Source organism: Acanthopagrus latus, chromosome 24, assembly GCF_904848185.1.
Source record: "Acanthopagrus latus isolate v.2019 chromosome 24, fAcaLat1.1, whole genome shotgun sequence".
Classification (NCBI taxonomy): domain Eukaryota; kingdom Metazoa; phylum Chordata; class Actinopteri; order Spariformes; family Sparidae; genus Acanthopagrus; species Acanthopagrus latus.
This window is the reverse complement of record NC_051062.1, coordinates 486,095-630,000: the sequence shown is the minus strand read 5'-3', so window position 1 is coordinate 630,000 and position 143,906 is coordinate 486,095. Positions and strand designations below refer to the sequence as shown.

The 143,906-nt window shown below is 41.4% G+C and overlaps 4 protein-coding genes and 2 long non-coding RNA genes across 8 annotated transcripts in view; 5 read left to right on the top strand and 1 right to left on the bottom strand.

Moving 5' to 3' along the window:
* Nucleotides 1-4,089, top strand: part of LOC119014981 (acidic repeat-containing protein) — an 8,137-nt gene extending 4,048 nt beyond the window's left edge. The window contains exons 3-6 of the mRNA XM_037090469.1: nt 80-148; nt 1,942-1,993; nt 2,741-2,777; nt 2,862-4,089. Coding sequence (XP_036946364.1) covers nt 80-148; nt 1,942-1,993; nt 2,741-2,777; nt 2,862-2,907 — 204 coding nt within the window. The 3' untranslated portion in view covers nt 2,908-4,089. The remainder of the gene's footprint in view (nt 1-79; nt 149-1,941; nt 1,994-2,740; nt 2,778-2,861) is intronic.
* A 9,215-nt stretch (nt 4,090-13,304) lies between these two features.
* abcc1 (ATP-binding cassette, sub-family C (CFTR/MRP), member 1) lies at nt 13,305-60,449 on the top strand. Its single transcript, XM_037090457.1, has 31 exons — nt 13,305-13,444; nt 16,819-16,995; nt 19,100-19,228; nt 19,856-19,993; nt 20,109-20,234; nt 21,989-22,050; nt 25,609-25,740; nt 26,834-27,061; nt 27,777-27,954; nt 28,259-28,420; nt 30,791-30,883; nt 31,154-31,357; nt 31,730-31,876; nt 32,142-32,229; nt 32,412-32,481; nt 33,432-33,558; nt 34,203-34,379; nt 35,049-35,216; nt 37,214-37,388; nt 38,372-38,432; nt 39,274-39,397; nt 39,512-39,719; nt 44,979-45,289; nt 45,511-45,710; nt 46,415-46,541; nt 46,884-46,985; nt 48,540-48,686; nt 53,846-54,004; nt 54,261-54,427; nt 57,975-58,169; nt 58,576-60,449. The coding sequence occupies exons 1-31, from the start codon at nt 13,406-13,408 to the stop codon at nt 58,682-58,684; spliced, it is 4,530 nt and encodes a 1,509-aa protein (XP_036946352.1). The 5' UTR covers nt 13,305-13,405; the 3' UTR covers nt 58,685-60,449.
* Nucleotides 60,450-61,194: 745 nt separating this feature from the next.
* On the top strand, nt 61,195-70,756 carry scaf1 (SR-related CTD-associated factor 1). Its single transcript, XM_037090458.1, has 6 exons — nt 61,195-61,384; nt 63,657-67,160; nt 67,936-68,018; nt 68,862-69,167; nt 69,647-69,775; nt 70,021-70,756. The coding sequence occupies exons 2-6, from the start codon at nt 63,725-63,727 to the stop codon at nt 70,177-70,179; spliced, it is 4,113 nt and encodes a 1,370-aa protein (XP_036946353.1). The 5' UTR covers nt 61,195-61,384; nt 63,657-63,724; the 3' UTR covers nt 70,180-70,756.
* A 20,435-nt stretch (nt 70,757-91,191) lies between these two features.
* Nucleotides 91,192-93,843, bottom strand: LOC119014982. The gene is made up of 3 exons (XR_005073129.1): nt 93,422-93,843; nt 91,580-93,113; nt 91,192-91,474 (listed from the first exon to the last, which is right to left on the bottom strand). It is a non-coding gene; the product is annotated as an uncharacterized LOC119014982 (long non-coding RNA).
* Nucleotides 93,844-93,938: 95 nt separating this feature from the next.
* Nucleotides 93,939-143,464, top strand: nbr1b (NBR1 autophagy cargo receptor b). 2 transcript variants are annotated; one of them, XM_037090460.1, is made up of 23 exons: nt 93,939-94,189; nt 106,630-106,692; nt 107,760-107,778; nt 107,900-107,922; nt 108,680-108,868; nt 115,594-115,671; nt 120,279-120,535; nt 121,857-121,982; nt 124,190-124,396; nt 125,038-125,197; nt 125,765-125,848; nt 128,861-129,046; nt 129,150-129,269; nt 130,753-130,828; nt 131,005-131,115; nt 131,538-131,711; nt 131,959-132,225; nt 133,347-133,527; nt 133,674-133,901; nt 135,757-135,842; nt 136,034-136,109; nt 138,456-138,549; nt 139,169-143,464. In XM_037090460.1, exons 1-23 carry the CDS (start codon nt 94,088-94,090, stop codon nt 139,340-139,342), a joined length of 3,081 nt encoding a protein of 1,026 aa, XP_036946355.1. In that variant the 5' UTR covers nt 93,939-94,087; the 3' UTR covers nt 139,343-143,464. The 2 variants fall into 2 exon arrangements, with proteins under 2 accessions (XP_036946355.1, XP_036946356.1); XM_037090461.1 differs by lacking the exons at nt 93,939-94,189; nt 106,630-106,692; nt 107,760-107,778; ... (1 more) ...; nt 108,680-108,868; nt 115,594-115,671 and adding an exon at nt 116,278-119,393.
* Nucleotides 94,668-102,156, top strand: LOC119014983. Of its 2 annotated transcripts, XR_005073131.1 has the most exons (4): nt 94,668-98,125; nt 99,483-99,518; nt 99,767-99,842; nt 101,550-102,156. It is a non-coding gene; the product is annotated as an uncharacterized LOC119014983 (long non-coding RNA). The 2 variants fall into 2 exon arrangements; XR_005073130.1 differs by having other exon boundaries at nt 94,671-99,518.
* Nucleotides 143,465-143,906: the final 442 nt, after the last annotated feature.

Here is a 143,906-nt window from a genome sequence, read left to right as displayed (position 1 = left end):
CTGTGACTGTGCAACCCTTCCAGACTTTCCTTTCTGCTTATCTCCTGATTTCTTTTTAATTAAATGTGTCTTCTTCCAGCACTGTGACAGCTGTGACAAATGTCCTTGTGAAGAAGGAGACAAGGCTGAGCACTGTGACGACTGCAAGGTGAGAAAAAAAGAAAACACACATTATGTGACAGTTGACTTCTGTTCACCCTATGTTCCTCTCAAACCCGGAGGCAAATGAAAGTATTCTGGCTTTACATGCTGTTTCCCCCTCTGCTTCTCTGATGTTTGTTCTACTACTACCTCCTTTCCTGATATTTTTACATTTAACAGATAGTGTTCCTCATCCCTTTTCAAAATACTCTGGCCCACGAATCCAGTGTGAACATGTCTGCACTCATTCCTCTTGATGCATCATCAGCAGGATTCACCTCAGAGTCACATGTACATCCAGTGACTTGGTTTAGTGTTGTCTGAAGATTGGAACGTCATTTGCCACAAATGTTTAAACATTTTGACTGGCAATATACCTTCACATAGTGGTACTTCCAGCACAAGACAAAAATTTCATTCCAGTGGCAATTGCAGCTCTTTTGGGGAATGTCTGACTGTTGCTCTCATGCCACCAGCAGGTTGACATTGTTGGTTCGGAAGAAATGTTGGTGATAAACTTTTTTAGTGCATTATTAGATGAACATTTTAAATTGACCAATTCTTTGGCAAATGATCAAATTCGTGCAGAACGAATTACTTTCGTATTCATCTCACCTGTACTTTGTTTTTGTGCTAATTAGCACATACAGCATTAGAATGCATACACACTAAACTAAGATGGTAAACATGGTGAACATTACGTGCTACATATCAGTGTGACACTGCCACCACATGTAACGGGGGCAGATAATGTTTCTCGTCACCTTTAAAGAGAATAGCAATGAAGCAGGTTGACATCCAAGAGTAGGTGCAAAAAAGTGACTTATAGTAATTTATCATCCAAAAGGCTAAATGAATCTAGAAACAAAAACTAACATTTCCCTGTGTCCTTTACTATGGGACAGTGTGACCTAAAATGCAAATCTTGAGAGTCATGTTTGAATATGCCACTGACAGGTGAAGTAATACAGCTCACCCTTACCAAAGTGCCTCACAATATTTCGATGTTAATCATTCACACATAATCACATACTGGAAAAATCATCAGGAGCAATCTGGGCTTCAGCATCTTGCCCATGGACAGATCAACGTGTAGCAGACACAGGGATCAAACTACTAACCTCCAAATTAACAACCCACGCGACCCTTGTTGATCCACAGCTGCCCCACATTAAATTTGCTATGAACATACTTGTATCTCAGACTACAACTTATTCTCTAGCACTAGCCTTTAAAAATGGATAAAGATGAATGCTGTTTACAGTGTTCCCCAAATTCCCCACTATCCCATAAAATCTTCATCTTGTGAAAAGTTTGTAGTTTACAAGCAGACACTAAACTTTCAGCCTTTACAACATTTGACTTGATGTCACACATGAGAATTGTTCTGCCTAAAAAAAACAGCACGTGATTTAGATCTAAGCCATCCTACCAAACAAAATCATTACATGGTGAGGAAAAAAGTATTCCTTGAATGACTTAACAGTAGAAATCAGCAATCTTTCCAGGCAAGGTATCATCAATACCACACCTCCATTTTCACTATTGCAGTCAGGGCTTTGTGCTGTTTTCAAATGTCACCCAGCACTTACTAAGGTTACGGACCGCTTACTTTTTTTCTTGTCATTCCCAGTGTTTGATATATATTTTGTTGCCTGGATAGAAATGGCTTCCATATATCTACAAGCAAGTGTTTTGTACTTGTATGGCAGTGTGGTCACACTTTAGGCTTCTTGTGATGACATGCTTACATTTTTGACTCTATTTTTCTGTATAAATTACCTTTTTTCTTCTCAACAGATGTGCAGTTTCTGCCAGTTGTGTCCTGTCTGTGAAAATCTTTGTCAGCCTGGTGAGTAATGCCCAGAAAAAACAAAAAATTGTCACACTTCAGGAAAGTTTGTGTATATATATATATGAAGGTTCATGTTTAATTTATTTCCACAACAAAGGGTTGTACAATGCAGTGCAAGCAGTAGCCATATTATGCTGTACACAAAACATTTTTAATAAGTAATGTTTATGGTTCAGTGAGGAGGATGAGTTCAGGTGTCTCACAGCCTGAGAAGGGAAGCTGTGTAGCTCTGTAGTCTAGTGATATGGCAGTGAAAGCTTCTGTGTATTTTGTCAAATAGCAGCAGTGTGAACAGACTGTGGCTGGGTTGGGTGTTGTCTTTCAGTTTTCTATGGGCTCTGTACAGGAGCCTCACCTCAGATATCAGTGATGCTTGGAAGATGGGTACCATCTTGGCGGTTTAAATCCACTGTAGAGCCTTCCTGTCATGGCCGTGCCCATTTCATGCCAATTTGTAATGTTACAAATGAGGATGCTTTCTATAGCTCCTCTGTTGACAGGAACAAGAACTTGTGATGTTTTTGCATAATAATTAACACCTGTTCACCTGCTCCACCTCAGCTCCACTGATGCAGGCAGTGTCTTTGCCTCCTTTTTCTAAAATCATCTCCTTGGTTTTGCTAACATTAAGCTCTAGATATTAACTCTCATCATTGTTTGCAATGTTAGGATGGAACCAAGATTCTACCTCTACTGAGAAGTGTTGGACTCTGCTGCTCACGCTTACTGTGTTTTTTTCTTTAGATGGTTTTCTTGACAAAGTGACTGGATCAATCTACAAGTAAGTCATATTTACACTGAACTGAGCCCTGTTCAACATTTATAAATGACAGCCTGTTACCTCTGCCTATCTCTCCATTCACAGGACTGTAGCTGATGTCTTTGATGATGATGATGATGATGACAACTGAACCTAACCATATGTTGCCACCATGTGGCCAAAATGATATGTTTCACCTTCACTTCTGATTTTCATGGTTATTTTTGTCTTTTTCCTTGAGAATATTTAACATTTTCTCACCAATGACTGAATAGAAATTGTTTAAAGAATAACTTAATATATTTGTGTACTGTATTTACCTGACAAGTCTAAGTCTTACTTCTGAAGTCATATTTGGAATATTATAAATAAAAAAGAGGGGATGTTCTCACTGAATGATTTACTGATTTTGAATACTCATTAGACTGAACGTTGGAAAGACTGTTTTTCGGTGAAAGACAATTATAGAAGCGTTTTCTGTAGAAAGGATTTTAAAGTAGTGCTACAAATTCCCTCGCCAATCGATAGCAGTTGAACTGTTGGCAGTGGCATCTGGAGCCAATGACGGGAGTTCATCTACTTTGCCAGGTAGTTGCAGTCAAATTGGTAAAGGGACTGACTTTCCTTCAGTTCTTACATTCAACACTGTTCAATACCATCAGAGGTGGAAGTAACTGATTACTGCTCAGATTACTGTAATGAAGTTCTTTTTTTCAAGTCTGCAATTTGGTTTGTACTGAACTATGAACACCTGCATTTGATAATGCGTTAATAATCAACAGTTAAAAAGTAACTAATACTACACAAATACCATCCAGGTGATGCCATGGAGTGATAGATCGCAAGCTTGAGTAGTTCTGTATATTTCACAGACAAAAATAGGCCACTAACGGAATAAAAATCACTAATATATAATAGCTGCACCTTCTCAGGAGGAATTACAAATATACCACCAGCTCAACCGCTAACCCAAAACAGTCTACAGGCCTCAGGCTTAGCTGAGAGACAGCCATGCCAGTGAAGAGAAAGCCAACCAAACAGCAATCTTACAAGCTGAATCTTCCTGAGTGACAGAATCTGAGAATACCAGAGTGAGGGAAGGCAAAGAACATGGTCAAATGTATGGGATTTCACAGCACAGCTACTCAGACAACTTGACACTGGACGAAAAGCTGGTGCACACAGAGCACTGACAACTCAACCAGATGATAGCCTACCTCCGCAACACGTGATCCTGTGGGTGTACCACTGCCATGAATTGGAGGAAATCCTCTGTAAAGCCCTTGAGTTTTGTTCTGTTTATGCTTATTTTGTAAGCAGAATATATAAGTTGAAATAATGGAAATAATACATATATGCTGACTTGTTTTGCTTTTTCATTGCTTATGTGGGACTATGATTCATTCAGTATACAGATATTTTTTATGTTATTGTGATTGAACTATATTTTACAAAATAGACCTATCATGCTTGTATAATGTATGATACTACTCTTCCAGTTACAGCAGTACTCAGAGATACGCTATAATGGGCAGATTTCATGTGGCACATCATTAAACCACACAACCTGAAAAAAGAGGAATTATGTAAAAGTTTATAAATAAGTACCTCAAACCATGTGTCAGTCAATATATTTAAAAAAGAAAACTTACTGGAGAAGGGTGACGTATTCTTTCAAACATTTTCAGTAGACAATAGAATTACCAACTTATCAAATACAATCCCAAAGCGTCAGTATGTGACGAGTCAGGAAACTCAAAGCGTCGGTTTTTAGAATGAGACTAAAAAAATCAAGCTTCTTACAGACTTGGCATTTCATTTTCACTTACTGCACATGCACCTTGTCTTCCCACTCATGTTGTTGCTGTTTATGCCAAGAAAAAAAGTATCATTTCTAAGAAATAATTTGAATATTCATTACACAGCCGCAAGGTTGCAGGCTGCAGGTTGCAAAGAAACCCAGGTCCCTTGGTCATCCTGCAGGCTATGTGAGATGTTTAGGTTGCCATCAGAAAGATTTGGGGTGCTACAGTGTAACATGCAATATTCAAGAATAGTTTACATTTTTATGTACATCATACCATTATAACTTGCTATTTACATCTACAAAGCTTGTCTGAGAGATGAGCTGGTTACAGGCCATTCAGTGATTTTAAAAGCTAATATGAATATTGTTCATTTAAGATCTAAAATAGGTGTTAAAATATCCTGCTGGGTAATGTTTTGTTATTCATTCAGTCTGGTTCAATTTTTCCTGTTTTACACACACTCGCCCTTTTCACACAGCGATGCCGCATTAATTTTGGAGCGGTGGTTTGTCAATTCTCCACCGACGGTGATTCACACAGAGCGAAGCATCTCTGCCTTTCCATGTGTAATTCACACAGAAAGCTGGTGCTGTAGCACCTACAGAGGCATGGCAGTACATGTCATGATGATGATGTTGGTGTGTTTTCAAGGTGTTTTACTCCCCCTGTCAATCTAAACCCGCAGACGGTTTATAATCATATGGATGCTGTTATAATGTGTTGTGATTGAGATCCTGACCCACCAAACAACATGGAAAGTGATGAAGTTATGTTTTTCACTCTAAATTACATAATTAGGCTACATAATCACCATCAGTAAAGTGGAAGCTGGCTGACTCACTTGCAGGGACGAAGGCTGTTTTCTGAAGTCTGAAGTCTCGGTCGGGAGGGCTGACCTTTGTGGTGGTTCATTTTCATCACAAACACTCCGTGAGTTAAAATTTTTTGCTGGTCATAGACACTGTTTTTTGGGCAGAAATGTCACTAAGAGTCAGTAGGCCGGGCAGGTGGACAGACAGGAGGACGGACACTTTTCCACGTACAGATGTGGAATTTTTTTCTCTCATATAAGTTGCCAAAGACAGTTACAGTTGCTATGTTACTTTTGTTTGGTCATGTAACATTGCTTTGTGGGAAAATTCTCTGTATTAAGTTGAGTGAAGGACCTGTGTAGTTAACCGACCGTCCAATCTACACGCCCCCACTACTCGTCGCTGGCTTATCGGTTCACACTGGTTCGGTTCTCCAATAATATGGCCCTGATACTACCTCCAGAGGCAGATCAGCGCCAGAGCAAAATTTCACCCCTCGCCGCATCTGAAACTTTCACACAGAGGAGGCGGAGAATTGGCGCAGGTTCCCTGCATGCAAATGGCAGTGTGAATTGGGCTACTCATTAAACAGGGAAAGCTACCAATATCAGCGCTCCCAGTGACAGCTTATACTATCCAACAGCCAAGTAATTAAACAACACACAGAGAGTTGCCTCTGAAAAAAGAAAGGGGTCGTGCAAGTGTTGCAGAATATTTTGGATGCTGGCATACACAGTCTGGCCTTAGTTTTCGGTTAGAAAAACTGCAGCCACTTCAGTTGGATATGTTTCCCTCCTTTAATTTCACACACGAACAGATTACAGTTGTGTCTTGTTGTGGTCTCCTGAATTACAGAAATAAATGAACAGCAAACATATGTATGTTAATAAAATAATGTCATATGACTGTAAACCACCAAGCATTAAACACAATACAAGGCAGTAAGAAATAACAAAGTTGGAGCGATACTTTGTAGTGACCACACGGGGGCGCTTCTAACTGCGTCATTGCAATATAATTCAAAATAACAGGAATAACTGTACATGTTGATGGCTATAAAACCCAACAGCAGTATTAACATACAATAAGGATAGTGATAGTATTGTTTCAGGAACGTATATATAAACATATATATATATATATATATATCCATCCATCCATCCATCATCTGTACACATTATGTGTACGCCGCTTAATCCTCTGCAGGGTCGCGGGGGGGCTGGAGCCTATCCCAGCTGACTTAGGGCGAAGGCAGGGGACACCCTGGACAGGTCGCCAGTCTATCGCAGGGCTACACATAGAGACGAACAACCACACTCTCATTCACACCTACGGACAATTTAGAATGATCAATTAACCTCAGTATGTTTTTGGACTGTGGGAGGAAGCCGGAGTACCCGGTGAAAACCCACGCTTGCACAGGGAGAACATACAAACTCCACACAGAAAGATCCCAGGCGTCCCAACCGGGACGCGAACCGGCGATCTTCTAGCTGTGAGGCAGCAGTGCTAGCCACTGGGCCACTGTGCAGCCCCATATATATATATATATATATATATATATATATATATATATATATATATATATATATATATATATATATATATATATATATATATATATATATATATATATATATATATATATATATATATATATATATATATACACAGAAGTGAGAACAGATCAATCAGACTAGTAATGTATATAATGGATCCAGTGCAGAACGGTTGTGGAATCTGTCCACAGTGTTGTTTTGTTTATTGACAGAGTCAGCTCTGTGTGAAGGATCTTGGCTAATTGTGCGCCTGATAGGGCTGCACACAGCTCTAGGCGAGGTATTGACAGTTGTTTCTTCGGTGTTACACGGGATCTTGCCATCACAAATGCCACCTGTACTTGTCCTTTGCTGTCTTCTACTCTTATGTATGCTACAGCACCATAGGCTTTCTCTGAGGCGTCACAGAAGATGTGTAGTTCCACAGGAGTGTCAGTAGGATCATTAACAGTGTAGCAACGTGGCAGGATGATGTGTTGAAGCTGGCGGAGCTCGCTCTCCCACGCTTGCCATATAGGGAGGAGACTGTCTGCAATGGGCTCATCCCATCCTCTTTCCTTTCTCCACAGGGCTTGAACCAGGACCTTGGCACGTGTAGTATATGGTATGATGTAGCCCAGAGCGTCATATTGACTGGCTAGCACTCGATATACATATCTCATGGTCGGTTCAGTCACTGGGATGGTTCGGTGTTTGTATCCGAGGGTGTCGGGTCTGCAACGCCACAGAAGACCAAGCGTTGACTCTTGTGGGTCAGTCTTATTTGCAGTCAGCCATAACTCACATTCTGCTGATTTGGCTTCGGGAGGTAGATGGGCGATGACCTCAGGCGTGTTGCTGGACCACTGTCTCATATCAAAACCTCCGCTGGCAAGGAGACCTCTCATCTTGTCAATGAGCTGTCTGGCTTGATCTTGAGACTGCAGAAACTGGAGACAATTATCAACGTAAAAGGCTTGCAGCACAGACTGGACCACGTCTTCATTGCCCTCACTGTGATCTTGTACGTGACGTTGTAAGGCATAAGTGGCACAGCATGGGCTGCATGTAGTCCCAAATGGCAAAACGTGCCACTCGTACACGTCTGGACTGCGCTCGCTGTCACGCCACAAGAAACGCAGGAGTGGTTGGTCGTCAGGGAGGAGACGCACCTGATGAAACATGCCACGGATATCTCCTCTGATGGCCACAGCATGTTCTCTGAACCTCAGTAGCACACCGAGCAATGGTGCACTCAGGGTAGGACCAGGAAGCAGATTGTTATTGAGGCAGGCTTGCTGATAGTTGAATGAGCAGTTGAAGACAACTCTGGCTTTGCCGTTATGATAAACAAGGTGGTGAGGGAGGAACCAGGATTCCTTTGACTTGCTCATCTCATTATCGTTGATCTTGACAGCATGTCCAGCTTTCTCCAATTTGTGTATCTCCTCATTATACACTGCAGATTGTTCAGGGCTGGTAGAAAGGCGGCGCTCTGTTGCTCTGAGGAGAGCCATCACTGCTTGGGGTGGAGCATGGAGCATGGGTGCATTTGGCTTACGCAGTAATGGAGTAGCATATCGGGACACACCGTCTACTGTGACTCTGATGGTCTTGTGCTCCAGCTGTTCCATAGCTGCTTTGTCCTCACCGGAGCGGATCACCTCTTTACTGTTTCTGAATGGCAAAGTGTCTAGCTTCCAGAGTCTTTCTACATTTTGATGTAGCTCTTCAGTAGGGGTGAGGAACGAAGAATGAAGGCAGCTGTGCTCACCCGATGAATGCTGCAGGAAGGTGGTTGGTCCCTGTACAGCCCATCCCAGAGTCGTGCACACAGCTACTGGTCCGCCGATCGGGCCTGACCGGACTGGCAGTATTGGTGTTATCAGGTGAGGGTTGTCAGAACCGATGAGGAGCATAGGCTTGGCTTTATTGTAGGAGAACAATGGAATGTCTTTCAAGTGTTGGTAGCTTTGTTTCAGTTTTTCAGCTGCACATGATTGTTCTGCCAGATTCAGCTCAGCTACTGTGAATGCATGTTGGATGTTGTGTTTCGTCCCTTTCTTCATCAGGGGTGACACTTTGAGTGAGACTGTAGTTCCCTTTAACTACACCTTGTCCTGTCTAATTGTCCTCAGGGACAGGATTTCCTCCTTTCCTTGGAGGCAGCTTGTAGTATGATTGTTCTTTCTGAACTATCATCCAGAACAGCATATGTACTGAGTGTTTTCTTCCCATTGTGCAGGAGTACCGGGACAACTTTCAGCATCACTTGACCTGAATGGCTAATTTGGTCAATGTAGATCATGCTGGGGGATGCACTCACAGTCAGCACAGTCTCTGTTTGGGCCACGTCATGGAGCACCGATAGATGCTGTTCTCCACAAGTTGGACAGGGTTTCTTTAAAGTGCAGTTGTCAGGTGTGTGTCCTCTCCCACACCTCCAGCATCTTTTCTTCTCCTTTATCCAGTCAGCCTTCACATTGTTTGTGAGCTTAGCAAAGTCACTGCAGGCATTGAGGTAGTGTTCTTGGTTATTACAGTAAGGGCAATAGGGCTTGAAGCTATCACGCTTCTTAAACTGTAGTGTGGTACTTGATGCAGCGGCTGGATTTGGTTGCTGAGCCCCCTGGTGGTTGCCGAGTAGAATAGTTGCAGACTTTACTCGTGGCTGCTTTACCGATCTGCGCTCCCGGTTATCGGCATGTGTGGGTTCTGGCGTGCATGTACCTAGTCGACGGGATATCTGCAGTGTCTGAACCTTTCTCTCGAGCCACTCTGACAGATCTGGAAGATTATACGTCCTGTCACTGCCACTCTAGATTATTCCCTTATTGAAGCAGTATTCAGCAAAGGCATCTCTGAAGTTAACAGGCAGTTTAGTGAGCAGTGTGTCGACGTTGGAACCACACAGCAGTTCTGAAGATGAGGGACCCTGCATTGTGCTTAGCATGCCCACTAGTTTTCCAACTGATGCTGCAAAATCCTCAATACTTTGATAGTCTCCAGTCCTCACGGGTGGAGCGTGTAGGATGGCATTGAGTTCTCCCTGCACAAGCTGTCTGGGCTGGCCATATCTGTGTATGAGGGCTTGCATGGTTGTAGTGTATGGCGTTGCACTGTTGATAAACCGTTTGGCTATTTGAAGTGCAGCAGGGAACCTGAGGTGGTCGAGGAGGACTTGGTACTTGTAGTCTTCACTTAAGTGTCTGTGGGGCCCAAGTACACTGTCTAGTCCCTTTTTCAGCAGCAGGAAATCACTTTCCTTCCCTGAGCTAAAAACAGTCAGTTTGGGCTTGGGAATGCCAAATGATGAAGCAATAGCCATCTCTAATACGCCTGGCTCATCTGGTGGCCGCACAGGTGCAAAAGGCTGCTGAGCATAGTAGTGTTGGACAGGTGGAGCAGGATGCTGTACAGGAGGAGGCTGCCCATACCTGGGTGCACTGTATGCTGGTTGTGATGAGGAAGATGTTGTCTGGATCGGCTGGGTAGGAACTGTGGAGACTGCAGGTGGCGCCAGTGATGTAGAGGGATCTGGCCATATCGTATGGACTGAAGGCACAGGTTGGGCATGCGAGGCCGGTGATAAGGGGGATACTGAATCTGCACGCCTCATTTGTGATATAGAAGCAGCTTGTAGTTCAGCATCTGCAGCTTGGTCCACATCGTCAGCCTGCGGTGCAGAAGATGCTTGGTCCACATCTGCTGTCAGTGCATCAGGGGGTGCGGCGTGCACTGATGTAGTAACAGCTGTGTCCTGATCTTGAGAGGGGGGCACCATCGGAGCTGGGATATATGATGTAGATGGATACTGAGCCATTCTAGTGGGACTGGGATGTGGGTGGATCCTCTCTAGATAGGGAAGGCTACTGTACTGGGGCCTATCTGCTGTATAGTTATATGAGTGATATGTAGGGTGAGTATAGCCAACCTGTGGATGAGGAGACAGTCTTACATTGTCCATTTCAGCTTCCAGCTCTCTCATTTGGTGTCTCATAGTCCACCAGCGTGCCTCTAAGCGCTGAATTCTGTCATCTGGACTCTCATAGGACTGATATGTGGGCACTGGATATGGAAGGAATCCTCCAGTGTTGGATGGTGCTGCATATGTTGTTGTCGTCGGTGACACTGTCCTTGTCATGGTGGGATGAGGGGGTTGGGACGGGTAGCTGAGCTCATAGTCCTCCAGATGTCCGGGAATGCGTCGCACCCTGCTGGGACGGGGACTAGGTGGCTGCTGTCCATCATAATATCCTCTGCTTGTAGCTTGCGTACATCCGGCTCGAAGGACCACTTGTAGAATATTTTGGATGCTGGCGTACACAGTCTGGCCTTAGTTTTCGGTTAGAAAAACTGCAGCCACTTCAGTTGGATATGTTTCCCTCCTTTAATTTCACACACGAACAGATTACAGTTGTGTCTTGTTGTGGTCTCCTGAATTACAGAAATAAATGAACAGCAAACATATGTATGTTAATAAAATAATGTCATATGACTGTAAACCACCAAGCATTAAACACAATACAACGCAGTAAGAAATAACAAAGTTGGAGCGATACTTTGTAGTGACCACACGGGGGCGCTTCTAACTGCGTCATTGCAATATAATTCAAAATAACAGGAATAACTGTACATGTTGATGGCTATAAAACCCAACAGCAGTATTAACATACAATAAGGATAGTGATAGTATTGTTTCAGGAACGTATATATAAACATATATATATATATATATATATATATATATATATATATATATATATATATATATATATATATACATACAGAAGTGAGAACAGATCAATCAGACTAGTAATGTATATAATATAACAACTACGCGGGTGCGCGAGAAAACTTCTACCATATTGTTCTAACATAACAACAAACAGTGAATATAAACTTACTCGGCATTCACGCACAACGAGCACGGGTTACTCGGTTCGGCGCTGTAGTGACTGACAAGGATGTGCGCAGCACTAGACAGGTAACTGAGTTGCGGTCGGGGAATTCCCGTCACTCCTTGGGGGCTTATCGGGGGTTTTCGGGAGCGATCGGCACGCCGTGGCTCCGCCCACATATCGGAACAGGGACGTTTGCACAAGTGTGGTGACGTAGAGAGGAGGGAGGGGATTGCTAGTTAGCTGGACAGAAAATTACCTGAAATGGAAACAACACTTACAGCAGCTTTAAAATTGGGGTAGCTAAATGTGTCCCGAGGTAGCAATTCCAACTTCAAGTGGTGTTCCATTGTACTTTTCTAGTAAATGTTCAAGTTATGAGTTGTGTAGAACACAGTTTTATGCCACAAACACAGCCTAATTTGTGTCATATGGGCTATATGTTATTTACAGCTCACAGCCCTGCTTTTTGCCACCACATTGCCACTGCATAACTATGATCTAGTCACCTTTTCAACCCATGGGCTTATACAATGGCAGTGCTACAACAGAAAGTAGTTCTGTTGTCAACTCCAGCTGTGTGGAAGTTAGTCAACTATACAAAAGGATTATGGTATAAGATGTAAATCAAGTCTGACTTCATGATTGCAGATCATGAATTGTAATGTTACGTCTTTTTACGACTAACAGTGAACATGTGACAAAGTTAAATCCTACAGTATGGTGAATAAAGCCCAGTGTGGTGTGCAGATAGTCGAGTGATTAAGAGCGCATGCTACATATGCAGTGGGCACCGGTTCAAATCCTGGCTGGAGGACCTTTACTGCATGTCACATCTTCCCTTCTCTCGCATATCCTGTCTATCTACTGTCAAAAATAAAGGTGTAGGGTTCAATACGTCTCAGATAACATTGCCAAAAACTCCTCCTCCACCCCTCCCTTCTCCTGTTTAGAAGCATTTATCTCTAAACTCTGTCTGATCTGTCTAAAGAGTCATCTGAAAGTACTGTTTGTACTGTACTGTTCTGTACTGTTTAGCCTTTACCTGTGCCTAATTCTGTGTTGAATTTTAACTGCCTTCACTACTATTATTCTGTTATTGTTACTGCTGTTGGCAATATTAAAATATGATGGCAGTACATTATATAAAGTATATTGTTGCCATTTTTATTATGAGAAATGCTCCCATAATAACAGTAATGATCTACTTTCATTGCTGTTGTTATTTTCAATTATTTCTTTTACGTTATTGTCACTTTAATTAAGTGTTACTCTCTTGTTTTTTCTCCTTTTTTATTTTGTTTTCCTCTGTTTGCTGTAAAACATGACTGGTCATCAGTCAAGTGCCATTTAAATAAAGAGATATATTGAGAAAGCGCCATCTGAAAGCGGACATTTAACCTAGTGCAGAGGGTGGCAGTAAGGCACCACTGGAGATGTAAGCTGTCGTTAAAGAAGAAGAAGAAGAAGAAGAAGAAGCAGCAGGAGGAGGAGGAGGAGGAGGAGACTTCCGTTTGCGTTTACAGTGGGCAAACCCCAGCTGAGGTCCAAAACACAGTGAGGACGTAAACCTCCATTGCGTTGCGGCGAATGGGGTTTCATAAGTTCTGCAGTTCCGACCCATTCTGGGTGAGTATATTTTCACTTTATCCTAAAGGTCTGCCCGGTTGTTATCAGCTGCTGCTGTGTCGTCAGATAAAGATGCATTAGTGTCTTACCATTGTTAGCTTGTTAACAGAGAGACACTCTCTTCGCCTCTCTATCTAATTTATCGGTCTTTTACATTCTAATCATTGCAGTAAAACACTTTAACAGAACATAACTGGTGATCTCTACAACAATAACGTTACATATACATATTTCGTCATATATATTTTGACGATGACATTGGCCGCATGGCCATATAAAAATGACATAACAACCCGTGGTGGAGCCGAATCACTGAACGTTACCACGTGTCCCGGTGGGTTGGATTTAAAGTGATGCCAAATACGTCTGTGGTTGTCGGAGCTACAGGAGATGTTGACACTAGGAAGAGAAGGCGTAGCTGTCCTCGGCAATGCCTTTGTTTCTATTTTCATTAGAAAACACAGCAGAGTGATCTGTGGAGTCTGTCTGAGGAGACGTATACCGAGGCGCTGTATGGACGGTGAAAGAAACAGTTCCCTTTTCCACAGATTTGTGTCTTTGGGATACATTTTCTAAATATAACTGTTTGCCATTGGAGCCTAGCTGAGTGAACATGTATCTGTAACACTTTCCAGTAAGGTACACACATGTGAATAGTGACTTAGGAATGAGTTAGGAATTGAAAGGATAGTTAATGAAATGTTACTGAGTAATTCCTCGATAAATGTAATTTGAGGACTATTTAGTATATAATTATGAGTTTATGAGGGGGAAAATACATTAATGAATCATGAGATAATGATCAGTTTGTAAATACAAGAATCAGCTAAAGAAGTAATATTCTATTACTTAACTAAAACAGCTTTTGAAGTATGTTTTTTTATTTCCCATTTTTATGCAGCTCTGATGCGCCTCTGAAGGAAGTATCAGAGGCACAGCAGAGGCCAACCTGCATCTGTGTGAATGGATAAGTCGGTGGCACAGAGCAGGGGCGTGCCAATCTGATGGTGTTCTCCGTCTGATAACTAAACAGATCCTTCAAAAAAAGAGAAATGTCCCACAAAGCAATGTGACATGCCCAAACAACAATGATGTAGTAACTGGTAGTGTCTTTGGCAACTTATATGAGGAAATACTATACTGCAGTTATATATGGAAAAGGGTCTGTCCTCCTGTCTGGCCTCCAGACTCTTCGTCGCCTTCAACTATAGTGTTGTTGTAGTTTCTGCTCCTTTTACCGGGTTTCCTTCTGAGGCGGACACACTTGTCCCTCAAGTTCTTGAAATTCTTTGTGCATTCTGAGATGTCCAGACCTGTGTTTGTGGAAATCTCTCTCATGAATTTGCTGCCATCTGGCAGTGTTTGTGCTGCAGCAAAGAAGGGTTATACAAATGTGTATATATACATACATATGTACAATCGTACCTGCAATGTGTTTTTGGTCCTTGATCACAGCTCAACGATCGTCTAGCCGATTGTTCTCATATTTTGGAAGCTTTCTAACAGAAAAAAAGATTACCTATGACTTATTAAAGAAATTATTTTTAAACATTATTTTTTAAACATTATTTTCTTTTTTCTTACCTGGCCAGGCCTTGACTTGTAGATGCATAAATGAGCTCAGAATCTTTTGACTGCAATGAATTAAGTGCTGGACTGGTTTTAAACTTTATTTGACAGGTTTACTAAATATTGCAGAACTTTGTGTTATTTGGATTTAAAACGTCTAACCTGCTATTCACCTCATGTCAGACCCACACGTTACATGCAGTGTTTTATTGCTAATGTGAGTACTGAACTTCTTACGTCTTTCACCTGAAAAATAAATAATTATCCCCTACTTTGTTGTCTTACAGAATTTCTCCAAACTCTTTTAGCTTATTGTTGTAATTTTACAACCTAAACATGTCAGTGATCTGGTGTTCTCTGTCCCTACAGCAAAAATATGCTATTTCTGTTTCCAAAGGTATCATATGGCATCTTTACTTTACATAAGGTGGCAGGGCTCACTTTAACTCAGCATGTCAGCCCACTGCAGCAGTGATTGCATTTCCATTATAACAGGGCTACCTGCTTGAATGTGTGTCTTAAATAAATGATACGCTTGAGTTGTGCAGTGGTCAAAGGAGCAACTGTAAGAAGAGAAAAAAAGAAAAATCTTCTTCCCCACAGTAGCCTACTATCGAGAAAGAGCAGCTACCAAACCTTTCTAATTCAGTGGCAAACAAGTTTGATTTCACCCTAAATTACTGTAACTGCTTACAAAAGTCCTCTGTTATTTGGATGTTTTATAGCTTTTATTGTGAAGCAGCAAAATCAGGAAGTGTCTGGTTTTCACCAGCAGTAACACAAGTCAGCTGAAAACAAATGTATTTGTTGGATTCTGATCTTAATTTTATCAGCCATTTTAACAAGGTTGCAAAGACATGTTTTAAAATCATTTTAGGAAAATATTCAAAATGAGAACATTTATTACCCAGGAAGATGCTGACATTCCACTACATGCTTTTATTTCAAGTAGTTTAGATTGCAAGCCTCTTTTTAATGTCGCCTGAAAAAGTTCATAAGAAAATTACAGTGAATTCAGAACTCTCATTGTATGTCCCATCAAGAACCTTCAGATCCTCAACATGCATGCTATTCTGTAACTGCTAACAATTTTTTATTATGTTGCATTTTTTATTGTGTCTGTTTTTATTCTCTGTTAAGCAGTTTGAGCTGTATGTTTGCTTGAAAGGTACTTTATAAATGAAGTTGTTATTATTATCACTGTTGTTATTATTAAGTTGAAACAGAAAAATACAGCTGATATCAGTACAAACTTATGTTCAAACCACACGTCACAAGAGTGATGTGGCTCCTAAAGTGCTTTGATCTGTGTAGGTAAGGTATGAGTGGTAGAGCAAGAGCTAGTGGATGAATAGTATGTGTGCTGGAAAAGAGGGCACTTGGCTGTAAGTGTGCAGTTTTGCAGCAACTCAAATGTGCATTGAAGGATACAGTTGTCAGTAAATAGAGGCTGCAGCTTCTCACCACCAACCTCACATCTCTCATGAGCTGTTTCATTGCTGCTGGTAAAAGTGAAGGGGTTAAGCAAAAGCAACTTTGTCCTAGAAGGAAAATACACATCTCCCAGTGCCCTGTGAATGGTCTCGATACAGAGCGAGAAAAAGCCAAGAGACTTTTAAAAACATATTTCTTTCAGTCTCAAAAGACAGGCTTGTTTTAGGAACAGAAGGGGGGTCTTCATGGTGTGGCTGCGGTTGTTAGACGTCACCACAGCCCTCTTGGAGGCAGCACGGGCATTCTTTGGCCTCACTCCAGAGATGTTTTTTTGTTTTTTAAAGCTCCTTTTGTTCTTTTTTTTCCTCTAGGATTGGAACCGTACATGGTACACCAATAACCCAGACTTCACCCAGTGCTTCCAGAACACTGTCCTGGTATGGCTGCCATGTCTTTACCTCTGGATGTGTGCCCCCATCTATCTCATCTACCTCCGCAGCCATGACCATGGCTACATATGTATGAGTCACCTCAACAAAGCCAAAACTGTGAGTGACCCTTGATTATGTTAAGTTATGTTTCTAATTGTCCAGTTGACATTATGTTAGTTATGCTTTTTCTACTGTTTTCTTTATGAAAAGTGACTCAAACAGTTGTTTAAAAAATGAAAAAGTTTAAACCGGGGCTCCTTTCTCAGCTCAGCACAACTAATCCTCCTGAGGCCCAGGAACTGTTGGAATACAACCACAGTGACTTAGTGTAGGTTTGAGCATGTTTTGACAGTTCCATGTCAGCATATACTACCACATTGGATCCCAGTTGCACAGTTGTTTTGAGGATTCTGTATTTTTGCTCATTTTATTGGCTGCATTGTTACAGCTATAATTATTAGCTACTATGCGAGCTAACATTTAAAGCTTGGTGTGCCGCATGAGTAACACAGGTTAAGAGTCCGAAGACCACTATGACACCTTGGGCCTGTGTCTTTGAGTTAATATAAACGGAATGCAACTAGTCAAGGGAGCTCAATTTGACAACATAATGGTTGGTGGAGTGGATGATTATTATTAGGGATGTCCCGATGAGGTTTTTTTGCTTCCGAGTCCGAGTCATTTGATTTTGAGTATCTGCCAATACTGAGTCCCGATCCGATACTTCTATAATATAGATTTAAAAAAAAAAATTAAGACGAGCGAACAGTGTTCGCAGATCCAGGATGTCCCTTATTTTTTATTTTATTCATCTTATTTTATCATTTAACACTTAGGTGTGTATCTTAGGTGTGACTGGCAAAGGACAAAGAAGCAGGAAAATATACGGCTCCACTATGTCTCTCTTTACATTTATTTTGTCCCGTTGTTGGCTTCACCTAAGAAAGAAATAGTTCGCCCCACACGTCCAAAATTCTTAGAAGGCAGTGTTTTTGTAGCAGTGGTGCTCTGAGTCGGTAACCTAGCAACACTAGGGGGGTCAGGGGGCATGCCCCCCCAGAAGAAAATGTTGAAGAATAACCCTTTAAATGGTGAATACTGGCAAGATTAAAAAAAAAAAAAAAATCATTTTCAGAATTTCAGAATCAGAATCTAAGACATGAGACAAGATAATGTAGAAGCTGACATTGCTACTTGAAAATATGTTAACCTCTTGAGCATTAGAGAACTTTTTTTTACCATTATTTTCTTTATTATTATATATTTTTTATGGTAACAGAATCTGTTTCAGAAGTCAGTGGGCCACATGACATGGAAGCTATTGAGAAAAAAATCATAATTTCCACATATTATATTCATATATATAAAACTGCAATTATTTTGTATTAATATATTCATGCTAAGTAATTTAATGACGGTCCCTGAATCAGTTTCTAGCAATTCAGCATGAGGTTCTGGGAGGTGTGCTAACCATCCTGCTGCTGCTAACACTGGGCAAACCTCAGTAAAGTAACAACTTGACCCGAGTGAATATACTCCGAATCTAACTTTCATATTATAGATCTGATAAAAGATAATGAGAACAAATATACATATATCTGATCCCTGATCGGGTTACAACGTCTGATTCCGATCGAGTATGAAATCACGTGATTGGCCCTGATTTCCGGTCAGGTTTTCATTGAGAACACAACACCGTGGAACAAAGTGTCAGCTTTCTACACTTCAAGACACTTGGTTGGGATAGTTTGAAACACTGTTACCCATTACCAATGTTATCTCTAAACACCATATCCTGAGTATCATTCAGAGTAGTCGTGTGCATGTTAGTCACCTATTTAGTTTTGCAGTTGCATATTCATTGAGTATTGTTTGAACATATTTTTGCTGCCGGAGGGTGAGATAATTCCACTACTTTTTGTAATGCATCCTTTTATTTCAAGAAATCCTCTGTAACAAGTCTGTGTATTCAAACAAGGCTGAATCAATGCTCTAGTCTTCTCTAAATATAACTTATAAAATATAACTATACAATGCATCAAATAACCATTAAAATGTACACCATGATTATGTAATTTTATGTTTCTTATTTTCTAACTTTGCATAGTGGAAAAAGAGCACTCTCTCCAACAGTGATGCATCAGTTAGCAAAGTTGCGGATTTATATAAAATTGAATTTATATTCTAGTCAGAAAGTTGTGAGCTGTTCTTCTCTCCACAGGCTGTGGGCCTTCTACTGTGGATTATCTGCTGGTCAGATGTTTTCTATTCTTTCTGGGAAAGAAGTCACGGCAGCAGAGTCCCTGCACCCGTCCACCTAGTTAGCCCAACCTTACTTGGCCTCACCATGGTGAGAGTTAAACTTTTCACATTGACACCATTTCTATATAGATGACAACCTATCACCTAGTATAGCAAAGCTTTTAATTATTGTATTTTCGATAGTGGGGATCTTAGACATTCTTGATATAATTTTAGTTTAGTTTTGTTTGTTTTTTTCAGAAATGTATGCATTAAATGTCATTTTTGTTTTAGTTTTATTTGCCATTTTCATGAAGATTAAAGGTGTGCTAAACTAGCTATACAACTATATGTTGTCCATTAGTGTCGTTTTTTCACAATTAGTAGATGGTTATTATAGAATGATATAGAATAGTGATCTGCTTGAATCATGACAGCACTGCAAAAAAACTTTAGACAAAAGCTGTAACCATAAAAAATTAATTGAATGCAGCTCATCAAAAATTGGGCTGTTACAAAGGTTATAGTCAGCGACTTTATTCATTTTCTTTGTAATAGCTCTGCCCAGCTTTCAAGGCCTGATGGGATATATGTAATTTTTCCACTGCTGTCAAGATCAGGTCACAAGCTTTAAAACCAATATAGAGAACCAATAAAAACATATTGAGATTAGATGGTACTTTTTGTGTTTTCAAGTAATATTCAATTATGATTTATAAATGTGTGTCTGCTCTAGTTGCTGGCCACTTTGGTAATCCAGTATGAACGGATGAAAGGGGTTCAGTCGTCTGGAGTAATGCTTATCTTCTGGCTGGTGGCACTGCTGTGTGCCACAGTCACCTTCAGGTCCAAGATCCTCCAGGCCCTGGACCAGGTCAGCCTTGAACTAAGTTTGGATGAATACAGCTGTATTAAACCTCTGGATGTTTACCTTTTATGGATGGTTCTGTGGGTTAAAAGCTTAATCTTTTTTTTTTTTTTTTGTTAAGCTATCATCGGTGTGTGTGTGGAGATACACAACATTCTACACTTACTACGCTCTGCTGCTAGTAGCTCTGTTCCTGTCCTGCCTGACTGACCAGCTACCCCTCTTTTCTCAGGCTGTTAAAGACTTGGTAAGATAACTACACACTGTAAACCTTCCTCTTTCTCACCCTCACTCATTAGTATACATTTCTGTAACAGTTTTCTTCTTGTTTGTCAGCAGTGCTAAAGCTGAACATGACTGTCACAAGATGACAGTCCTCAAATTTAAATGCCCAGCTAGATGTGACATTGAGCCAAGATTGAAAACTTTGTCTACCATTCAAGTTCTGTGAACAGAGGTGTAGTCCTCTAATTGAGCTCTATAAATTTAACCCCAAAACTTTGTACATCTTTTTGGTGCCAAAGTCCAGGTCCAGGATTTGACACCTGATGTCAGTGCATTTGTTAGTTTCAGGAGCAAACTAAACAGTAAGCCCACTCAATGCAAAATGCTGCTTCAGACACGTTTGTACACTGAAGGATATAGTTCTGTGAAAATGAATGCTTACTGTAGAAATTTTAAAAAACACTGAACATTGTGCAACATAATGTCACTAAGCAGTTGTAGAAAGTTGTATTGAGACTTGTTTTGTAGCATGGCTTCTTTACTTCTTCCATGTGCTTTCATGACGGTTCTGGGCCCATTTTGATAGGGCCTGTCTGACACAGCCATCAGACTCAGCCACAATCACTACAGTGGTAAAGTCTAAAGAGCTCAGCATTGATCTGAAAGCACGTTTACGTGACCAAAGTAATATGATAACTGGGAATAATCAGGACTATGATGATAATCTGATTTGATTTGACGTTTACATGCATTTTGTGTTAATGGAAAAAAACAGGTTAACATGCTTACATGATTCAGTCAGTTAGTTGGATGTCTTTCCAAGTACATGACTTAAAACTGGGTTTTTTGAATTAAACTTTTTTTTAAAAAAAACATCCTGTCAACATGGCATGTCCACCAGCTGTCTTGAATTGAGATTTGTTTGTTTGCGAAGCATGCAAAATGAAGCCCTCCTTCTTCCTTCTGACATAAAGAGCCGGAGGTGGCTCTGTTACCACTAGTTGAAATGGATACATGCTTCGGCCAATAATTAGATTTTCTCACCGGCATGTATACTCAGACAACTGCAGGTGTCCGATTGAGTAGCATAGTCGAACTATGGCTATATTCCAACTAAGCTGTGCATGTAAACGTACTGACTGTCCACACTCAAGTGTGTCTTGCTCCAGACATGGCACTTTAAAGCTTAATGGAAGTTTGTACAAAGTTGAGGAAAAATCTGCAGTCAGGTGAAACAAAAACTGAGTTGTTTGGCCTCAATGAGCATCAATATGTTTGGAGGTGAAAAGGTAAGGTCTTTAACCCAAGAACACCACACCTACTTTCAAGCATGGTGCTAGTGATGTCATGCTGTTAGGCTGTTTTGCTGCCGGTGGATCTGCTGCTCTAAAGAAAGTAAATGGAATAGTGAAGAAGGAGTATTATCTCCAAATTCTTCAGAAAAACCTAAAATCATCAGCAGAATATTGAGTTTTGGGCGCAGCTGGGTGTTCAAACTGGACAATGATCCAAACACACATCATAAGTGGTAAAGGAATGTCCTGCTGGAATTTAGGTTTTTGATTGACCTTCACAAAGTCCTCATTTAAACCTTATCAAGTTGGAGTGTATATATGTGTGTGTGTATGTGTATATATATATATATATATATATATATATTATATATATATATATATATATATATATATATATATATATATATATATATATATATATATATATATATATATATATATATATATTTTTTTTTGTAACTGTAGTTTTTTTTGTCTTCAGAATCCTTGCCCTGAACCTGGCGCTTCTTTCCTCTCAAAAATATCATTCTGGTGGATCTCCAGGTAAGCAGGCAGTAAACTCAGTGGTGTGAATGTGGTGTGGATATTTATGTGTGTCAGCAGACAGTGCATTCTGAAATAAAGACTAAGAAAGGCATGAGAAAGTCAAGACTATGATAAATAATAGAACATGTGTAATTAGCTTGTGTCGGTTTTGAATGTTAAAAGTATGAAATTCCCTCTTTGTGATAGAAGAACAAGAAGAATAAAATGATCTTTATTCATCACATACAATCATACAATGTAGAGCATAGTGAAACTCCTTCTCTGTATTAAACGCCAAGGAAACAAAAACGAGGAATACTGAACTAATCAGGCTTTGGGAGATTTCCACTTGATTTGGATGGATTTTGCCCCTCATTAACACCACACCATGCCAAGAAACAGATTTTTTAATGGCCAGTATGAACTCGAAGAATGCCTCCAGCAACAAGAACCTGCTTGTATATAAGGGCATGAGAGTATATGAGAAATATATTGTGAAAGAATGCCTGAAATATGTCAACATTTACTTTGCAGATATGATTATACTAACTGAGAAATTTTGCATTCAAAGGTTTTTATAGCTTAATTATCACAAAATATTTACATGTACATACACTTAGTTGAACTGAACTTATTTATATGAAAGAAGTTATTGATGTGAAGGTAGGTATGTCATTTGTTTCAACTACAAAAACGAACCCAGAAATACAAATTTAGGATATTTGTAAATACTAAGTACCATCTCCAGTACATCAGAAGAGAACAGATTACCGACATATCTAAGAGTTGTATCGTAGGTAACAGGACTTGTTTCAGTTTCTTGAGGAGGTTCCATCTATCATCCTAGAGGCTTATTCAGTTCTAACTAACTGGGGGCCAGTTAGCATGTTGGGAATGTCCTTACTGAGTTGTTATGAAGGAGCTGGCCTAAGACATTACTTATCACCCACCTACAATGCTGTACAAACTACAAACCCATATGAAGGCCGGTTGTGTCAACGACCCCAGACCTGCCAACTTGTACGCATTTTGCATAAGTACGCTTGTACGAATTGCTGTAAAATACAAAAATATAAGCAAAACATGTGTGCTAGATGATGTTCCACCTCTGAAATGTTTCCAATGAACATGAAGGAGCAGTAATGGATATGGTAGAAATACCTCCTTAATTAGTTTTTATTGTTGTTTTTTACATCTGTTTCCAGACCTGCCAACTTGTACGTACTCGGTACGCATTTTGACCCTTAAGTACACTTGTACGAATTGCTGCTTTCTGGTACGCATTTTGTTGCATTTCGCAATTCGCCCATTTCAGTTTCTATGCAAGTTCAGATCTATGAAGTTGCTTCTGCTTCTGAGACACAACAATCTGCATGTAAGTAGAGTGAAAAGCTTTTGGCCAATCAGAGTACTGCATTTGAACACCCTCGCCTACCTGCCCGTCCTACCAAATGCTCCGCACGTTTAATGTAATACAGTGCATCAAGCAAGCAAGGCTGGTCGGATAACTGATCCCTCTTCGGCCATTTGACGCCAGCATTGAAAAGGTAAAATTAAGACGTTGAGTTTACCCGACGGTGTTGTTAACCACTCGTCAAAGTTACCGTTCATCGATGTTGTGTGTGTGTGTTGCAAACAGCAGGCTAACCGACAGTTTCCCCGAATCCATTACTGCTGCACACAAAACTGTAGGCTTGCGTGCCATGGTGGCAGAACTGCCTCCAAAAAAGGCCCGGAAACCTCAAAGATTTCTTGACAGCTATCGGGGAGATGGCGTTGCCTGCACATGTCCAGGCTGCCCGATCACTCGTTCTGCACTGTGTGCAAGACAGACATTGACATCAGTCACCAAAACAGGGTTTAGGTTACAGTTCACATCATAACAGGGAGTCCAGCTGTGACCAGCTATTAAAGCTCAAGTTAATGATGCATTGCATAGGCCTATTGTCTAGGCCAATGTGATGGCAACTGACACAATAGGCATTTAATGCAGTAACACCCTTTTAAAAGCCTATCTGAAATGATCTGACCCATGTTATTTATTAGCCTATAATTGTGTCTCTGCCAGGTTTAAATCTTGTGCTTTTGTAGTAGTTAGTTTAGGCCTATTTAAAGTTGGTGCTTTAAGAGTAAATTATTATTTAGCCTACATCATTTCCCCTCAGCAATCAGAAGAAGGCTATGTGTTAACCTGGTCTGACTCGCATCTCTAACACAGAAGTACTTAGGCCTAGCTCACTCCCCTTCCTATTATTTGGACTAGTCAAAATATATGGGCACAAGATATTGTCCAGGATATAAGATAACATTTGTGTAGTTTCATTACATATACAGCCATTCATCCACTCCCTCCTCTACACATTAATGATTTATTTTAATCTAGGAGGTTGTGACGAGCCAAACAATGTAGCTGAATTTAAATTACATGCTTCTCGTTTTCCATTGAAAGCAGTGTGTTTGTTTGTTTGTTTGTTTGTTTGTGTGTGTGTGTGTGTGTGTGTGTGTGTGTGTGTGTGTGTGTGTGTGAGAAGCAACAGTTAGACCAGTGAAATGTAAACTTTTGTCTTTATGATGGAAACACTTGTCCACCTCTTCAGTCAGTAAATCTATTGTTAGGTATCTCATTGGTTGGTGGGTCACTGTGGAGCATACTGCTCCTGGTGGTGGTGTGCCGGGGGTACTCGGGACGCCACCAAAATTTCTCCAAGGTTGGCAGGTCTGCGACCCACAATTGGCCCTAACAGCTCTGAAACTCAGACCTCACATTGACCTTGACAACTCTGTAAGAACACTCCCACACAGAGATTAAAAGCCTGCAACTTCCCTTCAGTTAGTAAGATCAGAAGAGGTCTCTTGGATGAGAGGTGAAACATCTTCACAAAAGTTAGTGACATAAATCAATGAACAGGTGCTTAAGATATGTCAATGTGTATAATGCAAGACAACAGTAAAATTGTTTAACACAAGCACCAATGCTTGACTACCAAACATTAGCACATCTACACTGATCAGCCATGACATTAGAACCACTGACAGTCTTAGTGAAAAAACATTGACCATCTTGTTGCAATGCAATGTTCTGCTGGGAAACCTTGGGTCCCGGCATTCATGTATATGCCACTTGACATGCGCCACCTTCGCAAACAATGTTACAGACCAAGTACACCTCATCATGGCAACATCACTCTCAGATGGCAGAAAGTGGATGACTGGATGAAGCTGTTTTCGGGGACTGTCAGTCTATTGGATTGGAGCAGGTCTACACCATGTTCTTTGATTGATTTATTTACAGTGAACCAGTTTTTCCTCAATGAGCAAGCACTTGGTGACAGACGAAGCTGTCTGACTTAATAGTGAAATAAAACATGGTCAAAATGTTCCTAAACCAGGATAGAGAGGAGTGTGTTGGCATTTGTGACCTTCGGCCTACAGATATTCCTTTCCTTTGGCCAGTCATGACCCTTCTGTGTGTATCTCAGATTGCACTTCTATATCTTTTGTGTTATATCACTGGGCTTAAATGCTTCTCCTCCTCCTCCTCCTCCCCTCCTTCCCCCCCTATCTTGTCTTCTTCAGGATGATGGTGACAGGCTATAAGCGTCCTCTTGTGGAGAAGGACCTGTGGTCTCTGAACCCTGAAGACTGCTCCCAAAGAGTGGTTCCACAGCTGGTGTGTCGCTGGAACACAGAGTGCCAAAAGGTTAAGAGGTCAGGAGTTCAGTACAGCAGAGAATGATTACTGCATGAAAACCTACAGAGATGTAAAACAGTAGGCCTTTTCACACAGAGATGCCGCATTATTGCTGCAGTGATGGCTCACCGTTTCTCCGCCTTTCGTTGTTCACACTGTACCAAGCAGCTCCAGCGTAAAGCCGCACCAGTGTTTCAGTTCATACAGCATGGAAAGTGACAGAGTTAACTTTTTCTGCTCTTATTTACATATTATATGGACACAATCTGTAAACATGACGCTGTTTGACTCTCACTCATGGGGAGGGATGCTGTTTTATGTTTTTCGGGCAGGAATGTGATGAAGAGTCAGTAGGACTGACAAAAGGACAGACATGACGAGTCTTACCTCACACATGTTGCAACAGTTACCACGTTTTTGTTGTTTGGTCCTGTAATGTTACTTTGTGGGCTGTTTCTCTTTATTTGATGATTGAAGGATCTGTTTAGTATCAGAGTGTGTACACCATTAGACTGACACACCCCTGATCCATGCCTCCGGCTTCTCCATTCACTCAGACGCCAACTGGCCACTGCTGCGGCTCTGATACTACCTCTGGAGGTGGATCAGAGCCGAAGATAAACTGTTGCCCCTCTCCACTTTCACACATACGGCTATGTGAAGAATTGCCGCATGATTTCACACTGAAAGGGCAGTATGAATGGGGCTACTGTTACATTGGTAAAACTGCACCTGCAGGATGCCCACAAGATTTCATGCACATTGGAAGAGCAATATTTTGCTTTCCTTTTGGTACAGTATATCCATGAGTAAATGTCTATCAAATACAAAGAAGAACCAAAAATTATACGCCCTGGATAGAATATAGGTGCTGATTAAATATTTGGCAAGCAGCTTCAGTCTGAAGTCTCAACCAATCTGTAATCATTAACTAAACTTGAAGCATAGTTTTCAACCTTTTCTTCTTTTTTTACATCAGTTTTGCAAAATGATGCCATGATTTTGTGTGCCTTGAATTATAGGTTTCAGAGAGCCACTGATAAAAATGATTTCTTTATTTAGAAAGTCAAATAGAAGCAGTCTGCATTTCCTTTCATTATCTTTTCCCAGGACTGAGAGGAAAATGTTATATTCCCCCAAACGGCTCCCACGAGGTGAGATCAAAGAGGGCCAAGCTGTGGAAGAGACTGAAATTTTGCTTGTGAAAAGTCCCCATAAAGCAAAGGAGCCATCCCTGTTCTGGGCACTGTGCCTGACCTTTGGGCCCTACTTCTTCATCTCCTGCCTCTATAAAATCATCCAGGACATACTCATGTTCGTTGGGCCTGAAATCCTTCGGTGAGAAACCTCAGTTTTTTTCTGAAACATGCTATTTGGCTTGAAAGTTTATGAATCCTCTACATGATCAGATGTTATCCATCAAGTTCTTAAAGAAGATAAAGATTATCCAGTTAAAAAAATATACAGAAAAGGATATGCTTAATTATTTGTCTATTTTGTAAAATTATTCAATACTTATTGTCTTTGTTGAGAAGTGTTAAGGATTGGAGTGTAATACTCTAGGAGGTCACAAAGAACCCTGGGATAACATCTCTGCATCAACAGGGCTCTCTTGCATTAACTAATGTCAATGTTTATGAGTCCTCCATCGGACACACACACTGAACAAGAATTGTGTTTAATAGGGTAGTAAGTAAGAAGCAGCTACTCTCCAAGAACATCGCTGCCCTTCTGAAGTTTGCTAAAGGCCATGTAAATTAATCAGAGTATTGTTGTTGAAATGTTCTGCAGACAGATGAGTCCAAATGAAAACTTTATGGTTTATGTTATTTTTGTTTGGCAAGTCCAACTCATGATGGCCCCATGTGTTGGCCCCATTTATTAAGACATTAGTAAATGTGTTTCTACTGGGATTCTTCCTCAAGGCACTTTCTACCTGTTGACCACCATGTCCTAGAGTGAAAGTTAACAAACATCAGTGTGTTGGTGACTTAATTACAGCTTAGTTTAAATTTGTCTATCATGTTCATGTTCTTTGCTCTGACCTTTTCAGGCTCTTGATCCGTTTCGTCAACGACTCCAGTGCCCCGTCATGGCAAGGCTTCTTCTACACCGCTCTGCTCTTTATAAGTACCAGTGTGCAGTCACTCATCCTCCAGAGGTACTTTCACGTTTGCTTTGTCTCAGGAATGCGTCTGCGCACCGCCATCATTGGAGCTGTTTACAGAAAGGTACATGCAAATTTGCCTACAACTCAAAAAGATTTTTACAATACAATAAACAGAAAATATTAAAAGGCACAGACTCCATAACAAACAATCAAGTAGATGAGTATTATTTAAACCACTCTCATTCTTGTTTTCACCCTGAGGAGGTTGTTTTTTGATTATTTTGAGCGATTATGAATGGAAACATGGAAAGTTAGAGTCACATAATTTAATTCATGGTTTAATTCTACTCATGGTCAGTTGTGTGCATGCTTTGGCTCTAACCTTTGTAGACTTGGACTTTTCCTTCCTGGACCCTCTCTTTTAGGCTTTGGTCATAAGCAGTGCAGCACGGCGTACCTCCACAGTGGGAGAGATTGTGAATCTCATGTCAGTGGACGCTCAGCGCTTCATGGACCTCATCACTTACATCAACATGATATGGTCTGCCCCTTTGCAGGTCGTGCTCGCCCTTTACTTTCTCTGGCAGGTAGGATTACAGAGCAATTATCGAAAACCAGACAGGTCCAAGATCATTATCACAACCAGCAAAATCTCCATGCTGAGATTTACTAAAATTAGCAGATTTGAGACTGCCCACATAGAAGTGGAATTAGTCCTATTAGCAAAGTATGTGTATACATATGTGGAATTTGACTCTGGTTTTTGCTATCCAGAGCATAGGTATAGGGAGACAATCATCCCTGCAGTGCACCATGTTGATGGTGCAGAAGCAACTAATAAGAAATGAGATTTTCAACTTAGCGGTCACATCAAAAGCATGGTGCACTTCTTCTCTGAGCAGTCGTATGCCGCTGCATACACTTTCTCTGCAGTGGGACAATTGAAATAGATGGTGGTGCTCAGAGAAAAAACACTATGTGGACAGAGGGCCTTAGGATGCTATTTGATCAGACAGTATGAGCTCACTGCTAGCTTTCAGTACTTGACAGCTGATGCTATGGACACAATTTTGTTAGTATAAAAACAGCTCTTCAAACGTCACAGTCTGTATATGTTTCTACCGGGTAAGCTGTATGTGTATGTCCTGTGTGTATGCTGTACAGTATGTATGATGAGGTAACAGAGCAAAGTGCTTCTTACCTAAGACTGTCATGAAGAAGCGATCTGCTGTAAAACACAAAAATATAAGCAAAACATCTGTGAAACGTATTGGATTTATGTGTGCTGGATGATGTTCCACCTCTGAAATGTTTCCAATGAACATGAAGGAGCAGTAGTGGACATGGTAGAAATACCTCCTTAATTAGTTTTCATTGTTGTTTTTTACATCTGTTTCCAGACCCGCCAACTTGTACGTACTTGGTACACATTTTGACCCTTAAGTACACTTGTACGAATTGCTGCTCTCTGGTACGCATTTTGTTGCATTTCGCAGTTCGCCCATTTCAGTCTCTATGCAAGTTCAGATCTATGAAGTTGCTTCTGCCTCTGAGACACAACAATCTGCGTGTAAGTAGAGTGAAAAGCTTTTGGCCAATCAGAGCACTGCATTTTAACACCCTCGCCTACCTGCCCGTCCTACCGAATGCTCTGCGTGTTTAATCTAATTCAGTGCATTAAGCAAGCAAGGCTGGCCGGATAACTGATTCCTCTTCGGCCATTTGCTGTCACTGCCGATGCAAACAACATTGAAAAGGTAAAATTAAGACGTTGAGTTTACTCGACAGTGTTGTTAACCACTCGTCAAAGTTACCATTCATCAATGTTGTGTGTGTGTTGCAAACAGCAGGCCAACCGACAGTTTCCCCGAATCCATTACTGCTGCACACAAAACTGTAGGCTTGCGTGCCATGGTGGCAGAACTGCCTCCAAAAAAGGTTTGGAAACCTCAAAGATTTCTTGACAGGTTTTAGACAGACCAGGTGCTGATTAACATAAGATAAATAAGTAGAGTAATTACAAAACAGGATTTAGGTTACAGTTGGGCTATTTTTTATTTTTGATCCTTATTGAATTTATAAACACTAAAAATGACCATGACATCATAACAGGGAGTCCAGCTGTGACCAGCTATTATAGCTCAAGTCAATTATGCATAGCATAGGCCTATTGTCTAGGCCAATGTGATGACAACTGACACAATAGGCATTTAATGCAATAACACCCTTTTAAAAGCTATCTGAAATGATCTGTCCCATGTTATTTATTAGCCTATAATTGTGTCTCTGCCAGGCTTAAATCGTGCTTTTGTAGTAGTTGCTTTAGGCCTATTTAAAGTTGGTGCTTTAAGAGTAAATTAATATTTAGGTTACTTCATTTCCCTTCAGCAATCAGAAGAAGGCTATGTGTTAACCTGGTCTGACTCGCATCTCTAACACAGAAGTACTTAGGCCTATTTATTAGCTCACTCCCCTTCCTATTATTTGGACTAGTCAAAATATACGAGCACAAAATATTGTCCAGGATATAACATTCGCATAGATTCATTACATATACAGCCATTCATCCACTCCCTTCCTCTACACATTAATGATTTATTTTAATCTAGGATGTTGTGATGAGCCAAACAATGTAGCTGAATTTAAATTACATGCCTCTAGTTTTCCTTTGAAAGCAGTGTGTGTGTGTGTGTGTGTGTGTGTGTGTGTGTGTGTGTGTGTGTGTGTGTGTGTGTGTGTGTGTGTGTGTGTACAGCAACAATTAGACCAGTGAAATGTAAACTTTTTTCTTTATGACCGAAACACTTGTCCACCTCTTCTGACAGTAAATCAATTGTTAGGTATCTCACTGGTTGGTGGGTCACTGTGGAGCATATTGCTCCCGGTTGTGGCATGCCGGGGGTTTGGGGGGTACTCATAAAATTTCTCCAAGTTAGCAGGTCTGTGTTTCTGTGCAGAACCTGGGTCCATCCGTGTTGGCTGGGGTAGCTGTGATGGTTCTGATGGTTCCTGTTAATGCTGTCATCGCCATGAAAACCAAAACCTACCAGGTGGGACCTCAACACAGACAAACATCGTCAACTTCTTAGCCTCTCCCAGTGTTTCAGTGATCATATCTGTGTATTGTGTTAGGTCATGTGTGCAGTGACAATAAGGGCAGATCCAACAGATGATTTCATTTTCATTCATGCACAGATGTAACAGGTCTACTTCAAACAAGTGGCTAGCAATGAGGATCCACAGGAAACCTCATGTTACTTTGTAATGTTGTGCAGTTTGTATTTGTTTCTGTTTATATTTTGTGCATGTGTGTTGAGCAGGTTGCTCAGATGAAGAGTAAGGACAATCGCATTAAGCTGATGAATGAGATGCTCAATGGCATCAAAGTGCTTAAGCTGTATGCCTGGGAGCTGGCCTTCAAAGACAAGGTGTCAGAAATCCGTGAGAGTGAGCTGCGGGTCCTGAAGAAAGCCGCCTATCTGGCGGCAGTATCCACCTTCACCTGGGTCTGTGCACCTTTCTTGGTGAGGACAGCACAGTAGGAGAGATTTGGATCACAATGAACAAATGCAGCGCATGGTTTTCTTTCAAAGTTGCATAGGACCTCATTAACAGAACATAGAATCATGTTCAACTTGTACAGACACACAAGCTAGCACCAGCATCAATATAGACTGGATGAAATGACAGAATGACAACATCACAAGTGTCAGAGTGTTTAAAAAAATACACTGCACTTAATTTGGGGCAGAACTTCATTTAATTATCTTGGTTTCTGCCAGTAACAACATGTTGTCATAGCACATTTATACAATGAATGAATGAATCTAATCATCTGTAATCACATCTATTTGCCTCTGTGTATTCTTTCTCCCTCCTGCTGGGTCTCTGCACAGGTTGCACTGTCCACTTTTACCGTGTATGTGCTCATCGACGAACATAATGTACTTGATGCCCAGAAGGCCTTCGTATCACTGGCACTTTTCAACATCCTTCGTTTTCCTCTTAACATGCTGCCAATGGTCATCAGTAGTATGGTGCAGGTTAGTCTGCCTCCATTCACATTCTGAGAACTCAGTCGTCATCAGTTGTCTCCATTTTTCCACTGGATTGCATTGCACATGATGTTATGTTCTTGGAGGGCGTATATTTAAAGTGTGTTAACACCAATGCCATTCCACAGTCTAGACGTTTCATATTATAAAATTTAAGGTCTAGGAAACATCAGCTCTTTAATCGCACTGATTGCTGCTGGCTCTATTCTATTGTCTGAATTGCTTTATCTTTATCTATCTCTTCCGTCTTCAGGCGAGTGTATCCTTGAAGCGTCTAAGAGTGTTTCTCTCACACGAGGAGCTGCAGGAAGATAGTGTGGAGCACAAAGCAGTAGCCAGCTGTGAGTCTTCTTTTCTTCTTCTGCTTTCCTTTACAATTGCTTTGTCTGTTATGCATTCCCTTCTTTCAGAATCCTACTTTCCCACATATCTTGTAACACCTCATTCCTGTATGTTCTGTGTGTGTATGCATATGAACGTATTTTGTATGTTATACGTCTCTTTCTTTCTTTCTTTCTCCTAGCCCCATACAGTATCTCCATAGTGGATGGAGTTTTCAGCTGGTCCAGAACTGAATCACCAACACTCAAGAAGTATGTGTTGTCTTTCCTAAGGATGCTTGAGTGCATTAATATTTTTTTTGTTTCTGTTTTTGTTTCTGTTTAGTACAGAATTCCCACAGCATGGAAAACCAGCCAGGTATCATATTGTCCTTAACCTGTCATGAGAATGGAGCTATCCCAAACGATTATTTTATTTGATTATTTTTTCGATTAGTTGACTAATCAAACAATTAATTTGACGTTACATGACCAAACAAAATAATGTAGTAACTGTAAGTGTCTTTGGTAACTTGTATGAGGAAAAAAAAATCACTGCGACGGTCAGCCCTCCGGACCGAGACTTCAGTGAACTTTCCCCTTAAAACAGCCTCCCTCCCTGCGAGTGAGAGAGACAGTGTCCAGTTTACTGATGGAGATTATGTAATTATGTCATTTAGAGCAAACAACGTAACTTTGTCACTTTCCATTATAACAGCATGCATATGATTATAAACCGTCCACGGGTTTACGCCATCATGACGTGTACTGTCATGTCTCTGTAGGAGCCGCTGCGCCGGCTTTCTGTGTGAATTACACAGCGGTTTGCCTTTACTCCAGAGATGCTTGGCTCTGTGTTAATGACCAACGGCGGAGAATTTGCGAACTGCTGCATTAATGCGTCGTCTCTGTGTGAGAGGGGCTATTCTCAGCCTCCATGGGTCCTACCATTTCCGGAAATTCACCTACCCCTTTGGTTGTTTGGGATGACGCGTCGACACAAATTACTCATGTCATCCCACCCCTGCATGAGAATATACAAAAAATTAAATTGCCTTTTTTTTCCCCCTGGTAACGTTTTCTCCACAATGGCAGACAAAGCAAACCAGATGAGATTCATTAGTCATTATTTATTGACTTGTATATATTACAATATGTATTTATCAGTACATAATTATTTTTCTAACGAATTAACAGAGTTCAATATCCCTGTGTGTCCACAGGCTTAATGTGTCTATTCCAGAAGGCTCTCTGGTGGCCGTAGTGGGACATGTGGGTTCAGGAAAGTCCTCGCTGCTCTCTGCCCTGCTTGGAGAGATGGACAAACTAGAGGGAACTGTGGCTGTCAAGGTGGCTGCTTTTGCTCTCTCACATCAATACATTGACACGTCACTCAGATGTGTGCAATGAAAGCTGTCCTGCTGCATCTTCATTAACTGTTGTTAATTTGATATGAAGTTATTTACATTATGGCTACTTGAGGGATGGCTGCAACAATAGTATTACTATAAAGTGCCTGTTTCCACTAATACTTTTTAGAGTGAGACACATGTGAGGAGTAGCTGGTAAAGGAGTTCCATATCCCATCCAAAGACATACATTCGTAGATGCCTCATTGACTTGCTGGATCGTACGTCGACATCGACATTGGCACCATATTGGTTAAAACTGTGGGTTTTCTAAATAAAAAGCACTAAAGTTTAGCAGCCTATCTGTCCCATTTAGTTAACATTTTTCACATCTACTTGTATTTCTTTACAGGGCAGACCTGCCACATCTAATCTGGTAGACCCACTGATGTATCGTGGCTACACTATGTTCTTTATATCGATACAACAACCCAATACAGTTGCTCTGTATCTAAGAGACCAATTTAATTAGGCAAGAAGCTTTTCACAAAATTTACAGATACACCAACAAGCAGAGAGAACACTCTCACACTTCATATCATTGCCTTTTTTTGTGGTTTGCCTCACCTGTTATGTTGCCTCTAGGGGTTGGTGGCCTACGTTCCCCAGCAGGCCTGGATCCAAAATTCCACACTGAAGGACAACATAATGTTTGGTCAGGAAAAGAGAGAAGCCTGGTACCAGCATGTGGTTGAGGCATGTGCCCTTCAGCCTGATCTGGAGATCCTTCCTGCTGGAGATGAGACTGAGATTGGAGAGAAGGTATCAACTCAGGAACACATAGTCGGTTTATCTACATAGTACAAACCTGGTTTGAAACCATTTTGACTGCTGTGTAAAACATAAATACAAACTGAATGATATAAAGTTCACTTTGACCTTGCTTGTGAACAAGTGGGTTTAGCAAAATGTTTACATTTAGGCTTGTAATGACACGGTCCTTTGTATACTAGAGGATGTCAGCTTGTTCCCTGAATCTAGACAAAATATAAATCTTCTAACCTCAATAGTCATAGATTTGAACAATCATCAAACTCTTAATTACTCACAAGCATAAATGTGTAACATTAGAAACATTATGTTGAAATTTAGGCTTTTTGATTCTACCGTTGGTGGTCTGTCTCAGCTCCTCCTGCTTGGAGGGTTTGCTGGTGTCTGTGGTCTTCTGGCCTCCGGTCAGAGCTACAGAAGGATGGATTGTTTGCTGGGCAAGAACCACATGCTCAACACTAGAAACATGGGAGCCACAACATTTCAAACACAAACTTGTGGGTTATGCTCCTTATGATCTCTTTTAACTTAAGTTGGAGAAGACTTCATGAAAAGCTGATTCAATACGTAAAACACACACAGACATTACACAGGCACAAAAGACTTAAACCGATAATCTAACCTTTGTTGTGTTTTTATCTCTGTGTCTCTTCTCTACAGGGAGTGAATCTGTCTGGCGGTCAGAAGCAGAGGGTGAGCCTTGCCAGGGCCGTTTATTGTGACCGTGCTGTATATCTGCTGGATGATCCGCTGTCTGCTGTTGATGCTCATGTAGGAAAGCACATCTTTGATCAAGTCATCGGCCCACATGGTCTGCTGAAAGACAAGGTGTGTAGAATATTAAACTTAACCGACAACTCCCCCACCGCATGCTCCAGCAGATAATCTGTGTAGCGGTCTACGTCAGAGCTCAGAAATGTCTTTGTTTGTGCTATAGTCACTCCAGTAATTCCAGCCATACAATCTGCTTTCAGACATTTCAAGGCACCAATGACGTTGATGCATTTCATTTGCTATGGTTTCCATTTCATTCTTTCTTTCTCCTTGATGATTATTGGGAACAAATGTTAAACACATTGTGAAATTTGTCACTTTTAAATTTAAAACACATTTAAATTCATTGGTGGTTGGTGAGTTAATCTAGGAAACTTGAGATGGGTACAAACATATGACATTACATACACCTACATGTCATTAATGGTACATTCAGAAGAAGGTATTTGTCTTTGAGACACAAAGAAACACATTGCACTTTACATACTTCACAGAACATCTCTGAAAAGATTGCATCTGTTCATTTGGTGCTGGTGGCATTTGTGTCTTGTTTGTTGGGAGTTGATATGCTCTGCTTGTTCTGCTCAAGCTGTTGTTGTGTTTATTCAAGCCTGTCCCTAATGGATGAAACAAGCTCACTTGTATCTATGTTTGGGTTGACTGGTGAGGAGTTGTAGGCATCTGATCCCATTCATGTTGTTTACACCTGTACAGTTGTCGATGTCACTCATGGGTCATAAGTCCACCTGGCTGTAATTTGGGAGTTTTTTTGAGTCACATAAGTCAAAGTGTGAATGGGCGCCAGTAGCATGAATGCCCCAAAACACAATGAATGGAGTGTAACAAGATGTTTAGCTTGTATTTACTCAGTTTAGCCCTATATGCCAGTAAAATATACCATACTGACGGGCCTCATGTTCTGGTTATTTATTGAAAATCGTTCATACATTGAAAGACTCTTTCTTTTTTTTTCATTCTTTCTACACAAGCATCAGAGTAGAGATCCTCAATGACTGTTGTTAAACAAATAGATAAACAAACTCAAACAAAGAAGAAGAAGACCGTGAGCAAAGTAGCAGTGTGTGTATACTATTCTGTGATATATGGTGTATGCTGAGTGTGAGTTATGTTGGTCAATGAGAGTTTATTTTCCAAATGTCCAGAGGGAAGAAGTCCCTCCTCAGACACTCAGTCCTGGCCATGACACTGCGTAGGCACTTGCCAGAAGGCAGCTTGACAAACAGTTCATGTTTGGGGTGGTGAATATCTATCATAATCCTGGTCGCTCTGGACCTGCACCGCCTGGTGTAAATGTCCTGAAGGCAGGGCAGTGCAGTTCTTGTGATGCGCTCAGTACACGGGATCACTCTATGGAGAGATTTCTGGTTCTGGGTGCCACAGTTGCCTTACAAGGCTGTGATGCTTCCAGAAATGACCGAGTGGATTGCAGCAGAGAAGAAGGTTTTCTGCTGCCCTGTTGAGATCTTACATTTCCTCAGACGTCTGAGGTGTTACAGGCGCTGCCTAGCCTTCTTCACCAGTGAGGTGATGTAGGTTATCCATGTTAAGTTCTCCGAGAAATGAACTCTGAGGTACCTATAGTTGCTCACCTTCTCTACCAGGGTCCAAAAGATATTTAGTGGTGTGTAATTGGACCTCTGCTTCTCCCTCCTGAAATCTACCACCCTCTCCTTGGTCTTGTTGACGTTCAGGTCCAGGTTGTTGGTCTTGCACCACAATGCCAGCAACTCCACCTCTTCCAAATAACCTGTCTCTATGTTGTTGATGATCATATGGCAGACCCTGCCACATTTCTAGCTTTACACAGTGTTCTGGGACCTTATTTTACTTTGAGAACAGCCTGTTTTTTGAGCTATGAAAAAACTGGAAAGGGATGACAGGATAATATTTGAAGTGTGTAATAATTGTTTACACTTTGACTCCTCTATCAAACTATCTGTCTTCTCGTATCATTAAGTGTACATTACTATCCTTGGAATAGTACTCTTGTACACACAAGCGTGTAAAATGTGTGTATGTGATGTGTGCAGACTCGTGTGCTAGTGACCCATGGGCTGAGCTATCTGCCCCAGGCCGACCTGATCCTGGTCATGGTTGAGGGGGAGATCACAGAGATGGGCTCCTACCAGCAGCTCATGGACACAGAGGGAGCCTTCGCTGAGTTTCTGAGAACGTACACTGCTGTCGAGCACACTGACAATGACGGTGAGATACACTGTACTTCACACACCACAATTTTATATCTTTCACGTGGAAATTTCAATATACAGCAGAGTAATGCACTTATTACAACACGGAGAGGTTACGATTGCAGTGCTGAGAATGACTTTGTCTGCTCCATGAACATTAAAGCCTCATTTTGACTTGCGGTTCAGTGCAGTTCAGATCAGCTCAGTCTGTTGCACATTAAAACTGTCATATTGGGTTTTCCGTTATCAAAAGGTGTGAAGGGTATCCAAAGAACCGCTCCATACCATGCTCTTTTTTTTTCAAAAGTATTTTTCCCAAACTCCTGAATAAACAACCACACATGTATGCTGTGCATAGTGATGGTGTGGTCAAGCAAGACAAGGAGAGAGGAGCTGAAAAGAAACTAGGGATGTGAGCATAGGGTTATGGTTAGTGGGTGTTTGTTTGAGAGGTCGAGGAGAGAGAAAGTTAAGTCAGTGAAAGAGCAAAACACAAGTCAGCAAAAGTTTGTATAAAAGACACAAGAGATTCAGCCATCTGTTGTTGCAGGTGTGAGATAGGAGCTCCAGCCCTACAGGGAAACCACGGCCAGCGTCTGAAACACGCAGGCAAAAAAAACCACAGGCAAAAAAATTCAAAATCATGACAAAGCAGAGGAAAAAGGTCATCTGTTATTTTGTCAGTAATGTACCGCACAGATCACAATGTGTCAGTTAATAAATGCAGCAGCTTCTCATGAGTTGAAACTGGTCTCCTCTTCTGTTTTCCAAATACTGCAAAAGTAAAAGGGGTTGGCCCTGAACCCTAGACAGTAACAACCCTGCCTACCTTCAAGAGTACTGTCTCAAGTGGAAATGTGTAGGTACAGTTACCATGGGTTACGTGCTATAGTGGAAATTGTTTTGGATTTTCCTTCAGTGGAATAGTTCAAAATAATCTTCAGGGAACAATCCTTTTGTCTTGAAATCTTCACTTTTTTGTTTCCTTCCAACATTTAGAATCTGTATCAAAGAGTGTAACCAAGGGAATGGAGAATGGCAGTACTGCTGCTGTTGTTGGGTGAGTGATAATGGACAACAGTGAAGCTTGAAGAGAAATAAGATAGATCAGCATTTGGATACACAGACAACACATTATTAGTAGTTGGTATTCAGTGGTAGTAATTCATTGTTCATTTGGGTCTCCAAATGGGATTTGTTAACAATAAAAATAATTGAGTATTTGGATGGATGGAAGAATGGAGACACACAAATAGAAAACCTTAAGTTAACACAGTAGAAATATCAAATGATTATTAACACTTTCCCATGAAAAATGTTTAAAGAAATTCAAATTGCGTGAACTCAACAAATTGAAAATAAATGAATTTTTTAATTCATTTAGATAACTCACTATCATCATTTTAAGCGGAAAGAAAACGAAACGAAACTATCATCATTTTGATTTCTGTGAACATTTTACAAACAGTCTTTATTTGAATACATGCTCTAAGTTATCCTTGGATGTTCAGGACAAATTTCAACCCAATCCTGTGAAAGCTAAGCAGTTGCTGAGGTGTAGAACACAAATATGGAGAATCACAGAAATGTTGAAATGTGGGTTAGAGGGAAAAATGTCACAATTCATAACTAATAAACTATTTGAATAACAGCTATAGGATTTAGGACACATTAATTTAATAGTTTTGACAAAGTTTTTCATGAAAGTCCTAGGTGAGTTGGTATTGATTGACCCTTATATGACAGACCTGAACCACATATTCACTTCAAGAGAATTTGTGGCCTTCACCAAATGTGTCATACCCAGCATTCTCTCTGAGGTCCAAATGAAAATAATGTTGACCTAATTACCCGTTTGTCTCCTGTGTGTGTTATTGTATTTGTCCATTTGTAAATTGCAGTCCAGATGTTAGCAGTGTTTCCAAACTGTCCCAGACGGGTAAAGAGAACATGGTGCTGAACAAGAAGGCCAAGAACCCTGAGGTGGGCAAGCTGACAGAGGCTGACAAGGCCAGCACTGGACAGGTTGGTAGAGGCTCAGCACGCTTTGAAACATCAGAGCAAAGAATTCATCATCACAAATCCATGCATTATGCAATGTTCTAACCTCAACCTGAACCCTCTCCTCTCCCTCCCCAGGTCAAGTTGTCTGTGTTCTGTGCCTATTTGAAAGCCATAGGAGTGCTCCTGTCATGCATTAGTCTGCTGCTGTTCCTCACACATCACCTGGTCTCCCTGTACTCCAACTACTGGCTGAGCCTGTGGACCGATGACCCGGTGGTTAATGGAACTCAGCCGTACAGGCAGATGAGACTCGGGGTGTATGGCGCTCTTGGCCTGTCCCAGGGTGAGCAGGGGTGAAATGGAGGGAGAAGCATATGCACAGTAATAGAAATTAAGCAAAAATAAAACTATACATTGACCCTAGAAGCCTAACAAAATGAGAGATTGTGAAAAGAACAGGTCAGATGCACCAGTTTATATGGTTTCTGAAGCATCCTGATGGTCAGCTCACCAATATTACAAAAAAAATTATTCTCATTTAGCTGTTCTGGCACATATCATAGGTTTGGCTCACATATGATCTGGAAACTTGGGAGTCATCGATTAAGTAACAGGGCTGTCAAAATTGCTTCAAAATGACGTTCGAATATTTGCTCTAAAAAAAACACATAGGTTCGAACCATTTGAATATCTATATTTGCGCATTATGTCAATAACAGGAGAACAAACTAATACAGCGAGACATAACTACTTGTATAGGTATTTTCGGGATACGGTACCTCAATTCCAACTCTCTGAAGCCTGTGTCATCAGCGATACTCAGCCTCATGTCCTTGCATTTGAACGAAGCAAGTTTCTTCGTGCACGCCTCTTGTCGTGCTGCAAAGAAAGAGCTTGTGGTTGGTGGTGAAAAGTATGAGTCGAGATGTAGTTGTTTAGTCATGGCATGCTCATTTGGATGCACAGTTTCGAGATGTGCCCTCATGTCGCTAGTGGTGGAATGGTAAGCTAACTGTAGCTTACACAGCTGGCATACAACTTTATCTTGAGGCTCTGTATTTTTGCCGTCTACTGACCAAAATCTGAAGTGTTTCCAAACAGGGCTTTTTTGGTTGCTTTAAGTCCAAACTACTCTCTCTGCTGGGCTCTGAACTTGCTGCCATTTCGTTTTTCTCTCTGGCCTCTGCATCTGCCATGGTTTTTGTCACGTTTTACTTTCAGCAGTGAGTGACGCTGTGCAAGTGTGACTCCTGTGACTTGTCCCTGACCCTGTCATGCCTGTCACACTCAAATATTCATTTTCACAGTCGAATCTGTTTTCAATCTCTTTTTTTTGATATTCAAATATATATTCATTTAGAATATTTAGAATATTCAGTTATTCAGTTCAGTTAAACAAACACTTGATAACTGCAACAAGACTCCTGCCCAACTTCAAATAAGTCAACATCATCCCTAAACTGAAAGATTAGATATGATTTTACAAAAAGGAGGGAAAGCAGATATACCTTGAATCAGCCAATCACACCAAAGCAGCTATGAGCTTGTAACCCGTTTTGGCACATTTACAGTTAGCAATACCTCTCTGTTTTTCCCTGGAGGCATCTCTCTTTGACCCTTTCTTTTTTTATAGTGATTTTCATTTCTTGGCCTGTCTTATAGTATTAGCTGTCACACAGCTTATACTACCAGACAGGTGTTGAGGTTGTACTACCAGACAGGTAGTCTTTACTGATGTCTCCTCTTTGGGTCTTTGATGCCAGACATTGACATTGACACACCACCACAACACGCGCTGCTGCCTTTTTATGATGCAGTACCTACTGTACATAAGCAGTCAAACATGTGCAGTAAAACATTTAGTATAGCACCATGTCAAATTTACCTGTAGCCCTGAACCTTCCCTATATGAGCTACAACGTGGCTGGGGTTCCTCTGTCACCTGATAAGTAAAAGCTATGAGCAGTGACACAGCATGACTCAAATCTCAAAGAAGATCAGTGGTATTCACTAGGCCTACTTTTAATATTACAACTAGCTAACACTTAAAATTAAACTCACCACCATGTCTTTATTTAAGTTCATCTGCTGCTGTGACCCTGCCACTCCACTGCTGTCTGATAAAGGGGATGGCTGTGTTGCTTCTTCTGTCACCTGACACAGTAACAAATCAAGCACTATTAGGAGTGAGAAAACGGTTGATACATCTTATGGCTTATAGCAACTTTAGATTGATTTGACAAAATGTTTAAAGGGACAGTATCATATTTTCTATTAAAAGTTTATCACTAGAGATGTGCCCATCCGATCTGCAGGATTTGGATTGGGGCTGATATGGGCATTTTTGAACGTGGACCCAAGACCACACACACGTAACGTTACTATGGCAAACCTGTGGATAAAAAACCAGCTCACCTCTGTGGTAGAGGATCAGGGTTTTCTTCATCATCTGGAATTTTTGAATCCCCGATATGCCCTACCATCTCGGCATTACATGACATTGACTCCACTTTTAAGTTACAACATGCCGGTATGTGCGCTAGTTTCGTGGGTCTCATGCAGCAGACCATCTAAAACAGGCAATTGAGAAGATGGCGAACGCGTGTGAAAAAAAGAAAGGTCGATGTCATTTTTGTGATGACATAAGAAATATGAAAAAATCGACAGATGATTTGGAGATACTGAGCGTTCACTGCATTGTGCACACACTCCACACAACTGGTTGTACACGAGGGTCTGCTGTCACAGTGCAGTATCACAGACTCACCTGCTGATGCAAGGAAGGTGGTAGGCCAATGTTGCAATAGCATATGCAAAATAAGAAAGAGCCGTATGAAAGTATATACTTTGTTTCAACAAAATAAAAAAAATATTAAGGAAGGCTTAGATGCAGGTACTTTTTTTCTTAATACAGCTGTATTATTCAGGAAAATATTAGTTAAGGCTAAGTAACGGATCGGGACCAGGTATCGGCATTTATATTAAAGTACTCGGATCGAGACTGGGGTAAAAAAACCTAATTGGGACATCCCTACTTATCACCATGCATTACAATCTCAAACCACATGAGGACTGGAAGCCCAGTAATACATATAAAAGTCCACCAAATGCCAACCATATAGGCCCGTATCACTGCTGAATACAGACCGAAGAATATCAACAGCATTTCTAGCGAGAAGGGTTATTAATAGGGCTGGGTACCGAACTTTGGTTCTTTTTTGGCACCGGCCGAAATGCTTCGGTAGTACCAAGTATCAAAATATGGCCCGCCTTCGGTGCCAAGTTTCGGTTCCCAGAAGTTAATCAGGTGATCAACATCTGAAAATGTTGCTGGTGATTGGCTGTAACATTACACGTGATTGTGGCATGCAGGAAAAATACATACGTGGTTACCAGAGACGTTTTGTGGTTATGCCCACAGACGGGGTTCACGTGTATCTGTGTTGTGAACTGTAGTTGTGTGTGTCGTTGAACCGGTTAAAAAATGCCACCAAGGTCAAAAGCGTGTCTCCATTTTAGCAAGATTGATGCCCATCGTGCACGATGCAAAATATGCAAAACAGTCATTATTGCTAAAGCCGACGACAAGTCTAATTTTATGAAGCACCTGACCATGCACAGCATCAATTTAAGGACAGAAAGTTGCTTCATGTTTGACTGCAAGAAGAGCGAACCGCGGCCATCCTCCTCTCAGCATTTAAGTCCGCCTGTGGACGTTACAGAGCCCGAGCGGCCTGATTCAAAATCTCCACCACTGCACTCCAGTGTGTAAAGCTAACTTAAGATATTAGTGTGTTGCTTTATTTTATGGCTATGTAGCTATCTATACCAAAATCTAACTAGAGACTGACAGTAATAGGTAAAGCTTAGCTTGTAAAGATGTGCTCACCAGTTGGGTCAGCTGGTTAAACAGCTAACCTAATGTTCATTGTTATGTTTATCTTCTCCTCACAGTAGACACCATCAGCCAGGAGCGGTCTTGTCTGTGTCCTGAGAAAGCAGACGTGATTTTTCTGAAGAAAAACTGCTAAGTGAAAAGGTCCTCATTATGTAGCAGTGGGCATTAGATATTGACTTGTCACTTGTTTGCAAATTCTTCTTTTGCCCTGTAAATTATTTGTTTATTTTTTTCTGTAAGAAAACTGCTTGGAGAGAAAAAATACCAAAGCTGAAAAGTAAAACTCAAGATTTGTACTGTAATGTGCCATGTAATTTTCTTTTTGTTAGAATTGATTTATAAAATTGGTATCGAAAAAAGTGTCAGGAACCAGTATCAAAGTGAAGGTCAGAATCAGAAATCCTTTAATGTCCCTCAGGTGGGGAAATGTGTTTGTCACAGCAGCGACAGGATATTACAAAAACAGAAACATATTACAAGAACAGGAATAATAGTAAAATAAGCAATAAAATTAAAAAGGGTCAAAATAGACATATATACATATTTACATGATATAGTGCAAAATAAAAAAAACAGCAGTTTTTTGTTTTGGTTTGTTTTACAACATAGATTTTAAAAACAGATAATAAATATGGAATAAATATGGGTGTTAAGGAAACTGACCAGATAGTGCAAAAACAGAAGTGACCTTGTGCAGATATAGTACACAGTGCAGGGTACAGGGTGAGGTCTATAGGCTATCGGGAGCAGTGCAGGTTGTAAAGTCTGACAGCAGCAGGAAGGAAGGACCTGCGGTACCTCTCCTTCACACACATGGGGTGTATCAGTCTGTTGCTGAAGGAGCTGCCCAGTGCTGAGATGGTGTCCTGCAGGGGGTGGGACTCCTGCACCAGCAGCGATGACAGCTTGTCCATCATCCTGCTCTCTCCCACCACCTGCACTGTGTCAAGAGGGCATCCCAGAATGGAGCTGGCCTTCTTGATAAGTTTATCAAGTCTCCTCCTGTCTGCTGCCAAGATGCTGCTGCTCCAGCAGACTACTCCATAGAAAAAGGCTGATGCCACCACAGAGTCATAGAGAGAAGTCAGGAGTGCCCCCTGCACCCCAAAGGACCTGAGCTTCCTCAGCAGATACAGTCTGCTCTGACCTTTTGTGTATGTCGCTGCAGTGTGATCAGTCCAGTCCAGTTTATTGTTAAGGTGAACTCCCAGGTACTTGTAAGATGTCACCATCTCAATGTCTGTTCCCGGGATGTTCACCTGTGTGCAGGGTTGTTTGTGCCTGCGGAAATCCACCACCAGCTCTTTGGTTTTCCTGGCGTTCAGCTGGAGGTGGTTCCGCTGGCACCACTCCACAAAGTCCTGAATAAGTTTTCTGTAGGCTCTGTCCCCGTCCCTGATGAGGCCGACGATAGCAGAGTCGTCAGAGAACTTCTGTAGATGGCAGATTAATGTGTTCGACACATATTCCCGAGACACATTAATCTGCAGTACAGGTACAAGGTATCGGTATTGGTACCTGTATCGAAAATTTTTGATTGATACCCAGCCCTAGTTATTAACATTTCTCGCAAATTGGTATCCCAGCAGTACTTGAATCGATTCCAATGTATCCGCAATTTCATAAAGCGGTTGCAAACACTTAATTCAAGTCCATGAGCTGCCATTTATCATTTATCTCTTTAAACTCTCTACTTTCTTACAGGCGTGGCAGTCTTTGGTTACTCCATTGCCATGTCCATCGGGGGCATTCTGGCATCCCGCAGTCTCCACCAATCCATGCTCTACGATGTCCTGCGCTCACCAATGTCCTTCTTTGAACGAACCCCCAGTGGCAACCTGGTCAACCGCTTTGCCAAGGAGATAGACACTATTGACTCAGTGATTCCAAGCATCATTAAGATGTTCATGGGTTCTATGTTCAATGTTTTGGGTGCTTGTGTTGTCATCCTGATAGCCACACCACTGGTGGCTATTGTCATCCCTTTTCTTGGTCTACTCTACTTTTTTGTGCAGGTTAGTAGAAATTTGAGAAAAGAAAAAAATACCATTTTCCTTCCTTTGGAGGGCTGTGTGCAAACAATCTACAGTTAACACTTGTCCCCACATCTAATGTGGGTGTAATATCTACAAAATAGTGTTGCTGTCCTTTTACGTCTCATTGCACTGTATTTTATTATAACTGGTTGACTGAAATGACTGACGTTGTTGGACACATCTGTCTTTACTCTGTCCAGAGGTTTTATGTGGCGTCATCTCGCCAGCTGAAGCGTCTGGAATCAGTCAGCCGCTCACCTATCTACACCCACTTCAATGAAACGCTGCTTGGCACCTCTGTAATTAGAGCCTTTGGTGAACAGGAACGCTTCATCCGTGAGAGTGACCAGAGAGTGGACAACAATCAGAAGGCTTACTACCCCAGCATAGTAGCAAACAGGTCAGAGACTCTCTACCACTCACTCCTAATGTATTTACTGCTGAAACAGTGTGCATTGTCATAAGTGAGGAAAACACAAAAATGGATTTTGAAGATTTTTTTCTAAGAATTCTTTTGCATTTTTTTGTAAGTTATGTTTCCCCTTCAGTTGAATTGAATGGGCCACTTATGGGGCTTTTGATAGCTACTTTTTGCCACAGTGAGTCAAACCTTGCCACGTTGATTTGTGTTACAATTACCAATTTAAATATGCTGTGTTAAACTGAGCTATGGATGTTGTGGAACTGCTGAGTGGACTAACTGGACTCTGCACACATCCATGTGGAAATCATGGCCAACCTGTGACGCTGCCAATGCTTGGACATAATCTGTCAAATGAGACCTGTCAATTTTATTTAATTATAATAGTATATATAATAATAGCAATTGTGTTGTCTCCTGCTGAAACAAAAAAAAAGTCTATATGGGCAACTTCTTTAATCCCGCTAGTGTGCTGTGCTTGTTGTCATCCCATCAAGACAAGTCATCACTTAAAGACACAACTTGAAGCAGGTAGCCTTGTTGTAATGGACATGTGAATCCCTTCCACACTTCATTGACATGCATAGTCGAAACAAGCTGAACCAGCACATGTGTGGAAAAGCCCCATTAGTTGCTATAGTAGTCCTTGTCCTCATTGTGTCTATGAATCTGTGTTTGTGTAGATGGCTGGCAGTTCGCCTGGAGTTTGTAGGAAACATCATCGTGTCATTTGCTGCTCTGTTTGCTGTTGTAGCCAGAGAAAGACTCAGTCCAGGCTTCATGGGTCTGGCCATCTCATACGCCCTCCAGGTAAAAGCTCACAGTCACACCTGTGTTACCTATTCCAGTTCATATCCTCTAGAGAGAAATGTTGGGTTCAAATTCACTCCATCCAATAAATGTTTTACAAAAATGTAAATGATTAAGTGTTAACAAAGTTTTTAATGGTGCATCTATTGTTACAATAAGATTTCTATTAACCTCCATTGTTTTGGGGTGTAAGCAAATATCAGACATCTAGGAACCTGCACGATAAAAACAAAACCATGTGCATGGATAGATTGTGGTGAGTGAAAAGATGGGTGAAGTGTTCCCATTAATGTGAGTTTCTAATCTTAATCGTCACCTTGCCTTCCTTTGTTCCATGTGTAGTTGACTGCTTCTCTGACCTGGCTGGTGAGGATGTCCTCTGATGTGGAGACCAACATAGTGGCTGTGGAGAGAGTGAAAGAGTACAGAGACACAGAAAAAGAGGTACAAGGAAACAAACTGTTTTTTTGGGGGGAGGTGTAGTTACTTCTCCTCATTTCCTTTATGGTGTTGGATTGGGACTTTTTACAAATATCAAAGAAGAACTGTTTATTCAGACTTTTCTCACTGATGATGAGAAACGGTTGAAAACAAAGACAAGCTTTCATTTGTGCTGACAGACTATCAATACCACAAACACACTATTCTATCAACAACATGAATAACAATACAGCAGAGTGTCCACAACCTGACTCAACAAACCAAAGCATTACAAAGTTCTTAATGGACTCTGTGTACCAGTGCAGCAGTGATGGAGAGAGTGACAGGGAAAAGTTCAAGATACAGGAAGCTGTTAAATGTTAATGTGCACCACAACAGCTGTAACAGTAAAGCATGTGTACAAATATATACATAGCTGCTATTTCACTGTTAACTAAAAGTAAAATGTTTGAAGGACTTTGCTGAAGAAAAACTCTGTACTCGTTGAACACAATTGGACAGAAGTTTAAGTGTTCATTTGCTTACACTACTTATATTGTAGTGAGATACAAAGCCGGTTGAAAATCATCAAAGTTCCTTGTTAATCGTACCATGCAGTGCACTCATTTATCTGTTTATTCAGCATCTGTTTATCCTTTAATTTGTGCTCTGAAAGAGAGCAGAGAAATCTCTAACCTGTACATGTGAGCCAAGTTAAGTTTTCAATGTCTACAACTGGAAATATAGAGTTATTTTAACTAGGTTGAGCCTAAGAAGAAAGCAAATATAACGTTTATTAAGTTCAGTTTTATTTTGAATTAGCCCTTTTTTATTTTTTTATCTATTTCTCAGCTGTTGTTACTAGTTACTTCTACTACTACTAGTTACATAGTAAGACTTTTTTAAGCAATATCAATATATATAGATATATATACAGAATGATTTCATTCAACTGCAGCTAAAACTGTGAAATACTTATTGTGTTTTTAATGTCTCTTTGTGTCACAGCATTTACATCCCATAGCACAAATAAACATTGCTACACCTTCACACAACCTTCCACATTGTGTGAATACAGCTTCATTGCACGCTAAATGCTGTCTGCTGTTTGCCTCTGTGTGTTGCTTGGCTGTTTGTAGCATACTTCATTCTAGGTTAGGCTTAGGGTTACCCACACCTGCAGCTCTTTATGACAACTTAAGACCACAGCGATGTAACCTGACCACTACATTTCTATAGTGTCCCAACCACACAGTGATGCCCAGGAATGTCACAGAATACTAAGAAATACTAAGAAAATAAGACGATTAAGGCAGAGGTCAGGTTTCTGTAGATAAAGACACCGCCACACTTCTACCTTTACCGCCGCTTCCCAGCAAAATACCAGTTCCAAACAAGGCCGTAGGTGTAAAAGTGTATGCAGGGGTGGGCTGTGGAGTTTCGGGGATGTTCATGTGCTTATTTACACAAATGCAAGACTTGCTCTTTATGTGTCATGAGATAACTTTTACTGTGAGAAGGCTCTATACAAGTAAAATTGACTTGGCTTAATTGTGTTCTGTCTTTTCTGACCACCAGGCAGAGTGGAAACACAAGCCCTCCAGCCTCCCTGCAGGTTGGCCTACTGAGGGCTGCATAGACATCAGAGGCTTCAGCCTGCGCTACCGCCACGATCTGGACCCAGCTATTCGCAACATCACCATAAGAATCAATGGAGGAGAGAAGGTCTGCTTTTATGTCACTACAATGAAGCAGTGGTCAACTTAAAACAGTCCACTAATATATCGTAGAATAAATTATTGGTCAATTATCAAATTTTCTGTGAAAAGCTGACAAGGTCTAATAAGGCAGCAAAACACGTAAGACAAGAACACTTCTCAAAATAAGTAACCTACAATCTGAAAAACCCCAATCTCCTCTTTCCAACCACTGGCTGTTTAATCAACCCCATTTAATGAAGGTTAGCAGTAAGTTTACCATCTCCAGAATTTGTTGTCCAGTTCAGATAGGCACTATTCCATCGTATTGTCATTGTCAGCCTATGCATCGTAATACCACAGAACGAAAGTTACATATGTAACTACGGTTCTATGAATCCTGGATGACCGCCAGAGGCGGTGCTTGAGCACTGAATGTCTCCATCTCGCGCATGCGCAGGTCGAGTGTTAATACCAACAAAGTCACCCGTGACCCCTGACGATACCGGCTAGCCTATCTTCCGGTGACGTCAGAGGATCTGTTCCTGCAGAATCTTCTTGCGAAACCACAAGGATTCTGAGTGACAGAATGCTCTGGCGGTCATCCAGGATTCATAGAACCATAGCAACATACGTAACTTTCGTTCTATTTCATCCTTACTGACCACCAGAGGCGATGCTTCAGCACTGGATGACCCATAACAAATGCCAATACATACCTCAGTGAGAGGAAGCAGTAGAGGTGGGCAACAGGGCCACACCCAGTGGGTGGGGAGTGGCTACATTCACCCGATAGAACCTGGAGAAGGTAGTTGGTGATGCCCACGATGCCACATCACAGATGTCCCCCAGGGGCACACCACGCAGAGCCGCCCATGATGTAGAGACAGCCCTAGTAGAGTGGCACCTCACCACGGATGGCAGGGGGCGACCACTGTGTTTATACGCCTGGGTGATGGCATTCCCATACCAATGCGACAGTCGCTGTTTGGAGAGGGCAAGGCCTTTCTTAGGACCACCATAACAGAGGAACAGCTGTTCTGACCGTCTTATGCTTGTGCTCTTAAAGCCTGCACGGGGCACAGCAGTCCTAACCTTTCCTCCCCTGCAGGGGGGATAAACTGTGCCAGGTGGATAGGTCAATTAAGGTTCGACAGTGACAGAACCTTAGGAAGGAAAGCTGTATTCGGCCACAGAGTGACCCCTGAGCCATCTGAGTTCCACCTCAGGCATGAGTCACTCACAGAGAGAGCATGTAGCTCCCCGACATGCTTTGCTGAAGTGATGGCAAGGAGAAAGGCGGTCTTAGCAGACACCCACTTCAACTCTGCCTGCACCAGGGGCTCAAAGGGAGGCAGACACAAAGCATCCAGCACCAGGGGCAGATCCCATGCTGGAATTCTCTGTGCCTTCGGGTGTTGTAACCTCAGGGCTCCCCTTAGGAAGAGGGACACAAGTCTGTGGCATCCCACGGTGCCGTCGTCAACTTGGGCGTGTCGAGAGGAAATGGCCGCCACATACACCCTCAAGGTAGCAGGGGACCGTCAGCTGTTCAGGAGTGACTGTAGGAACTCCAGAATTTTTGGGATTGTACAGTGCACTGGGTCCTCACCCCTGTCCGAGCACCAGATGGAAAACAGTTGCCACCTGTTCTCATACTGCATCCGGGTAGAAGGTGCCCTAGCATTCAGTATAGTATGCTGGACGGTGTCTGAACACTCTGTCAGCAGCGGGTTGGGCCCTGCAATGGCCAGACCCAGAGCTGCAGGTGATGAGGGTCGGGATGCCAGACCTGGCCCCCTAGCTGAGACAGGAGATCCATCCTGTCGGGGAGACGCCACGGTGAGCCGCGGCAGAGCTTGTGCAGCAGGGGAAACCATGTCCTCCCTGGCCAGAAGGGAGCTACCAATAGCAGCCTGTGGCCCTGCTGGAGGACCCTCTGCAGTATTTGAGGAATCAGAGGCATCGGAGGAAAGGCATAGAGAAGACCCTCTGGCCAATCGTGGGCAAGAGCATCCTGGCCCAGAGGGCTGGCCTCCTCTGTCAAGGAGAACCAGAGGGGGCAATGGGTCGACTCTTCTGTGGCAAAGAGAGCCCTGCCGAAGACGTACCAGATATTGAGCACCACCTCTGGGTGGAGCTGTCACTCCCCCGGGGGTGGCTTGCGACGTGATAGGAAGTCTGCAGCCCAGTTCCATTCCCCTGGCAAGTACATCGCCCTTATGCTGGCTAGGCGGGGGGCCGCCCACAACAGGAGGTCCCGGGACACCTGCAACAGTTGTGCAGACCTGGTTCCCCCTTGGTGGTTTATGTGAGAGACGGTTGAGACGTTGTCCGACCGTACTAGCACATGCCTCCCTCTCAGGAACGGAAGAAAAAGCTGCAGTGCCATGTGCACAACCCGTAGCTATGTCTGTTGTGACAGTCTCCTGACGGGCAGCAATGGAGCCCATGAGCATGCCCTGAAGGAGAAATGATCTCTCCCTCCATGGGGCCAGAGCAAGGAGGCAACGCCGTGACACTTTGAGTTTCCTGTCCCGGTGCCGCTTGGCATCCAGGTGGAAGCTGTTTAGCCACCTCTGAAGGGGACGCAGTGCCAGCAACCCTAAGGGGACCATGGTGGCAGCCGCCGTCAGCTTGCCTAAGAGGTGCATATACTGGACGTAGCACAAACAGCGGCCCTCCTGGAAGAGGAGAAGGAGGCGGAGGATGTCGTCCACACGCCGAGGTGATGGAGAGGCCTGCATCCAGTGTCATCCCCAGAAAGAGTGCATTCTGTGAGGGGACCAGGCAGCTCTTTGTGAAATTCACTCTGAGACTGAGCTGGGCCACATGTGAGAGGAGAATCGTTGTATCGCTGGTCACCTGAGACCGGGACGGCGCACAGACCAGCCAGTCATCCAGATACGGCAGGATCTTCATGCTCTGCGACTGCAGGGGTGAGAGGGCTGCCGCCACACACCTGGTGAACACCCGTGGGGAAAGGGAGAGGCCGAACGGGAGCACCCTGAACTGAAAATGGCGACCCTGAAAGGCAAACCGCAGAAATTGTCTGTGGTGTGGTGCTATGGGGACATGAAAGCATGCGTCCTTCAAGTCTATTGAGGTAAACCATTCCCCGCAGAACCTCTGCAGTACTGAGCATATGGAACTTCAACACCTTGAGGAACCTGTTTAGTCCCCTCAGGTCGAGGATAGGGCGGAGTCCGCTGTCTTTCTTTTCAACAAGAAAGTAAGTCAAATAGAACCCCCCGGGTGTCAGGGGGTCTAGCACTTTACAATGTGAAGTAAATCTTTATCCAAAAAGCTGTTATTTTAAGAAAGGACATAGGATGGATTTTAAAAAGCAAGTGGTAGGTTTTACAACAAAAAATAAACTAAGGTTCTATTTCATCCTTACTGACCACCACAGGCAGTGCTTCAGCACTGAATGTCTCATCTCGTACATGCGCAGGTCGAGTGTTAATATCAACAAAGTCACCCGTGACCCCTGACGATACCAGCTAGCCTATATCTTCCGGTGACGTCAGAGGATCTGTTCCTTCTCATCTTCTCGCTTTGCAGGTAGACGTACATCAGTGAGCTCTAGCTGAACTAAAACGTGTACTTCACTGCTACTTCGTCGCTGGTAGCCCAGCCTGTCAGAGCTGCGAGCTGCTTGCCCTCCGAGGGCTGCGACGAGCTGAAACGGGAGGTTTGTTGCGGTTTGCCGCGGACACCCCTTCGGATCACCATCAGTTCGTCTCTACAACTGGCTGAGTATACCAGACGTAGTATTACGTTTCTTTTGGGTATCTCTTTCTTTGTTAAATAAGGTTGGTGAAGGCGCTGTACTCGCTCCCTCTCCAACATCAGATGGCCGGACCCTGGCAGCTATGCAGGATGCAGCCAAGTTTGGCTTGGCCCACATGCCAGCAGTTCAGCCAGCTATAGCGGCTCTCATCGTTTCACCTGATGAGGCTCTGAGGCCGGATGCCAGGTGTCCGCGCCCCCAATGTCGGGCTACAGATGACCTGCTCTCTAAGGCCTATGATACAGCAGCTCGCATGGGATGCATTGGAAAATCCCTTTCGCATCTGATGCTCTCAGCATCCCTGCAGGAGGCTACGCTGGACGCTTCTGTCTACAGCTTTGGTGATGCATCTCTGCAGGTGTTTGCTCTGATGTCCAGAGAACTGGGGCGCCTGATATCCTCTCGCCGCCAGGTGTGGCTGGCACAGTCACCTGTCACCGAGGCGTGTCGGAGAACCCTCCGCAGCGTTCCAGCGGAACCCGGAGAGATTTTTGGGTCGGCTGCTGTAGAGGCGCTTGAGTGCACAGTCCAGGCCAGGCAGACTTGACAGCAGCTCTCTGGGCTTCACAGGAGTATGCCTCCTCCCAGTAGGCCGGGGGGCTCCTCAGCTCCCCCCAGGTGCCGCTCTCAGCCACAGACTCTCCCCAGCGGCTACCCTAGGTCTCAGCGACCGGCTCAACAGCCGGCTCAAAGAGGTCCTCAGGGCTTTCGAGCCCCCGAACGTCCACCCTCTAGACAACCTCAGACCTTTGACGCTGCCCGTCTTCCCCCCAGGGCCTCTAGAGGCTGGGGGACCAGGCGCTGAGAATCTGGGGCCGGTCGTCGGCTGTTTTTCCCAGCAGCAGCTCAGCTACTGGGCTGCTCCCACCACGGACCCTTGGGTGATTTCCACCTTAACCCACGGGTACAAACTTCAGTTCCGACGCCTTTGGCTGGGGGCCTTTTTCTCAGTTCTGCAGCTGCCACGGCGGTCTGATTATTTTCGTTCCTTTTTCTGAATACATAATGTATTGACTACTTTTGGCCTTAGCGCTGTTCCACTCCATTTACGGCAGTAGACTTTTAGTATATGAATTAGGAGGGTATTAGGACCAATAAAAACTATGAGACATTTCTTTTGCACTTCTTTGTTTTTTGGACTAGATTGACTGGCCTTAACACATGACTGACTATTGTAAAGCTCTACTTTCTGGTTTCCCTAAAAAGAATATAGTTCAGTTACAATCACTTCAAAACTTGTATTACATTCTGTTTTTTGCTGTACAGATAACCCAGAGTGATTGAACTGATGAGGGATTGTGTGCACTGCGTTTTAGTTAGATCTTCAGTATGTTACTTAATCTATGTGCACAGCATGTCTAAGGCCTCTGACAGTTGCATCATCTACCCACAAGGTGGGGATTGTGGGGCGCACAGGAGCGGGGAAGTCATCCCTGACACTGGGGCTGTTCCGTATCATAGAGGCAGCCGAGGGCCATATCCTTATTGATGGGGTGGACATTGCTCAACTGGGCCTCCATGATCTCCGCTCCAGAATTACCATCATACCACAGGTCAGTGTTTAAAAGACACAAAATCTTGTCTCCCAGTTAAGCGTCTAGGCTGGAGCGGCTCTCTACTACTCCAAACTGAGGCTGCGCTGATCGGTGATTACAGTAGGAATCAGATTGACAATAGATATGTACTTTATATGACCCCACTTCAAAAAACACAAACTATCCCTTTAACGTCAGAGTGAAAACACTGCAGTCCCACACCCTGGTCCCATGATGTGATGTACAGACATACAACCTTCTGTCCTCTCCTCAGGACCCAGTGCTGTTTTCAGGCTCTCTGAGGATGAACCTGGATCCCTTTGACAGCTACTCTGATGAGGATATATGGAGGGCTCTGGAGTATTCCCATCTGAAGAACTTTGTTACCGCCCTACCCGACAAACTCAGCCATGAGTGTAGTGAAGGAGGAGAGAACCTCAGGTATAACTGCTTTATATACAAACATGTCACCAACCAAAAGCTTTTCCTCATCTAGTATGTATAACTATACATAGATGTAACTGACTGTTTCCATTCTAAGTTGCCTTTGATGCTGTTTGCTGTATTGCCATTTTATGCCTATAGCCCCAATTTCATCAATACAACAACAGAGTCGTGTCATACTCACTATGGCTGCTTTGTCAGCTTGTTGTTCGCTACTACGGTCTGTACTTTCAAATTAACAGCCCCTCTCAAGGAACCCAGTTCTAAACTCCAATGGGGTGCAATGTAAAGCTCTTATTTTGAAGACATTCCTGTTAGCTGTTTGTTGCTTGAGGCAGCTAACGCGAGGCGCTCCGCTGCATGCTTCCTTTAACAGCGGGGGTTTAATATTGCCGTGTGTTTGAGTGAGGAGGTGAGAATATGGGCCACAGGTCTATAATCTCTCTATAAAAGCAAGGAATCTCTGTCTGTCTGTCTGTCTGTCTGTCTGTGTATGTGTTCCCCAAATATCTTTGCGGATCAGACTGACCTGAGAGTTTCCACATGGCTTCTGCTTGGTTCAAGGGTGTGCAACGTCGCATTTGTTTGGACTGCAATGATACCGTTAATAATTGATTTCATAAATGCTTTACCAGTTCCGCTAGCATTGCTAACCGTAGCCACCACAGTCACGTGCGCACCAAAGCTAATCACTGCACACCGTAGCCACATGTGCTCAAACCCACAACAACAAGCAGATTGATACCTGCTGCATAGTGATGGGAACGGCAGTTCTTTTTACTGTACTGAATCTCTAGAATCTGTTCATTAAAATGATTCGTTCAAAAAATTGGTTCACCGAATCGTTCAGTGCTCGTCAACTCCCTTAACTGATAAGCGGCCAAACAATCCGTCATTCAGTTCATGATTCAGCCCTGAGGTTCACGTTCACTTACTGAGGGACAGTGCGTTCACGGACTATAGTACACAATCATTCGCGGGAGACGCAGCACTGCTTTGAGTGGTATACGTGCACTAAAATTATTACAGAGTGAAAGTGTCCTCTGTGCACAGTAAAATCACTTAACATGACGCTACACGGATTTTAGCAACACAGCGCTAATTTTAGCAATATGGTTACTGAACGTGAATCAACTCCTCTGCCCTGAGTGAGTGAGTGAGTGAGTGACACAGCGCCACTTTCAGCACAGTACGTGAACGAGAATCACGTCCTCAGCGACGCAAATCATGAATGAATCAGTCGTTCGCGAATGACCTGCTGAGGACTTGTATCACGTTCTCGCTGTCACGGAATCAGTGTAAACGTGAATCACGTCCTCAGCAGGTCATTTGCGAACGACTGATTCACTCATGATTTGCGTCGCTGAGGACGTGATTCTCATAGTAGGATCGTGAATCATGAACACATCACAGCGTGAACGTGAATCACGTCCTCACAGTTCTCTGTGTTAGTCACGGCAGTTCCGCTTCCAGCCGGCATGCTCACGGCTTAGCTCAACTGAAATGAGAAAGGAACAAATCAGTTCATGTAGTGATTCTGTTCACTTCTTTCACTCAAAAGATGTGTTTGTTCGAACGACCCGTTCACGACCGACGCAACACCAAGAGACAGAGATATTGAGAGTTGGGATATTTGTGACATTTAGCGTGTTTGGAATGTATAGTTAGTGTGTTATGTAGTGTTTGGTGTAGTGTGTTTAGTGTGTAGTAGAGTTGTTTTTTGTTTAATGAGTCAAAACAATGAGGAGACTGAATGTGGAGCAGGCAGTGCAGCTCTTCATTCAGCTGGAAGGAGCTCAGGCAGACCTGAGCATTGCCTGCATTTAAATGTAAATAGTTACATATAAATTTGTATTAATTTTTGAAATGTATGCATATATTTAGCAAACAACAATTTATATTTGCATTATAAGTAATAAAAATCGTTTTTTAAGCATATTTGTGGTTTTCACAGTAAAAAAATGTTTTTTACTTTTTCTAATTGGATTTTATGTTGTTTTGTGATTTTTGGTCCATTGTGTTAATATAGTATGTCAACATAAAAAAGGTAACTGTACAGTTACACATGTGAGGTTGTGCTGAAAATAATGACACCAAGTAAATATTTTTTAAGGTGAAATATAATGGCAAAATGAAAAACAGTCAAAAACGGCCAATTATACCTTGGACTATTGGATTTCACAACAAACCTAAATATCCCTGACGTCCCACCATCAAACAAAGCCTCATTTGGCCCTCCGTGAAGTAGCACCTTAACCTCCCGCTTTTCTGTAGGAATACGTATTTCCTACGGGCACTGCACTAGTTCAGTAAATCTTTCAAGCGTCGCCACATTTCTTCCGATGCATATGTTGTACGTCACTGTTCATGCCCAACTTCGTGCTTCACGTCACATCACATGTTTATGCCTACCCCGTGGCGGCTTTTTGGGAAAGAAGGATTAGTAAACCTTCCTTTTAGATAGACAGGGCAGCAGAGTGCAGCCTTTACCGTGCAGTCGTCTTTTCTATCTAAAAGGGGCTAGTAATTCCTCTCTCAACCTGTAGCAAATGCTGTGAACACCTGATTATACATGAAAAAAAAATAGTGTCATATACTGTGAAACCATTAGAATACCGCCCAGCACTACTATCAGTGACAGTCAACATATTCTGTACAGCTATGCCTTCTTGAGGTCTTTTTTAGTTTAAATGACATAACCTTCCTTTTTCCTGGTATACTTGTTAAGTGAAACTTCTGCAGGAAGTGTTCAGTTTCACTGAAGCTAAACACCAGAAAAAAAGAACACAGAAGAAGTAGTAGGAGACATTGGCCCCATTCACATTGCCCTTTCAGTGCGTGAATCTGCTGATACTGGGCCGATGTGGGGAAGGGGGACAGTTGCGCTCCGGCTCTGATCCAGTATCAACATTAGAGGACCAAAACAACAGTAACATCTTAACTGGTATCGACTTTGGCAACTTATATGGGGAAAAAATTGAAAACAGCATCCCTCCCCTCGAGTGACAGAGTCAGTCAGTGTCCTGTTTACTGATGGTGATTATGTAATTATGTAATTTAGAGTGAAAAACAGAACTTTGTCATTTTAAAGGATGTATGGTGGGTTAGGATCTTAATGCATTATATCATCCATATGACTGTAAACAGTAAGCAGGTACATGTTTAATTTACAGGCTGTTGAAATGTATTTGCCTGGCCTTTTGTTCGAAACCAGCTTTTATTTTAGATGCTGAACATGGCTTTTATTGGAACACTGGCTTCAAAAGGTATACAGAGACAACATAACACATTTGAAGTTTTATTCATAATGCTGACATTCCAATTTTAAATGAACACCTGAATGCTGCACTGCATTATTTTCTATTTATTTTATAGAAATGTGTTTTTCTATGAAAGGAGTCCCTGCTACTTGCCCACAGCAACCCATAAACATGTGTGCAACAGCATTCTTGCTGTTTCAGCTGGTTACCAAAGAACATCAGGGATAAGCCAACCTGTTCCCGAGATGGACTCCTTTAAAAAAGTTTCTGTGCTCTCCCTCCAGTGTGGGTCAGCGGCAGCTGCTGTGCCTGGCCAGAGCTCTGCTGAGGAAAACCAAGGTCCTGGTTCTAGACGAGGCCACAGCAGCTGTGGATATGGAGACAGACAACCTGATCCAGTCCACCATCCGCTCTCAATTTGAGGACTGTACCGTCCTGACAATAGCTCATCGCCTTAACACCATCATGGACTACACCAGGTACCATACAATTCACGTTACCAGTCATAGAATGTTTTTACACTTTCTGTGTTCACCAGTTCATACAGCCAACATTGTTCATGCTTACCAATGATTCTGTTAATATTGATTTATCATGGCATAGTCATCTCATTATTACAAGTTATATATGTTTATTATGCTTAATCTAGGTGTATGATCTCATCTAATGATAATGAAAAACTCTTGTTTGACTTGTGAAATGATATGTGTGCATGCCTATAGACTACTGGACTATTGACAGTCAGGTGCATGAAGCAGATTTGAGGCTTAAGTAGTAACAGATATAGAGGTAGGTATTGTGTATGTAGAAGAAGCAGCAGAAGTGCTTGTAATTCTTTTTGCTAATAGTATGGTATGAGCTTCATCAGTGTTCTGGCCCCTCTAGGGTCCTGGTGTTGGACAAAGGAGAGACAACAGAATTTGACTCTCCCTCCAATCTCATCGCTCAAAGAGGAGCATTTTACAAGATGGTCAAGGATGCTGGTCTCGTCTGAAAGTACTATGTGCCTCGCGTCATCCAGCTGCTCCCCCAGTTCCCTCCAGCTCCACTGGCTTCTTGCTATTGTCCTGAGTTAAAGAGAGGGAGGTCAAGTAGGGGATTTTAAGATTTGTAGTATTTGTCTGTTCAGGCAAGAGTGTTGATGAAAACAAAGGATCTGGTTATACCTGCTCCCCCATACACTTCCATCCTTCTGTAACTACACAAAATAATGTTGCCTGTCTCAAACCACCGTTTCTTACTGTACGCCCATTGTACTTGAGTAATTGTACTCAGAGTTTTATGTGAGTTTTATTTCTCTATAGATAAAATTCCATGCAGTATGTATCATAACTAATTGACCCTTGGTTGTGGGGTCAACTAGTTGACTATTGCGGAGCTCAGTCTAGGACAAAAGCATGAAATCATATAGTGCGAAGTATTGCTCTCAAATCCATAATTTGATTTAAATGCAGGTTGTGATGTGGAATACTGGTTAAACCAAATTAAAATGGGCTTATGTATCTTCCCAGTGTCCTGACAAACAAGAACCAAAAATTGAAAAATACCTTTTTCATGACTGCCTTGTCCTAATTCCATACTACATGCTAAGCGTATACAGAATGTTTTACATACTCATCTTTGTAGTAGGGTATTTCTATACAGCATCAGAACTCATCATGAAACATTGTTCTTAGAGGAGAGTCAGAACATCATCAGGAATGTGTAGGTGTTGTCAGCAAAAGCAGGTTTACGAGCAGATTTCATCAGAAACATAATTTGTTGGGGGATGTCACAGACCAAGGCAATGTTGGTTTGTAACATATAACACCAAAATAATACTGTATGTCACAACACATACAAATCACAACAAAACGCACAAACTCACAGAATCTGTGGGATAGATTCCACTTGACTGTTACTTTACATCCAGCACTGATTGTTAATTTATTTTTTGCCTGTGTTCTTTAAGCTTTAAATATGATTTGTTCATACAACCTGCTCTTTTGCTTACTACTCCAAGGCATATATTACTAATGTATGTATATACATGCTTTGGAGCAGAAGTGTTTTGATGAAACCAAACAACATGTAGTTGTTTCAGTAAGTCTGCAGTGATTTGATTTGTAAAAGGAAACTTTTAAACATTTAGAGGAAATGCTTCCTTGTGGAATAGTTAACCTGTGCATACAAGAAAACTTAGTGTAAATGCACAGCAAAGTTTTAGTGTACTTCGTTTACAGTGTGCATTAGGAACTTTTTTTCTTTAGGTTGTGTAACTCCACAAGCCATGCAGTTATGTTATTGAATTTCTTCAAAGTGAAACACTGTCATACAAGGTGTTGGTAATATGAAAGGAATACAGAAATATCAAGGGTGATGGTTTTTTTAATCATCGGTTTCACATTGGTGGATGTTACCAGAGAGACAGAGATTTCATTACATTACAGATGATATCTCCTCCTAGACTGTGGTTGTTAATGTGATGGTAGTCTCTTACCAAATCATCATTACTAAACACCGTTGATGTCTATATGCCAGTGTGTATGTAGTTGTGGCTGTTTGGGGCAAAATAAAGTCTCTCTTCTTTGTTGAAAAGCCAATAGTTACTTCTGCCAATGTTCCTCGATTACATGTTTGCAATACGATTTAAAGCATCTTGAAATTGAATAAAGCATACTTGTGATATATTGATGATTGCAAAGAGTATATTTGATGTTTTTGTATATGCAGTCCTTGGTTTATGAAATCTGTTTTGAAATAAAACCAAATTGTCATAAGTCAGTGTTATGTTTCACTAATATTTATAACACATTGAATTAAATACACATTTTCAGTGTTGACCCACATGTTTTAATGATGGCAAACCGATATTACATTTGTCAGTTTAAAACTTAATGGTCTGCTGTATTGCAATACTCTGTAGCCAAATCATTCGGCGGTGCCTATGGACAAAAGCGACATGGGCAGCACCACTAATAAAGATCAGGACCCGTTCAGCATGCACAGCTATCATGAAAGCAAACAAAAAAGAGGTCATAGGCATAAAGAATTACTTAAAATAACTATTCATATAATATTGAGGCATCAATATTGAATTGAGCTTTATAATTAGTTTAAAGTACCAGTTTAAGAATTAATTACTAGAGCATCATTTAAGGATAGAATTTTTGATGATCATTTCATTTTTTCTGTCATCATTTTTATGGCATAACATTTGAATGTACATTGAGACTAATTAATCAGTTTTAATTAGCTTTTGTTAGTCCAACTCTTATGCATGAACTGATTCAAAGTCAAGCTCCTTAATTGATTTAAATGTTATATGATTTAAATGTCATATTATGTGGTTATTATTCATCGTTATATGAAATACCCGTGTTTGCAATAGTCTTCATTATATTGCCGGCATATACTTTTCTAATGATCTAATAATGAATTAGGTCTAATTAAGCGGAAAACTCAGAAGACGGCCATGGCATGAAGCAGGGATAACGGTGATGCTGAAAAACTACGTTTCCCATCGTTCTTAGTCGTCCGGTTTGAGGGGGAGGAAGATGGCGGCGGTTGATGGAAGGGGTCTCCTGTTGCCGTCTTAAAAAGGCAAAAAGCAGTCGGTAGTTTGTTTTAACGTCTTATCTCATGTCTTAAAAAGACGAACCAGTAAATGAAAAACGGAGGCTTTAATCTGAGACTGCAGACCACCGGAGAAAAGGTAACCAATTAGCATACAGCTACTCTTGCTGTTTTCAGCTCGCTAGCGACTATAAGCTAAATTAGCAAGCTAGCCAGTCGCTCCAACATATCCTTAGTGGGTGCTTGTCTTTCAGCAAATGTAGTGCAATTTAAGGATAGTGCTTAAACTGGATTACAGATAGCGTATACACCATTGGCTACAAAGATATGTAGCTAGACCTCCAGCGGCGTTAACCGTCAGCTCACACAGGCTAAGAGTGAGCGCAGATTACGCACAGCCATATCTCTAACACAACAACAAAACGTTGTCTTTCCTCCTCCAGCAAAGGAAAGAAAGGTCTGAGTCAGTTTACAGCAAGCAGAAAAAATAGATGTCATTGCCGAAACAAAAACGTAGATAAACAGTGGTCTATAGGTAGCGTGTTAATGACATAACACAAAAGACAGCTGACTCCCTGCTGCCTGTAATCAGTAGCGAAAAAAATATCGCTTGCACATGTCCGTGTACATTGGTTTCTTATTCTCCTTATGCCATACTTCACACACTGCGTGCCTTTGTTTGTTTTAAACTTACTTTGTATTATTATTATTGTTATTATTATTATTATTATTATTATTATTATTATTATTATTACTATTGATGGTTCGAGGTGGACTAGCAGGCTGACCTGTCAGACCTGTATAACCAGGCTGACAGAGAATCCATGTAAGGATTCATGCGTGGATACACCCCATCAACCATTTCTATCTGGTTGGAGATATATAGATACCCTGAGATCAGAACTAACAGCTAAAGCCAAAAGCACATTGTCATGTGGAAATGACTCACAAAAACGGTAGTGGATTGGAGTCTTGGCAAATACATGAACCGGGGGGTGTTAACTGTAGGCATTCTTAAGGGATGTACAGAAAACAATTTTTCTTCTACTTCTTAGTTGCATGTCGAGACAAAAATATATTTATGTTGCTATTGTTCACTATAACTGTCTGCATAATAATATTGCATAAATTCTACCTGATGCATCACACTGGCTGGCATAAAACATACTTTGCTGTCTCAAGATACCGTGGTCCATACTGCGTACTTGTGTAGTGCGTGGCATCTTCATGCTGAGCTTCTGCTTTTTACATTTAGCTGTAGTAAAAGGTTGTTGTCTATGACTGTCTACGGGGTATTATCAGGCCAATTCTTGCCAAGAGCAGTGTGCCTGTCATGGTTAGAATAAGTGAAACTCTGGATCACGAGTCGCTCCCTTATTTTAGTTATATGGAATATGGATATTTTTTCAGCCAATACGGTTAACAAATAGTGTTACCTGCTACTTATGTCCAATACCAATAAGATAATGGATCATTTCACTTTTTTCTTATTTTAAAATGAATGTCCTAACCAAGGTGCAGTGAGCAAAGTGGGCTGTTTTAATATTCCATAGCTTTAATATTTCTTATACTTAAACTGGTAGACATTTTCCCTCCTCTCCTGGACCTTCAGAAAACATGTCTGGTCATGTCATGAATTGTCACGAAATCCGCACCAAATATATTTGACTCTTCTCCTACTTCTTTTGTGGGGGGTTTTTTGTGGATCACAAACCAACTTTTAAGTTGCAACTGCAACCTACTGGATCAGAGATGATGAATCCTGCTCTTGTGATAAGTAATTTGGCTTCATATTATGGTAGGGGTGTCACAATCTTGATTGTAAGATGGATGTCTTTCAAATTAAGGATTTTACCATGCCCCCAGTATCATGTCTAGCAGCCATGCCAAGAGAGAAAACACACACAGACACACACAGCATTTTGTAGCACTGCAAGTAAACATTACCTCCTCTAATTTGAAGCTGCAACCTATGAAAAGAAACCATGGCAACTGCTGATATAGGAGACACAAATCGAAAATCGAAATCCTGACACACTTAATTATGGTATAGGCTGAAAAGAAATCCATATTGTGCATCCCTAGAAACTTCCCATTGCTTTCTACCTTTTTATCCCTTTTTTTGTATGTCCTCAAGTTTTTGCGCAAACAACACATGCTCTCCAGCCTCTGCCACCTTTGTCTTAAAAAAAAAAGTCCCAGGAATACCATGTTGACCAAGAACAGAATAATACAAATTTGTTGCTCTAGTTGTCTTGCTAATAAATTAAAATTGATCCTAATGAATCAGCTTGTATCCCTACAAATTATTTTCACACCTTTTAAGTGTTCAGAAGAGTTACTTTGGAGTCTGTCAAATTTTCCAATTGCATTTAGGATAAAGACTGAATGTGGCCTTTCCTTTCTACTAGGTTTCCTGGTTTTCTACCAACCTCCAAGTCCCAGTGTCTGACTACCGCCTTACCAGTTTCCCTGGCCCATGGACTTGACTCCAGCATCAGGCTTCAAAAGGAGGCCTGCTGCCTCCTCTTCCCCAAGTGGAGTGAGAGAGATTGCCAGGAGCACTCCTCCCTGCTCACCCTCTCTGTCTTTGTCGTCGCCTTCATCTGATCCATCTTCACCCTTGTCTACATCCTCTGTTAGTGCCAACTTGTCAATTTATCAGAACCATGTAAAAGGTTATACCCAGGGGACAGTGGTGGCCAGGGTGTCTTCCACTTCTCCCTCTCTTGCTACGCAGTCCCCCTCCACACCTAGACCTAACAACAACTCATCAGAGTCCTTCTTTCTGGCTTCAGTGCAGCCAAGTGTTGATTGTGAAGACAAGAGCAGGAAAAGGGAGATGTATGACCCTTTTCATCCAACTGAGGGGGTGAGGGGGGATGAGGGGGAGGCTGAGAAATATGACCCCTTTGACCCCACAGGGTCTCCAGCATCAGATGCTGATGAGAGCAATGTCAAAGTGAAGGGGGTGAAGAGAAACGCTGAGCAGGTAGATGAGGAGGAGAAACAGGAAGAACCTCCAGATTCTACTGACACCTTGACTGACCTGCCAAGCCCCTGTATGGACAGCAAGCTCTGTCTTAGAAGGAGAGTGGACTGTAGCACCACCAATGCTGGAGAGCGGAGGGATAGTGGTGACTCTGATCATTCTGAGATAGAGGAGGGTGAGATAGTTGGGGCTGCTGACAGAGGTGGAAGCAATAAGAGACCACCTGCAGAAATCCTCTCCCTCAGTTCTCCTAGCGTTTCCTTCTTTGGTTCAAAGCCAGAGCGCATCCTGCGGGTGCTGGATGTGGATGGCTTTGTGTCTGTGCGTACAGAGGGCACCTGGGAGGTGGACGGGGAGCCTGAGGATGACCCTGTGGTAGGAGTGGAAGATTTGAGAAGGAAGCTGGTCAGCAGGCGGAAGGAAAGATATCTCTCCTTTCCTGCTTCTTCCTCCCTCTCTCCTCAGCCACTGCCTCCTCCCTCCCATCCTGTAGTTTCTACGCCCTCTCCCCCTCTCACACCTCCTGTAGAGCAAGGTGGTAAAAACCAAAAGTCCTCCAAGAGTTCCAAGGACCGAGACCGACAAAAAAGCAAGGATAGAAAGGCCGGGGAGAAGGAGGAGAAAAGAAAAAAGAGAAGAAAGGACAAAGAGGGAGGTCGGGAAAGGAGCAAAGAAAAGGAGCGAGGGCGCAAGGAGGTTAAAGAAACAAGGAGCAGCAGGAGCAGCAGCCGGAAGATGAAGAAAAGACGTCACAGCAGCCCAGATGCCCCACAATCAGGCAACTCTTCTGGAAGAGGGGGCCGCACTAGGCACTCCTTTTCCAGCCTATCCGAAGAAGGAAACAGAGAGCGGGAAAGAGATAAAGACAGAGACAGGGACAGAGTCAGAGATAGAGACAGAGAGAGGGAAAAAGACAGAGGAAGAGAGAGAGACAGAGATAAAGAGAGAGAGCAAGATCGTACCAGTAGTCGTAGAAGAGATGAAAGAGATCAAGACTCTAGCTCTCGAAAGGAGAGGGAAAGAAAGAGAAGACAACATTCAAGCAGCAGAGAATGCAATATTTCAAAGAGGTCCAAAAGAAGCAGAGAAAAGAGGGAAGGCGATAGAGACAGACAGCTTGAGAGGGAACGGCGACGGGATGGTCGTCCTGTTGTCCCACCATCTATCCAAGATCTCAATGGGTCTGACCTCTTTGCCATCAAGCGAACCATTACAGTCACCACCACCACAACCACTACCACCGTACCTGGCTCCCCAAGACTTGCCCCAACCTCTCCCTGTCGGCCCATACAGGAATCTGACAAACCCCACAAGAGAAAGAAGAAGAGAAAATGGCATTCAGCTGGAGAGGTGGAGAATCGAGGAAGTGGTCACAGCCGATCACAGTCGCTCACACCACCAAGGTATCACAGCTATGAGTCAGACCACTATTCAGATAAATTAGAGATTGATGTGTTGTCTTTGGATGGTGAAGCGTTGGACTCTGACTACCCATCTTTAGAGGATACACCCCCTGCTGCCTTGCCTCCAGAACCACCTGTCCCAAGCCCTAAAACTAAGATTACCCCCAAGACTGGACACCTGAAAAAGAAGTCTCATGCATTAAAGAAAATTGGCCAATCTGAATCCTCCTCATCCAATAGAACTAAAAGTAAATGCCTCTCCTCACTGACTGTGACATCCGGCTGTGCTTCTGTCTCATCTGGAATCCCCTCAGTAAAGCGAGCCAGGAAGACGGGGAAAGACAAAGACCGGGACAAAAGCAGCAGAAAGGATTTGGGTCGCTCTGGCAAATCCAAGAAAGAAAGTGGCGGCAGTCGGAAAGGCAAGCTACAGTCCAAAGTATCTGTGCTGGTGCGAGAGGGTGTGAGCAGTACCACAGGTACTTCAGTTGGCTCAGGAAAGCTGGGCATGGACCTGTTAGGGTCAGGGGGTACAGGGCCAGGCAGTGGGGGCTCTGTGGTAGGTGGCTCGATTGCAGTGGTCTTCTGCAGGGACAATGAGAGCAGGTCTCCGTTCCTAAAACCTTGCTCAGAGCCGCTGTCTTTGGGCAGCCGCAAGGATTTGGCTAGTGTGGGAAAGCGAAGCAGCCTGGCTGCACCACCACCCACCTTAACCAGTCCTGCAGGGATGAAATCCAAGAAAACAAAACCAAGCTCCATCACATCCACCTCATCCTCTGCCTCCTCCCCCTCATCATCTCTGGCAACCAAGCGTCGCCGTCGCCTGGCCAAGAAGACAAGAGAAAAAGGTGGAACTTCTGGCTTGACAGTTGGAGATGGCAGTCAAGCAAAAGTTGCATCTGAGGGTTGGGGTGGAACCTCCTTAGATGTTCAGTCAGCCATTGCAGATGGGAGCAAGACAGTCAGTCCACACACTGGCCAAGCTGTCCCTGCACCCTCTTGTTCCTCCTCCTCTTCTTCCTCCTCATCTTCCTCCGCCAGTGTGCCCCCACCCTCCTCCTCACCACCCCACACACCTCCACCCTCTATGGCTCCTTTGCGGGACACCAGAGAGTCTTCACCAGACTCTCAGACTGTAGACAGCAGCTGCAAGACTCCAGACCCTTCTTTCCTAGCTGAGGAAACTCAGACCAGCCCCACACTCCCGGCATCCAGTCCATCCAGTATGTCCACCGCTCAGGCAGCTGGCCTCAACATTACCATGTCCTCGTCGACTGCCAAGCCCCCTCCTCCAGATGATACCATCAAATCGCTGGCCTCACCCCCTTGTTCATCATCTTCGACAGGCTGTGGTCTCACTTCCCTCTCTCTACCTCTGTCTTCGTCAGACCCCTCCTCTTCTTCCTCTGTGTCCTCCTCATCTGCTAGTAAGCCTCCTCCTCCTCCACCCCCAGCAGCATCCACCCTGCCCTGGAGTCTGCAAACTGGTGTGGACTGCACGACTGGAGGAGTTCTAGCTTGTGAGTAAAGATTTCTGTAGAGTGGCTTTACTTGGTTGTCTTGTGTTATTTTGTGCTATGCTTCTGGCAGCTCACAAACTTAATGTGGTGGTGATTAGTTGGTAAGTAAGTCAATCTAATTCTATAAGTAATTTTAAAAAAAAGAACTTTATGGAATAAAAAGAGACTATCAATTGATCCCTGACAGCAGTCTGCAGTGTTCATTTTTTCTAATTGGCGGAAATCAATATGGGCTTGCCCATGAATCATAGAACTGTAGTTATTTACACAAAGTTTCCCATAGGATTTGGATTTTTTGATTTTTGCTCCCACCATAGTCTCTCTCTGAGAGAGAGACACAGAGAGACCACAGCAAGGGGAGCAAGGCTGTTCAATGACTGGGAGTGAAAGATGGTTGTGCTGTGTAAAAAGTTCTAAAATATGATGATGATGATCCCAACCCCACAAATTGAAGCACAAACGATGAGTGGTTCTGAGCATTTAGGATTTTATTATATAGAAATCTATCAATCAATCAGCACACTTGTCTTACTGACTTCCAGCGTCCCTAATGGGCAGTCTCTGCATCTGCGCTTGTTGTAACAAAAGTAAAGTAGTCAATGTTGCCAAATTTTGATAAAAGCACTAAACATCAAATTATTAAGTCAGAAACTCTCAGAATATACATCATACAACTGTGCATGTTGTGTTGGCACGTATGTTATGTTAATATGTAGCCCTATAGATGTACATGTACTTTTTGTGAAATAATGGTCTCTATCATTCTTCTTCTCAGTGACTGCTTTACTCTTCAAAATGGAGGAAGCCAATATTGCCAGCAGAGCAAAAGCACAAGAGTTCATTCAAGCAACCAGCCAGGTAAGAGAGTGAGGCTGACTGTCTCTCTGTCTTAAGATTTAATTCTCCTCTGTTTTGATTTGAAATTATCAAATGTAACAATTATCACATTTTCAGAATTAACAATGAATTAATTATTTTTTGAATATTATTATTTTTATCATAATCTTTTTTAACAGTTAAGAGATAACTTTTCATTTTGTTTTAAATCCATTGCTTTATATCAATTTAAACTGAATTTTAGGGATGCCCAATTTATATTAGATAGATTAATTATTGGCCCAAATTGCTTTTTGTTGGCTTACAAGGGCAGCATCTAGGGCAGTATGCACCTTTACAGTAGTTTTATGAGCAGCCAATAAACACAGAAGAAGAACAGCAAAGACGCTGTGGTGGCGCTCATAACACTGAACCGCTGCACCTGTGTAGAGACGAACACTGTAGACATGAGCCACACATGTCATCACTGATGTGAACTTCTTACCAAGTAGAACACAACAGGAGGGAAAGAGTCTGCATCTTTAACCATAAAATCTTATTACAGCTATGGAATATCAAATAAACCATCTATGCTCACTACATTGTGGCCTTTCTTGCACTCTTGTGCATGAAAAGGCATTAAATGCTGCTTGTTGCTTGCAAAATATCCATTATCATTTCAGCTAAAACATTTGTATTGTGCATCCCTAAGAAATATGTTTGGCTTACATAGTTATTTTCTCAACATTCAACAAAAAAGTTTAAAAAAAAAAGCGTCCTTTTGATCAGTGATTGCTATCAGCCAATACTGCAATAAGTGATTTTGATTGGCCCAAAAAATTCTGATTGGAGCACCCTTAACTGTGCCTCATGTCTCTCTCACAGATCCTCTCACAGGCTAACCAGAGTCAGTCCCAGCAACACGCTCCTCCCCCCTCAGCTTCCTCTGCCTCACAGATCCCTCCCCCTCCTGCTCTCCCTCCGCCTCCTGGACTGAGCCCAGCACAGTTCATCCTCCACGGTTCCCTCCCTTTGGTTGGTTGCACCAAAACTCCACCCTCTCTCCTGCACCAATCAATAGGTGGTGGATGTGCGCAGACCCCACCCTCCATCATGCCTGTGGCGCTGTCAGGTGTCACTGGGAGCTCTGGTGACACTGGATGGGACAATGAGAGCAAAGACCCCGATAAGGTAAAATTGATGTTCTAGACTCCAACCAGTATACTTGGCTCTCCTTTATGTAATATATTCCACTCATGCTGCATGGCTGCTTATCAGCATCTACAAAAGGAACCAATAATTTTGAACTACCTTAGTCAAAATTAATTCACTGTACAAAGTTATCTTGTTCATACCTTGAAAAAAATGATAATATCCATGCAGTTAAAACATATGTTAATATCAGTATCTGTAACTAAGCAACTGTTGTATTCAAGTATTCAGCTAATTGATTTAATATTTGGTTAAGATCTTAAGAGGTAAAGATCGGACTAAGTAGGCCTTGAACAACAGCACAGTGTATGAGCTCGGCTGGCTACAAGGTTTATAAACCTAATGTTGAGTCAGAATTACATACATGCCAACCTGACTGTAATGTAATATAACTGTGAGTGGAGAGCTGCAACTTCCATCCCTTTTATTTATTTTAACTTGTCTCCTGAATTGTCCAGTACCTGAAGAAACTGCATACCCAGGAACGGGCGGTGGAGGAGGTGAAGCTTGCCATCAAACCTTACTATCAGCGCAAAGACATCAACAAAGACGAATACAAAGACATCCTCAGGAAAGCTGTCCACAAGGTCAGCCTCAGCACATACAACACATACCAGCAATAAGAATACACTAATTGCTTAAATCAGTGTGCACCACAATGGATATCTTGTAATTTACAATATATTAGTATGCTTACATATATCAATATTTCAATCTGGCAGATATAGCAATAGTAGTGTCTATTCCTACATGAAACCCCACTAAAAAAGTGTAACCACTCTTAATGTCCATGTATCAAAACTAACTATTAATCACGCTGTCATGTTTTCAGATCTGCCACAGCCGCACTGGGGAAATCAATCCTGTCAAAGTCAGCAACCTTGTCAAGCTGTATGTCCAGCGCTACAAATACTTCCGGAAACATGGACGCAAAATGGATGAGGAAGAAAGGGATGACAGGGATCCAGGGGCGTTGCATTCCTCTGCTTGATAGGACACTATCTAAATGGTCCCCTACTCTGCATTCTGCAAAAGATCTGGCCCATCCACTGATTGTTGTCTATTTTTTATTGGTTTAATAGCCCACTTTGTCTATGCTTGTATGTGATCTAATGGAGGTCTCTCCTCTTATTTCTGTGACCTCACTGTAAATATGTCACACTTAGAAAATGTATTATGTATTCAATGTTCAGGACGTAAATGCTATCATGCATACCTGTGTGATTTTAATACAGTCCAGTACACCAACCCTGCAATAAATACTACCTTTGTGAAGCTTAATAGTTTTGAAGTTTTCGTTGACTATGTCTGTTAGAAACTTTGCAATGGTGGTACTAACTGCAAAGCTATATTTCAATAGCACTGGATTAGGTGTTCATGCTAATCTGTCTATACCATCCCCATGTATATCATAATCCAAGTTGAGGGGCGATATTATATTGTTGACACTACACTGCATTCCCCTCTATCTGTCTCTGTGTCTGTGCAGCCGGTGTGCAGGCTTGAGCTGTCAGTGAGATGGAGGGCTGAACGATGATGGTTCAAATACACTGACATTTGACCTCTGAGTTCTTTGGTTGTGCCGTCTGTGTTTTATTTGCATGTTTTACTGAGGCTGAGAAAATATCTTTAAAATAAATACATGTCATGTCACTGACAAAAAAGATCAAGTGCATGATTAGTGTTAGAAACTGTATGTTGCTGCTTCATGTCAGTGGCTCATAACAAGGAGAACAAGTGGAATAGTGGTGCAAGCGCCTCCCACTTTTCCTCCCACTTTACAAGTAGATGCCTGAATGAGGCCTTCATCCACTGTCTCCAAACTTTCACAAGACTGAGTGTGTGTTGGTACCTGAGTTGGCCATGTGTCTTTTAGAATCCCTAATCACTCTAAGTAGTATGTAATCTCTTTCATTTGGATTATGAAGTTAAAATATGGTGAGGAACATTTGATATAATTTGCTAAATAATACCACAATTGAAATATCTTCGCCCTGTGATAGACTGGCGACCTGTCCAGGGTGTCCCCTGCCTTCGCCCTAAGTCAGCTGGGACAGGCTCCAGCCCCCCCGCGACCCTGCAGAGGATTAAGCGGCGTACATATAATGTACAGATAATGGATGGATGGAAATATCTTCAGCTTAATATTGGAAATATTAAATGTATTCTAATTTGCAAGTATTCAACATAATTTGAAGCTGGATTTCTAATTTATTTGGGCAAAATATTGTAATTTGTTTTCTTACTTGTAGAACCATGGCAATCATTTAGGAATACCAACATTCACATCATTCTGGGAAAACAAATAATTGATTGAAACCTGTGTTTCCTGGTGGTTTGTGGCTCCAGTTCGAACCATTATATGCACAGCAATTAGGATATTATACAGTATTCCCAGCATATCTAGAATAGACATTACACCACTTTTTAAACAGTGCAATAATCAAAGTGGTTGTATTTTTGTTTATTATTATTGCAACAAATGCGTATTTAATTACCAAAACTAAGAAAATTGTAGGTGGAACTGTAATTGACAACAAATGATTTAAAGATAAATAGCTTTTTATACATGTAAGCAGTCACTTGCTGCAGTGTAAAAACACCTTTTGCCATTTTTGAATTTTGGCTCTAGCCTACAGTGATTTATTATCTCTACTGTGGAGGTTGTCATACAATTAGAGGAAGTAGAACCCCAGAGGAAGATTTTATTGCTCAAAGCTTGCTCAATGAGAGTTCTCATTTCAGTCTCTTTGTAGTCTTTTTTGGTCTCAAACGTTTCTTGTTTGTTTCTTGTAGAATTCATTAGGAGCAATAGAGACATGACAGCTAGCAACAGGAGCCTTACTTGAGACATGACAGAGCTCCTCCTTTGAAAACAAAAATGAGCAATACTGGAGTTATTGTGGAGCATATATACTGACATTGTAAACAAAAATGTTGAAAAAAGGCCTTTATTAAAATCACTATCTTTAGTATACAACACAGCAGCACTTTATAAAGCACAGTTTGAACAGAATCATGATAACATATGACATTTCTGACAATAGTGATCTCTTCAGAAAAAAAATGCAGATTGCATTAACCAACCTGCAATACCTGACTATTTCAGCTGATAGTGTAAAGACAGTTTATTGATGTGTCTCTTCTCAGTGAAACATCTTAAAGAAGTGTCTAACAGTGTTCCACACAGCTGCACAACAATGCAGAGCATTTAATTACTTTAGTCTTGTAGCAGTATTTATGTATGAGGGCTTATTTGACCATGGTCACCTCAACAAATGTCTTCTCAACCAATGTCCATCGATACCATAGTGCATGATGTACCTGCAAGAATAACAGAAAGCCCAGATTACAAATACATTCCCTTAACATACTATAATAGCAAGCTATTAAATATAAACTAATAACTGAATTTCTATGGGGAGGACAGGGAAACACAGATTGATAGGAGCATGCCAGATCTGCCACCTGCTGACCCAGATCTGAATATTTGTGTGTATGGGGGAATAATTGATGAGACAGCATTTTAAAACATAACATGATGAAGTTCTGTGGGGTGAAAAATAAACATGTAACACCAAAATAAGCAATGCACTTGTATAGATCCAGATAAGACCCAGACATAACACCAGCCAATTTGTTCACCCCCTGTAACACAGAAGATTAATTATATTATTTATATTTCTGTTTTATGTTCCATAATTAGAATAGTTTGGCTGCTGTCCACATTAGTTGCATTTGTGTTTGTATTGAGTAGAGGTACATGTTGCTCAGGTGAATTATATGAGGAAAGAAGTATGTGGTGAAGAAAATGATGATGATGATGATGATGATGATGAAATTCATGAAAGTTGGGCCTAAATATCTGTTTTTAAACCCACCCAACCTGAATCTCCCCACTGTGGCAAGCTAGAATGCTGATTGCTCTAAGTCAGAGCACTGGCAGCCAAGACAGGTGAAACGATTGCAACCCTGTTATTGGAGAGGAGTTGACACTTAAAGCACTACCCACCCACCACCACCCCAAAACTGTCAAACTAGGGGAAACACTGTTTTTAAAAATAAAAAAATGGTGCATTACCATTTTGGTCATCCGTGGGTCTGGCCAGGGTCTGGCTGGTATCATCTTCAGTGGGTAGTAAAGTCATATGGCCATCTCTTTTTTAAATGTTCCTGCTAACCCTAACCCTGGTCTTGTTGGTGACTGGTCACCAGCAAAACCAGCATATGTTGTGTTTTGGTGTTGGGTTTTCCAGCAGGGACTTCAGTGAGCACTTGCAGAAAGCTCTTTGTTTACTCTGAGGTCAACCTGAGATACAGGAATTGAGGGGACTGGGATGAGAATAGATTGATTTCATAAAGACACAGAGCCCAAATTGAGCTTTTGTGCACCTGTTTCTCAGGAGAAACAATTGAGAAACAGGAGAACTGAGCCACAGCCTCACTTTGATCTCACATAGATCTCATAGTTGTTTAGGAGAAATGAATGAGACACTGCTGAGATCTCTTCTCCAGCTTCCTTTTCCTCTGGGACCTGCTATTTAAGTTATTTTAAAAGAAATTATAAAGTTGTGTTCACAGTTAATCACACTACCACTTGAGTGTTCGGGGTCACCCAAAAGCTGTGGATGTTCAAAGAGATTTCTACTTGAAATGATAATTTTGTTATTCAAACTCTGAATTTGTCAAAGGAACTGCCATTTACAGCATTCACAGCCTAACAGACCTTTGGCATTCGAGCTGTCAATTTGTTGAAATTTTTATTTATTTATTCATTTTTATCTAAACATTGTATGAACAACAGAACTGGTGGACTAAGCTCTCAAGACTGTTAAAATGAAAAATGGATGGATAATGAGATGAATCAAAAGTGAATGACAGAGTCAGATATGGTCCGACCTCATTGGCTTCACGTACACCGTCCGTTTAGAACAGACCTATAATTAGGTAAAACTCAGATATTTTGAGTAGAATCTTAACAGAGCATTTTTGGCTAGAATACAGCTTAATCTTCTATAACTGACAACAACAAGCTTCTAGCGCTCTGAAAAGCTCAATTTGGTAAGAAAACACTTCTGACTGAAATGAATGATGGAAGAAGTGAAACCATGTTTCAATAGTACGATTAGGACAAATTCACACATTTTAAACAGAATTTTAGCTGAGAAAGCATTTTTGGCTGGAATAAAGCTTAATCTTCTTCAACTGCCCAAAAGAAGCTCCTAGCGCTCTGAAACGCAAGATTTGGCAAGAAAAGATGTCTGACTGAAATGAATGACTAAACATGTCAAACTAAGTTTCAACACTATGATTAGGTCAAATTCATACATTTTGAGAAGAATCTTAGCTGAGAAAGCATTTTTGGCTTGAATACAGCTTCCTCTTCTCTAACTGCCCAAAACAAGCTCCCAGCACTCTGAAATGCTAGATTTGGCAAGAAAACAGGTCTGACTGAAATGAATAATGGAACAAGTAAAACCATGTTCAACACTATGATTAGGTCAAATTCACACATTTTGAGCAGAATCTAAACTGGGAAAGAATTTTGGCTTGAATACGACTTCTCCTTCTCTAACTGCCCAAAACAAGCTTCGAGCACTCTGAAACGGTAGAATTGGCAAGAAAAGACGTCTGACTGAAATGAATGATGGAACAAGTAAAACCATGTTTCAAACTATGGTTAGGTCAAATTCCTACATTTTGAGCAAAATCTAAGCTGAGAAAGCATTTTTGGCTTGAATACAGCTTCATCTTCTGTAACTGCCCAAAACAAGCTCCTACCGCTCTGAATCATTTGATTTGGCAAGAAACTATGTCTGACTGAAAACAATGATGAAAGAAGTGAAACCATGTTTCCACACTATGTTTAGGTCAAATTCATACATTTTGAGCAAAATCTAAGTTGAGAAAGCATTTTTGGCTTGCATACAGATGAAGCTGCTCTAACACCCTAAAACAAGCTCCCAGCGCTCTAAATCGCTTGATTTGGCAAGAAAGGACCTCTGACTGAAATGAATGATGAAACAGGAGAAACCATGTTTCCACACTATGTTTAGGTCAAATTCATACATTTTGAGCAAAATGTAAGCTGAGAAAGCATTTTTGGCTTGAATACAGATGAATCTGCTCTAACTCCCTAAAACAAGCTCCCGACGCTATAAATCGCTTGATTTGGCAAGAAAGGACGTCTGACTGAAATGAATGATGAAACAAGTGAAACCATGTTTCCACACTATGTTGAGGTCAAATTCATACATTTTGAGCAAAATCTAAGTTGAGAAAGCATTTTTGGCTTGAATACAGATGAATCTGCTCTAACTCCCTAAAACAAGCTCCCAGCGCTCTAAATCGCTTGATTTGGCAAGAAAACACGTTTTACTGAAAACAATGTTGAAACAAGTGAAACCATGTATCCACACTATGTTTAGGTCAAATTCATACATTTTGAGCAAAATCTAAGCTGAGAAAGCATTTTTGGCTTGAATACAGCTTAATCTGCTCTAACTCCTTAAAACAAGCTCCCTGCGTTCTAAATCGCTTGATTTGGCAAGAAAGGACGTCTGACTGAAATGAATGATGAAAGAAGTGAAACCATGTTTCCACACTATGTTTAGGTCAAATTCATACATTTTGAGCAAAATCTAAGCTGAGAAAGCATTTTTGGCTTGAATACAGCTTAATCTGCTCTAACTCCTTAAAACAAGCTCCCTGCGTTCTAAATCGCTTGATTTGGCAAGAAAGGACGTCTGACTGAAATGAATGATGAAAGAAGTGAAACCATGTTTCCACACTATGTTTAGGTCAAATTCATACATTTTGAGCAAAATCTAAGCTGAGAAAGCATTTTTGGCTTGAATACAGAAGAATCTGCTCTAACTCCCTAAAACAAGCGCCCAGTGCTCTAAATCGCTGGATTTGGCAAGAAAGGACGTCTGACTGAAATGAATGATGAAAGAAGTGAAACCATGTTTCCACACTATGTTTAGGTCAAATTCATACATTTTGAGCAAAATCTAAGCTGAGAAAGCATTTTTGGCTTGAATACAGATGAATCTGCTCTAACTCCCTAAAACAAGCACCTAGCGCTCTACATCGCTTGATTTGGCACGAAAACACATCTTAATGAAAACAATGATGAAACAAGTGAAACCATGTATCCACACTATGTTTAGATCAAATTCATACATTTTGAGCAAAATCTAAGCTGAGAAAGCATTTTTGGCTTGAATACAGCTTAATCTGCTCTAACTCCTTAAAACAAGCTCCCTGCGTTCTAAATCGCTTGATTTGGCAAGAAAGGACGTCTGACTGAAATGAATGATGAAAGAAGTGAAACCATGTTTCCACACTATGTTTAGGTCAAATTCATACATTTTGAGCAAAATCTAAGCTGAGAAAGCATTTTTGGCTTGAATACAGAAGAATCTGCTCTAACTCCCTAAAACAAGCGCCCAGTGCTCTAAATCGCTGGATTTGGCAAGAAAGGACGTCTGACTGAAATGAATGATGAAAGAAGTGAAACCATGTTTCCACACTATGTTTAGGTCAAATTCATACATTTTGAGCAAAATCTAAGCTGAGAAAGCATTTTTGGCTTGAATACAGATGAATCTGCTCTAACTCCCTAAAACAAGCACCTAGCGCTCTACATCGCTTGATTTGGCACGAAAACACATCTTAATGAAAACAATGATGAAACAAGTGAAACCATGTATCCACACTATGTTTAGATCAAATTCATACATTTTGAGCAAAATCTAAGCTGAGAAAGCATTTTTGGCTTGAATACAGAAGAATCTGCTCTAACTCCCTAAAACAAACTCCCAGCGCTCTAAATCGCTTGATTTGGCAAGAAAAGACGCCTGACTGAAATGAATGGTGAAACAAGTGAAACCAAGTTTCCACACTTTGTTCATGTCAAATTCATACATTTTGAGCAAAATCTAAGCTGAGAAAGCATTTTTGGCTTGAATACAGATGAATCTGCTCTAACTCCCTAAAACAAGCTCCCAGCGCTCTAAATCGCTTGATTTGGCAAGAAAACACGTCTCAATGAAAACAATGTTGAAACAAGTGAAACCATGTATCCACACTATGTTTAGGTCACATTCATACATTTTGAGCAAAATCTAAGCTGAGAAAGCATTTTTGGCTTGAATACAGATGAATCTGCTCTAACTCCGTCAAACAAGCTCCCAGCGCTCTAAATCGCTTGATTAGGCAAGAAAAGACATCTGACTGAAAACAATATTGAAACAAGTGAAACCATGTATCCACACAATGTTGAGGTCAAATTCATACATTTTGAGTAAAATCTAAGCTGAGGAAGCATTTTTGGCTTGAATACAGATGAATCTGCTCTAACTCCGTCAAACAAGCTCCCAGCGCTCTAAATCGCTTGATTTGGCAAGAAAACACGTATTAATGAAAACAATGTTGAAACAAGTGAAACCATGTATCTACACTATGTTTAGGTCAGATTCATACATTTTGAACAAAATCTAAGCTGAGAAAGCATTTTTGGCTTGAATACAGATGAATCTGCTCTAACTCCGTCAAACAAGCTCCCAGCGCTCTAAATCGCTTGATTTGGCAAGAAAACACGTCTTAATGAAAACGATGTTGAAACAAGTGAAACCATGTATCCACACTATGTTTATGTCAAATTCATACATTTTGAGCAAAATCTAAGCTGAGACAGCATTTTTGGCTTGAATACAGATGGATCTGCTCTAACTCCCTAAAACAAGCTCCCAGCGGTCTAAATCGCTTGATTTGGCAAGAAAACACGTCTGACTGAAATGAATTATGAAACAAGTGAAACCATGTTTCCACACTTTGTTTAGGTCAAATTCATACATTTTGAGCAAAATCTAAGCTGAGAAAGCATTTTTGGCTTGAATACAGATGAATCTGCTCTAACTCCCTAAAACAAGCTCCCAGCGCTCTAAATCGCTTGATTTGGCAAGAAAACACGTGTTCATGAAAACGATGTTGAAACAAGTGAAACCATGTATCCACACTATGTTTAGGTCAAATTCATACATTTTGAGCAAAATCTAAGCTGAGAAAGCATTTTTGGCTTTAATACAGATGAATCTGCTCTAACTCCGTCAAACAAGCTCCCAGCGCTCTAAATCGCTTGATTTGGCAAGAAAACACGTCTTAATGAAAACTATGATGAAACAAGTGAAACCATGTTTCCACTTCATGTTTATGTCAAATTCATACATTTTGAGCAAAATCTAAGCTGAGAAAGCATTTTTGGCTTGAATACATATGAATCTGCTCTAACTCCCTAAAACAAGCTCCCAGCGCTCTAAATCGCTTGATTTGGCAAGAAAACACGTCTGACTGAAATGAATGATGAAACAAGTGAAACCATGTTTCCACACTATGTTTAGGTCAAATTCATACATTTTGAGCAAAATCTAAGCTGAGAGAGCATTTTTGGCTTGAATACAGATGAATCTGCTCTAACTCCCTAAAACAAGCTCCCAGCGCTCTAAATCGCTTGATTTGGCAAGAAAAGACGTATGACTGAAATGAATGATGAAACAAGTGAAACCAAGTTTCCACACTTTGTTTAGGTCAAATTCATACATTTTGAGCAAAATCTAAGCTGAGAAAGCATTTTTGGCTTGAATACAGATGAATCTGCTCTAACTCCCTAAAACAAGGTCCCAGCGCTCTAAATCGCTTGATTTGGCAAGAAAACACGTCTTAATGAAAACTATGATGAAACAAGTGGAACCATGTTTCCACTTCATGTTTATGTCAAATTCATACATTTTGTGCAAAATCTAAGCTGAGAAAGCATTTTTGGCTTGAATACATATGAATCTGCTCTAACTCCCTAAAACAAGCTCCCAGCGCTCTAAATCGCTTGATTTGGCAAGAAAACACGTCCGACTGAAATGAATGATGAAACAAGTGAAACCATGTTTCCACAGTATGTTTAGGTCAAATTCATGCATTTTGAGCAAAATCTAAGCTGCGAGAGCATTTTTGGCTTGAATACAGATGAATCTGCTCTAACTCCCTAAAACAAGCTCCCAGCGCTCTAAATCGCTTGATTTGGCAAGAAAACACGTCTGACTGAAAGGAATTATGAAACAAGTGAAACCATGTTTCCACACTATGTTTAGGTCAAATTCATACATTTTGAGCAAAATCTAAGCTGAGAGAGCATTTTTGGCTTGAATACAGATGAATCTGCTCTAACTCCCTAAAACAAGCTCTCAGCGCTCTAAATCGCTTGATTTGGCAAGAAAAGACGTATGACTGAAATGAATGATGAAACAAGTGAAACCAAGTTTCCACACTTTGTTTAGGTCAAATTCATACATTTTGAGCAAAATCTAAGCTGAGAAAGCATTTTTGGCTTGAATACAGATGAATCTGCTCTAACTCCCTTAAACAAGATCCCAGCGCTCTAAATCGCTCTAAATCGCTCTAACTAACGCCAGTTGTGAAAGAGGTGCATGTGTGGCCAGTAGGGTCCTTGGAGGAACTCAAGGGCTGATTTGACACCACAGACTGGGACGTGTTCAAATAGGGTGCCACCTGCAACAACTCCACTGACCTTCAGGAGTACACAGATGTTGTCACTGCTTACATCGCCAAATGCATCGACGATGTAACAGTGACCAGAACCATCACTGTTCGGGCCAATCAGAAGCCATGGCTAACAGGAGAGGTCCACAGGCTGCTGAAGGCTCGAAATGCTGCCTTCAGAGCAGGGGACGAGGAGGCCCTGAGGACAGCGAGGGCCAACCTGTCACGTGGGATCAGAGAGGCCAAGAAGCAGTACTCCGGGAGGATAGCTCATCGCTTCAGCGACAGCAGAGACACACGGAGCCTGTGGCGAGGGATACAGACCATCACGGACTACAAGCCCCCACCGCAGACCTGTGACAGCTCCACCTCTCTGCTAAATGAGCTTAACGACTTCTTCACTCACTTTGAGGCACTCAACAACACACCGGCACAGAGAACTCCACCCCCTCCTGGCGATCAGGTGTTGACGCTGTCCCCGGACAGTGTGAGAAGGACACTCAGCAGGATCAACGCTCGCAAAGCTTCTGGTCCTGACAACATCCCTGGTCGTGTGCTGAGGGACTGTGCCGGAGAGCTCATGGATGTCTTCACAGACATCTTCAACATCTCGCTGAGCCAAGCTGTTGTCCCCACGTGCCTCAAAACCACCACCCTCATCCCTGTCCCGAAAAAGTCATCGCCCTCCTGTTTCAACGACTACCGTCCGGTAGCACTCACTCCCATCCTCATGAAGTGCTTCGAACGGCTGGTGTTGAAACACATCAAGACTGTCCTCCCACCCTCCCTGGATCCCTTCTAGTTTGCGTATCGGCCCAACCGCTCGACCGATGACGCCATCTCCACCACCCTCCACACAGCCCTCACCCACCTGGACAAGAAGGACTCCTACGTTAGAATGCTGTTCATAGACTTCAGTTCAGCATTCAACACAATCATCCCACAACAGCTCATCACCAAACTGGACCAGCTGGGAATAAACACCTCACTTTGCAACTGGCTGCTGGACTTCCTGACTGGGAGACCTCAGGCAGTTCGGGTCAGCAGGAACACATCCAGCACCACCACACTGAACACGGGGGCCCCCCAAGGATGTGTGCTGAGCCCCCTCCTTTTCACCCTGCTGACCCACGACTGCACGCCGTTGCACAGCTCCAACCTCCTCGTCAAGTTTGCTGACGACACGACTGTGGCGAGTCTCATCAGCAACAACGACGAGACGGCCTACAGGAGCGAGGTGAGCCGCCTGGCCCTGTGGTGTGACCACAACAATCTCTCCCTGAACGTGGAGAAGACAAAGGAGATTGTTGTGGACTTCAGGAGGACACGCCCCCAGTATGCACCCCTGACCATCAACGGTGCTACGGTGGAGAGGGTGAGCAGCACCAAGTTCCTGGGTGTGCACGTCACTGAGGACCTCTCCTGGACCACCAACACCACATCACTGGCCAAGAAGGCAAACCAGCGCCTCTACTTCCTCCGGAAACTGAGGAAAGCGAGAGCCCCGGCCCCCATCCTGCGCACCTTCTACAGGGGAACAATCGAGAGTGTGCTGACCAGCGGCATCACCGTGTGGTACGGCGCCTGCTCCGCCTCCTGTAGAAGGACCCTCCAGCGCACCGTGAAAGCAGCAGAGAGGATCATCGGTGCCTCTCTCCCCTCCATCCAAGACCTCTACACCTCTCGCCTCACCCGCAAAGCTCTCTGCATTGCGAGAGACCCCACCCACCCGTCACACAGTCTCTTCACCCTGCTGCCATCAGGGAGGAGGCTGCGGAGCCTGCAGGCCAGGACCAGCAGACTGAGGGACAGCTTTATCCACCAGGCTGTCAGGATGCTGAACTCTCTCCCTGCTCTGCCCCCCTTCCACACACACACCCTCCCTGGACTCTGACTCTCCACCTGCTGCCCCCCTCCCCCCAATCCACACACACACACACACACACACACACACACACACAGACTCTGAATGCCCCCCCCTGCTGTGCACACACACACACACACCCCGCCCCTGGAAAACAACAATCAGACCTTCAGACACTTTATCACTTTATCATCACCAGATAAATAAGCTCTCTTTATATATATATATATATATATATATATAAAAAACTATTCTCTCTTTTTGCACTACTGTTTACATTCACGTTTACATTTGCACTACTGTTACTTGCCTTGTCTATTTATGTCATTTATAATGTCAAATTGTACAGTTGTCTATTTATTTTTCTATTTTTCTATATATTTATACATGTTTATTCGTTTCTATATGTTAAGTCACTAGAGGTTGAGAGTAACGAAATTTCGATTCTCTGCTTGTCCTGTACATGCTGCAGAATTGACAATAAAGTTGACTTTGACTTTGACTTTTGAACTCGCTAAAACAAGCTCCCAGCGCTCTAAATCGCTTGATTTGGCGAGAAAAGACGTCTGACTGAAATGAATTATGAAACAAGTGAAATTATGTTTCCACACTATGTTCAGGTCAAATTCATACATTTTGAGCAAAATCTAAGCTGAGAAAGCATTTTTGGCTTGAATACACATGAATCTGCTCTAACTCCGTCAAACAAGCTCCCAGCGCTCTAAATCGCTTGATTTGGCAAGAAAACACGTCTTCATGAAAACAATGTTGAAACAAGTGAAACCATGTATCCACACTATGTTTAGGTCAAATCCATGCATTTTGAGCAAATTCTAAGCTGAGAAAGCATTTTTGGCTTGAATACAGATGAATCTGCTCTAACTCCGTCAAACAAGCTCCCAGCGCTCTAAATCGCTTGATTTGGCAAGAAAACACGTCTTCATGAAAACGATGTTGAAACAAGTGATACCATGTATCCACACTATGTTTAGGTCAAGGTCATACATTTTGAGCAAAATCTAAGCTGAGAAAGCATTTTTGGCTTGAATATGGATGAATCTGCTCTAACTCCGTCAAACAAGCTCCCAGCACTCTAAATCGCTTGATTTGGCAAGAAAACACGTCTTAATAAAAACAATGTTGAAACAAGTGAAACCATGTATCCACACTATGTTTAGGTCAAATTCATGCATTTTGAACAAAATCTAACCTGAGAAAGCATTTTTGGCTTGAATACAGATGAATCTGCTCTAACTCCCTAAAACAAGCTCCCAGCGCTCTAAATCGCTTGATTTGGCAAGACAACACGTCTGACTGAAATGAATGATGAAACAAGTGAAACCATGTTTCCACACTATGTTTAGGTCAAATTCATACATTTTGAGCAAAATCTAAGCTGAGAAAGCATTTTTGGCTTGAATAGAGATGAATCTGCTCTAACTCCTTAAAACAAGCTCCTAGGACTCTAAATCGCTTGATTTGGCAAGAAAAGACGTCTGACTGAAATGAATGATGAAACAAGTGAAACCATGTTTCCACACTATGTTTAGGTCAAATTCATACATTTTAAGCAAAATCTAAGCTGAGAAAGCATTTCTGGCTTGAATACAGCTTCGTCTTCTCTAACTGCCTAAAACAAGCTCCCAGCGCTCTAAATGGCTTGATTTGGCAAGAAAAGACGTCTGACTGGAATGAATGATAAAACAAGTGAAACCATGTTTCCACACTATGTTTAGGTCAAATTCATACATTTTGATCAACATCTAAGCTGAAAAAGCATTTTTGGCTTGAATACAGCTTAATCTGCTCTAACTGCCTAAAACAAACTCCCAGCGCTCTAAATCGCTTGATTTGACAAGAAAGACATCTGACTGAAATCAATGATTGAACAAGTGAAACTATGTTTCCACACTATGATTAGGTCATATTCATACATTTGGAGTTGAATTTTAACTGAGAAAGCACTTTTAGCTGGAATACAGCTTAATCTTCTCCACTTGCCAAAAACAAGCTCATTTTGTCAAGAAAAGACTTATGACTGAAATGAATGATCGAACAACTGAAACCATGTTTCAATACTGTAATTAGTTTAACTCAAGACATTTAGAGTAGAATTTTGACTGAGAAAGCATTTTTTTGCTGGAATAAAGCTTAATCTTCTCTAAATTCCAAAAACAATCTTCTAGCACCCTGAAAAGTTCATTTTGGCAAGACAAGACTTCTTACTGAAATGAATGATGGAACAACTGAAACCATGTTTTAGTACCATAATTAGTTAAAGTTGAGACATTTGTAGCAGAATTCCACTTGAGAAAGCATTTTTCACTCAAATACAGCTTATTGTATCATTAGTGCAAAAACAAGCTTCTAGCGCCCTGAAAAGCTGATTTGGCAAGAAGAGACATCTGACTGACATGAATGATGGAACAACTGAAATCATGTTTTAATACTATGTTAGGTCAAATTCAAACATTTGGAGTTGAACTTTAACTGAGAAAGCACTTTTGGCTGGAATACAGCTCCAAAAACAAGCTTCTAGCTCACTGAAAATCTCATCTTCCGAACAAAAGACTTCTGACTGAAACGAATGATGGAACAAGTGAAACATTTTTCAATACTTAATTAAGATTCTACTCAAAATGTCTGAATTTGAACAAATTATAGTATAAACTTAAAAATTGCCATAAAATGAAAAGAATCATGGCTCAAAAACAATCTAAGACTTTATAGCAAGGTTATATTACTCTTCACGTATAATGCTGTTTTTTTCTTCTTTACCTCCCATGCATGGAAAAAGCATGCATTCGTTCATGTAGTAATTCATGATGATAGTATCTCATACACAACTTAATGCAGGAACAATACATTAATTAACGCAAAAATTAAGGTATTTCAATCATCATTCCTCCTGAGTTAATAATGATATTGATGTGGTCTTCATAATTGCAGTCTGCAGTTAAATTAACAGGTCAAAAAACTGACCAAGTGCATTTGTGATCTATTCAATTCCAAGAATTATGATTGACTAAGCATTAATTCACTTTATCATGTTCGTGGCCCCTCAAATAAAGTGACGACCTTGTCCGTCGTTAGCGTTGATAAATAAGATATGATATGTATCATACAGTATTATCTTAACCCTCACAAAACATTTAAAACAACTCATTCATAATATCTACAAACTTTAATTCATAATTCAAAGCCTAAAAATAACATTTTCATATAACATAACATCTTTCAGCAAAGACACAAGATACATAGAAAGTGCACACAGTTGTTCAATAGTTAATCATACCATGTTCATATTGTTAAATCATTTGTTAGTTCAACTTGACCACAAAAGATTTTGCACACTGACTCAGTGCTATTATAGTACATCACATTTAACAATGTGACATCTCCCTTCTGAGATAAAATTCCCTCTAAAGTGAATATTGCTCCAAAGCTCTGTGACTCATATGTAATGATAATATTTGAGAGGCACAGATAGGGGCTATCTTGAAACATCGTTGTTCATATCTGAAGCCAGTGAGCTCTCAGGGGTTTTATCAGGGAAACATGACCCGAATGTCCTTCTTGTGTCTGTCATCAAGCCAGTAAGTTCATACTATAACTGTAAGATGGTCTTTTTTTCTTTTTTTGTGGCATTGACACCTTTATTAGAGAGGAAACATGGGAGAGAGAAGGGATATGACATGCAGCAAAGGACCTCTGTCCAGAATCGAACCAGGGTCAGCTGTGTTTATGGCATGCGCTCTAACCACTTGACCACCTGCACACTGCAAGAGTGTCATTTAAAAGTTTCTCAGTTCGGTATCCCCGAAGTTGCCAAGTTATTTATTTGTAATCTTAACCATGCCCTCTCTAGCTGCTGAGTGTGAGCTCCAGTAACAGGATCAACGAACCACCTTGAATGATTCACGATGAAGTGTGAATTGGTAAGAGCACTCCTTCACTCATCACTAAGTCACTCATCACTGTCCCAGGGCGCACAGGCTTCACCACCAGTGGAAGGGGATGGTTGCGGGAGCTCCTCTTCACCAACTTCAGTGTAGGTCTTCGATGTTTTCTTTTCACTCCAAGCATTCCAAAAACCCAGTTCTTGCACTTCCACGTATTGGATATTCTCCCACAACCATACTGAAAATACAGCAAGTCAACTCACTTCACCATTGGCATCATTCTGTATTACGGATACAGCTTGATGCCACAAGCTTACTATTTTTATTTAACACTTGCAGTGTATGTTACAGATGAAAAATGTACTTATGACCATGATTATTGGCCAGGTGCATTACTCAGGTTGTTCATTCCAATCAGTCAAAATAAGCAACATAAATGTTTTTGTACTGTACTTTATTAGTCTTTACCAGAACGCTAGCAATTTTCACACACCTCTGATTAAAAAATATGACGTTATGTTGTAGCAGTGCTTGTGAAGACAAGCACTACTACAACACATGCTACTTTGAACCAAAATCTAGAAGTAGAGGTTTCTATTTGGGTGTGGCTGGTCTGTGCTGCCAGGTGATGTGATTGTGTGACCAACTGTTGTACTCTGTAGACGGACCACTAGTGATGTGTCGGTCACGAATGAATCAGCTCGAAGCAGTGGCGTTAAGTATTGGCGGTGCAACCGATGCAGCTGCAAAAAAACCAAAACAAAACAAAACAAAAAACAGCTGCCCAGAATTGCCATAGGCCCCTGCTTTTGTAAATGCGGGTCGGTAAAGTAATGCTGAGTGGCCTTGATGCCTGTCAGTCATGATGAGTCGCGTCTCGTCACCTCTCTGCTGTGTCTGCAGCTGAGCACTGTCAGCCGAACCGATGCACGTTTCTCTCCCAGAGACAGTTATCATACCGTAACATACCGGGATGAAAATGTCACAAACTTTGCCGGACTGTCGTTGAAATGCGGCTGAACAAACAAACAAACAAACAAACTAACAAACAAACAAACAAACGAATGATAAACAAACGAACGATATGAACGATTCTTCCTACCAAACTGACCGACGGTAACTGAATCTTGACATTGAACGATGAAATGCACCTCTACTGGCAAGCAGTGAACTTCGAATTTCTGGTCCAATGTGAATACAGAATCAAACTCTGCTGCTCAGTGACTGGATGAGGCGAGCTCATCTTTAAAATTCAAACAGACATTATTTCGCAGGATAGAAATAATTACATTTCCTAAATCTGCGTTTCGGATTTCCAAAATTTTACTCCTTTTGTTATTGCTTTTGTTTGACCTCTTCACACTGATGGAGTGGTATATTTTGTAATGCATTTTTAATGATATAGGAAAAAAACAGTAAATGAATGATCTGGGTATCTCAGCTGTTACAATTCTGAAGATTTTTAGAATATTTCAGAATTTAGAATTTTCAGAACTGTATTATTAACAAAGATACTTATGGAAATGAACCATCATAAGTCTTATTCCACCTATTACTGAAACACAAATCTTGCTCTTTATCCTCTCGATCCAAACAATAAATAGTGCATAGCCTGTAGGTGGCCTCTTGTGTACAAATTTTGAATTGGATTTAAATAAAAGTCCCTTTGTAGAACTTTAAAAAATATATATTCTAATAGTGTTCATAACAGTGTTGTAATTGTCACTTAATATTAATTGAATTTACATACACAGAAATAAATTCAGCAGACTGTCATAGTATATATTTTTAAATTTTTAGTTTAGAAATGAATTAACAAATAAAATGAAAGAAAAAATCTCTGTTTTCATGGCTGAATAAGCTGAATAATCAAACTGACCTTAACGGACAACACATTTTCATATTGTTTTAATTGTATGCCCCCTCTCTTGCTTCAAACAGTGTTTTGGGACTAGATATTTTTACCTCATATACATAAATGGACCAAGATGAACAGATTTAGATCAGGCTGTGATCGCTGCTTTATTTCCAGACTGTTAAACTGTAAAGTCTAGCTAAATGTTTGATTTAAATATAGAGCTAAGTTTATGAAAATCCTTATGATTATATTTTTGCTATATTAGAACCATTTTGTCTGTTGACAAAACACAAAACATCTTTTACGTTTAGTTGTGTTTAAGGGAGCAACATCACTTGTGAGATATTACATAGTTTGTCAATTCAGTAATCAATGTGCTTTAAAGAACAGGATCAGGATGTGAGAGGAGGAGGGGAGAATGCCTTTTGCTTGAGGTATCAGAAAGCCTACATGGGAGGTTACATTAAGGTAGATAAGATGACATTTACTGTCCTAATAAAATATCAAAGGGTCACTTGCCTGGGAAGGCATGGCCAACCCAAATCTCAGAGAGTCATTGTTTTGGGAAGAGATGATTTATGACAATTGTAAATAGCTGTAAAGGTTGTAAAAGTTAATCTCCTCTCTGTTTTGTATTTAAGTCTGTAACATTTGGAGAGCTGGAGGGGATGTTCTAACCTTCCTTCCACACTGCAAGTTATTAAAGAAATTTGATTCATATGCTGAAGTCTAAAATTCTTTGGAGACTTGGCAACTATCAGCCTCACAAGGAGAATTTTTTCCACTACACACTGTCCAAGGTCAGAACAAACATTTGTCAGTCCTGATGTGACTTTTTGGAAAACTTTTCATTCCTGTATAAAAACCTTACACTCAAGGAGCAAAACCCCGGACCAGATTAGCACAACTATAAGCACAATGTCAGCTTCACACTGTTTGCAAATGACTGCACACAGTAAACTGCAAAACACTAAACACACTTGTGTACATTAGACACAGATGCATATCATGATGTCACTTCCTTGCAAATTCCAAAGCACTGACTTTCAAATGACCACACTCATTATCTAATTGGTTAAACACAACACTCAGGTGCACCAACACATGATTGCATAACTGTAGACACACAAATCAGGTTCAAGCACTACAAAAAGGCAGCAGGTGAGTTCACCTGTCTTCTACCACAATGGAATGAGTAAGATGAGGAAGAGTAAGAATGAGAGGAGGAATTCAAAGAGAAGGAGAAGGAGGTGAAGGCAGAGGCCATGCCAGAGGTTAAGGCCGAGGTGGAGGTAGAGAAGAGGAAGAGGCAGAGGCAGAGGCAGAGGCAGAGGCAGAAGAAGACTGGAAGCAGGAATACATGCCCTAAGAAGGAGAGGACCAAATTTATCAAATGAAATTCGGGCAACATTAGTTGACCATGTGGTGAACCACGGACTGACGCTGAGGGAGGCTGGACTGAGAGTTCAGCCAAATCTTAGCAGATATATAGTGGCATCTGTGATCAGGACATTTCGACAAGAAAACAGGTAAAAACAAATCTTTCTACAAAAGTAATCAACTGCTTAGTATTTACCATATCAGCACTGTTCATACTGGTTCCTTTGACATCCTATGTATTTCTTTCCACATAGGATTCAGGTTCGAGAGCGACAAGGAGGGAGGGGGCCTATTTTCACACAAGAACAAGAAAGAGCAATCATAAACATGGTTCTGGCCAATGATGCAATAACTCTCAGAGAAATTCATGGCGGTTCTTCCCTCGTTGTCTTGGTAATGAAGATATCGATGTGATGACGACGAAATTCTCTGGCCTGATCTAGCTTGGCGAAGAGATAATCCCTAATATTTTCCCTGCTGGATTTTCTTTTTGTGTTCCCCCCATATTTTTTATAGTATCTTTTTTGTTGTTGTTGTCTTTGATTGGGTGTGTATTTTTTTTTTTTTTTTTTTTTTTGATGTTATGCACAGTACTGTTGTAGCATGGACATCTTTTGTTGAAATTTTGACTGATTTAGATAAATAAATCACTCTTCAGCATTGGTCTTGTGTTGTATTTGGTAATTTTTAGTATTGTATATTTGCACTTTCTCTGTGTACTTCACTTACATTACTCAAATAGGAGTAGAATTGCTAAAAGTGTTTTAGGTTAAGTGCAGCAGTGTGTAACTGGTTCAGCCAGAATTTAGTCATATGAAACGTGTGTGTTTTCATGTGGTAACAAAATATCATTTTTATAAAGTAGTGTATAGTTTTTATAATAGTGTTCATTTTGCAAAGGATGTGAGGTGTTCTGCTAATTGTGTGTATGGTTGTGCTAATTGTGTGTAGTGTTTTGAAAAACCGGGACCTATATTCAAAATCGTGCTCAAGCACTTGAAAAAAACTGTAATATGATCTTGTGCTTACCTTTTCTCTTGCTTCCCTCTGTGTTCAGAACAATTCTGGAAACAATGGGCCTGGTCAAGTCCCAGCAGGCCAAAAACAAGTGGGACCATTCAAAGAACAAGTACAAAGTAGGTGCAGGTTTGAACGATGATGTGGAAACTAAATTATGTTTGTTTTACCCATGCAAATTAATACATATTTTGCTGAAAATTGCTGACATGATTGATTTCCACTGCCTTACGATTGCAAATATCCAGGGAGAGGAGAGGGGGTCAGTCGGAGGCTTAGCGCTGCTACTGGGCTCTGGTGTGTCCTCATGGACGAGGTATTAGAACAGATGCCTTCCACTGCCTTCCCTGTCCTAACTGCCACAATCCTTGAGGACACACCAGGGCCAAGTGACCAGGAGGAGGATGACGATGTTGAGGAGGAGGAGAGCTAGCTAGGGCTGAGGAGAAAGAGGAGGTGGGAGGATGGAGGAGGACATGTGGGTGCAGAGGGAGGCAGAAGAAAGGAGAGGATAGAGAGAGGATGGAGGAGGAGAGAGGCTCTCCTCTCTGCTCGAGAGGCTGGCCAATTGTTACATTATTTATGTTGTTATTTAGTTAATTTATGAGTTCTTTGTTCATAGTTGATCATTTTATATAATTCATGAATTAAAATTTTGTTATACTGTTACACGTTGTCTATTCCATTTAGTATTTACAACTTAAGTGCAATTTCATGTGTTAGCAAAGGGCATCAAGGGCTACTTTTCAGGGACGACAACAACGGATTGAATTTTTTCTTATTATTAAGGTCTTAACATTCACAAGTATTTACAAATGTCATCTCATTGTCCGTAACCACTTATTCCTTTCCATGTGGTTGCGGGGTGTTGCTGCTGGAGCCAATCCCAGCCTTGTCTCAGGGCGAGGGCAGGGTACTCCCTGGAAAAGTCACCAGCTCATCGCAGGGCCCTCACTGATGAGCAATGTGGGGTTCAGTATCTCGCTCAAGGACACTTCGACATACAGCTCGGAGCCGGGATTTGAACCAGCAACCTTCCGATCACTAGTCATCCTGCTTTACCTGGTGAGCTACAGCCGCCCACACTATTTATAAATTTACAGCATTACAGTTTTTCAAAACACTACACACAATTAGCACAACCATACACATAATTAGCAGAACACCTCACATCCTTTGCAAAATGAAAAACTCTTGTAAAAACTATACACTACTTTATAAAAATGATATTTTGTTACCATATGAAAACACACACGTTTCATATGACTTGATTCTGTCTGAACCAGTTACACACTGCTGCGCTTAACCTAAAACCCTTTTAGCAATTCTACTCCTCAGTTATTTGAGTAGTGTAAATGAAGTACACAGAGAAAGTGCAAATATACAATACTAAAAATTCACCAAATACACACACAAGACCAATGCTGAAGAGTGATGAAAATATTATTTATTTACTAGGTACTGACAAAAAAAGAAAAGAAAATCCAGCAGGGAAAATATTAGGGATTATCTCGCCAAGCTGGATCAGGCCAGAGAATTTCGTCGATATCACAGGCGATATCTTCATTAGCAAGACAACGAGGGAAGAACTGCCGTGAATTTCTCCGAGAGTTATTGCATATTGGCCACAACCATGTTTGTGATTGCTCTTTCTTGTTCTTGTCTGAAAAAAGGCCCCTTCCCTCCTTGTCACTCTCGAACCTGAATCCTATGTGGAAAGAAATACATAGGATCTCACAGGAAACAGTATGAACAGTGCTGATATGGTACATACTAAGCAGTTGATTACTTTTGTAGAAAGATTTGTTTTTACCTGTTTTCTTGTTGAAATGTCCTGATCACAGATGCCACTATATATCTGCTAAGATTTGGCTGAACTCTCAGTCCAGCCTCCCTCAGCGTCAGTCCGTGGTTCACCACATGTTCAAATAATGCTGCCCGAATTTCATTTGATAAATTTGGTCCTCTCCTTCATAGGGCATGTATTCCTGCTTCCGGTCTTCCTCTGCCTCGTCCTCTTCCTCTTCCTCCACCTGGCATGGCCTCTGCCTTCACCTCCTTCTCCTTCTCTTTGAATTCCTCCTCTCATTCTTACTCCTCCTCGTCTTACTCGTTCCATTGTGGTGGAAGGCTTTTTGTAGTGCTTGAACCTGATTGGTGTGTCTACAATCAAGCAATCATGTGTTGGTGAACCTGAGTGTTGTGTTTAACCAATTAGATAATGAGTGTGGTCATTTGAAAGTCAGTGCTTTGGAATTTGCAAGGAAGTGACATCATGATATGCATCTGTGTCTAATGTACACAAGTGCGTTTAGTGTTTTGCAAATTACTGTGTGCAGTCATTTGCAAAAAGTGTGATGCTGACATTGTGCTTATAGTTGTGCTAATCTGGTCCGGAGTTTTGCTCCTTGAGTGTAAGGTTTTCATAATTGTGTACGACGTTTGATTTTAGTGTTTATGCAATCAAAAAAAACTGTAATATGATTATTATCAACAATGAACTCAAACAATTATAAAAACAATATTAAAGCAGTTCCAAATGATGGACAGTTATAGGCTGAACAGGAGTCCTTGGCAGTGCTGCTGGGCTGGATGGGATGCCACAGTAAAGACCTTGTTGTCAGTAGGCCGTCATCTGGGTCAGTACTCAGGGTGCTTGGGGTCTAGTCACCACTGTCTTTCCACATCGTCCATCAACTGGGTTTGCAGTTCTGGTTCTCGATTGAAGTCTGTCATGACACTAAGAATTTTTTAAGAAAGAGGAAAGAATTATATTTTTTTATTATTATGATTATTATGATTAATAATAATAATAATAATAATAATAATAATAATAATAATAATAATAATAATAATAATAATAATAATAACTAAAATACAAACACAACTATACACCAAACACTTTAAATAGGACAGGGTTTCTGCAGGTTTGAACAAGTCAAATTTAAGACTTTTTAAGACCATTTTAAGGCCCTTTTGAACTAAACCTAAAACCTACATGAAGTATGAAAAAGTAAGGAAATGTGTGGTCCCAGAATTACTTGACCAAATGTATTGCCATTCATAGAGCAGCTCAAACAATGAAGAATGGAGTGAGTAGTGTGTGTCAGGGCTATTATAGTTTTACAATTTTCATTTGTTTTTATTTCAATTTAGTTTTTCAGTTTGTAAATTTTAGTTCACTTCAGCGTCGGAGCTGGGCCAAAGATGGACTCAATGACGCTTGACTGCGAGGTGGCAGAGGCAGTGCAGGGTAGGAGTCGAGCAGAACTGGATGAACTTGGACCGGGAACTGGTGACAAAGGTGTACAGAAGTGTGTGAACTGTGAATCTCAGCAACACATTTCCTTCAAACAAACAAACAAAAAAAGGACATATTTAAGACATAACTAAATGTAATTTAAGACCTATATGCAAAGTATGGACGTATTTAAGCCTTTTTAAAGCCTAAAATTAAGGCCTAAAGGCTTTTTAAGACTCCCTGGAAACCCTGACAGGAATAATTCCTTTAAAATTAAAATAAAACCACATGTGGCGATCAGCAGTTTATGTGTCTAGCCTTAACATAATGTATCGGTATGTTAAAATTACCCCAAACTTTTTGCTGGTTAATATGATATTAATAACATTACTGTGGGTTCAATAACAGGTTTACCTCTCCATGGTCCTCTCTCAAAAGGAGATAAACCAGAGACGCTTTTCCTTTTCCTCCACAAGAAGGATTAAACACGAAATCAGGAATTCCTGTAGCCCAAACATATTTGATAGTCAAACTGTACTCTTCTTGTCACTTTCGCGGACCTGGGCTGCATAAATAGTGACGCATCGGTAGGGACGGAAAAAACTGTTGACGCAGCCAGGAAATACTCCCGAGGGCTAGACCGTCCCATTTAACAACGGTTTACGCGGCCTCGCAGGTCTCTCCGAAGGACTCGCCTTCGATGACCGCAAAGGCCGGGTCCACCGAAGGACGCAGACCCTGAACTGAAACACAGCAATGGTCAGAGGTGATGCTGTGACAACCTCTAGTGGCCAACCCTTCCTCCCTTTCTTCCCTCCTCGCCTCTCCCCTCCTCTCCTCCCCGCGCCGCTCTGCTGTTGTTTTTCAGCACCAACGGAAGTGTCGGTGGTTGTTCCGGACACATGGTGCAGGGTGGGCGTACCCAGGACGCTGATGTAAACACAAAATACGCCTCATCCCCGTCAGATAAGTCACAGTGGAGCGAAGTGGCGAGATTAACCCAAATAACCGCCGCTGGTCGGGGAAACCGCGCCATATCCGTCCTGTGTAATATGCGTTAAGGCGCAGACAGGCGACGCCATGGAGTTCTACATCAATCTGAAGGTGAATTTTAGGGGAAATTCCAAAAATTTCCTCCTGTCGGGATCCGAGACCAAGAGCTGGGAGTCGATGGAGGCCATGGTAAGAATGACCGGGCCCGTTCTCAGACAGCAGCGATCACAGCTGACAGTCAGCCTGCTGCTGCTTCCGTTCTGCTCCATACACTGTTCAGGATTGATGTCATTGGTGTGGCACCGCGGACTGTTGTGTAACCCTTAAGACGAATAGCCTCCCTCCCTCCCTCATATGCTATTACTAATATGCGATTGACAATCTCTTTAGCTTTATTATCATCATGCAGCTCGTGTCCTGAGACATTCCAGCCGTGAGAATATGACAGACTGACAGCAGGACAGAGATGAGAGTGTCATATAGAGGAGCGGGAGGAAGTACTGCAGTCCTTATAGGATTATTATAGTGGATTGTCGTGATGGGAACACAATATACCAGCCACAGAACTGGTGTGATCAGTTTTCAATCACACATACACCATTTAAAATGATCAGCTCTGGTGTTTTAGCTGGACTATATCACGGGCTAGCTCAGTGGTGTCTTCATCTCAAATAAATGTTATTATATCATACCAAACCAAGTCCAGCATTCAAAGTCTGACTTAGGGAAAAATACTGAAGCAGGGACAGGGGCGATGTCTTTAACAGTTATGATCATGAATGGATCACTGGTTGTGTTTGCACAAGTAGCTAGTGACTGTTGTATAAACTGTTGTGTGTTATGGAACGACGGTAAGATCAGACTACATTAGAGCTTTGTTTGAGAAACCCAGGTAATTTAACAACATTTAAAGGAGTATTTCTGCACTGGAAATGTGGCCTTTGCATCAACCTGGGCTGTCTTTGCAGTAGGAAGACCTTTGCTACATGACCAGAGAAAACAGGCAAAAAGGTTGTGGTATTCTCTTTAACTCAAAACGTAGAAAACCTGCAACAACCAGAATGCACCACTCTGCACTGGACCAATAAACAGTCCCACTGGGGATGAACGATGTATATTAGCCCAATAATGGGAAACGTGTTTTATCTCACAGTATCAGTGGATAATTGAACCGATAATTGGAATTGATCATATGAAAATTGTTGATAAGAAGAAGAACAAGCGGAACACCAAAGGAAAAAGTCTACCAGTTTAAACAATCAACAATCTTTGCTCACAACATCTGAACCCTTCTCACCTTCGGGTGTTGATAAACTAGTGTTTTTCAAACTTTTTTGAGCCATGGCACATTTTTTCCATTAAAAATATCCCGCAGCACACCACCAACCAAAAATGTTACAAAATGACACACTGTAGCCTGATACAGCATATATATATTGACAATTCAGTCTCTCAATTTGTTTTTATTTACTCAGTGTGGAAAAATGGGCCTCTTTATATGAACACAAAGCTGATATCCTGGCATGACCTGAAGAAAGGCACATACGAAACTCTTCCTCAACAGCTCTCAGTCTCTCTCTGTTTTTTGTTTTTATAGCAGTCATGCTTTCACATAGAAATGAAAATGGAAATAAGGACCAGTGTCGAAATAGCTCTGTTATTATTAACATATTAACATATATATTGCAAAAGACAAAACCAATGGCAAAAATAGACAATAAACTGAAAAAGGTAAGAGATAGAATAGAAATACAAATAAAATATGATAGGGTACAAAATTAACAGCAGTGATTTTTTTATCCACAAATACAAATAACAAATATGTTTGTTTATTAAATGGGGAACTCCTTGGCAGCAGTTAACCGAAAACTGTCCAAAGGTAGATCGGCAAATCTTAGCTTTAAACCACGGCCCTCTCTCAGTTCCAGTTACTTCCTCCTGCTCCTGCAAAACCAAGTACCAAAAACTGCTGCTGAGCTGTATGGGTCCCTAACCCAGTCAAGGCAATCAGTGAAGGCTGAGGGCAAATAAAATGAAAATTTCCCCAAGAGTTTTCAGATGTATACCTAATATCTCACCCAGTGCAGCAGTGTTGATGACATCTCCTTGGCATTCCAGATGATACTGCCAAAGGTGCGCTTAGAATGGAATCCATTTATTCTGTCTGTGCTTGTGAGCAGGTTTTTATTTCGGCTTTGCATATGTGTGCTCAGCTCATTCAGATGCTTAAATATATCTGCCAAATATGACAGCCTTGCACACCACTCATCACTTGCAAGCAGCTCCGTATTATCGCACCTCTCATTAGTCAAAATCACTCATACACACGGGCCAGCACTTGCTGAGCAATGCAACTCTCAGACCTCCGAATGGAGCAAAAAGGCGCTATGCTCCGCACCCATTTCATCACATAAAGGTGCAAATATGTGGCTTTTCAGAGGTCTTGTCTTAATATCTTTACCATGTGCAAAACATCATCCAACACAGGAGCTAGGTCTGCTGGTAAAGTCTTGTAATCGAGCGCCTCACAGTGCAAAAAACAGTACATAACAATAACATGTGAGTGTCTCTCTGTTACTTTTCTAATGAAGCTTTTGGTGCGCTCGACCATGGCTGCTGCTCTATCAGTACAGACACTTGTGCAGTATTCCCACTGAAGTCCTCCTTGTTCAAGATATTCTGGTTTCCTCTGGTTTCCACATTGGCCAGGAGCTGAGCATGTCCTCTACCGTCTGTAGACTGATCAAGTTGCCATGACAATTCCAAAACAATGACTTTGATGTCATGCTGACATGTCAACAACACATCTAGCAGTCTTGTTATCTGAGAGACTGACTTTAGCTACTTCATTAACAGGATCAGGGCTGAGCATCTTGTTCACAATGGCTTTGTAGGCAGGTAGTATAAATGCCTCTGCCACAGTCAGTGGGTTTACACGCACAGCTTAGTCAGATTACAGCCATAGTTCGACTATGCTACTCAATTTGACTACTGCAATTTTCCGAGTATACATGCCGGTGAGAAAACTGAATTACTGGTCGAAGCATGTACGCTACCGTTATGCTAGGTGGCGCTGTACCCATTTCAACTAGCTGTAATAGAGCGACCTCTGGCTGACCTCTTTACGTCACCAGCTGACTCGGCATTCGAGAAAGATGCCGTATGAAGGAGAGGCTACATCTTTGTACATTTTGTATATGGTGTACATGATAATTACACAAACTAGATGCACAATGGTGCTCTTGCTTTCGGTTATTTCAGAAGAAAGACACCGCCGCCATCCTTCTACTTTTGGCTCACGGCCCTGGGAAAAAAATCTTGAGCCTGCGCAGAGCGCAAAAATCCAATCCAGTTGGATGGAGCGTATACATGCAGGAGTAATGCGACTATCAATCGAATAATCCGATTTTAGTCAGACAAAGGTGTATACATGCATCTTAAAAATCCGATCATAGTCGGACTAACCCAGTAATTCGGTTTTCTTGAGTGTCATGTAAATGCACTGAGTGTGTGGCTTTTTTGATTTGACTAAGCATTCAGCCATTAAGTACACTGTAAAACATTTCACCCCTGTTTAGTTATGTCCACTCACTTTTACTCTTTAACTCAATGAGCTCTAATAACTTTTGGATTTTCAACTCATTTAAAACTCAAGTTTTCAGAAATTAAATTTACAGTTATTTGTTGTATTGACTTTTGCCTGTTCCTGTTCCTGTTCTGTTTTGCCTGTGTATGTTGATTGAACTTGGGTTTTCAAGTTATAGGTTGAAAAAAAAAACATTTTATAATGGCGGGTGGCGGGATGAGAGAGAGGAAAAAGGAGGGAAAAATGTTGTCACAACTTTTGGGTTTGAGAGAAACACTCTTATTTATTTTGAACCATGGACAAATTATAAACCACAGATAAGTGATAGATTCGAATTCCAACTAAAAAATAGACACGTGCTAGTAAAGAAGAAAGGACTAAGTTAGCGCTCCAGGCAGAGGGAGTGTACCGCACAACGGCCGAGGAAGCTGGGAGCGGATGAGGCGGAGGGATCTGGCATTAGTGATGTGATTGCGAGGAGAAACGTTAGTAGAAGAACACTGAATTTCTTTTCTTTGTCGGAGAAACAGCACAAACTGGTAAGTTTAAATTTCATTTGGTCTTTACTGTACTAATGTCAACTATGTTTGTCACTTTGGTTTTAGTTTGGTCTTAAGTCTTGAGCTTTGGTCTTGATGTTAGGCTGCCACTTCCCTACAAACTATGAACCTGACATTGTTCGAATACTTGTGGCAGATAAACTTCACCAGTACTGCCTTTGTTAAAAAGCTGAATTAATAAATGTATAACAAATTGGTCAGTTTAAAATGTGACTCGAATATTCATTTTTTTATTTCATGCACGGTTAAACTAGTTTGTGTCGTGTCCCTCCTCTCCCCCTCCCCACCGAAGTTAGCTAAGTTAACGTTAGTGCTACTCTGCTTGCTCTTCATGTGTTAACGTTATATTTAACCTTAACGGTAAATTGAATGGCAGACGTTAACGCTATTTTGCTAGCTTGCGATAGTGCGGAGCTTGTTTTAGGCGGGGGGGACTAAACATTTAGAGCAGAGAGTTGGGCTCGTCTTCTTGTGTGTGTGCGTGAGGAAGAGGCTGACCTCCTCACACCGAGCAGCTCTTCTCTTCAGCGTTCAGCGGTCAACTGACCATTGCTAAGCATATTTGACTGTTGTCAAGGAAAGTGGCCTTTTTCCCTCTGATTCACGTATTTCGTATCACTCCAGGCACTAAAATCTTTGCTCTATATGTTTTCCGGCCACTTATCAGCCCAGTGTTTTCAGTCGCTAAGGAATGTCAGCTGATCTGAAGTCTACTTCATAATGGGAAAACACTACTCCTATGCGACTAGTATGGATGAGTTTTACATTAACTTTACTATATTTGGTAAATACGGTGATTTTGAGTCTTGGCAAAAGGCTGAGTTGTCGATAAAGGTCAAGAAAAGAATCACAGTCTACTCGCAGTCCAACTGCATTATACAGACAGAGCTTTCAAAATGAAGAATTTAAGAAAATGAACGTCAGTATTAGGTAAAGTTATTTGAACTTAGTTAGCTAAAACATTTGGAATATTGTTACTTAGAGGCTGAAACAATCAGCTCTTCCTTTCTTGTTTCAGTAGTGTTAGCAACAATGTATTTAATGTTTAGGAAATTGAAAGGATAATATCTGGCAGCAGATATTATTACAATTAAACTGTAACTTAATCTAAAACTTTCCTGATTTTTGCGACTAGTTTTTGGTTCAGTTTATTTATATTATATTGATGTGATATTTGCTTATTCCAGTTCATAGTGTAATACAATTATATTTCATAGTCTACGGTTTCTACAATTAATAGCAAAAACATGAGTTGTCACATTGTTCAAGTGACAACACATTGTCACATTGTAGTTAAGCACAATTTGAAATTCATTTTTGTTTTTTCTGTTTACAGACATCAGAAAGCATGTCCACTTCATGAACTGGAAATGTAAGTTTTGTGTATTCTCCACTAAAGGGCAAGGGAGAATAATACAGCATTATAAACAACACCATGGGCATCATCTGATGTCTTCAGGCCTTGTCTGTATTGATGAAGATTGTTTGAACACATTTTAAACCCAAGCTGAGCTTAAAAACATTTGAAAGAACATGGAAAAAAACAAAAATGTGTACTAAAATGATGATTATGTTTGGTTATTGCAGTCACCTTCTCTTGCCTGTTTTTGTTTTACGTAGGACACAAACCAAAACAGAAGATCAGCTGCCCTGACATCCTTTGGAGGGGTCCTCCAACATAATCAGGATGTGTGATGTAAGACAATTTATTTACACATTTCAGACTACACTCACTTGTTTAAGTTGAAATGTGAATAAGGTAGTATTCATTAGAGGTGTTGCCATATCGAAAGCCACACTCCTCTTTACGGAAATTGATTGATTGATGTATACAGTATATGTTCCACAACACCATACCACAACCAGTCCCCTCACTCACACACACGCCTACTCTACAGCAAAACACTGAACATATTAAATACTGAGTTTTACTGATTCTATATAACAGAGGGCTTTATTTACTTTAAAGGTCCCATATTATGAAAAACACGTTTTCTCCCTGAGCCTGCCAACTCCCAGAATGAGGAAAACAAGCGATTCCTGCATGGTCTCTGCAGCCCACCCATTGGTAAAACGGGGCTCCTACAGGCTGTTCAGATTCAGCTCCTTTTGTAACATAACGAAAGGAGTCATGTACATAGGCCTACCTCCTCTGCGCGGTGATAGAAGATGTCCGAGAGGGGGGCGTTCATCCCCGAGGTGAAGTTTGGTGTGTCCAGCGGTGAGACCGCAGTGTTTCAAAATGTCGTCGCTCAAAGTTGGACACGCAAATAGCTCTGTTGTTGGTTGTGAAAATCAACATAAGTGCCTATATTCTGTTCCAGCTACAGAACAATAGAAGAGACAGTGGTTGCGTTTCATATTTTAATGACAACATGCCGGCTGCGGTTTGTGTTAGCTTGTATGTGTGTGCTAACCACTTCACATCGGACTGCTTCAGTAACGGAGATCAGTACAAAGCTGGCTTTGCCTTGTCACTGACCCTTGTAAAAGGATCAGTCCCAACCATTCGGACCCAGCAAGTGCGCTCAAGCCACCGTTAAGTGTCGCTGCGGTTTGATAGTATTTACAGTTGCCCACGAGTATGGTGAAGTCAGCTGGAAATCTGCTAACTAGTTAGTTGCGCTTTGGTCCGCTATGCAATGGCGTTTGAAGCGAGTTTGATGTTAATAATATTCCAATGGACCTTGGTTGTCAGAGTAAAACGTCTGGAAATGTGCAGACTGGAGACAGAGACGATGCGAACAGTGTCCAAGAGTTTGGAGACTGTGTTGGAGACAAACACAACTTTCTTTAGCTGTTAGCCATTAGCTACATGGCAGTAAATGTAACAACACATACGAACATACTAACATACTAACATTATTCAGGCACACTAACCATTCTGAAACGTCCTGCTGCAGCCACAGAGTCTGTACTTCTTCGGGAGCCTGTCCTTCTGGGTCCGATTCTGGGTCAAACTGGTATGGTTGAACGAAAAAATCTCTGCGAGCCATAGTGATACATCCACGGTAATCATTAGCGTATGCTACTGCTAACACAAGGGGAATCCTCTCCCTGAGAGTGACTAGCAGGCTCTCCAAGTAGGGTTGACAGACAGAGTTCATTAGCATTTAAAGGTGCAGGCACAGAAACAAACTGCTCTGAATAGAGGTCTGTAGAGTGACTTTTAGACAGCTGAAATTCAGGACCATGCATGGGTTTGGGGTAATGCATATCGAATACAGATTTTTTGGACAGCTGTGTGAAATTGATGAAAAACAGTATAATATGGGACCTTTAATGGTAATTTGGAGGCTGTAATTTACATAAAAAATGAACATTTGCAGTCTATTTATTAGATTGCCAGTGATGTTAAATAAACTTGGAGATGTAAGTTAATAAGTGTATTGTATGTCTTCAGGCTCACGGAGAAACCCTTGACGTGATGATGAAGGGAATGCAAGTTGGACTGTTGATAGAACACGAAGGCACCCTGCATGATGCATTTCCTTTGGAAATCTTTGACGTGGCTGTGGTAGTAGAGCAGATGGTCATCCTGCATGATGTAAGAGATGTCGTCACACTGTTCTGGCTTGGGCATGTTAAGATGCATCAATGTGCAACATAGTTCTTGTTATATCAAGATTTTTATGAACTGGTTATCATTGTCTGACATTTGCCTCATTTTACAGTCCCACACCACCTTTGTCTGTATACAACCTTGCCTTGTGTCTCTGTCCCTCTACAACCCCACCTCTCTGCGTCTGTCCCTCTCCAACTTCTGTCTGCCTGTCTCTCTGTCTCTCTGTCCCTGTACAATCCGTCTGTCTGTGTGTCTGTCCCTCTATCTGTCTCTGTGTCTGTCCCTTTGTCTATCTGTGTCTTTCCCATTAAAATGTACCAAAACCAATGTTTAAGCTTGTTCATACTGTTAAATAAATGTTTGAGATAACATGGAAACTTGCAATTATTAGTCAAGATAACTTATGTGTGTTTGCACAACTAGGAAATGAGTTACGAGGTAAAGTTTTCTCACACTGATAATGCAAAATAATCAATTATTTTAACTCACACTATCAAGTTGAAACAACAAGTGATTAAAAGTTTACCAACTTCATAATGTGATAAACAATGTGTAGACAACTTTAACATTCTACTTAAATCAACTTTATTATGTCTGTTACATAAATAAACAATAAAATAATAGATAAATTAAAACAATTATGATAATAATATAATAAAATCATAATTAAATAAATAAATGCCACTGATTCTACCGCCCCATCAAGAAATTATTATTTATTGTTTTATTTTTTTTTACTTTATTCAGCCTTTAAAAAGCCATTTTCCATGACAGCCATTCAATAAAAAGGGGGATTATGCTGGGCATAAAAGTAAAATCTGCAGTCAAGTGTCATTTGTTTACGCCGCCACAGCTCCCCGGAGAGCCTGGCCCCGCTGCTGAAAAAAATCACTGAAATGTCAAGTTGAGTTAACTCGCATTTGCAAGACAGCCAGTTAAACCAGTATGAAGTGTTTTACAGAGTATAGCTAGCTTTGAGAGCTTTGTCAGACACCTTTGTGTTTTCTCATTGAAGTTATCTGTTTCTCAGTGTGTTTACACGGGCATACAAAATAATCTGTGTTCTCATTTTGAAGTGACAGATGTTTTGTTGGGAGATGAGTTTTAAGCTTGCCTTGGAACATGGCATGGTTGGATAGCTTTTCTCCACACACCATCAGAACGGTGTGGGTGTGGTCAGATCTCCGGTGAAGGTAAATCCAAATGAAAGATAACTCTAGTTGTATTGCCTAGGCTATTCATCAGGGTTAGAATTTTGTCCAGGGCCCAGTTCAGAGTCTGAAAAAAAAGGAATTCAAGTAAATTCCCAGCATGAGTTTCCAAAAGTCTGTGTAAGGGACCCATAAGTGTGCAAAGCTCTTTTCTTTTCTTTATTACAGAATACATTAGTCTCTCCAAAGCTAACCAGGCCATCAGTTCCCTTTGTCCACATTCCAATAGAGGGTGTACGCAATTATCCTGCTTGAAAAAGTCCAAAGTCGATAAGCAGCAGCTGTTGATGAGTCACAACAAAGTCTTCAGTATATTCCCAATATAGAGAGTAGGGCTGCCCGGTAAATCGAATTTTTTATCGTCATCGCGATATGAACATGTGCGATAAACACATTGCAAAAGACTGCCTGACACGTGATGAATAAGAAAAGTCATTTTGTTTACATGTGCCATGCATGCACCTTGAGCATGCCAACATTTACATCAGACGGAGCCCTGGATACAAGGGCCAATCAGAAGAAGCCCCAGCTACGTTCAGACCAAAGGTGCATAAAGAGGAAAATGATCCTGGATGTCATTCATTGTGTATTGGGACAAGGAGGGAAAGGTGGAAAAGGCGGAGTCCTATCCTAAAAGCTTGATGCTCGTCAAAGGATAACATAGCTGTGTCTCTTAAATTGTGTTTTCCATATAATATGTTCAGAACCCCCCAGATATTGTGAAATCCATATCTATTTTTTACAAAGTCATTTTGATCATTACCAACAAGGTGAGAAGGTTAGATGCAAAGTATGTTAATGTCACATCCCATTGAACTAATAGGTCTGACAGAAAAGCAATCTTTTGGTTTGATCTCAGAGAGAATTTTGACTCTATGGATCATCTAAACATTCTGATGCATACAAGGTCTTGTAAAAATGCTGTTGATTCCCAGTCTGACTTTTTGCAACCTTTTCTATCGACAACTTATTGTATTTGGCTCTCATAATGTACAGTTCCTTTGCTTTCTGCTGGTCATGATATACAATCCTCGTGCCAACAATTTTATTTGATTTTCAATTGTTTCCATTTCCATACACTGTTGTTTGGCTTTGGATTTCATGTAACTAATAATCTCCCCTTGTATATACACCTTGAATGCCTCCCATCTAACACAGGTGTCAGTCTGATCAAGAATGATTTCAAAATAATTATTAATGTATTCTTCGGTAAACTCTGCATCCTGCAGCAGCTTAACGGGAAGTCTCCATCTCTTAGAGTTGTGAATATGTGTATTTACATATAAATGTAATGATACAGCTGCATTATTACTTATGACAATGCTATCATGCTTGTCTGTGTATGAGAGGAGTCGAGGTTAGTAGAGCGATCGTTTGTGGGCACCAAAGTGCAAGTGACCACCGATTATGTACATACCTTGCAGGGTAGACAGAGGGAGGAAGAGATTCTGAAGAAATGTTGGATTGTCATCATTTGGACCATGGATGCAAACCAGATCCAGTTTATGCATTAATATGTTACCCTGAAGGATGTTATATGTTCCATATTGATCACAAATGACATTAGCAACTTGAAATGGTGAAGATTTAGGTCTAAGTATGAGCACACCAGTGGCGTGATTACTAGCACACAAAACCTGACCTGGACATCTTTTTTTGTAATCTATCAATTTCTCTTGCTCTTAAATGTCTCTCCTGCAAGAACCCTATTTGGGACTTAAGTTGTCTGATTCTGTTTAACATCTGCTTTATTTGGGCTATTTCTCTCAGCTCCCTAACATTCTGATGATTATTATGTTAGACATAATAGTGTTTTAGTTTTGTAAATAAGTTGAAGCTCTGTCAGGCTGGAGAAACCAAATAAGAAAACAGAGACACTGCTGTTATCAGCCCTGTTGACATAAAAAGGAATGAAAAAAGAAAGAAAAAAAAAAACAGTTGTCAGACATCTCCGCTCTTGAGTACAAAGCTGCGCAGTATTGAACGAAAAAAGCCATCAGGCAGCGCAGAGAGAACCTGGACGGCTTCCATTCCGCTGCTGACTGCGGCCGGATGTGAAAAGGCCTGCAGCATATCACAGACTACAGGACCACCATCTGCTCCACAGACAGCCTGCCAGATGACCTCAATACCTTTTACACCTGCTTTAAGACCTCCAGCCACACCACAGAGAGGAGGCACACAGACCGGGAATGAATGATTCCAGACCAGTAGCACTCACTCCAATCATCATGAAGTGTTTTGAGAGAGTGGTTCTGACCCACATTCAGAGCAACATACCGGACACCCTGGATCCCCTGCAGTATGCCTACTGGCTCAACAGGTCGACTTCAGATGCTTTCATTGCTTTTCTCCACTATTCCCTCCCCCACCTGGAAAATAAAGACTCCTACATCAGGACGCTCATTGTGGGCTACAGCTCCACCTTCAATACAGTCACCCCCCACAAACATTATCATACAACCGATATATACTATTAATTGATACTATTACACAGTTACACAGGACTGACTTATGTCAGGCACTACTGAGGCTGGAAGAAGGCAGTGGGAAACCCATAACTGTGTTCATTGTTGACTTATACTTGACTTGATGCTGATCCTAGATCTGCTGAGTTTAAATGGTGGTTAAGAAGTTATGGGTGGTTTAAGACTTAGAATGATACAAGGCTATCGAGTCTAATATTGGGTTGACTTGACTGAATTAAAGGAGACTGATTTGAAGAAGATATTCCCTCTACTGAGTGCCATTTTTGAGACTATTTTCAATCTTATTTTGTGTTCTTTCATCTTCCTTCCTTTGGCTGTGTGTTGTATCCCCATATTAGATGGAAGACATGTTTGTTGTAGTTATACTTGTTGCACAATTTGCATTTGGTCTCACCTCCTGAGCAAAGCTCACCTTTTTTTTCCCCAGAGAGACATATCATTTACTAGTTAGGTTTGTTTTTTTGTTTTTTGTTTTTTTTTAAATTTCCTGCATTTTAATGGGGCTAATAGTGTACCAAAGTGCTAAAATGAACCTGGGGCAACTGATAATTGTGAGGGCAAAAGACCAGAAGACCTGCTCTTGAATCCTTGGCAGTGTAAACAGCCAGTGCCATAAAGGTGAATTAGGGTCTCCCAGCCTTCTGCCTTTGGATTTATGGTCTTGGTCATAGCAGCCTGGGTGAGTTTATTTGTCTTATTTGTTTATTTGAGTGCTGCTGAGTCACAGATGCCAGACTTTACTTTGAGTTGTTGTTCTACCAGTGAGAGAGATACAAGTGGGCTTGGTGTACAGGTTTAGCATTATCGATTTTTCATCTGACACGCATTGCTCAATGATACATGCAACATCTCCCGGTTCATAATCGCAGCATAATGAAGACAAACAGTGGGAAGAATGTCATCTGGATAAAACATTCAGTTCTCAGCCATTAAGGAGCCAGTAGGAGTGTGAATTGAGCCTACTCCCTACACACAGCTTCCTTCACCTTTTCATACATACAGACTGTGCTAAATGTGTCCTGTAGCATCTATCACCGAATCCCCCCACGAACACACACACACATACACACACAAAGATTCACCCATCTCAGTCACTGAGTTAATCTCAATCAAAATGACTGTAAGGTCTGACATTGTATGTCTTAATTCCAAATAGGAGAGCTGACCCGTCATCCCCTTTCCTCATCAGATCTGTATGTCTGTGTGTTTGGTCTACAGGTGAAGCGATCATTTGGCCTTTGCAGTCTGCAGCTGACATATTTTGATGAGGAGAACGAGGAGGTGAGACTCTTTCACTCTGGCTTTGGCTGTTTTCATACTTGACAGACAGACTGGGCAAAATCACCTAATTTCTTTTTTTCCCTTCTTCTTCTTCTTCTTCTTCTTCTTCTTCTTCTTCTTCTTCTTCTTCTTCTTCTTCTTCTTCCTCTTCTTTTTTTTTTTTTTATATTTGACGGTTCTATTGAGGTTTTTTTTTTTAAATTAAGCTTTGAATGTGTCCTGTTAACGTTAATGATGTAATCACCTGAAAAACAAACTCTTGACCTAAATTCAAAATTTGAATAAAGCGATTCATCATCAAGAATCTTAAAAAGCTTGTAAACTGTTGATTTGTTCGATGTTTTGATGGAGCCCCGAGCAGATGCAGATACATGTAATGGCTTAAGTAATTTCCCACTGTAGTGTTAGAGCTTAAATAGATTTTTGGCTATTGTGGTAATACAGTGTAAGTAAGAGATAGAGCCTAGTGAGAAATTACTTCCTGATTGTGGACACCTCAGAGGATTTTGTCTCTCTTGTCACCTGTCAAAGAAAAACAAAACTATTGATTTACACATTGTATGCGTTTTGTGATCAAAATCTTAAGTTTTCACAGGCCACAACTGTTTCCCAGAGTTCAGAGGATGATGTGTTGAATGACTTCCCTTAGTCAAGTTCAATTATTTGTTTTGCTTGGGTGGAAGGTGGCAGCCTGTTTGATGGAATGAAATTATCAAACATATCAGTATAGCTAAAATTAAGTTGGTTAGACAGTTGGCCACCCCTACGGGGGGTACCCTGTCATCTAATATGGACTTCCTTAAAGTTGGTGGACTTGCATGACATTGATGAAAATAAGAATTGGTGCAAAAGAAGTTGCAATAACTGAGCAAAAAATGCTGGATCCTGTATTTCTCTTAATGCAACTCAGAGGCATCTCTCTGTAAACCCGCTAAATTCCCACTTGTTCCACGCTCTACACTTTCAGCTTACTGTATGCTAGATATTATGTAGCCTACAAAACCAGGAGGTGTCATGATAGATAAACATGAATAAGCATAAAAACGTCTTCACTTTTCTTCCTCCAGGTGTCCATTAACAGCCAAGGTAAGTAACCATAAACAGTCATAATGCATGGTATGTTGAACAAAACCAGAATATTCTAAGATTTAGAGTGAGCTGAAAATTAATGTTAGGTTGATAATTAATGTCCCTGCTTTTATTCCAGGGGAGTATGAGGAGGCATTGAAGGTACGCTGACTTGATATTAAGTTACTATTCACTTTTCCTGTACTGTGTATACTAATGGGGAAAAAAGGAAGGACATTTAGCTTTTTTAAGCTATAGAATAATTCATTTTTTCACTCTCTGGTTAAAATCAGTGCAGAAACAACCATTTTTGAGTTGTGCTGACACAATGGTGATTATGGTGATCTGTTGATTGTGGATGCAGCACAAACTGGCCAAATTTACGAGGCTGACTTTGTAATGTTAATCACTGATAAAGAAGCTGTCAGCAAAGTGACTATTAATTTACAAATAGTAGTCACTCTGCTGATGGTGTCTGACAGATGTTTGCCTTTTTTTCATCTCTACAAGTTAATGTTAGCAAGCCACAAATTGGAAAATAATTCACTACACCCTTCAAAGGCTACCAGCAGCTGCCAGGTAATTTCAAGGTGGACTGTTTCCTTATATGCTTCTTCGTCCATGAGCTGACTTTGTGAAACATTCAACAAAACTAAAATTTCAATATGACAGCCTTCTTCCATTTGTTTTTTTGGCTTTGATTGATGATTCGTTCTGTGGGCACTGCATGAAATTTATATGAATTTCATTGTCCCGTTACACTACAGAAGCACCACGCCTATGGCCTAATCCTGCATTGATTCAGAAAAACACCATTCACACAAGTTATTTTTGTTGTTATGAGAAGAAAAACAGTTTGGTTGAGGTGTTTATCCAAAAATGACAGCAGATGAGGCCAACCACTTCATTTGTTTCCCAGAGTGCAGCAAGGCAGGGGAACAGACTGCACATGAACGTGTATGAGACTCGGGGACAGCCTGTGAGGGTCCTCACCGCTAAGGCCAGTGGAACAGAACCCAAGAGGGGCTTCAGACCCCCACAGCACTGCCCAGCTTTGGCCCAGGTAGTCAGCCGCAAAGTCCAAGCCGCGGTGCCAGAACAGGGCATGGTAAGACTACAGCACACTGCAGTTCATATTCTAAAAAGCAAAAATAACAAATTGTGCATTTAAAGTCCAAATTAAGTAAGATTAAGGCATAACGATCAATTGGAGAACAGTGTGATTGCAAGAAAATTGGAAAAAGCAACAGGAACTGTTAAATCACACCACTGAAGAACAGATCTGCACATACCGCAAGAAAGGCTTTGTAAATGAAAACATACCGGTGACTACAATAGGGTGTACCTGAAGTGGATCATTTCACTTTTGATAACACAATGATGAGTAAAAGACCTGCAGTTTGTATGAATCTCAGAGGTCTGTGATACATATTACCAGCATGTGAAGACAATGCACAGAACCATTTATATACAACACGTCTCCAAAATCAGTAACAGGCACAAATGTGTTATATGCTGGCTATGTGACCTGAAAGTTAAGTAGTCATCAATTTAAAAAAACTTCAGGTGTTTAAAATTATATACTAACTCAGTTTGTTGACCATTCCATCACAGAATTTTCTTTTGTAATACAGGTCTTGCTGTTTATGATATGTCAAAGAACAGATTTTTTGTTTTATCTGCATTTAGACTGAGTTCCAATTAGGGTTAATGCCTGCTGGAGGGAGGCAAAAGCCTTAGCAGGAGTAGGTGCAAAGCAGTAAATGACTGTGTCATCAGCTTATAAAATAAATGATATGCTTACAAGAGGCTTGTAAGAAGAGAGGACTTGTTCTTCTTGGTTCCTGGTTTGTTCTCTCTCAGAGTGACACCATGAGTATTGGTATTTAGTGACTCAACAACTGGCAGAGACTTCATACATGCACATTTCTATATTTCTGTTCTCCTGAGTGAGTAATGTAATGTATCCTATTTTACCAGGTAGGTTCTTAGTGAGAACCAGGGGCTTCAGTATTGGTTGGAGCTGGAGTTTTCTGACAGTTACAATTTTGACAACCCTGATTCCAAAAAAGTTTGGACCCTGTGTAAAACAGAATGCAACCATTTCAGAATTAGAATCAGAAATACCTTAATAACCCCAGGAGGAAATTATTTTTGTTACAGACTCCAGATACAAAAACAACATGTATTATACAAGCAGCATATATAACTTTTATCCATGTTCTAACACACCGTGACACCGAGTAGGAACCCCCCTCAAGAGATAAAGTTTGCGGGCTGCTAGCTAATGTAGTTTTAGGATCCTCAGAAACGACCGCACGACAACAGTACATTGCAGTAAATGGGTTCAAGTATAAACCGCCATCAAAAAGCCACAAATAATGCTCAGAACAGCACCAAGATTCAGCAACATTACAAATAGGGTCCCAACACATATTTCGAGGCGTCAAACATTTGATATCGTTGCTGGATTTGTTGGAATTGATAAACAAACACCGGAATATCCCTTTCAATCAGGTTACAAAATGGGGGGTGTCTGACTCTCTTAGGGAGGCATTATAGACATTGACCATGAATGAATGATCACAGGCAGGAATGATTTCCTGTGGTGCTCCGTGGTACATCTGGGTGAGAGGAGTCTTCCACTGAATGTGCTCATTTGCTGGGCCAGTGTGTCATAGAGAGTGTGTGTGACATTATCCAAGTTGGACTGAAGCCTGGACTGCATCCTCCTCTCTGCCACGGTTGTTAGAGTGTCCAGCTCCTCCCCCACGACATCAATGGCCCTCCTGATCAGTTTGTTTAGTCTGTTGTTATCTGCAACCTTCAGCCCATTGCTCCAGCATGTGACAGCGAAGAAGATCGCCCTGGCCACAACAGACTCACAGAACATCCTCAGCATCGTCCGGCAGATGTTAAAGGACTCTTAGGAAAAAGAATCGGCTTTGGCCCTTTTTGTAGACAGCCTCAGTGTTTCTAGTCCAGTCCAACGGGACTGGAGCCCCAGTGTTGCTGACCACCCTGTCAGATACACGGTTCTGTAGGCGTACTTACTGTGGTCTGCCCATCAGGTAATCAGCAATCCAGGACACGATGGGGGCCTCAACCTGTATCGCAGCAATCTTCTCACCCAGTAGAGCTGGACGGATGGTGTTGAAAGCACTGGAGAAGTCAAAGAACATGACTCTCACAGTGCTCGCCGGCTTGTCCAGATGAGTGTAGACTCTGTTCAGCAGGTAGATGATGCCATCCTCAACTCCCAGGCGGGGCTGGTAGGCGAACTGTAGTGGATCAGTGAAGGGCCTGACCATAGGCCTTAGCTGCTCCAGGAGAAGCCTCTCCAGGGTCTTTGTGATGTGGTTCGTCAGGGCCACTGGGGGGCACAGGCTTTAAGCACCCTGGGAAGAACATCGTCGGGGCCTGCAACTTTGCCGGAGTGGAGTCTCGTCAGCTGTCTTCTTACCAGGTCAGACATAATGAACACTTTAGAGTTGACAGTTGGGAGAGGGGTGAGGTCCTCAGGTTGTGGAGGACATGATGCAGAGCAGGGGGGAGGGGTGGAGTAGGTGGGTGTCAATTGAGGTGGTGGGAGGCAGACAAGAGGTCTGTAAGGTGGAAGAGTAGGGGGAGGTAAAGTGGTAGTTGAGGTGAGTCTTGTGAGAGAGGGGCCACAGTATCAAACCTATCACACAGCATCAGTTCACTGGCCCAGTACACACGTCCCTCCAACCCCATGCTACCAGTCCTCTGGAACCCAGTGATGGCTCTCATGCCACTCCACACATCCCTCATGTTGTTTCGCTTGAGTTTATTCTCCAGCGTTCTCCTGTAATTGTCTTTAGCCTCCCTGATTTTAAGTTTGAGTATCCCCTGCACTCTCCTCAGCTCATCACCTCTCTGAACATCCTCTTCTTCTCATTCAGGATGGCCTTAATGTCTTTAGTGATCCAAGATTTTTTTGTGTAACAGGTTACAGTCGGAGCAGGGACATTTCAGTCCACACAGAAGTTAATGTAGTCCGTGGTGCACTCTGTGAGCCCATCAATGTCCTCCCTGTGGGGCTCACAGAGTGCAGGCCAGTCAGTTACTTCTAAGCAGCCCTGCAGTGCCTCGTGAGCCTCCTCCGACCACCTCCTCACAGTCCTTGTGGTCGTAGGCTTCCTCTTCTGCAGAGGCACATAGCAGGGTTTGAGGTGAACCAGGTTGTGATCTGACCTGCCCAGAGGGGGGAGAGAAGAGGAGATGTATGCATCCTTAATGTTAGCATACAGAAGGTCCAGGGTCCTCTCCTCTCTGGTAGGACAGCTCATGTATTGTTTGAAAGTCAGCAGAACTGTATCCATGGTGATGTGGTTTAAGTTTCTCGACATGATGATGAGGGCACTGGGGTGTTAAGTTTGAAGTTTGGAGATGGTGGTATGTATGGTGCTGCAGGCAGATGTTGGGTTTGCAGAGGGAGCGATGTACAGGACAACGATGGTGACATACAGGATCTCTCTAGGCAGGTGGTATGGATGGAGTCCAAAGACCAGCAGTTCAACATCCAGGCTACAGAGCTTTTCTTTAATTGTGATGTGACCAGGATTACACCAGGAAGCCCCCCCGCCTTCCCACTTACCGCTCTCGGTACAATCCTGGTCGGCCCGGACAGTGTGGAAACCATCCACGGCGACGTTCTGGTCCATAATGTCCCTGTGCAGCCATGTCTTAGTGAAACACATCAGACTGCACTCCCGGTACTCCATGTGGCTCCGCATTAGTGCCGTTAGCTCATCTATTTTGTTGCTAAGAGACCGCACATTTCCCATAACAACAGAGGGGAGACACGGCTTAAATCTTCTCCTCTCCATAAGCCCATTCCGTCTTGACCCTCCTCTCATCCCCCAACGTTGCTTCTATCGTCTGCATCCCAGGTGTGGTTTTCTCCAGAGTTCAGGTGGTATATCAGCTGGTCTGGCCACAATGCCGGCCAGCATTAGCGCAATCAGTTCTCCGGAGTAAACAAAAACAGCGTGTCCTGGTGGAAGCGGCACGAAATGCACGAAAACTCTCTAAAAATAACCACGGTAGAGATGGCAGGAGTTCACAGAGTTACATTTGAAGAAACAAGAATGAACAAAAAGAGAATAAAAGTTAAGAAAGTTTAAAAAAGCGAACTCAAAGGCTGGAGCAACATAACAGGCAGCCTGCAGCTTTCATGCATGCACATTACAACCAAACTGTACTGATAGCAGTTTCCAAAGAATTCCTGAGCCCATGTAGTAATCTCCTGTATACAATCATATGCTTGACAAAATGTTAAACCTCACTTCATCATTGACAAGTGTAAGACTGAGCCTCTCAAGGACGCCCCTTTCATGCCAAATCATGATTGTCATACCCGTTACCAATGAACCTGTTTACCTGTGGAAAGTACCAAGCAGGTGTTCATGGAGAATTCCACAACTTTCACAGTCTGTTATTGCCCTGTACAGACAGATTGCTGCATCAATTTCAGAGTAAGTTTATATTTACAAAAATCAATGAGCTGATGAGGTTAAACATGAATTATATTGTCTTTGTACTGTTTTCAATTGAGTATATGTCAATATGGGTTGGCAAATGATCACATTCTGTTTTATTTATGTTTCACGTGTGAATCAGGGTTATAGAAAGGTTATGTATGCAAAAATATTATGCCAGAATCATAAATAGAGATGTCTGCCCTCTCTTGAATTTAAAGGAAATAGATATAACTCTGTAGCTCTTAGAGCACCAAAACAATACATAAAAAAGCAATGTCTCTTTTCAGAAATCATGGCTAGGTTCCTCAAGATGATCCTTACAGAAAGAAACTTAATCTATTCATGGACCAAAGGCTTTTCCTCATGACAGTGGGGAATATAAACATTAATGTCACTCTCCTTGGCCTGTAACATTAGCTAGCCTAGTTAGCTCAGTTAGCTAGCCTTTCCACCATGATTAGATACAGTATAATGATAATGTGGACAGAGTAGATCCTACATAAACTGCTCACAACAAGGTCTTTTGATTGACTTGAATAACCAGGTCATGATTTTTACAGACAATGCCATTGAATTTTTCAAATACACTCCTGATCACAATTTTGAGAATTGCAAGAATTTACATTTTGCACTGTTGGATCTTAAAAAGGTTCTAAGTAGAGTTTCAAAATGCAAAAACAAGAAAAAATGAGTAAGCAATTCATTGAAAACAACAATTAAACTGAAATAGGCTGTTCATCAGTTGATCAAAAGTTTAAGACCACAGCCTTTAAAAGACAAAATCTGCACAAAAATGTGGATTCAATGTCATTTTCTGTCAGGCATTCACACTGTCATGATCTCCTGATGGCAAAAGCCAAAAAGCTTTCTCTCGTTGAACGTGGTCAGATTGTTGAGCTGCATCAGCAAGGCCTCTCACAGCATGCCATCGCTGCTAACGTTGAATGCAGTAAGACAGTCATTTTGAATTTCTTGAAAGATCCTGAGGGTTATGGAACAAAAAAGTGAAGTGGTAGACCCGAAAAAATTTCCCCAGCGCTGAGCCGGAGGATCCTATTGGCTGTCCTTCAAGACACGGGACGATCCTCGTCAAAGGCCTTGTCTCCTTCAGCGCCACAAAATTGCCCATCTGGATTTTGCAAGAGAGCACCAAACATGGGACATTGAAAGGTGGAAGAAAGTTTTATTCTCTGATGAGAAAAAAATTTAACCTTGATGGTCCTGATGGCTTCCAACGTTACTGGCATGACAAGGAGTTCCCACTTGAGATGTTTTCTGCGTGGCACAGTGGAGGGGGCGCCATCACGATCTGCTGTGCTTTTTCTTTCAGTGGAACAATGGAGCCTCAGGTTGTACAGGGGTGTCAGACGGGGGCTGTCTATGTGGAGATGTTGCAGAGGGCATCCCTCATGACTGAGGGCCCTCATCTGTGTTGTAATGAATGGGTTTTTCAACAGGACAATGCTGCAGTTCACAATGCCCACCTGACAAAGGACTTCTTCCAGAGGAATAACATCACACTTTTGGACCATCCTGCGTGTTCCCCTGATCTAAATCCAATTGAGAACATTTGGGGATGGATTGCAAGGGAAGTTTACAAAAATCGACATCAGTTCCAGACAGTGGATGCCCTCCGTGAAGCCGTCTTCACCACAGCTCACCACAGATCAGCTGATGAACAGCCTATTTCAGTTTAATTGTTGTTTTCAATACATTACATACTCAATTTGTTTTTGTGTCACTTCTTTTTTCATTTTGAAACTCTACTTAGAACCTTTTTAAGATCCAACAGTGCCAAATGTAAATTCTTGCAATTTTTCAACTGGTCTTACAATTTTGATCAGGAGTTTATTAATTTGGCGCTTTTAGCACCACAAGTGGCATGTAGTCCATTTTATTAGAGGAAAGGCAGACATCTCAACAACTGACATCAAGACAGTATTGATGGATAAATAGCACTACATGTTAGAGGAAGAATACTGAGTTTTGGTTTTGGGGCGAGTTTTGACTTATTTTATGATCTTATGGATGTGCATTTAAAAATAAATTGACAAAATTAAGAATTAATCCAGAATTTGCATGGATATTTGAATCTGAATCAGTGGAAAGCAGGTTGGTGCGCAGCAGGTTTATGTGATTAAATCCATCAGAGCAGTTTGAAAGATGATAAGAGTCGCATCAACAGTAATTTTATTTCTGCCAGTGTGAATGAGCTGGTTGCTTGTGAAATTATAATGCACGCCTGTATGGTCATTTACATTGAAAATAATGTAATACAGGTGCTGAGATGTATGTTTTACTTAATATTTTCTCTCTCTCTGTTGATCAGGTGATCATGAAAGAAGTGAAGGGGACCAAAGAAGAAGACAAGACTCCTCCAGCCTGGTTCACTTCTTACATGGAGAAGGTAGGGATAACCTGATAGAGGTGACAAATGTCTTTGAGTGCAAGTTGGGATGTTTTGATGGAGGGACTGGCTGAGACGTATAACCCCTTAGAAGTGAAGAACAGTAATAGATTACAGGATGTAATAATTCCTTAAGGCCAGTAGGGTCAGAAGATCTACATTTGACTACAGAGCACAGGATTAACCAAACAATACACCAGTAATGACTCAGACACAGTAGTACTTTCTTTGAGAAACAACAGTGCTTCCCCTTTAATACAAGGATGGGAGGGATAAGTAAAACACATGAAAATGTACACTATGATACAGTTCTTATACGGGTAAGTAAAAAATGGAAAAGAAACTCACAGCTGTGTTTTATGGTTCAAATATTCCCCCTTGTTTTCAGTCACGTCCAAACAGTTCCAGTTTTAGTGCTGTTCAGTCCAATGAGGAAGTGGAAAGAGTCAGTCCTATCACACAGCTGGTGGTGTGTGTGTGTGTGTGTGTAATGAAGTGCCAAAATCCAGGCTCTCAATTCTCTGCAGGTTCCGTATCTCCAGTTGTCCTCTGGGCTGTAGCTCGCCATCAATGTCTCGATCTAGGCTCCAACATTCAGGTAGGTCAAAGATTCAAAGAGATCAGTGAACCCAAGAACAGGAGCCATGGTGAGCTTTTCAATGATGGTGTTGAATGCTAGCTCACACCTGTCAGTCCAGCAATCACGAAGGGCCTCTTTGGATTGTGGTAAGTTTGTGTCTTGTGGCGTTCTTGTGCATTGGGGGATAACCAGATATCAAGTCAGTGAAGGGTTTGACCATGGTGGAATAGTGCTTTAAAAATCGTCTGTAATAGCCTGAAAACCTGAGGAAAGACCTTAGTTGTTTCAGGTCTTGGGGTCTGGGCCACATTTTCAGGGGTTCCACTTTTCCCTGGATTATTCCCCACTCCGTCCTGTGATACCACATGCCCCAAATATTTGACAGACGTTTGAAAGAACTTGCGTTTCTTCAGGGAGACAGTCAGACGGTTCAGGACTTTCATCGGCCTCATCTAATGCTGTTCCAATGTCTTTGAAAAGACTATGATGTCATCAAGAAATACAAGAACCTCTGTCAAATTCATATGGCCCATACCCATCAAATGCTGGAACTTACTTGGAGCATTTGTGACTCCTTGAGGCATTCGGTTAAATTCCAAAAAACCCCATGGGACCGACGAAGGCGGTTTTGGGTTTGTCCGCTTCCTCAACCTCGATCTGATAATAACCGGATTTTAGGTCGAGTACTGAATACCACTTTGACCCAGTGAGTGTGGAGAACACCCCTTGGAAGTGTATAAGCATCTTTCACAGTCTGGAGATTGAGTTTACTATTATCAATACAGAGATGGACCTCTCTGTTCTTCTTCCTCACTACCACTATAGGCGATGAGAATGGAGACTCAGATTCTCTGATCACTCCGGCTTGAAGCAGTTCTTGTAAATGCTTACGGACAGCCTCCAAGTCATGGGGATGTATGGGGCGAGCTCTGTGCTTGAACTGGGTCTCGTCTAAGAGCTTGTTTTGGTGCTTAACCCGATCAGTTCTGCCGAAGTCAAGATCATTCTGTGCGAAAACTTCTGGCATGCTGTTGAGTTTCCGTCTGATATGCTCTTTCTATTCAGCAGGAACCGGAGAATCACTGAAGTTGCATGTGTTGTCTGACTTCGGAGAGAGTCTGATTTTGAGGTAAGAACCCTATAGTCTTGTGAAAGAACTCTCTGAAAGGCATTGACCTCACCAACAATACATCTTTGGGGGACAATAACGTCGTAGTCTGACTCATTGGTAAGAACTACCGGGATCCTGTATGGCTGTTTAGTGGGCAAATCAACAAGGAAGGTTTTCACTAGCAGACCTGTCTATGAAGATGAGGAGGGGTGTTCCAGAACTACCGATTTCTTAGTAGTGAACCCACTGACTGCAACACAACCTTCCAAGACCAGGGTTTGGCCAGCGGGGACCAACTGGGGGCCTTTGCTCTGCATCTTCACCAATCCAAGGTTACCAAGTTTACTCTGTTGCTGTCTGAGCTCAAGGACTTTGAGTACTGCCTTGTAGCCATGTGCTGCTGGTTGCTGTGCGTCAGGAGCAGTTTCACAATACATCTCATATAGTATGTCAAGTGTGTTGGTACAGTATCTATAAGCATGAGTGAGTCAGAAGCGTGAACCACCAAGGCGAGTGTCGGCACCTTGATTTCCACTCCCAAGAACTCTGTTGGGAACGTGACACTCAGCTCAATGTATCCCAGGAAAGGTACACCCTGCCCATTGGCTCCTTGAACTAAATAAGTCAAACAGTGGTTTGATTTCATGTTTAGAAAAGTGTTGCTGATAGATGGACTGAGGGACCGTGACTTCTTGTGTAATACTGTTTTAGCATAGCATGTTGCTTGGTTTCAGTGGGACATGATTGACTAATATCAGTTCTTGTCTGTCCCTGAAGTTGCACCCTTATGAGAAGGTAAATTAGTTTCTGCTGTTGCATGATCAGGTTTTTGTGTGTTTGCCATTTTTGAAGTTTCTTCTTTGGGAGACATAGTCTTCTTGTTTTTCATGAGGAATGTTAGCTTACTTTTCAAGTCTGCAACTTGTTTCCTTAGCTCATTTATGCCTCTAACATCAGACTCAGCTTGGGTCTCACCACAGTTACACACAGTTTGCATGTGGGACACAGCTCTCTGTTTTGTTTCATTCTCATGGCCTTGGCTTCTTGCCTATACTCTTCAGTGCATAAAAGCATTAAGAGTTCAGCAAATGATAGGGGGTACTGTTTTTGTGTTCTATATGGAGATCAGCATGCAGGACATTGTCCCAAAAGCCCCTGCAAAACTGTGATCTTCCCAGAGAAAGCTTTCAATCTCAGAGTAGGATGAGTGTGCAAGGGTTTGTCTTCACTCCTCATAATGTGCTCCACCACTATCCTTATCTCCTCAGGTGGGTTGAGTTGACTGGGGCTCAGAGTTTTGGGTGTCTTTGAGTTAAAGGAGGAAGCAGTTGTTTTCTGATTAACATTCGAGAGGCCAAGCTCGATAGGAGGGGGATCGTCAACCAGCCATTGTGATGGAATGTCATGCTGGCTGGGCTCTGCAGCCTGCTTAACTACCCGTAGGTGTTGGGTAGAAGTAGCATGCTCACTGGATCCAGCACTCTTGATAGATTCCTCTATTTGGTACATTATCTCCTTTATCATCTCCTCGAAGTCTTTTCCACTGAGCTTGGTAATTCCTTTATGCTTGTTAAGGTAAGTTTGTGTGATGTTGCTGCCTACCTTTTGTGTGTAGATGCTTGCCAGGACTCGAACATGGTATGTGACATCAGGACTGTCTGGCAACTGGTGAGTATAAGGCAAAAGGGGTTCTAATGCTTGTACAGCAGTGCTGTGGTTATTCTTTACTATCAGGATTGTATGAAACTCTGTAGTTGGGTCATCTATCTACAGTTTTACTGATTGAACCATATATTTTCAGAAAGTATAACATCTTTGAGAAACAACAATGTTGCAAGGATAGGAAGGATAAGTAAAACACATGAAAATGTACACTATGAAAGAGTCACTCCCACCGCACAGTTGGTGGTGTGTGCATGTGTAATGAAGTGCCGAAATCGGGGCTCTCAATCCTCTGCAGGTCCCGTATCTCTAGTTCAGCTCCAGGCTGTAGCTCGCCATCAACGTCTCGATCCAGGCTCCAACATCCAGGTAGGTCAAAGGTTCAAAGAGGTCTAACAAAAAAGCCGACATACAGTGAGTAAGGTCAGAACATTCTTTTAGCTTTTAATCATGAACTATAGAATATAAGTCATGTTAAATTCTTATCAAACTCCATATAATTGAGTAACCAGTGCAAATAAATATGATATCACAACATCAGTAACATAAGCAATATTCTCCAAGTATCAGAGACTAAGTTATTAAAATAACTTCTTCAATATAATAATATCAAAATATTCACATAGCAATTGGAATGCAAAACAACGTAGATATCAAACATTCACAGGTAATTCAAATATGCCTTAATGTGCACAGATAGAAGTGCACTGCACTCTCACATGTCCAGGGCTCCACATGAATTCTCTCAGTGAGTTTTTAATCAGCTTTATCAGCTTTTATTTTGTTTTCTTGACTAGGTAAGAACATATAGAAGCAGGGGTTGCTCTTCTTATCCTCCTAGCAGCAAGAGGAAGCGAGGAGAGGAAGAGGAAGTGAACTCTCCGCCGAGAGGGTCAACAGACCGGGCTTCTTCCTGATTGGCTGACAGCTCGTCTCCCACCCATGTCTTTTGAAAAAAAATTCTTATTTCTTTTATCACTGTTCATTATTTTTTATCTGTTTTTGATCTTGAACATTAATTCCTAATATTGTATTTCATGAACTGATTTTTTAATATGAATTTATCTCTTTTTTACTACAGATGTCTTGGATTTTAGCATGCATTTTACTGTTTTTTAATTGAGACTTTTAACCTTGGTTACACCTGGACTGATGTGTAAGCACCATACAGATGTAACAGGAGCACTAAAACACTTTATCAAATCACCCCAATTCATCCTCCCACCTCTCTCTCCCCATTTTTCATCCTTCCAGTTTAAGGACCAGGTGGTTCGTGAGGCGGTGGAAAAGATCTGCCGGGAGTTCTCTGGACAGTGCTGCATCCACAAGCCTCTGGGAGGAGCAGCAGGAGTAGCAGCAGGAGGAGGTAGAGGGGAAGCAGCAGTAGGAGGAGCAGAGGTTCAGCAGGTCCCTGAGGTTTCGTCCTCCACTCTGCCTGGAGCTCCATCCTCCTCCACACCTCCCTGCTCCTCCTGCAGGGGGCAGACCACTGGAGGAGGTTACCAGTGCAGGTATGTGTTATCTGCCACTGACAGCTAATTGAAAGTCACTTTGAATTAGATATATTGTTCCAGTGCAAACGCATTACTCCGCTGCGGTCAGCTTCTCTTCTATAACACAAACACTGTTTTCACTGATGATGGTCTTTGATATCTACTTAACCATTCTTTTTGGACGGCTACCGTCAGTCGTTTCCATCCATATATAACTCATATTTTAGTCCGCTTTTCAGATATATGCAAAATAATCTCAATTGATGATAAAGAACTTTTTAATCTTAACTATGATTAAAAACTTTTATGCGTATAAAGCAGCGGTCCTCAATAGGAGCACCGGCTGCCTATTTGTGGCCCTCAAATTATCATTCCTTCACCATGTGTTTTGGGTCGGTACGTGTATACCGGGACCTGTTTCCATGCCAACCATACACAGACAGCTGGGTCACTCAATGCTGCAAGCGGAACTTTTAACTTTCTCTTTCGTTTTTGGAGCAATTCGCATATTTACATTTTGCTGGCTAAAAGAAAAGCAGACAGTGACAATCGGCAATCGAGGAAGAATGGGCTGAAACATTTGCATTCATTCTCCCTCCAATCAGCACCCATGTGCCCAACATGCCAGGAGACTATAGCTGTGATGAAGATTTCCATTTGAAATGGCATTATGGGACGAAGTATAGGAATTTTATTCAACACAGAGCTGATATTCTTTGCACTTTACCTCTAGAGTGGGGTATTTACCCATTTAAAGGTTTGATTTTGACATTTTGATTCACCATTCTGCAGATAATCAGATTTCTAATAACTTACTTCACTTAACTGTCATAATTATGCAGAATTTTGCACAATGTCATCATTTCCAGTATTCCATGTTTTATTATCATTTTCTGCTGTGGTGGAGTCAGAGGACCTAAAAGGCATGTTGAGAAACTGAAATCTATCATTTGAGAGAATTAAAGGGGGAGCAGAAAGGGGACTAGGGTGAAAGACCAGTGTTGACACAGCACAGAAATGTTCCTTTTCCTTTTATCGGAAACTTAACAATGAGAGTCATTATCTGTTTACCTGGACATCATTACTCGAAACTGTAGTCATGGCCTCATAGAAACATGTTATTGCACAGCAACAAAAAGTCCTCAGGCTCTGTCATTAGACAGTGTTGTAGACTCTGAAGGATTTTAAATATTTGCTGCCTGTTCTACATCGTGGTTTCAGTTCTTTAGTTGGAATTACCCTTTCTCTGATCTGTCTCTCTCTCTCCCATTCATATTTCATCACTCTGTCTCTCAATCCTCTCTCAATCTTCTTTACCTTTCTCCCTGTTTCTGCTCAGTGTGTGCACCTCCTGCACTCTGTGTGAGCCCTGCAGCTTCTCTCATGATCCCAGTCACAACCTGGTGAGAGCCAGAACTCCCCTGTCAATCCCAGAGCACGGATCACCTGCCCCAGACCACAGCAGGTAGGACAGAATTACTTTATAACTGTATTAATTATTAGGGCCCGAGCAGGGAACCTGCAAGGTCCCTATTGTTTTTGTAGTAGTGACCACTTTTTTGTCCCACATGATGGCATTTTCAACTGACTGAACATACCCCAAAACTCACCAAACTTGGCTTACGGCTCTGTGCTAAATTTTGGCCGATTACCACTAGGTGGCACTCTTTGAATTGAAGTATTTTATATCTCCACATCTGTAGGTCAGATTAACAAGATACTTACAATTATTGCCAGTGCCATACTGATGATAGATGATGAAGCTTTTACCAGGGGACTCTTTAATCTGGAATATTATCCAAGCCCTGCCTCCTACATGCATATGCATGAATGACATTTGGTATGCATATGTATCATGACCAGATTCACAAAAAACATTGGAGTACCAAATTGTCACTCCAACAGGAAGTTGGCCATTTTGATTCAAAGTTCCCATTTCATACTCATTTTGATCCATTTCCATGCCTTGCACAAACTTGAACAGCACAGACTTCCAATTCACTGAGTATCATCCTCAAACCTTGAACTTGAAAAGTTATCAAAAGATTTTGCCTATGTCAAACATGGTGGGTGGGTGTCATGGTGTGGTCCATTTTCATGCTTCACCATGAAGCATCATGACCTTATAACGTCAACATACAATTTCCCATATACACCAGATTCATCACAGATGTATACGATGTCGTCCTGAATACCTCCATGCATCAATACTGTGTCATAGCTGTAGCGCCACCTACTGGACACATGAATTCAGACAAACATCCTATTTACATCACATTTATAGGTTTTTTTCCTCCATATCATACATTACAAGATGACATATGAATAAAGGTGATTATATATATATATATATATATATATATATATCTATATATATATATATATATATATATATATATATATATATATATATATATATAATATAATATAATAATATATATAATGGGTTATACCTCTCCTTCACACACTTGGACCTGCAATACCTCTCCTTCACACACTTGGGGTGTATCAGTCTATCACTGAAGGAGGTGCCCAGTGCTGTGATAGTGACTCCTTCACCAACAGAGTCATAGAAAGTTGTCAGGAGTGCCCTCTGAACTCCAAAGAACACAAGCTTCCTTAGTCTGCTCTGACTTTTCTTGTATGTTGCTGCAGTATGATCACTCCAGTCCAGTTTACTGTTCAGGTGAACTCCCAGGAACTTGTAGGTTTTCACCATCTCAGTGTCGGTTCACTGGATGTTCACCTGCAGTGTTGTCTGTGCCAGTGGAAATCCACCACTCTAATCCACTTCTTCTCCATTCTTTGGTCTTCCTGGCATTGAGCTGGAGGTGGATCTGCTGGCAAGTCCTTAATAAGTTCTCTGTAGGCTCTGTCGTCCCCGTCCCTGATGAGGCTGACGACAGCAGTCATCAGAGAACTTTTGTAGATGGCTGTGGGGTAATTGGTGGGAGAAATCTGCAGTGTACAGGATGAACTGTTCTCTGTGGGGCCCCTGTACTGCAGACAACTGTATCGATCTGTGTGATAGTGATACATAGATCAGGCAGGCCAGGTTATGAAAAAAATCATTCTGATTTATGAGGACAGGGAACAGTGGGTGAAATGATGAAGAAATGGAGAGAAAAGGTTTTTCTTTGCCTCATCATGGCAAGTTTTTCCTTACTCAAATCGAGATTCAAAGGACAGAGGATGTCATTCACAGTAGAGATTGTAAATCCCAATGAGGGATTGTGACTTTGATCTACAAAAATAAAACTGATTAGATTTCATTTGAGAATATCATTAACATTTCCTGTAGCAATGCTTCTGAGGGAGAATCTATAAGTGGCTCTCCCCATGAAGAGAGGCAATGTGCATAATTACATACAAAGGATAGCAGCTTCATTGATTACTTAATTGATATGAAAAGATGTTCTGTGGTCACACAGAGAAATTCACAAAACTTTCCAACTGGAAATTGACATGAGCAGGCAGCTAGCATGTTTACCGACCAACAGACTCTTTTTAATACTAGTCTGCTACATAGTGGCGTTTTACTCTTGCCATCTTTCACCGAATGGCACACCCTGGCTCAAACCCTCTTGTCTGTTTGTGTACATTTTCATGGTCGGCATGCCTGTCTCCATGATATTATATTCTATTTACCATTTTTGATTTATTCCTTTTCAGGTTCTACAGGCGAGGCGATCGCAGCTTCCGGAAGGCAGAGAAGCAGCGACTGAAAGCAGAGAAGCGTCTTCTGAAGGCAGAGGTCAAAGAAATCCGGAAACAGCTAAGGATGGAGAGGCGGGGCATACAGTGGAGCTCCTCCCACAGAGATGGAAGTTCCTCCCCCGTCCTTCTGCAGCCCCGTGCCACGCAGCACAACAGCCCAGAGTAAGTTACTGGAAAAACACATAGTCCAGAATTGAAAGGTCATAGCATACACTAGGAGAAAATAGGTCATTTTCTCCTAGTATATATGTATTTATGTATATATGTGTATATATGTATATATATGTGTATGTATGTATGTATGTATGTATGTATGTATATATGTATATATGTATATATGTATGTATGTATATATACACACACACACACTTGACAGTTTGTGAACCCTTTAGAATTTTCTATATTTTCTATAAGTCATCAAGTACATGAAAAGACAAAGGAGATTCCTGAGGACCTCAGAAAAATAGTTGTTGATGCTCATCAGGCCAGAAAAGGTTACAAAACCATCTCTAAAGAGTTTGGACTCCACTAATCCACAGTCAGACAGATTGTGTACAAACGGAAGAAATTCAAGACCATTGCTACCCTCCCCAGGAGTGGTCGGCCAACAAAGATCACTCCAAGAGCAAGACCTATAATCGTCAGCAAGGTCACAAAGGACCCCAGGCTAACTTCCAAGCAAGTAAAGGTCTGCCTGCCATCACTGATGGAACAATGAATACTGAATTATATCAGCACTTTCTAAAAACATATTTTTGAAAGAATAAGAATTTCCATTCTATTTTTTTGTATTTCTTGCCCAGGCGTCCTAAGCGCCCCTGTCCCCTGGTTGTTCCAGCCATGACGGCTGCATTTCTGGACGAAAATCTTCCTGATGGAACCAGACTACGTCCTGGGACCAAGTTTATCAAATACTGGAAGATGAGAAACACTGGAACAATAAGCTGGAGCGCTGATACTAAGGTAAAAAACTGTTTCCCAGTCAACTCTTTTGAGCGTCGTGTCAGATGGATTATGAGATGTCTTGTGGCAATTAGATTTTAAACCTTTTGTATGCATAGCACGAAATATATCTAAATATGTATATCATCTTCTGGACACCATAAATATGTTTTATTAGATTCAAAGTCCAAATCTGGCCAATAGCTGTAGTCCTGAAATCAATTGACATTGGAATTTCTTTCTGCTGGGGCGCCGCATAGCTCAGTTGGTAGAGCGGGTGTCCCCATATGCAGAGGCATTTGTCCCCGCTGCAGCTGCCCCTGGTTATAGTTCCGGCTTTCATATATATATATATACATATGAACATATGTACACGGCTGATGGGCTAAAGTGTCCTTGAAAGACAAAACAGGCAGCAGGCAGAATGTTAAGCATCACAACACACTTCTAGTGAGTCAAAAGTGATGTATGAGTGGGATTACTTTTGCATGAGTTTATACATTACTATTAGAATTATTTTTTAAACTTTTTAAACTTGAATAAACTACCACTGTTAAGTGTGCGTGATATTTTGCCTTGCCTGCCCAGCTGAAGTTCATGTGGGGAAATTTGGCGGTGGGATCTGGGGACCGTTGGAGAGAGGTGTCTGTTCCCTTCCTCCAGCCTGGACAGGTGAGATGCTAACATTAAGGAAGTTTTCATTTTCACTTTTTTTTGGAAAAAGCACCCCAAACTTGTATGCTAGTTAGACAGCCGTCAAAGCACAAACAATTCCAATGTGCAAGCACTCAATTACTGCATATGTTATAGAGCTTATCTACCCAACATATATTGAGGTATTGTAATGGAGAAAGAGGTTTGTTGTGCATTCGACACCGACACTAAGGGTATTAAACATGTATGGTTTCAGAATCACATTCACTAAGCACACAAAGCAGGAGAACATTACTCACTGACGGGATAACCAAATATGTTATTAATAGATACTTTGCACTTGATCATAAACTGTATATTACTAACAAGCTGGCCACATTCGGCGCTTGTATAGTGCTTGATGGCTGCATTGCTAAGCTGCTGCAGGTCCTGCCTGCCGTATTTGTTCACATGGTTCACGTTTGCCTTTGATAATTACTGTGATTATCCTTTACCCCATTGAAAGAGCCTGTTGTGTGTATTCTTTTCACATCTGTGACATATTCTATAGATATAGACATCAAAACTGTAGTGAAATCAATCACGCAAACAGTATTTATTTAACACCTTTCAAACAATGAAAAATGCAATCCAAGGTGCTGTACAAGTTATTGGGAAAAAAAGCACTAATGCACACCGATTACAAAAAGATGTTAAATATAGGACTATGATAAAAACAAAAACTAAGTGTAAACATTAAAACCTTATTAAAAATGATAAGAAACTGTAATAATTATAAGACACTACATAAAAGCCAGATTAAGTAGATGTGGAGCAGCTAAAGGAGAAGAGCCAGAGGATCTGAGTGGCCTTCCTGGTTCATAAATTAAAAGCACTAGTGCATTGCCCGTAGGAAGTCAGTATTCCTATAGAAAAGTGGGAGGTTAAGTAGCTTTTTCATAATTGCCAAATGAGGCTGTGTTTGAAGGTGAGACTTCAGGGATATTTAGGTTTGTTGTGACATTCCACGGTATAATTGGCCGTTTTTGACTACATTTGATTTTAACATTATATTTCACCTTAAAAACTATTTACCTTGCCTTGTTTGGTGTCATTACTTTCAGCACAACCTCACATGTGACTGTACAGCTATGTTTTCAATTTGACATACTATATTAATACAATGGACCTAAATTCACAAAAAAACATAAAATCAGAGTAGGAAAAAGTTAGATTTTTTACTGTGAAAACCAATATGTTTAACAAACCATTTTTATTACTTATCATGCAAATATAAATTGTTGTTTGCTAAATTTGTGCACAGGTGTTTGAAATTTACAAAGTTATATGTAACTATTTACATTTAAATGTAGGCGATGCCTCAGGCTCTGGGCCCCCTCAGCTCCTTCCAGCTGCACTGCCTGCTCTACATTCAGCAGTCTCCTCAATGTTTTGACTCACAAAACAAAAAAATGACGCCACAACACACTAAACACACCACACCCAACACTACATAACACACTAACTATACACTCCAAATACGCTGTATGTCACAAATCTCTCAACTCTCAAAACTCGCTGTCTCTATTACCGTCACTGCTGCTGTCACTCTTCCGCCCCATCAGTCCCACAACTTCCCCTGTTCCTCAGCAACCAGATCATGTGGTTTGCCATCATTTTGTGATTGGTTGGTGTGGTGCCTTTTTCCACCAATAGGAACATGTTTTATTGCTTGTAAACACTTGCCCCTTGCAGACACTTTCATGACAAAAGTCCATTTTTACCATTTCTTCCTGCACCAGACACAAAGCAAACGTGATGGAAATATTTGTGAAAAAGCGTGGCGTACATCATTTACTGCTAATATGATTTTGGACGTGCCGACACATCCATCAACTCAGGAGGTGGGGCATGGGGGTGGGCTAGCAGCTAGCTACTCACGAACATCCACAGATTCCACTTTGTTGTCCTCGCGTATCCAGATCTCCTCAGACCGGAACAGACTTGGTCCACACTCGTTTAGTCTCATTAATCCACAACAGTCAGTTTAGATGCACAGAACGGGACCGAACCACCGGCAAAATCCTGGTCCAGCTTGCACCGCTGCAGGTATAAATCCGCTTGTTTCTTAAGGGGTGTCGTGGGGGTCAGCTCTGCAGTGGTGTGCAGTGATTGGCTCTGGTGCGCATGTGACTATGGTTAACAACGCTAGCAGAATTTTTAAAGCATTGATGAAATTTATTAACGGTATCATTGTAGTTCAAACAAATGCGACGCACACCCTCAAACCACGAGGCAGCCATGTTGAAAACCTCAGGTCAGTCTGATCCTGATCTGCAGAGATATTTGAGGCACACATACACTGACACACACACGCACACAGATTCCTTTCTTTTATAGAGAGATTATTTTCTCTCTGAAGTAGCCAGCAAACTCTTCACATTTGGATCTTGGAAGCTCAATACTGTATTTAGGTGTGGGATCTTAAAGGGAATCTGTTGTACCAAAAAACATTCTGGGATTGTGAATGTTGGTGTTTATCATGCTTGATAAATATGTTTGGAGCTACTGCATCAAGTACTGTTTTCATTTTATATTCACTAAGTTTGGGTTAGGTTTATCTAAATTGAACTATGGGCCGGTTGCATTGCCAGCCCCATAGTTACATTCAGATATCTCTGGGAGATACTGTATTTGTGAACAGTTAGCTTGCTACATTCAACAAGCTCTCCTAGCTTTTTTAGTCGAATAAATACATGAATAAACAACTCAATACACAATACCACAATCATGCAAACGCGTGTAAAATAGCCACTGAGAGTGTACCTCAGTCCAAAAAGGCTACCCAGTCTGGAAATCACTGCTTACTGCTGAGAGTGCGTGCCTTGCGCTAGCATTACTGGATTAGCTTCTGAACGACAGTCTGTCACTGCTGCTGCTCAAATACTGAATTCTTGAAAAACTCACCAACCTGTACAGCAGATGATGTGTTTATGGAAAGTTCTGATTGCTACTTCTTTGAAATATTGATGATTCCTTCTGTTTGTCCAGGTGGGCATAGTGAGTGTAGCACTGTGTGCTCCCACTGTGGAGGGCTCCTACACCTCCCACTGGCGTCTGGCCCACACTGGAGAGCAGTTTGGACCTAGAGTCTGGTGCAGTGTCGTGGTCGATCCCCTGGCCCCAGCACCTATGATGGCTGATGGGATACTTGTGTCACCCTGTGTCACACCGCAGGTAGAGTGAATAGACGGATGTAGACACAGGAAAATTAGATAAATTAATTGATGGATGGATGTTCACAGTTTTTTGCCGAATACTCTGAATACTGAATCTGCAGGGTAAGAACCCAGTGGCTGGAAAGGATGGAAAAGTCTGTGCACCTTCTAGGGAGCAACCATTAATGTCAGTGGACCAAGAGGAGTACTTCATCCCCTCTGTTGACCTGCTCACTGCACAGGTAATCATCTCCAATCATTACACTGCTGTACTTTGCACTGAGGCTGCAACAAAGGTTTATTTCAAGGGATGCACCAATCCAACCTGTTCCTAAACTGATATTGGCCTGTACCGATCTGATACCTGAGCTTTTCTAGCCAAAATCTGAGGTTCTGTCAAGCACTGTTTAGACAGGCTATGTGGCAATCCCAACCAGACTGCCATTCTAGCAAGATCAACATCACTAACATAGATTAGCGAGAGCATCAACACTAGCATGGAGCAGCAGCATTAATATTAGCAGCTATTAAAAGATAGCCCTTGCTGTCACTCAAGATATGATAAGATATTCCTGTATAGATCCACCTTGGGAGAAATGGCAGGTAACACAGCAGTACAGAGGGAAATAAGTAGCAGCACAAGAGTTAGTCTCAAAAATAATAGAGACAATAATGAGATATTGGAACAAATTAAATAATAATTTGAATAAAAATATAATAAAAACTATTAGAACAAAGATAAATATACTATATACAGTAACTGTCCTTGTGTGTACATGACGTGTGCAGTAATGAGGAGCTGTATCACGGGTTTAAAGGGGACAAACTAAAGGTAGACCCAAATGCTGATCAGAACAGGAGGCAGAATAAGGAGGAACAAAAAGTGAGCTTTATTTAAACCCAAAGCTGAATCTTCCAAAAATAAAAAATAAAAAAACGAACACGAGTGAAACAAAATCCAGGGACCAAAAAACAAAGTAGCAAATAAATCAGGAGAACAACGTACAAATAAAAAAGGCAAAGTACAAATCAACAGCAAAGTTAAATCAAACATAGGAAACACCAGAAATCAAAATCCAAAAACATGATGAGGGAACGAGGAACAGGTGGTGAGAGAGGAGGGAGAAGGACAGGTGAGATAATGAGGGAAAGATACAGGAGAAAGCATGAAGGAAACAATACTGACAGACAGAGGGAGACAAACATGCAAGGAGGAAAAGGAAGAGACAGAGGGGAGAACATAGAGGAAAGAGTACAGAGGAGAACACTAAAGAGACACAAAAAGGGACAAAACATAAGACACAAGACACAACACAAAGATATAGAAGCCACAAGCTGCAGAGTTTCTTCATGATCAAACTGTAACCTGTACTGTCCATTTACTGCCACTAGACAACTCCTCTGCTAAACTATACCCTCTGCTCCAGTTGCTAACACCGGAACATCTGAACACAGTCACCAGAAACTCTCTCTCCCCCTGTTGCTCGATGGCTCACACACTACACGATGCCTTGTAAAGGAGCTTTGCTGCTTGTGTAACTCTTGTTGGAGGATGACTTTTAATTATAATCGCACGTTATTATCCCAGCTTAAATGTATTGACTTTCAACACAAAATTATTACAAATATTTTGCACACAGTTTGGCTCATCACACTTGTCAGGAAAATATCAAAATACACTGGAGGGGGGCTTTAATTAGTTCTCTGTTGTTGCTGATCCCTCAGGATCTTCTGTCCTTCGAGCTTTTGGACATCAACATTGTCCAAGAGTTGGAGAGTGTCCCTAACAACACCCCTGCTGGTAAGACTTCTACCAGTTATTGCTGGTCTGTTCAGGAACAAAATTATACTAATGTGATATATGAAGTATTAAAATCCAATGAAATGTTACACAGATACAGTATATATGGTAGTTTTTTTATTTTATAGCGGTTGATCAACAGACTTGAGTTCAGTTGTCATCCTCTCTCCCTCCAGACATGACTCCCTGCATGTCCCCTCTGCCGCAAGATGTACACCTACAGGAAAAGGGCAGTCCTTCTCTGGGCCTCATCCAAGAAGAGACAGAAGTCATTAATAGCATCATGGGTAATGGAGGTTCCTATTCATAGCCTACTAATTTAAGGCTCTTGATGAGGTTTTGTTGATCGGTTGGTAAAAGAAAGGGACGCTGCATTTGTCAAAGCATGCAGTGTTTGTGTGTGAGCTTTTCCAAGTAAAAACTGAAATACATGTCCTGTAACTGGAAACATGTCAATTGACACAGTTATGCTTACTTAATTGATAGTAGAGTTGATCTGTACATCTGTATTTAGGAAATCAGTTTTCCTGCAGTTAAATTTATGTCCCACCAGGGGTTTGTTGGTCCTAGTGGTTCTACAAATACACACACAAAAAAAGAAATTGGCAAATGTAGTTTTATGCATAGAAATAAGAGCACACTTGCTGATCAATGAGGTCTGTAGTCTGTAGTGTGCCCTAACATTTGTCTCCCTGTCACTGGACATCAGATGTCCCTCACAGGGCGGGATCAACAGAAGGAGGAGGCGTCCCTGCTCAAGAGGAAGGGGAGGATGACATCAGCGGGACTCAGTTTGTTTGTGAGACTGTGATTCGCTCAATGACCCTGGAGGAAGCCCCTGACCACGCCCCTCTGAGATGCTCCCGTTCTGGGACCGGTAAAGGTCAGTTCAAATTGCTAGTTGGTTGTTTTTTATATTGTGTTCAAATTAAATTTCAGTCATACATTTCTGAGGTTTTGATTCATAAGAGTAAGAGCAGATACATATTTTTGACTTGTGTGTTCAGCTACAGCAGTAATTCAGATTTGAGCATTTTCACTCTACCTCCATCTACATGTGTTTGAAAGTGACTGAAAGAGTAAAGTATGGCAGTATAGTCTCTGATGGTGGACTTCCTGTTTTCCCTCAGTGGTGCGTCCAGCTGCTCAAGCTGGCTCCTCCTCCTCCTGTGTGAAGAGTAAATCGGTAAAATCAGAGGAGAGCCCAGACAGCAGCCCCAGCAGCTCTAAAGATGCTCTAAAACCACAGACTACGCTGAAAGCTTCCCTCCCTTCTCCACTGAAAGCATCCTTGCCTGCTCCCCTGTCTGTGGCCACGACCCTAGGAGCCACCAGCTCAGCACCAACTCCGCTCCATGCTTCACCTATGGCCATCACACGGCAGGAGCAGACAACAGGTGACAGAGCAGTCAATCTGGACGTCAGATCAGAAAAACAGTTTTTGATTGGACCTGTTGAGAGACCCATGAGAGAGAGCAGTGTTTGGTTGAACAAGTGCAGAGTAGATAGCTTGTACCAGAGGTGGGGACCTGAGACAGACATGGTTTTGTGGAAGACATTTTTAATAAAGATGATCATTGGCTGATTTTTTTCTGCCTAAACAAACTAAATAATCAAACTCTCTCTGTCTTCATGACTGAATAAACAAATTAACCTTAAAGGACAACACAATTTATATCGTTACACGAAGGTACACGAAGGTTTGACTCCTGTTGAGTGGGTTGGCCTATGTTCGGAGGGTCAGTGGTTTGATCCCCACCCAGCCAATTGTGTCATGGTCATTGTGTCCTTGGGCAAGACACTTCACCCACCTGCTGACTGCTGTGTGTTTGAGGTGATGGTCAGGGTTATGGTAAGGGTTAGGGTTAGGCGCTGAATAGCAGCCACGCTTCCATCAGTCTGCCCCAGGGCAGCTGTGGCTACTATCGTGGTTTACCACCACCAGCATGACTGTGTGTGACTGAATGGAACCTGGAACCCTGTCTCGAAAAGCGCCATACAAATCAAATCTACTATTATTATTATTATTATTATTATTATTATTATTATTATTATTATTATTCACAAATTCACAAATAAAGCCTAGGTTGCTTTTTGGTGAGAGTTTCACTGTAAGATCAAAACTGATCTCTTCACATCCAAACCATGGCCATATGCCTACACTCACAGGACACTGACTGGTTTATTTGATGAAATTTTATTGAACTTAAAATACCAAGTGACATGATAATTTGCCTTTTAAATGGAATATATGACACCATAGCTGATTGAGCGGTAGTAGTATGATTTTGACAGGCGGCCAATTTTTACATATTGCATCTTGAACTAACTGAGAAGCTGTCAGATTAATATTGGCTAGGATACTCACTCTGGTGTATTGTACTATAATCTTGTCAGTAGAGTTTCAAGAATTTGCATGGGCGTCACATTTTGTGGCCTTGGCCTCCGTGGTGTACTTATTGAATATGCTCTCTCTATCTGTCTGCAACACTTATCTGTTGTCTTGATCCCATCACAGATGACATTGAGGCACCTCCCATGGAGAGCGAAAAGAACCCAGAGGAGTACAAGGAGAAAAAGCATGAGGAGAAGAGAGAAGGGATGAGGAGTCGCTCGTCCTCCACCTCATCTGAGGATTACATCATCATCCTCCCTGATTGCTTTGACACCAGCCGGCCACTGGGGGAGTCCATGTACAGGTATGTGACTTTTGGCTCTTCAGTAACAGCATGAGCTGCCATGCAGTTCCATATGCATAGTCATGGAAGGTAAGGTAAGGACCTCCAATATGGTCACCAGACTGTGTCACACACCCATTAATTCTCCATTCCTTCTTCCATTGCAGCTCTGCTCTGTCCCAACCTGGTGATATCCTGGCTAAGAGCCCCATGGATCCCCCTGACCACATGGATAACTCCACCCCAGAGGGTGAGGGAGATGAAGCCGAGGCTCCCTGTACAGGAGTGTCAGGCACCAGCAGCGCCAACGACATGCTTTGTACTTCTCAGACGCTAGATGATGAGCCGCTGACGCCCGAAGTGGTGGCACCACCTAAAGCCATTGTCACACCCAGGTCAGTATGACGGTTGGGATACAAACAGCAACATCAATTTACTGGAATGTTTAGCTGCAGGCTTTTTTTTGATTTGAGGATAATAATAAGGACATGTCATAACTTTCAATTTCTTCTGATGCAGAAGTATACTTCTGCATCAGAAGAAATTGAAAGTTATCATATTGTCCTATCATCTCCTGTTAACACTTTCTGTGTCATTCATGAATTATTTCCAGTGGCATCAGAGTTTTTTTCTTTTGTTTTCAAGCTGTTGTCAATGAAGTGCAACTATATACTATAAAAAAATAAATGGTGGCTGTGACATCAACCATAGGTCTTTGAGGGGCTTCTGTGAAGCTTAATGTGGTTGGCTCTGCCATCTTGCAGTGCCTGATTCTAAACTAATCCAAAAATAGGCATAGAGGTGGAGCATCGGCTGGAGCTGAGGCCAACGGAATGAAGCCTCGTTACTGAAACAGCAGTCTGGAGTGCAGAAGCTAACAAGCTATATCCTAAGCGGTAATAGGTATGGGTGATGTGAGCAGCAGAGTTGGTATTAATATTAAATATTATAAATCATATGATTTATTTATTAATATAGAACAAATACACTGGAAAACAGAATCGAAATGGCGAAGTAAATACTAGCAATAAGCAGCAGAAGACTGTCTGAATGAGGACAGGGGACTGAATTGTAGTATGAAACTCTGTATAAAGACACTGGCATTAGCAAATCAATCACAGCAACAACAAAAGTACAATTCATGATATGCACACACAGAGCAATAAGAACACCCATAACAGTAGAAGAAATGTGTTATGAATGCACAGGATACATCAACTTGCATTATTTTCATTTGTCATTATATCTCTGTGTCTATACGTGCACACACATGCACATCCATATATGATAGGGAATGTGTGAGAGATGACGTATCATGTTGAATTGATTATAGTAAAGTAAGTATAAAGGCTTATAACAGAAAAAGATAGAAAAAAAGTTTGTCATGCCTGTCCACATGTGAACAGAAGTGTGTCTATGGTATGACAAGGGGACAGTACCTAATTAAACTTTAATCCATAACAAGCCTATAACAAAAGAATTTAGCAAAAGAGAAATATGAATACAAGTAATCAGGGAGTGTATTTCAGGTAAGCTGGTTATGCGGATGTTGTTGAGTCTCGATCGGTTTTCCAGGCCATCCATCTTAAGTTTGAGGGCATCGTTTTCTTTGGACAGGGCTATGCAGGTGGATTCAAGGGTCGCCTGGTTTCCATATTGTTGTTAAGTGACATCTCCATGTTTTAAATTGTTTTGTCATGCTGGTCGATAGATGCTCAGTCAGCAGAGAGCTGCTCACAAAGTTTAGCTATAATGTGGTCCTACATTGACATGAGAAGTTTCTCCATGTCAGCTAGGGTTAGCAGCGTATTGCTGTTCATTTTGGTTAGCTTCTGTGTCGTCACTTTGATTATTTTCCTAGGGTTGCTCTTCTGTATGTTGGTTTGGCTTTTTCAAAGGTTTTCCTCTGTATACCAGACCTTCAAAAAAGTTTGCATGAGTAAATTGCAGTAATAAATCCTTTAGACAGTATTTCAACATAACTCTCCTGGTGTGTGACCTATACCGTCATTAGTCAAGCTGGAAACCTACTCTCCATATGTTCTTGAAGTAAAGTACACTTACCCTCCATTCAGCAGTCAAATGAGAAAAAATTTCTCTAATGTTACATTGCAGAGGATTTCAGTACCTTTGCACTCACTGCTGTAGAGGTAGAGAAGCATGTCTGAATATAAATGAATCCACTTTTTAAGTTGTTTTTTTTGGTGGTTTTGGGAGAATACTTAATTTTTTTCTCTTAATTTTGTACAGCCCAGAGAGCAGTGGAGAAACAGATGTTGATCCTGCTGCTGCCAGGGAGGGGACAGAGGGCACTGAACTGTACCAAACGGAAGATAGTAAGCCCAAACACACAAGTGACTTAGTCTCTGGCCATGCTTGCAGCTCTGTGAGGCTGTACTTTTTGCTTTGTATTCTTATGATGCTGCCAATAACCATTAGATGCTGTGAGAAATGGATTTGAAAACAGATTTTTGAAACTGCATTGTTGTCTGCTGATAGATCATGTGATGGTTTTATTATCCTGCAGCCTCTGGCCCTGAGAAAATTCAGGCAGATGATACTGAAGCCAATGAAGACACAGAGGACAACCCTGAGGACCCCAGGTCTCTCTCTCTCTCTCTTTCTCTCTCTCTCTCTCTCTCTCTCTCTCACACACACACACACACACACAAATCTCTTCCCCCCATGCTGATGGAAAGTCAGGAGAAGGTTCATAGCCCATGAAACATTTCTGGAGCTTCAAAAATAAAACGTCTTCCCTAAGCAGCTTCAGTGGCTAGAAGCTTGTTACATCTTGTTGGGCTTAAGTCCACAAGCCCAGATATTTCATACTGATTTTGAAAGGACATGTTTTACACACTTTTTTGAGCTGAAATCCTCAGTCAGGAAAGATGTTGATTGCACCCCGGTTCAGATGGGGTATGCTCTAACTAAAAGTGTTACAGTGTACCCCATCTGAACCGGGATGTAAATAAACTCATCTAATCAACAGCTTTCCTCAACCTCCAATTCCTCAACTGCACTATAAAAATGTTCCATTTAATTACTCATGCTACCCAAATAAGTCTGAATCCAACTCAGTAACAGGCATTAAGAATAATTCTGATGATTATATAGAAATAGTCAGTGATCATCTCATTTGTTTCTGTGGGTCATATACCAGTATTAAACTCAGACTGAGTTTCCTAACCACTTACAAGTTCCTACAGGATGTTTAAGTTCACACAGTTCACTCCGGTCTCCATTAAAGGTCAGCATTGTCAAGACTGCTTGCTGTTGTGAAACCACTAAGTCAAAGTTCACCAAAGTTGAAAGTGACCCAAGAAATTTGAAAAAATGTACTTCATCCTGAATCCACGTCTTGCTTCAGTGTTTGGGAATTAATCGATTTTGCTGTGAGACTTCTTTGTTTGAAATGCTGGTGCAAGCGGACCCTAACTGTAAATCATACCTGAATGGGATATCTTATTTCATAAGTGATCTTTAGTGTTGACTCTTTAAATGCAGTATTCATCCAAGGACTTAAGTGATCTGTTTTTTCATTTTAAGTTTCATTTCTTTTTTTCTTTTTTTTTTCTTTTTAAGTATTGTTTTAATTTACTAATACAACTAATGTAGGAGTTAACTCTGCAGTGTGGAGTTTTGAGAAAAAAGTAGACTTAGTAAGAACATTTGAATAAGCACAGCTCTCAGGTCCCTTCTTCTTCCTCTCTGCTATGCTGCCTTCAAAGCCCCTCCCCACAGAGAAGCCTGCTGTGGACAAGCAGGCTTGTACACAGTAACAGAGGAAGCTAGATAAACAAGATGGCGCTTTCAAAATAACAACAATGTAGGCCCTGAATGTCATTTGAAAGACGCTTTTGCTAACTAGGAGCCATAAAGGCAAAGCTAAACACCGGAGTTAGCATACAAGCTAACACGCTAGGTTTACGTAATTTATGTGATGGAAAATCTACAAATAGAGAGTCTACATGAATACCAAAGATGTCTTTGTGGTTATTTTATTTGGCTTTCTGCAGAAAGGACCAGACCAACACAGAGTACAGAGCAGTCTGTAGGGGTCTGATAAAGAGTACGCAATACAGAGGATATTTATACATTAGTCACAGGAGCAAGGAACTGTAACTAAATATTAAGAGGACCATGACAAAATACTAGAAAGAAGTAATCATATATACATGTATACAGTCATGTATAGTCATTCATTTTAGTTCCTGTGTCATTCAGACAAAATGAACCATGGGATCATCCAAAGGTTGCTTGTTTTAGGTGACCAACTAATCATAGAGTGATTCCCGATCTCTAGGTTGACTCAAGGATCAATGTTTGAGGTGGTAAGATGATATGTAAGATGTCCAAGAGGTCTTTCTTGGTCAAGGATTAAATTTTCCATTACAACAACAAGCTATGTAGCTCAATATTACAAATCAGGCAGCTCCCTCCACCTCTGAAATTACTTTCCGATATTTATTCCTTGTTGTCTCTCTGGCGCTGTCCAATTCTTTATTTTTACACTGCTTTTCTACGTCAGTCTTCTTAATTTCTTCTCTTTGACATGGGCAATGGTGGGGCATTTTTTCAGTTCTGTCATTGTTCTGTCTGTTCTCCACCATTGTTAATGTCTGTGACCTTCTTTTGATGTTAAGTGAATATACTGTGGAGAAAATTATAATCTGCTGTACTGACCACAGGACCAATCATGACTGACCAATGAAAGCTTATTCATGGGATTACAAAGTTGCACTGGAGCAGATGTTTCACAGTATTATTTGCTGCAACAAGTGCTTATAATAAGCTTTTAAAATAGAAAGGATTTTTTAACAAAATGTGTCTGTCATTCAGCCTTTTAATTTAATACATCATTATTTCCATTGAAACTTCTGAGTTTGAGATGTAATCAAAGCTTTGCAGTAGTCAAGTTTAATATAACCTTTATTGTGTGTCATCAGGCACCCAGGCATCACCAGGGGCCTGATGAAAGGAGCTCTGTCAGTAGCTGCTTCTGCCTACAAAGCCCTGTTCACTGGACAAGGCCCCACACAGGTCAGCAATCAGTTTATATTTAACTGTCTAATTTCACAGCTCATGTCTTACATCTAAGTAGACAAGACATTTAAGGCCCTCTTAAATAAAACAGGAGATGTCCAGCTGAAGTTTATTTTAGCCCTGACTAATCCAGCACCCTCAATTTGAGATATCTGATGACATCAATGCTGATCTCATTAATTTAGATACAAATGCCTCCTGTTGATGTACAATATGGATAATGTCCTGTTTATGGCAAGGAGACAAGGAGCCAGCAGGGCAGTGCTAACATATATTTGTAGGGGCACAATGGCAGACTATCATGAAAATGAGTTTGGCTGAGGCTGCTGAAGTATGAACTTCCCTTAAGTCAGCAGAGCAGGACAGAGCTGCTAAAATTACAACATCTACCTACTCTTGCTATCACTCTATGCACACCATGTGGAGAAATCCAAAGTCATGCGTGCTGCGCCTGTTTGTGGGTACTACTGTATGATTAGAAAGTTACTGTACAGGGGAGGGATTTAGTAAATCGTGTGCTGGTAATTTGGTCAGTACCCATATGTTTGCTTGGAAGTTTGGTTTTATATGATCAGTAACAGGTTTTATGGATTTATGAGATCTTGTTCCTGTGCAGCCTCCAGTGGATGTGTCCACTCAGGACACCATGATGGCCGTATTGGTGGAGATGGGTTTTGGGGACCGGTCGCTGAACCAGCGGCTACTGAACAAATACAACTACAACCTGCTGGATGTGGTCAATGAGCTGGTTCAGATGACCGACAATGACTGGTACTCTACACGCTACTGATGAGAGAGAGAGACGATGAAATCTAGGAAAATGGAGTGAGAAAGGGATGAGACACAAGAGGGATAAAGAAAGAAGGGGAGGAAAGACAAGAAAAGAGAAATTAATTTCTGCTCATATACCTTTTTACTTTCCTCACTCTGCCCATCTCTCCTCTGACTGGTCCAGTTGGATAGAGATCAATTTCCTATATAACCATACTAGAAGACATTCCATCAAACTCTCTGGAATACTGTACTAGACCATCAAATACCCTCTGTCTATAGTATTACTTCTAGCATAAGCCTTGATGGTGGCAGGCCAGCTGCCTGCACAGAGACAAAAAAGCAACACTTTCCCAAAGTCTTAAAGGAGCTATGTGTAGCATCTAGCATTTACCAAAATTATAATATGTATTTTAATGAGACACAGTATGTTCTTGTGAAGTTGTGTTACTTTGAAATACTAAACAGTTCAACTTCCAGGCTATAAAGTAATGTACTGTTTTACAGTTGAAGTTAGATGCAGATTAGTGCTTAGCAGAGCATCAATATATGGTTATGATTTGTTAGAGCTGAAATGCTACACATAGCACCTTCTTCTTTGGCCTCTTGGTCAGGACAGGTATGAAGTTCAAAGCAGCGAAAATGATATCAAGTATTCATTCACACCTGTATTGAGAACTTCAATGAGGAGTTCCACACATGTTCACATGCTAGGCAGTCACATATGGAAACTCCTCATCAAAGCTATAGTATGCTTTAACCATACACTAAACAGCTCAGAGCACTGATATACTTGCTTTTGACTATATGTTTATTCGAGCATGACGGTTCCTTCGTAGAATGGTGTGTGCATTTTCAAAAATGATAACCTCACATTCCATCAGCTGGCTATGCTCATGAACAGCAGTAAGGTCAGTGGCAGACTCAAACAAATGAAAATAAAGACACAATTACATTACATTTAACAACAGAGTAAACTTAACACTGAAAGTTCTGTTGCTGGACTTTCAAAGTCTTGGTATGTGGGCTACTGGAAGTGTCACCTCTACAACCTTTTCCCCAGTGTCACTCAGCTGAAGTTTGATATTATTGTTCATTTTGATGTTAAACTTTAGACAAAGGTAAGTTGAATTGTTGTTGTGAGAAATGAAAGCACGACACATTGCCGTTGCCCCGATAGACTTTATTGCTGCTACGCTCTCCTCAGGAGTCGGAGCAGGTAAGATTAGTTGGGTACCTAGTGGTGGAATTTGCTATTAGTGGTCAGGGCTGGTCTGATACAGATCAGTACTGTTATTGAAATATATTATAAAGGCTTGAACACGAACCATGCAATGGCCCTAGTGTAATTATACATGTTACAGACAGGCAAATATTCTGTGAATGAAGCTACTTGGGAACAGTTGTCCATGCATTAATGTTGGTAAAAGCAAGTATATTATGAGCCTAAAAGTTTCAATTTATTGGAGTATAACTGCTGTATTATTTATATTGGTATTGGTTTATTTATATTTTTTGTTTGTCTTTTTTATAACTTAGGTCCGTATCATTGGGGTCTCCACAAACCTTTCACTGTTCCATATGCATAACCTAATGTATATAAATAGATGACTCCTAAAAGCAGAATAACATTCCCCTTTAAACTTTAGATGCAGAGACAGTGTTTGCACATAAACCTTACAGGACACAGGGACCATTCATTCAATATTAACTAATATTTTTTCCTAATATGGATTTGCCCGCTTTGACACACTTAGGTCTTGACTTTCAAGCATCTTCCCATGACCGGTTTATTGTCTTGAACACATTAGCTAGCTCTCAGAAAAAAAGGATTCTTTGTGTTCCCTGCACCTCCCAGTCAGATTTAAGGTCTCCATCTGTTTCAAACAAACTAGTTCTAGTAAATAGTCCCAAATACTGTTGCATTCAGCCTTCTACGGTTCTGCCATTTGAAGAGGCTAGACACATTTAGGGTTCTTTATTATGTTTGTTTGTTAGTTTGGGCAGGTGTGAATGATGTCTGTGTCTCTGGAAAAATGGACCAACCATGGGATTTATGATAGCGTCATAATATGACCTAGTATATATCTGGACCAAATGAACCAAACCGCAGGGATGAGTTCAACATTAGATAATTTCTTTGTTTGAAGTGTACTGAGGGTTTAAGGTGAAAATGAACACTTTCCTAACACTTTGTTCACTTTTTTCACCCCTGTCATCTGTTGTGTACTTTTTCACATGGGTCAGGTCTCACACTCATAAAGGATGTGTGCTTCCTCCAGTAGAGCACATTAACAGCATGTACAGTACAATAACAGTAAGGTCATTCAAAACATGAGCTGGAAAAAACTGTGTAAAGATGTGGGAATGTGCCCCCCCCCCCCCTTTCACAAATGTATGAATATATTCAGAACCTCTTAGTTGGAAGCAATGACTGTCTTAGTTTAAGTTAAGATTGTTTAAGGTGTTCTTGCTTTTTGAATGCTTGAAGGCTGTTTGGAAATATAAGAAATTAGAGCTATGGATGTTGTATTTTTAGGCTTATTGTGTGGTGGTTAAATCTGCTCTGCTGTATGTGTGTTAGTGTTTTCCTTTGAAAAAAAAACATTTTTGAGGTGGAGGTGAAGAAATCATTAAATAGAAAAGCACTTGTTCTAGGATTATAATTAAGATGAATGTTGTGCATATGTATTGCACACCGATCAGCCACCCCATTAAAATGACTGCCAGCTGAATATTGGTCATCTTGTTACAGTTCAATGTTTTGCCCAAAACCTTCGGTAATGGAATTCCTGTGAATATTATGTTTTCTCGTAGCACCCACCTAAATGTTGTTGACCTGGCCTAAAAATTCCCTTGTTCCCAATCTGAAATCAACCATCCACTTGATGCCCCTGAACAAATGTGATACATGGAGGCCCCACCCCCCAGGATCAAAAGAATTACGTCAGCATCCCTGTGCCTGGCACCACAGAACACCCCAGATGCCCCATGTCCATGCCCAGATGTGTCGGGGCAGTTTTGGGGGACCTGCCTTCAGTGTTGTGGCTAATCGATGTAACTCGGTGGTCCAAAAACCCCTCAGCACAGTTTTTAGTACGTAGTTATGTTTTTTGGTCAAGCTTCAAATTCAAATTAAAACTCTGCAATGAATTTAAAATGATAGTCTGATATGTTAGGGATTCGCTTATTTGTTTACTTGATAAGATTTATATGAGAAGATTGATACTACTCTCAGGGAGTACCAATCCTCTCATATTACTGTCAGTAAGAGAGTGAATAAGCATATCTCCCATAATGTTAAGCTCTTCCTTTAAGGTTTAGACATCAGATGTTGGCTTAACTGAGCCATTTTTATCTATGCAGCTCTGCCAAAAACCCACATATTTAAACCCCTAACAAACTTTACTCCAGTGGAATGATGCAGATATTTCATCATGATTTTCAGTTGGACATTGTTTAATTATCATCAGTATGTATAAGATGTACACAATGTTCTATACAAACACGTTGTTGTCAAGTTTATACAACCAGTTTTGCCTAAAGGTTAATATAAAGAGACACTGAATTGCCAGCAAAGGGATGTCAAATAGTGTGAAAGATGTCCCATCTCTCAACCCTAAGGGGAACATGTTTTGGTTTCGTATGATTAAAAAGGAGATGGTAAATTTAACAATGGACCATTTTTCGATGTCTGAGTTCACACAGATCCTGGGGTGTTATCCAACATAGTTTATCTAAGCATGGTTTCTTGTACATTTTGCTTCACGTTCATTTAACTGAATCCCACCTCAGTCCCTCTCAAAGAATCAAGCATTCTACACCCATCATAGGTAATTATTTAAACCATGCAGCACATGTCTCGTGAAATGGACCCCTGCTGAAATGTGCACCTAATGAAGGTGAAGAGTTTCACATAATGTACTGTACTGTCATTTTGCTTTAAGTTAATGTGTATATGTTCTATGAGACATGGTGTGGTGAAATATTTATATATTGGGTTAGAAATACAAGTGAAGTATTTAAAGATGAAGAGAAAAGCTGGATTGTTTTAGCTTTTTTTCTGTGTTGCACTTTATGAACATTGTTATGGTGTACAAATCAATCTGTCTCAAATTAAACTCACTGCATTCATGATGGATTTCTGAATCATGTCCCAAATTTTCTTTTTGAATTTAACAACTTGCTACTGAAGGACAGGCATATGTTACAAGAGGAGGTGAGTTTCAATGAGGACAGTGTCATTGAAGCACCACTTTTTACATAGAACAATTGAGTGAGAAATGTGTTAAATGTAATACTGTAATACTAAAATGTATACTTGGATAACAATTCCCTGGCCAACCCTTGATTATACAGTAACTTGGGGCCAGGATATAGACTCCATTATGGTGAACAGTTGTGTGACAGAACAAATGAATTTCATGGTGGAGGAAATGTGATGGTCTGGGAGGCTTTGGTGCTGGTTAAGTGGGAAATTTTTATACAGGGTTAAAGGGATCTTGATAAGGAAGGCTATCCTTTCCTCTTTGCTAAACCATGTCATACCCCGTGGTGGTGCTTGATGGAAGCCAACTCCATCC

Coding starts and splice junctions, on each gene's coding strand:
- abcc1 (XM_037090457.1), top strand. CDS start 13,406: ATGGGGTTTCATAAGTTCTGCAGTTCCGACCCATTCTGG. Junction 20,235..21,988: donor CTCAGGCTGTTAAAGACTTG/GTAAGATAACTA, acceptor TTTTGTCTTCAG/AATCCTTGCCCTGAACCTGG. Junction 45,290..45,510: donor TACTCTACTTTTTTGTGCAG/GTTAGTAGAAAT, acceptor TACTCTGTCCAG/AGGTTTTATGTGGCGTCATC.
- scaf1 (XM_037090458.1), top strand. CDS start 63,725: ATGGACTTGACTCCAGCATCAGGCTTCAAAAGGAGGCCTGCTGCCTCC. Junction 68,019..68,861: donor TCATTCAAGCAACCAGCCAG/GTAAGAGAGTGA, acceptor TCTCTCTCACAG/ATCCTCTCACAGGCTAACCA. Junction 69,168..69,646: donor AGAGCAAAGACCCCGATAAG/GTAAAATTGATG, acceptor TGAATTGTCCAG/TACCTGAAGAAACTGCATAC.
- nbr1b (XM_037090460.1), top strand. CDS start 94,088: ATGGAGTTCTACATCAATCTGAAGGTGAATTTTAGGGGAAATTCCAAA. Junction 94,190..106,629: donor GGGAGTCGATGGAGGCCATG/GTAAGAATGACC, acceptor TTTGGTCTACAG/GTGAAGCGATCATTTGGCCT. Junction 129,270..130,752: donor TTGACCTGCTCACTGCACAG/GTAATCATCTCC, acceptor CTGATCCCTCAG/GATCTTCTGTCCTTCGAGCT.